This window comes from Neoarius graeffei, chromosome 18 (assembly GCF_027579695.1).
Source record: "Neoarius graeffei isolate fNeoGra1 chromosome 18, fNeoGra1.pri, whole genome shotgun sequence".
Classification (NCBI taxonomy): Eukaryota; Metazoa; Chordata; class Actinopteri; order Siluriformes; family Ariidae; genus Neoarius; species Neoarius graeffei.
The window spans coordinates 22736621-22861930 of record NC_083586.1 but is presented as its reverse complement, the minus strand read 5'-3'; the positions used below and the strand labels follow the sequence as shown (position 1 = coordinate 22861930).

Below are 125310 nucleotides of genomic sequence, written 5' to 3'. Positions count from 1 at the left end.
TTTTCCACGAATTCGCGGAATTCCGCTTTTTTCACCTCAAAACTTGAAAAAATTTTTTCCGATTTTTCCCTCATCCACATTCATATCCTATTTGTTCCGACTTTGTTTGAAAGATGGCAGCCTTGGATTTGCATCTTTAAGCCTCGATCACGGAGGCTGCCATCTTTCAACTCTTTGTTTGAAGTGAGCTTACGTACAGCTATCTAACAAGCGCGTTCATTGGTTGCTACAGAGCGATGAGCCAATCACGTACCTCGTTTCATCTCAATGACATAATTGCGTCAATGAGATGAAACGAGGTACGTGATTGGCTCATCGCTCTGTAGCAACCAATGAACGCGCTTGTTAGATAGCTGTACGTAAGCTCACTTCAAACAAAGAGTTGAAAGATGGCAGCCTCTGTGATCGAGCATAAAGATGCAAATCGAGTTAAAGAAATTGACAGAATAGTGGAAAAAAAAAGTTCCGCTGGGAATGGTTGGAGAAAAAACGTGGCTCGCCTCGGGGCGAATTACGTCACAAGGCGCAGGGCTAGCGGGCCCTGCTCGCGCTGGTTCTTTGGGGTGTGTGTGTGTGAGAGAGAGAGAGTGAGTGAGAGAGTGTGTGTGAGTGAGAGTGTGTGTGTGCGCGCGTGAGAGTGAGCGAGTGTGTGTGAGTGAGAGAGTGTGTGTGTGCGCGCGTGAGAGTGAGCGAGTGTGTGTGTGTGAGTGAGAGAGTGTGTGTGCGCGCGCGTGAGAGTGAGCGAGTGTGTGTGTGTGTGTCAGAGTTGCATGTTGACCATTATATTGGCTTGAATTTGTTAATCATGACAAGTTTTTTCTTGTGTTTGCTTGCCATTTTAGTACAATTTTTAAGTCAGAAAACCCCAGAACCCAGGAGCTTTGGGGGGCTTCCCCCCTTGTCCCCCCACCAGGCCGCTGCCCTGGACCAGCTGGGGGCCTGTGGCCCCCAGCCCCCCGGCTAAAATTTTCAGATAATTTCACCAGCCCCAAATCACATCCCTGGTATAGGAGCCTGGTGAGGGATTTTGCTCTGTGGTGCAACAGGAACCATCTGCAGCTCAACACCTCGAAGACCAAGGAGCTGGTCATTGACTTTGGGAGGTCCAGACCAAGGTCACGACCAGTTCTGATCAAGGGAGTTGAGGTGGAGGCTGTGGATTCCTACAAGTACCTCGGGCTGTGGCTGGACAGCAAGCTGGACTGGACTTGCAACACCAATCACTTACATAGGAAGGGACGGAGCAGGCTATACTTCCTTAGGAGGCTGCGGTCCTTTAACATCTGCAGGAAACTCCTGTGGATGTTCTATCAGTCTGTGGTTGCCAGTGTCCTGTTTTACACCGTGATGTGCTGGGGGGCGGCAGCACATCCAAGAAGGACACATCCAGGCTGGACAAACTGATCAGGCGGGCCGGCTCTGTGGTCGGCGTGAAGCTGGACTCTCTGGTGACGGTGGCAGATTGAAGAGAACTATGGATAAACTATTGAACATCATGGACGATGCCAGTCACCCTCTGCACACCATCATCAGCAACCAGAGGAGCCTGTTCAGTGACCGAATGCTCCTTCCCAAGTGCAGGACAAATAGACTCAAAAACTCCTTTGTCCCTCATGCCATCAGACTGTACAACTCCTCTCTGCAGGAAAGGAGGGGTAACAGGAGGACAGAGGACGGGAAGGAGCAGTAGCCTAGCCTGACAATAAGCAATACTGGACAATGTGCAATATAAAGTGCAATATCTCTCCTGCTGCCCCCCTTCCTCTCTTCCCCATATCGTACTCTTTTTATATTTGTATATGTAACTAATTTATTTTAATTTATCTAGTAGTTTTTCTCTATTTCTTTTTTCTGTTTATCTATAATGATGCTGCTGGAATCTTAATTTCCCTGAGGGAACCCTCCCAAAGGGATCAATAAAATTTTATCTAATCTAATTAGCCAATGTGAGAGAGGTCTTCAGTTGCTAAGAAGTTACCCTGGGGTCCTTTGTGACCTCACCGACTAGTACACGCCTTGCTCTTGGAGTGATCTTTGTTGGTTGACCACTCCTGGGGAGGGTAACAATGGTCTTGAATTTCCTCCATCTGTACACAATCTGTCTGACTGTGGATTGGTGGAGTCCAAACTCTTTAGAGATGGTTTTGTAACCTTTTCCAGCCTGATGAGCATCAACAACGCTTTTTCTGAGGTCCTCAGAAATCTCCTTTGTTCGTGCCATGATACACTTCCACAAACGTGTTGTGAAGATCAGACTTTGATAGATCCCCGTTCTTTAAATAAAACAGGGTGCCCACTCACACCTGATTGTCATCCCATTGATTGAAAACACCTGACTCTAATTTCACCTTCAAATTAACTGCTAATCCTAGAGGTTCACATACTTTTTCCACTCACAGATATGTAATATATCTGGTCATTTTCCTCAATAAATAAATGACCAAGGATAATATTTTTGTCTCATTTGTTTAACTGGGTTCTCTTTATCTACTTTTAGGACTTGTGTGAAAATCTGATGATGTTTTAGGTCATATTTATGCAGAAATGTAGACAATTCTAAAAGGGTTCACAAACTTTCAAGCACCACTGTATTTACCAGTCTGAAAGTGTGTCCGGAAATGAATTGAGCTGAATATTATTTGATGGAAAAGTATAGAGAAGGCCAGAAGGAACTGCATTGTGTGTGTATGGATTTAGAGAAGGCATATGTCAGGGTGCCGAGAGAGGAGTTGTGGTTCTGCATGAGGAAATCAGGAGTGGCAGAGAAGTATGTGAGATTGGTACAGGGTATGTATGAGGACAGTGAGATGTGCAGTGGGAATAACGGAGGCGTTTAAGGTGACTGTTGGATTGCAATGATAATGGACAGGTTGACAGATGACATCAGGCAAGAGGTCCCATGGACAATGTTTGCAGATGATGTGATCTGTCATGAGAACAGGCAGCAAGTGGAAGAAAAATTAGAGACATGGAGGTTTGCCTAGAGAGAAGGGGAATAAAAGTCAGTAGGAGCGAGACGGAGTACATGTACATGAATTAGGGGGAGTACAGTGGCAAGGAATAGAGGTGGGCAAAGCAGAAGAGTTCAAATATCTGGGGTTAACTGGACAAAGTAATGGAGAGGGTCAGGAGTGATTTGTGACAGAAACGTACCAGCAAGAGTGAAAGTGTACAAGATGAATAAGAGCAGCGATGTTGTACGGTTTGGAGACAGTGGGACTGAAAAAAAGACAGGAGGCTAAACTGAAGATGTTGAGATTTTCATTGGGAGTGACAAAGTTGGACAGGATTAGAAACGAGAACATGAGAGGGACAAGACAGCACATGTAGGACGGCTTGGAGACAAAGTGAGAGAAGTGAGATTGAGGTGGTTTGGACACATACAGAGGAGAGATCCAGGGCATATTGGGAAAAGAGAAGAAGAAAAAGCTTTTGTCACATGCACACTTCAAGCACAGTGAGATTCATCCTCTGCATTTAACCCATCTGAAGCAGTGGGCAGCTGTACTACAGCACCTGGGGAGCAGTCAGGGGTTAGATACCTTGCTCAAGGCCACCTCAGCCCAAGGCTGCCCCATGCCAACCTAACTACATGTCTTTGAACTGTAGGGGAAACCCACACAGACAACATGAAAACTCCACACAGAAAGGCCCCCGCCGGCCACTGGGCTTGAACCCAGAACCTTCTTGCTGTGAGGCAACAGGGCTAATCACTACACCACTGTGTCATCCCAAAGAATGCTGGAGATGGAGTTGCCAGGTAGAAGGAAGAAGACCAAAGGTGAGATTTATGGATGTGGTGAAGGAGGACATGAGGACGGTTGGTGTGACAGAAAAAATACGGAAGACAGGAGGAGACGGAGGGACATTATCTGCTGTGGTGCCCCTTAACAGGAACAGCCAAAAGATGATGATTATATTATGTTTATATCTGTATATTTAACCTAACCTAACCTGCATGTCTTTGGACTGTGGGGGAAACCGGAGCACCCGGAGTAAACCCACGCGGACACAGGGAGAACATGCAAACTCCGCACAGAAAGGCCCTCGCCAGCCACGGGGCTCGAACCCAGACCTTCTTGCTGTGAGGCGACAGGGCTAATCACTACACCACTGTGCCATCCCAAAGAATGCTGGAGATGGAGTTGCCAGGTAGAAGGAAGAAGACCAAAGGTGAGATTTATGGATGTGCTGAAGGAGGACATGAGGACGGTTAGTCTCATCTCATCTCATCTCATCTCATTATCTGTAGCCGCTTTATCCTTCTACAGGGTCGCAGGCAAGCTGGAGCCTATCCCAGCTGACTACGGGCGAAAGGCGGGGTACACCCTGGACAAGTCGCCAGGTCATCACAGGGCTGACACATAGACACAGACAACCATTCACACTCACATTCACACCTACGGTCAATTTAGAGTCACCAGTTAACCTAACCTGCATGTCTTTGGACTGTGGGGGAAACCGGAGCACCCGGAGGAAACCCACGCGGACACGGGGAGAACATGCAAACTCCACACAGAAAGGCCCTCGCCGGCCCCGGGGCTCGAACCCAGGACCTTCTTGCTGTGAGGCGACAGCGCTAACCACTACACCACCGTGCCGCCCAGGACGGTTGGTGTGACAGAAAAAGATACGGAAGACAGGAGGAGACGGAGGGACATTATCTGCTGTGGTGCCCCTTAACAGGAACAGCCAAAAGATGATGATTATATTATGTTTATATCTGTATATTTAAATGCTGTATTTAAATACAATCTTAGCAGCTTGTGATCAGAAAAAATTGATCAGAACTGTGTTAATATTTTATGTCTTTAAATATCTCATCGGCGGCACGGTGGTGTAGTGGTTAGCGCTGTCGCCTCACAGCAAGAAGGTCCTGGGTTCGAGCCCCGGGGCCGGCGAGGGCCTTTCTGTGCGGAGTTTGCATGTTCTCCCCGTGTCCGCGTGGGTTTCCTCCGGGTGCTCCGGTTTCCCCCACAGTCCAAAGACATGCAGGTTAGGTTAACTGGTGACTCTAAATTGAGCGTAGGTGTGAATGTGAGTGTGAATGGTTGTCTGTGTCTATGTGTCAGCCCTGTGATGACCTGGCGACTTGTCCAGGGTGTACCCCGCCTTTCGCCCATAGTCAGCTGGGATAGGCTCCAGCTTGCCTGCGACCCTGTAGAAGGATAAAGCGGCTAGAGATAATGAGATGAGATGAGAAATATCTCATCTCATTATCTCTAGCCACTTTATCCTGTTCTACAGGGTCGCAGGCAAGCTGGAGCCTATCCCAGCTGACTATGGGCGAAAGGCGGGGTACACCCTGGACAAGTCGCCAGGTCATCACAGGGCTGACACATAGACACAGACAACCATTCACACTCACATTCACACCTACGCTCAATTTAGAGTCACCAGTTAACCTAACCTGCATGTCTTTGGACTGTGGGGGAAACCAGAGCACCCGGAGGAAACCCATGTGGACACGGGGAGAACATGCAAACTCCATACAGAAAGGCCCTCACCGGCCCCGGGGCTCGAACCCAGGACCTTCTTGCTGTGAGGCGACAGCGCTAACCACTACACCACCGTGCCGCCCGTCTTTAAATATATAAACAATAATCAAGAGTTCCCTTGTTGAGTCTAAAAACTTAACCCCCCCATATGCTTTTACACAAAGAAGAGTTCTTAGATCAGACCCAATCAGATCTACCAGATCGAAACAGAAAAATTAACTATTAAAACCAGTTGTTAAAACAAAGTATGGTGAAGCAGCTTTTAGCTACTATGCAGTACAGCTATGGAACCAACTGCCAGAGGACATCAAAAATGCTCCTGCTGTTGGCAGCTTCAAATCTAGGTTAAAGACCAAGCTGTTCTCAGATGCTTTCTGTTAAATAATTAATATTGTCTTCTTTACATTTTTTATAATTTTTACTTTCTCTGCATGTTTCAAATTTAATTTAACTTTATTCTATTTTATTCTGCTGGTTTCTTTTTTTTTCTTTTTCTCCTCCTATTTGAACTACTACTTCATTTTATTATTTTATTTCTACTATTGTTTAATTCTTATTATTTTCTTTTAATTTTTTTAATTCTTTTAATTAATTGTTTAATTCTTTTAATATTATATATTAGTATAAAAATAAAATTATTTTATGTAATTTTATTCTCTATTGTTTACTGTTTTGTTTTTACTTCTGTAAAGCACATTGAACTGCCATTGTGTATGAAATGTGCTATATAAATAAACTTGCCTTGCCTTGCCTAGATACAGCAAGTTGTCTCGATTCCAGAACACTAACTGCAATGCTGATAAGTGATTTATCTGGCTCTTCCCTAACACACTTTAATGTTTAAAAAAAAAGGAATTATGCTAATAAAAATTAGCCTTATATTTTGAGAGAAAATATTATTTAAAAAAAAAAGCAAATCTAATTAGGATTTTTTTTTATTAGAACAAACAGTTTAATTCAAGAGCTACAGTTTCAGCATTTTATTATTTAAGAAAAGGTGCCAATATTTATTCTGGACAATGCTGTACGTGTTTCATTCAAATGGTCACACAGGTACACTCCCAACATTGTTTTCGGTCTGGTTCCTTTGTTTTTTTGTTAACGATATTACGGGAAAACGGGTGGATCAATCTTCATGAAACTTTCAGGATAGATGGGCATTGGTCTCAAATAGAACCTCCAACATTTTGAGGGTCATCCGGTCAAGGTCACCAAAAGGGTCAAAATCGTTTTTGTTGTGTCTACTGCCTCATATAGAGGCGCTAGCCATTATGTCATCATGCTGTAAGAATGTGAGAGTGTAATGATTGTGCACTGCGCATGCACATGTTCTGATTAAAATGGCCGGTGAGTGTATACAATTCAGTTCACCATTCGAAATAAATGGAGTAGACTAAAGAAATAGCTTTCAGACATCTCATCTCATCTCATTATCTCTAGCCGCTTTATCCTTCTACAGGGTCGCAGGCAAGCTGGAGCCTATCCCAGCTGACTATGGGTGAGAGGCGGGGTACACCCTGGACAAGTCGCCAGGTTATCGCAGGGCTGACACATAGACACAGACAACCATTCACACTCTCATTCACACCTACGGTCAATTTAGAGCTGTCAATTAACCTAACCTGCATGTCTTTGGACTGTGGGGGAAACCGGAGCACCCAGAGGAAACCCACACAGACATGGGGAGAACATGCAAACTCCACACAGAAAGGGCTCAAACCCAGGACCTTCTTGCTGTGAAGCGACAGTGCTAACCACTACACCACCGTGCCGCCCCTCAGTGCTTCATGAAGCTTCATCTGGACATGACCAGGTGCAGGGTGGGTGCTGTAGTCTGTGGTGGACATATTTAAAGGCCGCTATTGATTCTGGGATGTGGAGTTTTTAGTGCAAGCAGGTGCAGTGACATTGTGGCCAAAAGATTTTGGTTAGATATATTTAAAAAAAAAAAAAGTATGTCACTTAAGCTAAATGAGATTCTTACTTTTAGGCTACGTTCACACTGCAGGCTGAAGTGACTCAAATCCGATCTTTTCGCCCATATGTGACCTGTATCCGATCTTTTATTGACAATATGAACGACACAGATCCGATTTTTTCAAATCCGACCCAGGCCGTTTGGATATGTGGTCCTAATTCCGATTCCTATCCGCTTTTTTCATATGCGACTTCAGTCTGAACCGCCAGGTCGCATTCATCCGACTTACACGTCATCAACAAGCCACAAACGTCACTATTCTGCGCTGAAGTAGGCGGCGGGTCTCTCAAAAAAAGTTACAACAACATGGCGCATAATCACGGGCGCAGATAGAGGGTGGGATTCGTCCCACCCAGATTTAAATTCACCTCGCTCGGTCCCCCCCACTTATAGGGAGGAAAAAACGTCTATGCTGTCTTTCTTTGCATAAGGCAAACCTCACGGAAAAATCAAAAGACTAATTACCATTCAGTTTATTGAGGTGCACAGCAGTGTATACATAGTTGCAACAATTCACATAAAACAAAACAAAGACTGATATTCGGTTGGTTGAGCTGCGCAGACTGCACAGGTTGTGAGCTCGAGCTTGGTTGCTATGGTAACCCACAACAAGTTTGACAGGCATATCGGGGGTTGGGGTTGGTTTGCTGGCAGCTTTGTCCCCCCCCCAGTTCAAAAAACATATCTGCGCCCCTGCGCATGACATCAATGCGAGGGACGCTTCGGGCTGTGAAGGTTCTGAATCTTCTCAATGGAAGGACGCAGAGGTTAGGGAGCTGATTTCCATTTGGGGGGATGCAGCTATTCAAGCTAGATTGGATGGGTCATACCGCAATCGGGCGGTTTTACTTCTGTAAACACTGGCCATGCTCACTGCGTGTGATGTCGTCGTATCCTGCAATGCGCATGCGGAACACTTTTAGGTCGCTTTTCGTTCATACTGAGGACAAGTCGCATATATTTGTTAATGTGAACGACCTCACAAAAAAATCGGATTTCACAAAAAAATCGGAATTGAGCATTAAGCCTTGCAGTGTGAACATAGCGTTAAATAGTTCTCTTTTGAAACTGCAGATGCTAATAATGTCCCCATAAATCAGTATTATTTCTGAATCTCAGTTTGTACAGGGGGTTGAGCGGGGACTTGTTTACTCTCTTGCAGTGATTGTATGTCGGGTTTTACCTCAGAAACTGATGAAGTGGTATGTCTGTGAAGATTCTCAATCATCCAGGTCATAGTAAACTGTGGGTGGTAGAAATGGGCAACTGGACTTTCTTGAAGATACTTTTTTTTTTTAAGATATCTTTTTGGGCTTTTTTCACCTTTATTGGATAGGACAGTGCAGAGACAGGACAGGAAATGAGTGGGAGAGAGAGACGGGGAGGGATCGGGAAACGACCCCGGGTCGGAACCAAACCCGGGTCCCCAGATCCATGGCATGGCGCCCTATCCACCCGAGCCACGACGCCCCCTTTCTTGAAGATTCTTGAAAACGTTTTCAAGAATCTTCAAGCAAGTCCAGTTGCCCATTTCTACCACCCACAGTTGATGAAGTGGTAGAACCCAATTTTAAATGCCTTAAAGGCAGAGAGAAATGTGTTATTTTGCACTAAAACAGAATAGCAGTTAATTTCGGCGAGGTTTATTGAGTCCCTGGACAGAGGCAACTATTCTCTAAACCTCACAGTCAATGATATATTCGCAGACAAAAGCCGAGTAAATTTAGCCCTTTTAGAACCGCCCACCAAGCAACCGGAAGTAGCAGATGGGAGCCGTGTGATATCGTTCATAGCTGACATACACTCTTGACAACATGAGCGACCAAAGCGAGCAGGAATTTAGTGAGGGAGGAAATTCAAGTTTTAGTACTTTTTCGTCAGTTCAAGTTGATGATGACGTACTGAAAGAAGAAGAAGTGGCCAGCGATAGGGAAGAAGAGAGGGGTACTGAACCATACCAATTTGAACCAGAATTGTCCAATGAGAGTGGGTTTGGGTTCAGTGACAGTGACAATGATGAACCTTAAGTTTCGATTTGATCCATGGCTTCAGCCAGCCTTTAAATGCTCATAACTTGGCCACTGGAGGGCCCAGCAAAGCCAAATTTTGCAGGTACTGGTACCTCCCTCTACATGATCCCCTATGAACCGGCATGGACACGGCCTGGTAGGACAGTGCCTCGGGGTGTTATTCTCCCCAGCGCCAAGTCTACTCCGCGCCTTGAATTTCCATATGATTCACGGCTACGGCTTTAAAAATTCATAACTTGGTGAGGGAAGCTCACAGCGAGGCAAAATTTTGCAGGCACGTACCTCTCCCCATGCCCTCATGAAGTGGCTATGACCATGCCTTGGGATGTTATTTGCCCCGGCGCAAGCTCACCTCCATTCTTTAAGGGGTTTGAATGACAGGAAGTTGATGATGCATTCCTCAAGTTAGTAGTATTACAGTATATTGGAAACAAAATGCTTTGTAGTTCATTGTAGCAAAGTCTTGACTAATTAGTGATTACCTTTATCTTTCAGGAAAAGGAACAGGGCCACTCCCTCCATGGCATTAGTGTTGCTGCACCTGGCAGCAATACATTGCTTTCCGGGCGCTTTCCCCTTTTTTTCTCTCCCCCTTCTCCATAACAGTCGTAGATTGTAGTTTAATGATTTGTCTCTCTTTCTATGTCGTGTTCTGTCGCAAGTTTCCGTCAAAATGAATGTAATCTAGCAGACAGTCGGGCAGAAGCTACACTGTGTGGACGTCAGTGGAAAAACCCCAGGTAAAACCACTCAAACTCGTGACATCATGCGAAAGCCAGCTCATAATGGCAGTATTGGTATCGGGATTTCCTTGGCGGGAAATTTAAACTCGACAAATTCTGGATGATTGCTAAAAGCTGTGACACAGAACGGGACGTGATGCTCACAGTCAGTGACCTCCCCGTCTCATCACGGATTGGAATAATTGCCACGGACATATTATCGCTCATGGACATTGAACTCTTGTCATGTCCTATCCCGGGGAATCTTACCTTAGCTGTCCTGTCACGTGTCGTGGTATAGTTTGGATAACATACTCTAGTTAGTTAAGAATAATCAAAAGAAAGAAAAGAAAGAAAAAACAAATTAGTGTGTATGTGTTAATATTTATTTCTTCTTTGGTCTTCCATGTTGCTCTGACATTTGATACATTTTAAATTCTTTGCTTTGTTAATTTCAACCTGGGTTTTATGCCCCAGTCCTTCACATGATAGATGATACCAGCGTTTACATTTAGTACAACTGAAATACAATTCACTATCCTCTGGCATATTGCAGGAACAGTATAACTGCTCCACTGTTGAGCCATATTGCTTTTGGGATCCTATTAATATCTGGGGGTTGTCAAAGAATGGAAATTGAACTAACTTTTTTTCTTTGAAACATTTTATTAGATGTTTCCTCATAACTGCTTTTTCATACATTATTGTTGATGGGCATATGCCATTGCAAATGGAAAAGGCATTAGCAAAGGCAAAGAGCCCACAAGCTCATTACCCTGCATGTCACATGATATATAATTAATGGTCAACAGTTTGGACTTGGGTGACAACTTTACAGATTGCTTCGATTACTTTAAAGTGCAAGTAAGACCCCCCCTACACTGTCAGACATTAACTGTACCATCTTCACAATCAACAGTTGAGAAAGTAATCCAGTGGTTTCCACTACCTTCCAAGTCAGTATTTATGATCTGGATCATAGGTCCAGATACTGGTGGTGCTTTAATTGCACTAACCTCTATGCAAGAATACAGTCCCTGCATAGATGGGAACTGGTGTTTCATTGTCGACCTTTATGATGTCACGCCACGCCCCATTCCATCCCGTTTCATTGTCCTGTCAAAGAACTAGAGACCAGAGGTTTAACCTGTGACATGTAGAAAGTGGGGTGAATACGTCGCACGGTGAGTGGTAATGCCAGTCTGACGGAACATGGATTGATTACCTTGCTGATGAGGAAAGGTCCTAGGTATCTGGGGGCCAGCTTGCGGGAGACAGTTCTGAGTGGTAGATGGCGCATGGAGAGCATGACTCGCTGCCCCACCCAGTAGGTGGGTGCCTTAGAGCAGTGTTTGTCAGCCTGCCTCTTGGATGCTAGGGTGGAGTGAATGAGTCTTCTCTGGGCCAATGCCCACATCCTCCTGCAGCAGTGTATGAAGGTCTGGGCTAAGGGTGCGGCGACCTCCTCCTCTTGGTTGGGGAAGAGTGGTGGTTGGTAATGTAGGGAGCACTGGAAGGGCGAGAGACCTGTGGCAGATGAAGGGAGAGTATTGTGAACGTACTCAACTCAAGGTAAGTACTTACTCCAAGAACCGGCATCCCTGGACACCATGCACCCGAGTGCCACCTCCAAATCTTGATTCGCCCATTCCGCCTGGCCGTTGGTTTGAGGATGGAACCCTGAGGAGAGACTACAGGAGGCCCCAGTGAGTTTGCAGAAGGCCCTCCAGAACTGCACAGTGAACTGAGGACCCCGGTCGGAGACAATATCAGTGGGGGAGTCCGTGTAGGTGGAAAATGTGAAGGATGAGTAATTCAGTGGTTTCTTTAGCTGTGGGAAGCTTGGGCAGAGGGATGAAATGGACTGTCTTGGAGAAACAGTCAATAACTGTGAGGATGCATGTGTTGCCACCTGAGTTGGGGAGTCCTGTGACGAAGTCCAGGGCGATGTGAGACCAGGGTCGATGAGGAATCGGGAGGGGTCTTAGCAGGCTGGCAGGGGGTTGATTGGTTGTCTTGTTCTGGGCACATGTGTCGCAGGCTGCCACGAACTCCTGGACTTCTTCCTTGATGGATGGCCACCAGAAGCGCTGTTGGATGAGTGCCAGGGTTCGAGCAGCTCCCAGATGACAAGCCAACTTGGAGCCATGACCCCACTGCAGCACCTGGGTTCACACAGAACAGGGAACAAACAGATGGCTAGGTGGTATATTGCTTGAATTACCTTCTCCGGGGTCCTGCTCCAGGGCCTTCTCCACCAATGTTTCTACCTCAAGTAGGGTGGCCCCCACCAGACAGCGTGGAGGGAGGATGGTTTCGGGCATACTAGACTCCTCCTGGTGGGCAGAGAATATCCTGGACAGGACGTCGGGTTTGCTGTTCTTGGAGCCTGGGTGGTAGGAGAGCATGAATCGGAACCAGAAGAAGAAGAGAGACCATCAGGCTTGTCATGAGTTAAGGCGTTTGGTGGACTTGAGGTATTCTAGGTTTTTGTGGTCGGTCCAGACAAGGAAGGGGAGATCCAACCCCTCGAGCCAGTGTCTCCACTCCTCCAGGGCTAGCTTGATGGCGAACAGCTCTCTGTCGCAGACATCGTAATTTCATTCAGCAGGGGACAGCTGGCGAGAAAAGAAGCAGCAGGGGTGGACCTTGTTATCATTGGTCTTCTGGGAGAGAATGGCTCCGACCCCAGACTCAGAAGCGTCGACCTCCATGATGAACTGTTTGGTCGGATCGGGTATGGTGAGAATGGGTGCTGTGATGAACTTGCGCTTGAGCATGGAGAAGGCTTTCTCTGCTTCCTCCCCCCATTTGAACAAGGTCTTAATCGAGGTCAAGGCAGTGAGAGGTCCAGCCACTGTGCTGAAGTCATGGATGAAGCGCCTGTAGAAACTGGTGAATCCCAGGAAACGCTGGAGCTCTCGTTGCGAGGATGGGGTGGGCCAGTCAGTGACTGCCTCAAGCTTGAGGGGGTCCATCTGGATCCTAGCCTGGGAGATGATGAACCCCAGAAATGAGACAGGGCTCTGGTAGAATTCGCTCTTTTCCATTTTGACAAACAGCTTATTTTCTAGCAGGCGCTGGAGGACCTGCCGGACATGGCCCCGATGCTCCTCCAGGGAGCAAGAGAAGATCAGGATATCATCCAGGTACACGAAAGTGAAGATATTAAGAAAATCCCTTAGGACGTCATTGACGAGTGCCTGGAAGACTGCGGGTGCATTGGTCAGGCTGAAAGGGACCACGAGGTACTCAGTGACCAGTGGTGGTGTTAAAGGCCATCTTCCACTCGTCCCCTACCTGATCCTGATGAGATGGTAGGCATTGCATAAGTCCAACTTGGTAAATATCTTGGCTCCCTGGAGTAGTTCAAAGGCCGTGGTCATGAGCAGTAGTGGGTAGCGGTTCTTGACCGTGATGGTGTTGAGACCTCGATCGTCAATGCAGGGGTGGAGCGACTTGTCCTTCTCCACGAAGAAGAATCCCACTCCTGCTGGGGAGGAGGAAGGGCAGATGATCCCAGCTGCCAGAGACTCAGAGATGTACTTCTCCATAGCTTGCCTTTCGACAGGAGAGAGAGAGTAGAGTTGCTCTTTGGGTGGTGCCGTCCCAGGCAGGACGTCGATTCCACAGTCATAGGGTTTGTGAGGAGGGAGGGACACTGCTTGGGTCTTACTGAAGATGAGTCTGAAGTCCAAGTATTCCGGAGGCACGTGAGAGAGGTCAGGAAACTTGCTGGATGAAGGCTGCAGTGGTTTGGTGGGAGGCAGAGTGGAGTTCAGGCAGGAAGCTAGGCAGGAATGGCTCCAGCCTAGGATGGTGTTTTTGGCCCAGTTTAGGTGGGGGTTGTGCTGCATTAACCAGGGTAGACCAAGAACTATGGGCACATGGAGATTACTCATGACAAAAAACTGGATGGATTCAGAATGGTTGCTGGAAATCCTCAGGGTGAGTGGGGTGGTAAGGTGGGTGATGGTGGTCAAACTGGTGCCATTGAGTGTCAGGACTGCGAGAGGGATGTTGAGGATGAGTAGCGGGATTCCCAGACGCTTGGCGGTGGTGGAGCAGATCAGGTTCCTGTCCACCCCTGAGTCGACGAGGGCCTGGAGATGGTGATGCTGGTTGTTGTGGATGACGATGACAGGGAGTAACAGTCAATCAGCGGGGTGCTGGTTCCGAGCATTGCCCACCAGGGCCCCTCGATTCACTGGTGGTCTCGTTCCCTTTAGCAGGTAGGCTCGGCAGATGTGTCCTCGCTGACTGCAGTAGAATCAGGCCCCTGTGCTCCACCGGTGCTGTCGTTCCTCTGCTGACACCCGTACCTGGTCTACCTGCATGGGTTCGACGGACGAGGTGGGAGGTGGAGAGGAGGTGAAGCTGGGGCGGGTCTTCTCTCTCCTCTGTTGCTGGAACTGGGCGTCAGTACAGTTGGCGAGGTCCATAAGACTGGAGAGGTCTGACGGCAGTTCCCACAATACCAGTTAATCCTTAATGGCGTTGGACAAGCCATGCAGGAACTCGTCAACCTGGGCTCTCTCGTTCCAACTGCACGATGCCGCCAATGCCCGGAACTTGATGGCATAGTCCGAGGTAGACCGGGACCCCTGCCACAGCTCCATGAGTTCCCTAGCCGTCTCCCGGTCAGGCAGAGAGCGGTCGAAAGTTCGCCCCATCTCCTTGGAGAAATCTTTGAAACTGGAGCAACAGGGAGCATCGGCGTCCCAGACCGCTGTTCCCCACTCCCTGGCCTTGCCGGTCAGGATCGTGATGATGTATGCCACCCGGAACATTCTGTGGGGAAGGACAGAGGTTGCAGCTCCATGATCAATGAGTATTGAGATAGGAATGATCTGCAAGTACTTGGCTCTCCATCGTAGGGCTGAGGTGCTGGGAGTCTAGGCTCGCAGAGAAAAGCAGTGGCAGGAGCTGAAGTAGGAGATGGCTAGGCAGGGGTAGGCATGGCTTGATAGTGCTGCATCTGTGTGGTGAAGAGGTTGAGTGACTTGGACAGGGTGGCAAGGTTCTGGATGATCTGCTGGAGGTCTTGTTGATGGGTCCCGAGGAGAGTCCCTTGCTGCTGGATGGCCGTTCTCAGATGGGTGAGTTCCGCTGGATCTATGTTGGCCAGAACATACAGTTAGGGGTGGTGGAGGCATGGTGAGATAAGGATCCAAAAGCAGAACACAGACAGTAATCCAGTAAATAAGGTGATTTAATCCAGGGAAAAAAGGGCATGACAAAAAGGTAAACAAACAGGACAAAAACACAAATGGCAAAAATAGTCCGAGTAAAAAGAGACAAAAAACTTGACAAAAACACGAGACAGGTAAGGACAAAAACGCTAGAGCAAAAACCATGAACAAGAAAAAAACCTTAGTGCAAAAAACCATGAACTAGAAAAACAAGCTAGAGAGAAAAACCATGAACCGCAATGAGGCACAGAAATGGCTAGAGTAGCAAAACGAGACATTCTGGCGAAGTCAGAGTTTGAGAACGGCATATTTATAAGCAGCGGTGAAAACCAGGAAGTGAATATAGGTGAAATGGAATTCCCATCCCGGATCCGGATCGGTGCTGGCATGAGAGATCCGTAATCTCTGGAGTGGATGTCCGGGGCAGAGCATGACTGTTCTACAGGGTCGCAGGCAAGCTGGAGCCTATCCCAGCTGACTATGGGTGAGAGGCGGGGTACACCCTGGACAAGTCACCAGATTACCGCAGGGCTGACACATAGAGACAAACAACCATTCACACTCACATTCACACCTACGGTCAATTTAGAGCCACCAATTAACCTAACCTGCATGTCTTTGGACTGTGGGGGAAACCGGCATACCCGGAGGAAACCCATGCAGACACGAGAAGAGCATGCAAACTCCACAACCCTTGCTGGCTGCTGGGTTCAAACCCAGGACCTTCTTGCTGTGAGGTGACAGTGCTAACCGCTACACCACCGTGCCGTCCTATTATTATTATTATTATTATTATTATTATTATTATATTATTATTATTATCCATCCATCCATTATCTGTAGCTGCTTATCCTGTTCTACAGGATTGCAGGCAAGCTGGAGCCTATTCCAGCTGACTATGGGTGAGATGCAGTGGTGTAGTCTAAGTTTTTGTAGTGGGTATACTGTCTATACTCGTACTCACCCATCCCAGAACAACGCATCTTAGAACATCAACCATCTTGGAGCAACACCCCATAAGCACAATCACTACCTTGTTAGGATGCTGCCTCCTAACATGTTGATAACATAACCAGTCTTTCAGAATGCTCTCAAGATGTATACTGTAGGCTATGCATTAGTGAATGTGATTCAGATTTTTTTTGTTTGTTTTTTTTAGTACATGATAAAAAACATCTGAATAACGTTCACTAATGCATAGCCTACAGTATACATCTTGAGAGCATTCTGAAAGACTGGTTATATTAGACTGGGAGACTGGGAGGGTGGCTAGCCTGGTAGCCTACAAAACTTTCCAAATATGTTTGTACTCAGGCATCTGAGGTATGCATTGCCTCCTTGTTTGTGTGGCAGAGTGATGGCTTTTTAGCCATGTTGTGACATCCTTTTTTGGCTCAAAAAGTGATACAGGTGGCCCATTGATGCTGATCATCATCAAATTACTTACATTTGACAACAACAGTGTATATCTTTTATCTGTGCAAATACTGTTCATGAGACTGAAGCCCCTTTCACATTCAGCAGTGCTGCAAGGGATGGTCTGCATGCATTGTATGAGTGGTGTTAGGCTTTCAGGCTCACTGTGTGGGTGCTCTAAGAAATCTCTCATACCACTGACTGCTTGCTCTTCACAAAGTTTGAACTGCCTGCACAGCCATTTTACTTGTGCCTCACCATGCCGTATGCCAGGTGTTGATGGCCAGTTGTCTGTATCCAGAATGCTGAGATCATGAAGCATTTCACCCTCAAATGAGAGGCGCTTCTCCAAGTTGTTGATCAGACTCTGTAAGAATTGCTTTGCATTGATTGGTGTGAGCTTTGCATTTGACTCCAGGGGGACATATCCAAAATGTCCCAAAACTTGTGCTGTTAGTGCTTCCTCTGTTTTCTCCCCTGGGGTGTCTTTGAATGATGCCAGCACTCTGATGGTGCGCTTCAGAAGCTGCTCTGCTCTCAAGAGTGTGACTGAATGGGCCTGGAGTTGCTGAGACAGGTTTGCAAGTTCAAACAGTGCATCAAACGAGTCCAAGGTCATACAAGAATTCCTTGCTTTGCATTCGACGTGCCAGGCCTCTATAAGTTTGTCTCTCTTTGCTGTTTCTTGTTTGGTCACCTGCAGCATTTTTAAAGTGTCGTTTGAGTGCTTCATATGACCTCCATACAGCCTTTACAGAACGGAAGCTGCTGGCCACCCATCGCGTACTTAAAACACTGCCAATTCTCAGGACTTGTGAGCCCACTTCTTGTGCTGCTTCCAGAAGTTCCCGTGAATTTTTATTGAACTGACTGTAGAGACTATGGATCTTCTCAATGAACACTTTGAAGTGGTTGACTGCCTGAACCTCATCCACAGCATCAGATACAGCCAGTTCCAAACAGTGGTTCATGCAGTGCCATGTGAACAGGTTAGGGTACCTTGCAGTCAGCCTCGTTGCCACACCAGAGTTCTTGCCCAACATAACATTGGCTCCATTGAAAACAAATGAGACCCAGTTCTTTTGATGCCACTCGTCACTGAAGCCTGCAGTGTCCAAACAGTTCAGTAGAGCTTTTTCTAGATCCTCTGCCCTTTGGCTCTCCAGCTCGACCAGCTCCAGGAACACAAATTCAGGAGTAGCTCCATCTACTGAGGCTTTCAAGTTGACAATCATGGCAGATTTGTGGCTAAGAGATGTAGCCTCATCAATGAGGACAGACAACTTGCTTGAAGACATAACAATATTGTGAACTATTTTATTCTTCATCTCTTTTGCTATGTGTTCAACAATTTTTGTGGAACTGTACCCTGAATACAGACTGGTGCCCATGTTGACACCATTTTCCCCCTGAAGCTCAATAAGGCTGTCTTGATCAGAGAACAGTCGATTCATCTTAGCAAGATAGTATGCTGTTCTGAAAACAGCATCTGTCTCAGTCAACACAGTCTCTGACACAGCTCTCACCAAATTCCCCAGTAAATCCTGCCCACCCTTTTCAGTGAGCTCCTGGGATATTTTGTGTGCCCTTGACATCTCATGTCGCCGAATCTTGTTCCTCAAAGAAGTTGGTCATGTTGATCTATTTGGGTTTGAGGACTGGATCCTAAAGAATGCCCACTCCTCAGATACAGACACTCTTTGCTCTGTGAGGATGCCAGTTGATTTTGTGGAGCTGCAAACAGCACAACCTGGAAGTAAACAAAACCATGACAAATTAGAATCATTATAAAAGTTTTGTATTTACATTAGCAACAACATCTGCAGAGGGGCGGCACGGTGGTGTAGTGGTTAGCGCTGTCGCCTCACAGCAAGAAGGTCCAGGTTTGAGCCCCGTGGCCGGTGAGGGCCTTTCTGTGTTGAGTTTGCATGTTCTCCCCGTGTCCACGTGGGTTTCCTCCGGGTGCTCTGGTTTCCCTCACAGTCCAAAGACATGCAGGTTAGGTTAACTGGTGACTCTAAATTGACCGTAGGTGTGAATGTGAGTGTGAATGGTTGTCTGTGTCTATGTGTCAGCCCTGTGATGACCTGGCGACTTGTCCAGGGTGTACCCCGCCTTTCGCCCATAGTCAGCTGGGATAGGCTCCAGCTTGCCTGCGACCCTGTAGAACAGGATAAAGTGGCTAGAGATGATGAGATGAGATGAGACAACATCTGCAGAAGCAGGCTAAAAATTACTCAAAAGTATTTAATGAACTGTTAACAATATTCACATTATGGCTAACGCATGCATGAAATATAGGCAAAAGGAGGAAAATATTCTACTCTTGCAATAGCTAACTGACATCTGACAACTACTCATAACTAGCATTACCATATAGTAATTTAATGGTCCAAATATTAAGTAATGCACTTCAAATATGGCCATGAATTAACTTGTATTTATATAGTCATTGACATTATGAAAATCAGTTGTTAAGATCCTGTTTGCATGTGCTGACATTTACCTAACTTTCTATCCCTCCACTCTAACCAGGGATACCTGCTCTTAAATTCCCTAGCCTGACTTTCACTCCACAAGGCCGGCCAGGAACTCTCATCTGTCTCATCATCTGAAACAAGGAGATATAAGCATTGTGTTCTGTTTATGACCACACACACACACACACACACACACACACACACACACACACACACACACACACACACACATCACTCAAAAGTTTTAGATATTGTATAGCCGTTCATAGTTCTGTGATTTCACTGATGTTTATGAACGTGACATACACTTAGGGGCTGAGAAGCCTGTCAGTCATTGTCGTTCCCATGTCAATGGGTTGCTTTGAGGTGGGCGGGAACTGGGGATGTTCTGAGGGCAAGAGTGTGTAAGCCGGCGAGTGAGAGAGCCGAGCTAAAAGTTGGTCAGCTAACTACTATGACAGAATTTTGTTTGCTTGTTTTGGTGTTGGCTTCAGCCCACAGTAGCCTGATTGTTCACGAATAAAGCATCAAGAAACCAGCTGATGGTAGTGGTTTATGTACTGAGGGATGCTACAATATATATACACCAACAATTCCCTGCTATGCTAATTTCACTTACCAGTTGGCGTTATGGTAGTGTCGGCCTCCTTCTCCAGGGTATCTAGAGAAGCCTCAGCTTCATCCTCATCTGTCTGTTTTGTTTTTTCTCCAACCTCTTCTGCTGAAGCGGCAGTGTCACCCGAAGCGGCTGTAGGTTCAGTGGGAAGCTTCGGAAAACACTGAAAAAGTGTTGTCTGGCGTTGTTTTTCGCCTTCATCTCTTTGTAATTCGCTCGAAAGAAATTTGTTGCTGTTATCGTCACGGGCGACGGAAGCCTCAGAGGTCCAAAAGTCTTGTGAACACAGACTGGGTTAATTTAATGAATTAATCAACGTGTGAAAGCTGTCTCAAGTGTCTCATCTCATCTCATCTCATCTCATCTCATTATCTCTAGCCGCTTTATCCTTCTACAGCAGGGGTGGCCAACCAGTTGGAGACCAAGAGCCACATTTTTTACTGTATTACCGCAAAGAGCCACATCATACACATGGGCACACGAACATCACCCATCTCTTCCTCTCTCTCTCTTTCACACACACACACACACACACACACACACACACACACACACACACACACACACACACCTACCTCTGCTCAGCCAGATTAATAGTAAATGTCACACACCAACATATTTACTCCTACAGTACTAAGACTACAGGCTGAGGCCAGTCATTTTTAACAATGAACATTGTGTGCACTTACTATGCATGCTGCTTAGTGGGACTCATGGCATTACCAAAAAAAAGCCACACCATACACATGACCACACATGAACATCGCCCCCCCTCGCTCTCTCTCTCTCTCTCTCTCTCTCTCTCTCTCTCACAGACGCACACGCTCACGCACCTCTGCTCAGCCAGATTAATAGTAAATGTCACACACCAACATGAGAGAAATGTACTCCTTCAGTCAGTACTAATACCACAGGCCAGTCATTTACAGCAATCAATATTGTGTGCACTTACTATGCATGTTGCTTAGTGGGACTTCTGACATTCCTTGCCTTGAACAATCTTCTTCAAATCTGGCTTGTATTCCGTCGTTGCCACTCGAAGCAATTCTTTCACATGGGTGTCAGTCAGAACAGAACGATGCTTTGACTTCACGTGTTTCATGGTAGAGAACACAGACTCACAGACCTATGTTGACCCAAACATTGACAGTATCTTAAGTGCAGCCCGTTTCACATTCGGGTATTTTTCCAATGGCACACTTTTCCAAAACTCAATGGTGCCTTCCCTCAAAACAGGTTTCAGTTGGTCTTCCTCACGAAGATCGATTCTCCAACTCAGCCGCAGCCTCATCTGTGACAAGCGGGGCTTTCAAACAGTCCATCTCCGCATTGAATGGGTTGACAAGGAATGTAATCTGTGGCCTTTTCAGTTGTATATCACGGAACCGGGTTACAAAGCTTTCGTGCAGGTTTTCAATTAGTGTTGCATATCTGGCTCCTTGCTTATTCAGGGAGGCGGGAAGCTTTGAAATGAGCTAATGACGACTGACATATAAGGCAGAATGGCTTGCCATTATGTTCAACAAAAAAGTATAAACTCTCCCACTCTGTTAAAAATGTCCTATGTTCGTCTTCATATTTTCGTTTTGCTGTGCATTTTTTCATTGCCATTTTGAGAGGCTACTTGACACAAGATACACCTTGCCCAAAAACTTAGCGATTGTCTCACGCACATGCGCATTTGACATGACCTGAAAATACTGTAATATACCCAAGCAAAGCGAAGATGCATTTGACGAAAATACCATACTGAACTCAAGCAAAGCGCACACGCACATAAAAACCCCCCACAAACTTCGATATGAACGTAAGAGCCGCATGACACCGGGCAAAGAGCCGCATGCGGCTCGCGAGCCGCGGGTTGGCCACCCAAGTTCTACAGGGTCGCAGGCAAGCTGGAGCCTATCCCAGCTGACTATGGGCGAAAGGCGGAGTACACCCTGGACAAGTCGCCAGGCCATCACAGGGCTGACACATAGACACAGACAACCATTCACACTCACATTCACACCTACGGTCAATTTAGAGCCACCAGTTAACCTAACCTGCATGTCTTTGGACTGTGGGGGAAACCGGAGCACCCGGAGGAAACCCACGCAGACACGGGGAGAACATGCAAACTCCACACAGAAAGGCCCTCGCCGGCCACGAACCCGGACCTTCTTGCTGTGAGGCGACAGCGCTAACCACTACACCACCGTGCCGCCCCCGCATCAAGTGTATGGAAAAAAAAAAGATTTTCTAGTGAGTATAGGGTGTATACCGGCGTATCACGTAGACTACAACACTGGGTATACGCAAATCACTAACCTTTTCCAGGGGGTATGCGGCGTATACCTGCGTATCACATAGACTACACCACTGGCAAGAGGCGGAGTACACCCTGGACAAGTCACCAGGTCATCACAGGGCTGACACAGATACAAACAACCATTCACACCTATGGTCAATTTAGAGCCACCAATTAACCTAACCTGCATGTTTTTGGACTGTGGGGGAAACCAGAGCACCTGGAGGAACCCCATGCAGACACGAGGAGAACATGCAAACTCCACACAGAAAGGGCTCGAACCGAGGACCTTCTTGCTGTGAGGCGACAGTGCTAACCACTCCACCACTGTGCCGCCCTATTATTATTATTATTATTATTCCCCCTGTGGTGGCACGGTGGTGTAGTGGTTAGCGCTGTCGCCTCACAGCAAGAAGGTCCGGGTTCGAGCCCCGTGGCCGGCGAGGGCCTTTCTGTGCGGAGTTTGCATGTTCTCCCCGTGTCCACGTGGGTTTCCTCCGGGTGCTCTGGTTTCCCCCACAGTCCAAAGACATGCAGGTTAGGTTAACTGGTGACTCTAAATTGACCGTAGGTGTGAATGTGAGTGTGAATGGTTGTCTGTATCTATGTATCAGCCCTGTGATGACCTGGCGACTTGTCCAGGGTGTACCCCGCCTTTTGCCCATAGTCAGCTGGGATAGGCTCTGGCTTGTCTGCGACCCTGTAGAGCAGGATGAAGCAGCTAGAGATAATGATATAAGATTATTATTATTATTCCCCCTGTGGCGGCACGGTGGTGTAGTGGTTAGCGCTGTCACCTCACAGCAAGAAGGTCTGGGTTTGAGCCCCGTGGCTGGCGAGGGCCTTTCTGTGCAGAGTTTGCATGTTCTCCCTGTGTCCACATGGGTTTCCTCCGGGTGCTCCGGTTTCTCCCGCAGTCCAAAGCCATGCTGGTTAGGCTAACTGGTGACTCTAAATTGACCGTAGGTGTGAATGTGAGTGTGAATGGTTGTCTGTGTCTATGTGTCAGCCCTGTGATGACCTGGTGACTTGTCCAGGGTGTACCCCGCCTTTTGCCCGTAGTCAGCTGGGATAGGCTCCAGCTTGCCTGCGACCCTGTAGAACAGGATGAAACGGCTAGAGATAATGAGATGAGATGAGATTATTCCCCCTTATTATCCAAGGGAGAAAGGGGTACATTTAAAGTGCATATTCTGGAACAATTTTGTTTTGTTTTTTTAAATATGAAAGTATGTCCCTCATCCAGAAGAGTAATTTTGCACAAGGCCGTTGTAATGGAAATTTCTAATAAACACTTCAGAATGCTTAGCAGTTGTCTTTTCAGTTATTTATTATGGTAGATCATATAAACAGATATATAAAATAGGAAAGGAAAGAGAAGAATAGAAGAAAACACCACTTCTGATGATGCTGAGAGTATGCACACTCTGAGTTGTGTTTTAGTGGCTGTTATCTATTATACTCTAAAGGCATTCGCTTACTGCTTGCATCTTCACGTGATTTTCTATGAAGCTTTGTTAAAGCGTGCACCTGGCATGCTCTGGTATGTGCAGGCGGATGTGTAGTTATGGAGAACTCAGGCACCCTGCTTATCACCAGCCAAGGCCACAGAAAGGTGATTGCAACATGGTAAAAACATCTTTCTCAGTACACTAAGCTACTTTAACTCAACATACAGAAACACAGAGAATAATAATGTTCGTCCATTAAATTTCCCTCACATTTCCCCCCTTTTTATCCTACAGGATAATAATTGCTAAAAGAAAAGAAATGTACCATACACAATTTCAGTGATAAGAGTTCCCAGAGAGATTCGACTTAACATGTCATTGAGTGTACAGGGATAATGCTAAGGCTGTTTTTATAAGACATGGACATCTTAAGTTAATGCTAGCAAGCTATATACATAGATCAGGAAACAATAGAACAGGAAACAACCACAAATGAAAATGTTTTAAGTTAGGGCTAATTTCATGTCAACTGTGCTGATGTCATCGAACGGTGGGTTGTGGTCTTCATGTGGGTTTTGGAGGCCAGTCAGGCAAGTCGTCTGGGTCTATTTTCACCATCTGGTAACCAATATTTGTCAGCTGCCTCTGAAACACAGACATACAACATTGACAGAAAACAGGGAGCAAACATAGCATCACAATCACTAAGCCCAGGACCGGTATGGTAGATAGAATCAGAGTCTTCTGTGGGTGCAATTGGTCTTAAGTGATCAGTCTCATTAAATCAGTCTCATTAATAATACCATTAATTTTGGTGTTTAATAATAAATTACCAAACAGCTAAATTATGGTATATTCCAAATTATTATGATCACTACTGATGCAGCAATAATGTATTACTTACCGTATTACATAGACACTACAGCCAATAGCATTCATATACACTTGGGTGAAGGCAATTTGGAGTTCTTTGAGATTGTGTGACTTCAAGGATACAGCAGCAAAACGGACAAGCACAGTTTAACAGAATAAATGAATTTATTATAACAACGATACTAAATGGGTAATAGCAGTTGAATACATTCAATATGATCAGCAGCAATATATAGACAAGGCACAAACAGTGAGGTAGTACACTCGATGAGCGTGTGTGTATGTGTGTGTGAGTGTGTGTCTGTGTGTGCGTGTGTGTATGAGAGGGAGAGCGAGAAGAGAGATAGAGAGAGAGTTTGAATATGCGCGCGGGAGATGCGCGGACAGAATGTGTGTATGCGTGAGGATGCGCTGTAAAATTTGGAGATGCACGCGAGGACATGCGAGGTAAATAAATCAGAGATTGGAATGTTATCTAAGGTGTTGGGGGGAAGGGAAATCACCTCGTGGTTTTCTTGAGACAAAGGAATTCGTCGTGGTTGCTAATTCCACTACCTTATAACATTACCAAATCCACTGAAATCTTGATGAGGTCAAAGTGTGTGTAATAATGAAATTAAGGGGTGTTAGAGAGGATAGAGAAGAGCATGCAACAACCTATCTATTAAAACAACGGAGAGAACAATGTAGAACAACAATGATCAACTCGACACTCTAAGTCTACAGTGTGCACAATTAAACAGTTTCTGAGTTTAAATTCACACTACTTCATAAAGCTAATTCCTAAGACTAGTTTGCCCAAATGCCAGCCTTACTTCCAGTATCTTGCTCCTATGCAGGAATGCAGAGATGTCCCGAAGTTTTGCGGAGTTTCGGGTGCTCGCGGAGGTTCACAGAAGGCTCATGGGTCGCTCCTGTGAAGGTGCAGAGAAGTCCTTGATCCGAAGCTTCGTCGTTCGTGAGGAAAAGTCTCTGACGATAATGTGCACAGTGATTTAAGTCAGAAGGAATCCGGTCGCTTCTAACTTTTAATTAACTGCTTGGGCTGCAGTCATAACGTCACTTATAATAAACAAATAAACCGGTTGTAACTCAATTGAGTGAAACGACGCAATTTAGGTACTCTTTACCATGGCTGTATTTTACCGTATACACGAAAGCGCGCTGAGTCTTCTTTCTTGCAAGGCAGACGCCGTGATTTCGGATGGTCCGATGAACGGGGGTATCTCTATATGTCTGTATGACGCGAAGATCAACAGAGAGAGAGAGCGAATTGAGGGTGACCGGGTCACTTATAGAGTCGGGGTGACGTGACGTAGGTGATCATGGACGACGTGACGTAGGTCATCGCGGGAGTTAGTTGATGTGATTTGCAGTTCTAGGCGGGGACTGTGGCTGTCCCTACACTTCCATCCACTGAACTAACACGATCAGCTGTCTTCAATTCCTCCATGTTTATCTGCTCGTAATTGTTCAGTAACCTTGCGCATCTTGTTCAGTGCCTCAATGATGTTACTGAGTTAACCCTTGCCCTTCTTGATGTGTATTGGTGCTCAGAGGGCGGGCATGCCCTATCAGCCCTCGTCCCACCTCACCGGGACTTGGAGGAAACTCGAAACCCTAAGACTTGTCTATCGGCTAGACACTGAAATACTCTTCCCTATTGAGGGTGCATGCGTGATTGATGTGATACTCACACTGTTCCATGTAGTGATGCCTTTCTTCCTCACGAGCTTTACTCTGCGTCTGGTCACTTAGGCCTTCCTGTTCCTCCTGCTCAGCTGATTCAGGAACCCTCCTGCAGTGGCTAGCGTGGATCCACGTCACTCTGCCCGTGACCTTCACTGCCATTGGGATTGTGAGCAGTACCTGGAATGGGCCATTCCACCGTAGCCTGTTCCACTTGGTTCATTGGAAATCCTTCACCACTATCCAATCCCCCCTGGTTGTAAATCATGCAGAGGTCCCCCAGCGGGTTTGGGAAGTGCTTCTTTTACCTGTTTGTGGATAGATTTCAAAGCAGAGGACAACGTTGCACAGTAATTCAATATTGCATCATCACACAGTCTGGTGTCCAGCAGTGTTCCTCTATCCCTGTGTTGGGTACTCGTCCAAACAGAATTTCGAATGGGCTTAACTCATGTTTAGGCCTAGTTTGCATCCTCATTTGTGTGAGTACTACAGGGAGGACCTTTGTCTATCCTAGCCCTGTTTCTGCACAAGCTTTGCTTAGTTTATTTTTAAGGGACCCATTTTCCCTCTCTCCTGCTCCCGCACTGGCAGGATGGTAGGCACAATGTTGTTTCAGGTCTATCCCTATGAATGCTCCTATTTTCTTTAGGGCTGCATTAACAAAGGGTGTTCCATTGTCACTTGAGATTTTGCTAGGTATACCTCACCTAGGAATTATATCTCTCAGGAGTGCTTTGACTACTGCCTCTGAGTCTTGTTTAGCTGTGGGAAATACTTCAACCCATTTTGAAAACATGTCAACTATTACCAGGCAATACCTTTTCCCTTCACTAGGTGTCAGTTCAATGAAGTCCATTTGGAGATGGTCAAATGGTTTGTCTGGTATTGGGTGTGCTGCTTGAGTTAGTTTAATACCTTGACCTGCATTATTTTGTGCGCATATCAAGCATTGCTTTCAAAATTTCGCAGCATAATTTGAAAACCCCTCTGTGAACCACCTCTTTGTTACGTCTGCTACCATCCCCCCTTTTGACACATGGGTGAGCCCATGTGCCAATTTTGCATAGAAAGGGAACATGTATTTTGGTAGACAGGGACGGCCCGAGGGACAAACCTAGACCAAGTTTGCAAAGATACAGCCGGCCTGTTTCCAGACTTGTCTCTCGTCCTGAGTGGCAGTGCTCTGAAGGTCTGCTAGCTGTAAACAGGGGGTAGAAACCTGAGGAAAAGCAAGGTTAGAGGGTGAACTGGAAGCTGAGGCTGCACACTTAGCTGCTGCGTCCGCCCTGGCATTCCCTTGAGACACAAGATCAGTATTGTTAGTATGGGCAGCACACTTACACACAGCAATGGCTCTAAGGAGTAGAATAGCATCCAACAACTCAGAGACCAGTTTATGATGTGCAATGGGAGAGCCTGTGCTAGTGAGAAAATTTCTGTGTTTCCAAATGGTGCCAAAATCGTGCACAATGCCAAATGTGTACCTGCTGTCCGTAAAAATATTGACAGATTGTCCTGCAGCCAATTTGCATGCCTCAATGAGGGCCCAGAGCTCTGCGGCCTGCGCCGACAGGTTTGAGGGCAGACACAACGCCTTGAGGACCTCGTGATCTGAGACTACAGCAAAACCTACTTTCTTCTTTCTCGTCTCTGAGTCTCTGGAGCCTGAACCATCCACATAGAGGACCATGTCTGGATTTTCCAAAGGGTCGCTCTTTAAGTCTGCCCTGGGGGAACAAAAATCATTAGTGAAAGCAACACAGTCATGTGGCTCTCCATCGTCCTCTGTAGGGAGAAGAGAGGCAGGATTCAGAACAGTACAATGTTTCACAATGATGTTAGGCATATCAAGTATGACAGTGTTATACTTCAACCATCTCTGTGCTGACAAATGTGACATCTTTTTCTCCAATAGAAGCAGGGAGACAGCATGTGGGACCAAAAGGGTGAGGTTAGAATACCCCACAATATTTCTGGAGGCAGTTACCGCCTTTTCAGCTGCAGCAACTGCATGCAGGCAAACAGGAAGTCCAGCCGCCACTGGATCCAGCCTGCTGGAGAAGTAGGCTACAGGTCTCAATCTATCCCCGTGTTTCTGCAAAAGAACAGAGGTCATAAAACCCTTCTTTTCATCGACAGTTTGAACAAAATGGTTTATTGGGGTCAGGCAGTCCCAGAGTGGGTGTGGTCTGCAGAGTGCTCTTTAGGGACGTCAGGCGCACACGGGACAGCCGCAGCATTGACTGCTTGTAGGTCTTGGACAAACCTCCACTCATCGGGCTGGGACAGTTTTCTTGCCTTCTTAACTGGAAAAAATAGGAGTGCGCACTGGAGAATCCTGGCAAGGGACAATTACATCTGCCTTCAGCAACGAATCAAAGACTGGTTTTATACCTGCAATTGCTTCTGGTTTTGTGGGTACTGGGTCTGTCTAGGCCTGAAATCTGATTTGGGGGTGATCACCACTGGTTCAGCATTCTTTATTAGGCCTACATCATGTTTACCCTTCACCCAAACGGAATTTGGAACTCCTGCCAATTTGGGGTGCACCTCTGCTGGAGTTATGCCTGTGGAAACAGAGACAAACAGGCCACTATGGCCGGGGTCCCCAGGATCCCGGTTATCAGTGGCTAATATTACACTGCACTTAACATGCACACACATAGCATGACTTTGTTTGTAGACCCCAAGCTTTTGGCAAAATAACACACTAGGGTCCTCTGTTTGGGACCATTCATTGCCATTGGCTGTGCACTTCTTGACCCACTCCCCCACGTCTTTCCAATGGGCGGCTCGTGGCTTTGCTAATGAGACATGGGGTATAGAATTAACGATGTCAAAGAAATCATGCTGGCAGCAGTCGACCTCAGAGTCCTCTGACACGAGGCCGCGTATAACATGTTTGAGAACACTGCGATGAACATTGATGCAGCTGTTCGGACAACGAGTAAAATGGACCTGCACAGCGCAATAATGTTTAGACCAATATGTAGTTTTGAGGGTCAATCTTTCATGTGCGTGGGGGTCTGCAAACCAAGTCTTTTCAAACTCTACATCTTGACCTTGGTGAACATGTGCTGTGCAATGTAAATCTTCCTCTTTCATATAATCTGTGTCAACTGATGAGGTGTTCACATGTGCGAGCTGTACAAGGTGTTTGGGAGTTTGTGTGAGTTGGTCTGAGCAGAGCTGCCAGACATACACATACAGGGGGCTTCCAAACCCATACTGCACACCGCACATTTCACTTACTTCAGTAGTTAGTCCATCTGGAATGGACGTGAGATTTACTCCTAATTTGCACATTAAATCACGTGCTAACAAATTTACTGGACATGTATGTGAGATGAGAAATGAGTGGGACGTAACTATTCCTCCATCACTTTCACACGGGAGGTTGACTGAGAAAGTTTCGGTTATAGGTCGTCCTGAGATGCCCATTGTCTGAATAGAATTTGAGCTGAGCGGTGGGTCTACTGGAAGTACCCCATGTTGTATCACAGTGTCCTGCTCCAGAATCTACTAAAAAGGTTAACACATGCCCACATACAGTGAGGGGCATACAAGGGAGTTTAGAGAAGGGAGTAGTTGTGTACAGTATTTTAACAAACTTAATGCAACTTCAGGTGTATCTATCTGGACTGGTGTATTGGGCGTTTCTGTGTAGTCTTGCTGTTGCATGCAGGTGCTGCTACTAATGTGTTTAATGTTATGTGAATGCTCCTGTCTATGTGTATGTGTATCATCAGGTGTGTGTGTTACCTCCCCTGTTCTCTGTGTGGGGCCCGTTCCCGGAGTCCGCCCGTCAGTCTGCTTTGCTGTACTCCTCACAGGGCTTCTGCCTGCTACTGTGGAGACAATCTCGAGCAATGTGTCCCTTCTGATTGCAGTTGTAGCAGGTTGCGCCTTTTATCCAGGACGAGTCACCCCAGGTCGTCCTGTCTCGGCCCCTACCTCAACCTCTTCCTCTTTGTCCAGGCTGAGCAGTCTGGAGAAGAGTGAGAGTGGCGGCATGTAGGTCTTGGTCTCTTTGTGTTGACTTTGTCTTCTCCTTCTCTTTCATCAGACTTTCTGCATGCACAGCGTACTGCTCGAGCTTGGTGAGGCTCAGGAGTGCCCTCCACTGCAGCCAGGTTCACGGGCCTGGTCAGGCCACTGTGTTTTTTTTTCTCATGCGCGGTGGTGAGAAACAGATTTTGTACACGTGCGTGAGTTGTCTTTGAGGTTGTTGTCCTAAATGATACCTACTTTAGTTTAAGGCAAATGTCAGATAAATTGTTTACTAATAAGAACACACCTAAAGGATTATTGTGTCGCATTTTTGGACATAGTCCAACTTGTTCTTCTTGTGATCCTAATAAAAAAGTCAGCCATTGTTGTCATAACCTATTGATGTAACAGTGTATAATGAGGAACAGAAACGGTAAGTTAGGGAAAGGAAAGGAAAGGAAAGGAAAGGAAAGGAAAGGAAAGGAAAGGAAAGGAAAGGAAAGGAAAGGAAAGGAAAGGAAGAAGCAAGTAAGCCTGAAGCTACATGTGCTATAATAAGAATTGGATGTTCCTATGACAGCCCAAACATCCAGTTTATGAAAACCTCGTATGGCGAGGATTGTTTGGCACAGTTTGACATATGGGTAAAGGACTTAGGATTCCCTGAGAAGGACAGTTTTAGTCCCAGGCAGATAGAACGGTTAGAAGAATAGTTGAAACGGAAGGAAAAAGAAGAGTCTGCAGATAATGTTAAGTTTTTAGGGTACTGGAGGGCATTTTCTGCATGGAAAGAAGAAACACTTAAGAGAGAGTACAAAAGAGAGAAATGACAGGCAGGGCTCTCACCCTCTTTTCAGTGTTTGAAATTTCAGATGGACCCTGACCTGGAGTCTGCCCCACCACCCCGACACACACTGCTTCCTCAGCAAGGCGGAGCATCATTCCCACAAGCGCCTCACCCACAGAGAAGGGGAGAAGTCGAGACAAAGAAAAAAAATTGAGCCTCTGGAATCTCCTCCAGCCTACCAGCCACGTCCAGCGTCAGCACCTCCCCTCGCTTCTCCATCACACACGAGATCCGGTCTTGCATATGGCGATGGAAGAGACACCCTCCTGGACCTGACCACATGCTCACCAGTGGGTCCACAAGACTGTAACCTAAAGTCTGAAGTCCTTCATCTTCCAATGGTGGAAGTGGCTGGAGCTGACAGCGTGCTTCTTTTCCACAGACTCTGGATGACAGCTGATATGAAGGAAAGCATGGCTTCTCTTCCCAACATGAGAGAGGTAGGAGGAAAGAGATTTGGTAATGAACTGTTGATGTTTTGCAGAGAATTTCGACTGACCACCCATGAACTTCGCCATGTTAACAACAGATGGTGTACAGACGTACAGGTGGTTGAAAAACACTGTTGTGCGGACATTGAAGTGCTGATGGTGAAGTGCAGACCCTTTTATCTACTGAGGGAGTTCAGTGCTGTGTTTATGCTGGCTGTTTACATCCCGCCGCGGGCCGACCGCACTACAGCGCTAGGACTACTACATGACATCATCGGCAAATACGAGACCACACACCCAGATGCTGTGTTCATCGTGGCCGGGGATTTTAATCATTGCAACCTCAGGACTGTGCTACCAAAGTACCATCAACACGTGAGCTTTCCGACAAGGGACAACAACATCCTGGACCATGTCTACAGCAACGTGAGAAATGGCTGCAAGGCTGTGCCCCGCCCCCACTTTGGACAGTCTGATCACATCTCTGTGTTCCTCTACCCAGCTTACAAGGCCCTTCTCAAAAGTTCTCATTCCAAACTGTTAAAGTTTGGAATGAGGAGACTGATCTGGTGCTCCAGGACTGCTTCAGTTCTACAAACTGGGATGTGTTTAAGACTGCTGCTTTGAGAGAAGACTGTTCTGTGGATTTAGAGGAATATGCATCTGTGGTCACCAGCTACATCAGTACGTGTATTAATGACATTGTCCCCACCAAGCGCTGCAAAATATATCCTAACCAAAAACCTTGGATTAACAGTGAAGTATGCTCCATGCTACATGCATGCTCCACCGCTTTTGCCTCTGGCGATGCAGATGGATATAAAAAGGCCAGATATGACCTATGCAGATCCATCAGGGAAGCCAAGAGGCAGTACAGACTGAAGCTGGAAAGATATTACAACACCTCAGACTCCAGATGCATGTGGCAGGGCCTGCAACACATCACCAATTTTCAGCAGAAGAACAGCAGGGTCACAGCCAACCACAACACATCACCAGATGAGCTGAACGAGTTCTATGCTCACTTTGACACCCTCAACACCAACCAACACAGAGGGATTCTACCAACAGAGGCAGCACAGAGCTCTTTACCTATTGTGACCATAACTGAGGTGAGCAAGCTCTTCAGGAGGACTAACCCCCAAAAGGCAGCCGGCCCTGACAACATCCCTGGCCGTGCTTTGAGGGCCTGCTCCACACAGTTAGCAGAGGTCTTCACAGACATTTTCAACCTGCCCCTCTCCATGTCTTCTGTGCCCACATGCTTCAAGACCACCACCATAGTGCCCCTCCCAAAGAAAAACAATATAACATGCCTGAATGACTATCGCCCAATTGCACTCACTTCAGTTGTAATGAAGTGTTTTGAGAGGATAGTCATGTCATACATCAAAAAGAGCATCCCAGACACAATAGACCCCCTTCAATTTGCATATCGTCAGAACCGTTCAACTGATGATGCCGTCAATGCAGCCGTCCACACAGCCTTGTCACACCTGGAACACAGGGACACCTATGTTCGAATGCTGTTTGTGGACTACAGTTCAGCCTTCAACACCGTCATCCCCAGCAGACTGACAGAGAAGCTCTCCACCCTTGGACTGACATCCTCCCTCTGCTGCTGGGTCCTGGACTTTCTCACAAATAGACCCCAGGCTGTCAGAGTCGGTACCAGAACATCCAGCACCAAGACAGTGAGCACAGGGACCCCCCAAGGCTGTGTGCTCAGTCCACTCCTGCACACCCTCTTCACCTACGACTGCACCCCCACCCAGAGCAACACTTCCATCATCAAGTTTGCTGACGACACCACTGTCATTGGGCTGATCACCGGCGGAGATGAGAGAGCCTACAGGGAGGAGGTGGCTCAGCTGGTCTCCTGGTGCCAGGAAAATAACCTCTCCTTGAATGCTGAGAAGACCAAAGAGATGATTATTGACCCGAGGAAGAGGAGGAGAGACCAGCACGCCTCGCTGCACATCAGTGGGACACAGGTGGAGAGGGTGAAAACATTTAAATTCCTCGGAACTCACATCAGTGAGGATCTCACCTGGACACACAACACACAGCAGACCATCAAGAAGGCTCAACAGAGACTCTTCTTCCTGAGGAAGCTGAGGAAATTTGGACTGTCCACCAAATTCCTCAGCAACTTCTACAGGTGCACAGTGGAGAGCGTCCTGACAAATTCCATCACTGTGTGGTACGGGAACTGCACAACTCAGGACAGAAAGGCTCTCCAGCGTGTCATTAAAATGGCACAGTTCATCTGTGGAGCTGTCCTCCCCCACTACAGGACATTTACAACACCCGGGTCACAAAAAGGGCACAGAGCATCATCAGGGACCAAACACACCCACAACACAGACTATTCACACTCCTACCATCTGGCAGACGCTACAGGAGTGTGAAAGCAAGGACTACAAGATTGACAAACAGTTTTTACCCCCAGGCCATCAGGCTTTTGAACCACGGATTATAATCACCATCTACCTCTATATTTCAATCAGGCTTTTGAACCACGGATTATAACCACCATCTACCTCTATATTTCCATCAGGCTTTGAACCACGGATTATATTAGCAATTTTGCACAAGACATTGCACAGTATATCTACCTCTATGTTTGCACATTGTCTGTTTGTTTGCCTCTCCTTTTTTTTAAGACATTGCACAGTATATCTACCTCTATGTTTGCACATTGTTTGTTTGCCTCTCCTTTTTTTTAAATGTTATCTTCATTTTTCATTCTACTTTTATATTTTGCATTCCATATGCACTTTATATTTTATATTTCATATTTTATATATATATTTCTTTTTATATTGGTAAGCATAGTTTGGTCGGGCAGTTGCAAAATAAGAATTTCATTACCCAACAATAAACCGCTGTGTCTGTTATTGTGTATATGACAAATAAACATCTTGAATCTTGAATCTTGAACCAAGATGGGTATAGATTGGAACAAAGTTTCCAAAGGGTGGCCGGAAGCTGACCAGCGAATGACTACACCAGACTGGAGCGCGGAATGCTGACACCACTTCACCATCTTCTTGCTTACACATACTGATCTTAGTAATGTCTATGTTCAAGGGAAAGCACTGTCCAGACGAGCACAGAGAGCAGTGATGGTATCTCTGTACTCACCATTGCCAGCCGCTCCAGTCTGGTGTAGTTATTCGCTGGTCAGCTTTCGGCCACCCTTTGGAAACTTTGTTCCAATCTATGCCCATCTTGGTCATGAGCAGGCGGCGAAGTTCATGGGTGGTCAGTCGAAGTCAATTTTTTTCTTTGTCTCGACTTCTCCCCTTCTCTGTGGGTGAGGCGCTTGTGGGAATGATGCTCCGCCTTGCTGAGGAAGCAGTGTGTGTCGGGGTGGTGGGGCAGACTCCAGGTCAGGGTCCATCTGAAATTTCAAACACTGAGAAGAGGGTGAGAGCCCTGCCTGTCATTTCTCTCTTTTGTACTCTCTCTTAAGTGTTTCTTCTTTCCATGCAGAAAATGCCCTCCAGTCCCCTAAGAACTTAACATTATCTGCAGACTCTTCTTTTTCCTTCCGTTTCAACTTTTCTTCTAACCATTCTATCTGCCTGGGACTAAAACTGTCCTTCTCAGGGAATCCTAAGTCCTTTACCCATATGTCAAACTGTGCCAAACAATCCTCGCCATACGAGGTTTTCATAAACTGGATGTTTGGGCTGTCATAGGAACATCCAATTCTTATTATAGCACATGTAGCTTCAGGCTTACTTGCTTCTTCCTTTCCTTTCCTTTCCCTAACTTACCGTTTCTGTTCCTCATTATACACTGTTACATCAATAGGTTATGACAACAATGGCTGACTTTTTTATTAGGATCACAAGAAGAACAAGTTGGACTATGTCCAAAAATGCGACACAATAATCCTTTAGGTGTGTTCTTATTAGTAAACAATTTATCTGACATTTGCCTTAAACTAAAGTAGGTATCATTTAGCACAACAACCTCAAAGACAACTCACGCATGTGTACAAAATCTGTTTCTCTGTTTCAGAATTTGGAGGAGGACAGTACTCTGTTAATTCATCAATATTTTGCGTGCACACCGGTGTGTCTTTGCGACTTCGTAATCGAACCTCTCTATCCCGTTCCTCCGACGGGCCAGTTGTTCACACAGAACAAAGGGAGCAAAACTCAATTCTCTCCCAGTTACGAATCACTGAATGTGAGTCCGTCGAGACACGCACCCATACAGTGGTGCTTGAAAGTTTGTGAACCCTTTAGAATTTTCTATATTTCTGCATAAATATGACCTAAAACATCATCAGATTTTCACACAAGTCTGAAAAGTAGATAAAGAGAACCCAGTTAAACAAATGAGACAAAAATATTATACTTGGTCATTTATTTATTGAGGAAAATGATCCAATATTACATATCTGTGATGGCAAAAGTATGTGAACTTCTAGGATTAGCAGTTAATTTGAAGGTGAAATTAGAGTCAGGTGTTTTCAATCAATGGGATGACAATCAGGTGTGAGTGGGCACCCTGTTTTATTTAAAGAACAGGGATCTATCAAAGTCTGATCTTCACAACACACGTTTGTGGAAGTGTATCATGGCACGAACAAAGGAGATTTCTGAGGACCTCAGAAAAAGCGTTGTTGATGCTCATCAGGCTGGAAAAGGTTACAAAACCATCTCTAAAGAGTTTGGACTCCACCAATCTGCAGTCAGACAGACTGTGTACAAATGGAGGAAATTCAAGACCATTGTTACCCTTCCCAGGAGTGGTCAACCAACAAAGATCACTCCAAGAGCAAGGCGTGTAAAAGTCGGCGAGGTCACAAAGGACCCCAGGGTAACTTCTAAGCAACTGAAGGCCTCTCTCACATTGGCTAATGTTAACGTTCATGAGTCCACCATCAGGAGAACACTGAACAACAATGGTGTGCATGGCAGGGTTGCAAGGAGAAAGCCACTGCTCTCCAAAAAGAACATTGCTGCTCATCTGCAGTTTGCTAAAGATCATGTGGACAAGCCAGAAGGCTATTGGAAAAATGTTTTGTGGGTGGATGAGACCAAAATAGAACTTTTTGGTTTAAATGAGAAGTGTTATGTTTGGAGGAAGGAAAACACTACATTCCAGCATAAGAACCTTATCCCATCTGTGAAACATGGTGGTGGTAGTATCCTGGTTTGGGTCCATTTTGCTGTATTTGGACCAGGACAGCTTGCCATCATCGATGGAACAATTAATTCTGAATTATACCAGCGAATTCTAAAGGAAAATGTCAGGACATCTGTCCATGAACTGAATCTCAACAGAAGGTGGGTCATGCAGCAAGACAACGACCCTGAGCACAAAAGTCATTCTACCAAAGAATGGTTAAAGAAGAATAAAGTTAATGTTTTGGAATGGCCAAGTCAAAGTCCTGACCTTAATCCAATCGAAATGTTGTGGAAGGACCTGAAGCGATCAGTTCATGTGAGGAAACCCACCAACATCCCAGAGTTGAAGCTGTTCTGTACGGAGGAATGGGCTAAAATTCCTCCAAGCCGGTGTGCAGGACTGATCAACAGTTACTGCAAATGTTTAGTTGCAGTTATTGCTGCACAAGGGGGTCACACCAGATACTGAAAGCAAAGGTTCACATACTTTTGCCACTCACAGATATGTAATATTGGATCATTTTCTTCAATAAATAAATGACCAAGTATAATATTTTTGTCTCATTTGTTTAACTGGGTTCTCTTTATCTACTTTTAGGACTTGTGTGAAAATCTGATGATGTTTTAGGTCATATTTATGCAGAAATATAGAAAACTCTAAAGGGTTCACAAACTTTCAAGCACCACTGTACTTCCCTTTCTCAAGTAAGTGAGCCATTACCCAGTCGTCACTTGGGCGGATTTTTCTCTTGCACAGCCCAATAAACTACTCGCGGTTTATTGTCTCAATTGTGTTTTATCCGTTTCGGCAAACATATTGATGGTACCACAGCTTAGCAGTCCTCCTGGGCTCAGACAAACTTCTGTCCATCTCTTATATCAGTCTTCATTGACTAGGACAAATCTCTGTCTGTCTCTTATCATTCTTTAAATACTAGGACAAATCTCTGTCCATTTCTTGTATCATTCTTTAAATACTGTTTCCACCAATTTCTTTACACAAGAATGCAAAGTTATCACTTACTGGTTCGGTGAGCCCTGATGGCCTGGTCTCTCGTCCGAGTTCTCAGCTCCGCACCGTAGCCTTGGGAGTGTTCCGTTGTCCAAGGATCAGACGCATAGGGCCCACCTAGGGACGCCAAATTGTAATGGAAATTTCTAATAAACACTTCAGAATGCTTAGCAGTTGTCTTTTCAGTTATTTATTATAGTAGATCATATAAACAGATATATAAAATAGGAAAGGAAAGAGAAGAATAGAAGAAGACACCACTTCTGATGATGCCAAGAGTACGCGCACTCTGAGTTGTGTTTTAGTGGCTGTTATCTATTATACTCTAAAGGCATTCGCTTACTGCTTGCATCTTCACATGATTGGCTCAAGATTTTCTATGAAGCTTTGTTAAAGCGTGCACCTGGCATGCTCTGGTATGTGCAGGCGGATGCGTAGTTATGGAGAACTCAGGCACCCTGCTTATCACCAGCCAAGTCCACAGAAAGGTGATTACAACATGGGGAAAAAACATCTTTCTCAGTACACTAAGCTACTTTAACTCAACATGCAGAAACACAGAGAATAATAATGTTCGTCCATTAAATTTCCCTCACACCATCTGTCGACAGCAGAAAAAAATAAAACAACAAAACGCGTCTGGAAAAATCCCAAGGGAGTCTGGAGCCAGATTTGTGACGTCACCTGTGGAAGCGCCAGCAGGCTGTGCGAGCTTTGCATGGTTTCAGTGCACAGCCTGTGTAGACCAAGCGCTCCCATTTCTCTCTCGTTGTCCGGTCTTTTGGAAAATGATGAGTACTAATCCCATCATGATTGGTGTTGCTACACCGTCCTACTATACATCTGTTAACCATTTTAATAATTACGCGATAACGTTGAAGAAATTTGCAGAAAACCACCAGGTCGTTTTGTCATAAGCAAACCAGCGCTGACGCAGGATTCAGAAGGAGGCGTCCCGCACGCGACGTCATGAAAATCAACATTTGACGGGAAATCCAAACGCCAAGTTTTTTCAGAGGCGGACCAATTCGCCTCAAATGGCTTGATTTCAACTGAATTTTTCTGGTATTGCTCAAGGTAAAAAAAAATTCCACAGAATGCAGAATGTGACAGATATTTGACCAAAGTTTAATATAAAATAGGAGAATTACACTGATCTTGCTCCTGAATTTACCCGTGATATGCACTTTAAGGTGTACAGAATAGACGTGTTAACAGGGGCATCACTAGGAATTAAGCTTTACTGGGGCACTGCCCCCCCCGACACACACACACACAAAATGCCCCCCGCACAATGCACCTTAACGTTCTTGTCCCCAACCTATGCAAAGTGGATAATTCTCATGCTCTCGTGGATGAAGTTATGCGAGGAATAGGTCAACGAGATGGAAAACACATCCCAGTCCCCCAAAAATGTATTGTTGGCATTTGGGCTTTTAATGCATGCTGATGCTAAATGTGTCACCTCAACTCTCACGATTCACGAACTTAGCTGGTTAATTATGACTGACTAGAACATAGCCTACAACCTTAATCTTACCTCTCTCATCCTCCTCCTCATCTGTCACTGTTTCCCTGCCCCTGTCTCTGCTTCGTGAGAAGAACTGTCTGATATCCATCTGGAAAAGTAATTTAATATCGTTTAATTCAATGTAGTTTAATGGGTTTGTTAGAATATGGTTTGCTTAGTTTTGTTGCAAAAACTTCGCACTACCTTAACTCATCCAGAGCCCATTCTCTAACTCATCCAAAGAGTAGACTCATCTCTCCAGTAGGCTTAATTGATCTCATGGCATGCCGCACGCATGCTATGTTTACAGTGAGAATCTCCCAGACCAATCAGAAAATTAGTTAGAAAGAAGAGGCGATAGAACAGGGGTCATCAAACTATGGCCTGCAGGCCGACTCCGGCCCACCCACCCCCTTTGACCAGCCCCCCAGCCCCTCTGCCCCCCACCACTTGAACCAGCCCTATGAGGCAATCCCCAAAAGTGGTCATGGCCTATTTTTTTAAAATTGCTTTTTGGCAAATAATAACATATCTGCATCTTGTATTTTGTTGATTTTATCAATTAAAATTGATATTTAGTTATAAAATGAACTATTCATATTTTCCAAATTTTCATCATATGCTCGCGATCAAGCAGTGACAGGCAGCACATGCGCAGAGAACTGTCAGTGTTCAGGACAGCAAAATGGCTAGCGGTAAGTGAAAAGTTGACAGAGAGTGCAGAGTTTTTAAAGAACAGTGGACCACCGATTATTTTTTCGGTCAGTGTAAGCACCGTGCAGTTTGTCTTGTATGTAAAGAAAGTGTGTCAGTTTCCAAAGAATATAATCTGCGTCGTCACTACGAAACCCGCCACAAAGAGTATGCTAGTTTGCGAGGGCAAACAAGAGAAGACAGGATTCGGAGGATGAAATGCGGACTGGCTGCACAACAGAATGTATTCCTTCGCCAAACCCAGATCAACCAGGCTGCTGTCTGAGCTAGCTATAAGGTAGCTCACCTACTAGCTACCCATGGAAAGCTGTTTACTGATGGGGACTTTGTTAAAGTATGCATGCTTGCTGTGGCCGAGGAGGTGTGTCCCGACAAGAAGGATGCACTCAACGCGGTGAGTCTCTCCGCACCTACTATGACCAGGCGAACCAAAGATTTGGGGGACAACATGTATGACCAGCTGAATGAGAAAGCGTCAGAATTCGAGTTTTTTGCTTTGGCCATGGATGAGAGCAATGACATACAGGACACAGCACAACTGCTTTGATCTATTGCTCATATTATTATAATTTCACTGTTTTTTTAAAATGTATTTATTTTATAGGCCTATTTATTTGACCTTTATTAAGTGCTGCACACAATTATTATTAATAATATCAACAGGCCTACCTACAACTTATAATTTTCCACTCACCTTTGCCAGTGTCAATCACCTCAACTAGGCAGATGTTTCTTACCTTGACAGCTTTGATGTTATTTTTATTAGAAAATAAATAAATGGAATATCTGTGGTATTTCAAATTAAAACAAAGTGTGAAGACTCGATTACTACTTTTGCAAACCACTAGTAAAGATAAACAAATATGTGCCAGGAATCTAGTGGGGGTTATAGTAGTGTGGATATAGTAGTGGGGGATATAGTAGTGTGGATATAGTAGTGGGGGATATAGTAGTGGGGGATATAGTAGTGTGGATATAGTAGTGGGGGATATAGTAGTGGGGGATATAGTAGTGTGGGGATATAGTAGTGGGGATATAGTAGTGGGGGATATAGTAGTGGGGATATAGTAGTGTGGATATAGTAGTGGGGGATATAGTAGTGTGGATATAGTAGTGGGGGATATAGTAGTGTGGATATAGTAGTGGGGGATATAGTAGTGTGGATATAGTAGTGGGGATATAGTAGTGGGGGATATAGTAGTGTGGATATAGTAGTGGGGATATAGTAGTGGGGGATATAGTAGTGTGGATATAGTAGTGAGGGATATAGTAGTGTGGATATAGTAGTGGGGGATATAGTAGTGTGGATATAGTAGTGGGGATATAGTAGTGGGGGATATAGTAGTGTGGATATAGTAGTGGGGATATAGTAGTGGGGGATATAGTAGTGTGGATATAGTAGTGGGGGATATAGTAGTGTGGATATAGTAGTGGGGATATAGTAGTGGGGGATAGGGTTGGGCGGTTTTACGGTAAGAAGGTATCCCGAGGTATCCAAAAGTACCAACGGTATCGGTCTCATTACCGTCATTTTAAAAAAATATATAATATCTAAATAAATATGGAGTACATGAGGTCATAATATAAAATAATAAATTGAAGATCATCCCGAATAACTGTGTGATCGTATTTTCACTAATTCTATCAATTTCCTAAAGAAGTTCTCATCGCGTGCAGGGTTGTTTGTTGTTACCATGGCAACCCTGCGTGACATTTGCAGTCTGACAGAAAGCTTCGCAAGAGACCGAGACCGGGGGTGTCATGGCTCAGATGGCTAAGGCACCGTACCATAAATCCGGGGACCCGGGTTCGATTCCGACCCGAGGTTATTTCCCGATCCCGTCTCTCTCTCCCCCACTCATTTCCTGTCTCTCTATACTGTCCTATCTAAAAAAAAAAGAGACTGAGACCGCGGTTGAAAGATGGCAAGTCAAGATAACGAGTTAGTGGCAAAAAAAAAATACAACATCGGCAGTGTGGCAGTATTTTGGTTTCAAACCAAACGAAAAATCTAATATGTCCCCTAAGGCACACCATAGCCTGGGGTACTCCACTTCCACGAGATCTCTCCAATGAGTTGTGTTTTGAGTAGGTTACATGAGTAACAACAAGGTAAAATAATATAACGTATGACATTTGGGATGTGGGTAATAAACGTTTGAAATGTCATCTACTGAAGAAACGGAAGAAAACATCGTAGCGTAAACTGTTAGGTTTCTGGTGGGAATTAGCAATGCGCTTGCTATCTTTGTTGGGTGTGTTAAACCGTATGGATTTAAGTGGAATAATTGTAAGGAGTTATGTGATCAAGACAACGTTTTAAGCAAGGTAAGGCCATTTGATTATTAATTTCCCCGCCATGGCATGACGTGGGCCCATATGATTTTGCCTTGTGCAGCTATCACGCATTTGAATTAGGTTCGCCTCATTTGCGCTGAAGAATATGGTTTATTGCGCAGTCTAAATGGACTTGGGTGTTGGTTGATTCTTTTTCTTTTTTTTATTTCCCATGCTTGAAAGGGTATGATCCTGCTCATCGTGTACTTTTTTTGATGGAGTAGGTGAAATAGTGCTGCAAATGGCGTTTCAATGCAGACATGTGTAAACGACAGTTGAATGCTATTTTCAAGATGAAGGAAGAGTTGCGTGATACTTTGAAATATCTCTTAATCCATTCATCAATGCACAAAATTCGCTTTGCTGCTTAATCCATACCACAATGCACACAATTCGCTATGCTGCTTTTAAATAGTACATTTGAGGCATAGGCGCAGGTCTGGACAAGGTCCGCCGGTATAGGCGCACGTTACACAGTAGGCCGAAACAAAATATTATTTTTTTCTCGGTAATACCGTATACCCCGGGAAAACACAGAGACAGTTTAAAGGTATCAGAATTTGGATACCGCCCAACCCTAGTGGGGGATATAGTAGTGTGGATATAGTAGTGTGGATATAGTAGTGGGGGATATAGTAGTGTGGATATAGTAGTGGGGGATATAGTAGTGGGGATATAGTAGTGTGGATATAGTAGTGGGGGATATACAACCCCGATTCCAAAAAAGTTGGGACAAAGTACAAATTGTAAATAAAAACGGAATGCAATGATGTGGAAGTTTCAAAATTCTATATTTTATTCAGAATAGAACATAGATGACATATCAAATGTTTAAACTGAGAAAATATATCATTTAAAGAGAAAAATTAGGTGATTTTAAATTTCATGACAACAACACATCTCAAAAAAGTTGGGACAAGGCCATGTTTACCACTGTGAGACATCCCCTTTTCTCTTTACAACAGTCTGTAAACGTCTGGGGACTGAGGAGACAAGTTGCTCAAGTTTAGGGATAGGAATGTTAACCCATTCTTGTCTAATGTAGGATTCTAGTTGCTCAACTGTCTTAGGTCTTTTTTTGTCGTATCTTCCGTTTTATGATGCACCAAATGTTTTCTATGGGTGAAAGATCTGGACTGCACGCTGGCCAGGTCAGTACCCGGACCCTTCTTCTACGCAGCCATGATGCTGTAATTGATGCAGTATGTGGTTTGGCATTGTCATGTTGGAAAATGCAAGGTCTTCCCTGAAAGAGACGTCGTCTGGATGGGAGCATATATTGCTCTAGAACCTGGATATACCTTTCAGCATTGATGGTGTCTTTCCAGATGTGTAAGCTGCCCATGCCACACACACTAATGCAACCCCATACCATCAGAGATGCAGGCTTCTGAGCTGAGCGCTGATAACAACTTGGGTAGTCCTTCTCCTCTTTAGTCCGAATGACACGGCGTCCCTGATTTCCATAAAGAACTTCAAATTTTGATTCGTCTGACCACGGAACAGTTTTCCACTTTGCCACAGTCCATTTTAAATGAGCCTTGGCCCAGAGAAGATGTCTGCGCTTCTGGATCATGTTTAGATATGGCTTCTTCTTTGAACTATAGAGTTTTAGCTGGCAACGGCGGATGGCACGGTGAATTGTGTTCACAGATAATGTTCTCTGGAAATATTCCTGAGCCCATTTTGTGATTTCCAATACAGAAGCATGCCTGTATGTGATGCAGTGCCGTCTAAGGGCCCGAAGATCATGGGCACCCAGTATGGTTTTCCGGCCTTGACCCTTACGCACAGAGATTCTTCCAGATTCTCTGAATCTTTTGATGATATTATGCACTGTAGATGATGATATGTTCAAACTCTTTGCATTTTACACTGTCGAACTCCTTTCTGATATTGCTCCACTATTTGTCGGCGCAGAATTAGGGGGATTGGTGATCCTCTTCCCATCTTTACTTCTGAGAGCCGCTGCCACTCCAAGATGCTCTTTTTATACCCAGTCATGTTAATGACCTACTGTCAATTGACCTAATGAGTTGCAGTTTGGTCCTCCAGCTGTTCCTTTTTTGTACCTTTAACTTTTCCAGCCTCTTATTGCCCCGTCCCAACTTTTTTGAGATGTGCTGCTGTCATGAAATTTCAAATGAGCAAATATTTGGCATGAAATTTCAAAATGTCTCACTTTCAACATTTGATATGTTGTCTATGTTCTACTGTGAATACAATATCAGTTTTTGAGATTTGTAAATTATTGCATTCCATTTTTATTTACAATTTGTACTTTGTCCCAACTTTTTTGGAATCGGGGTTGTAGTAGTGGGGATATAGTAGTGGGGGATATAGTAGTGGGGGATATAGTAGTGTGGGGATATAGTAGTGGGGGGATAGAGTAGTGGGGATAGAGTAGTGGGGGATATAGTAGTGTGGGAATATAGTAGTGGGGGATATAGTAGAGGGGATATAGTAGTGGGGATATAGTAGTGGGGGGATAGAGTAGTGGGGATATAGTAGTGTGGATATAGTAGTGGGGGATATAGTAGTGGGGGGATAGAGTAGTGGGGATAGAGTAGTGGGGGATATAGTAGTGTGGGAATATAGTAGTGGGGGATATAGTAGTGGGGGATATAGTAGTGGGGATATAGTAGTGGGGGGATAGAGTAGTGGGGATAGAGTAGTGGGGGATATAATAGTGTGGGAATATAGTAGTGGGGGATATAGTAGTGGGGATATAGTAGTGGGGGGATAGAGTAGTGGGGATAGAGTAGTGGGGAATATAGTAGTGGGGGATATAGTAGTGGGGGATATAGTAGAGGGGATATAGTAGTGGGGGATATAGTAGAGGGGATATAGTAGTGGGGATATAGTAGTGGGGATATAGTAGTGGGGGATATAGTAGAGGGGATATAGTAGTGGGGGATATAGTAGAGGGGATATAGTAGTGGGGATATAGTAGTGGGGATATAGTAGTGGGGGGATATAGTAGTGGGGGATATAGTAGAGGGGATATAGTAGTGGGGGATATAGTAGAGGGGATATAGTAGTGGGGGATATAGTAGAGGGGATATAGTAGTGGGGGATATAGTAGAGGGGATATAGTAGTGGGGGATATAGTAGAGGGGATATAGTAGTGGGGATATAGTAGTGGGGGGATATAGTAGTGGGGGATATAGTAGAGGGGATATAGTAGTGGGGGATATAGTAGAGGGGATATAGTAGTGGGGGATATAGTAGAGGGGATATAGTAGTGGGGATATAGTAGAGGGGATATAGTAGTGGGGATATATTAGTGGGGGGATATAGTAGTGGGGGATATAGTAGAGGGGATATAGTAGTGGGGGATATAGTAGAGGGGATATAGTAGAGGGGATATAGTAGTGGGGATATAGTAGTGGGGGATGTAGTAGTGTGTGAATATAGTAGTGGGGGATATAGTAGTGGGGGATATAGTAGAGGGGATATAGTAGTGGGGGAAATAGTAGTGGGGGATATAGTAGTGGGGATATAGTAGTGTGTGAATATAGTAGTGGGGGATATAGTAGTGGGGGATATAGTAGAGGGGATATAGTAGTGGGGATATAGTAGTGGGGGATATAGTAGTGTGGATATAGTAGTGGGGGATATAGTAGTGGGGATATAGTAGTGTGGATATAGTAGTGTGGGTATAGTAGTGGGGGATATACAACCCCGATTCCAAAAAAGTTGGGACAAAGTACAAATTGTAAATAAAAACGGAATGCAATGATGTGGAAGTTTCAAAATTCTATATTTTATTCAGAATAGAACATAGATGACATATCAAATGTTTAAACTGAGAAAATATATCATTTAAAGAGAAAAATTAGGTGATTTTAAATTTCATGACAACAACACATCTCAAAAAAGTTGGGACAAGGCCATGTTTACCACTGTGAGACATCCCCTTTTCTCTTTACAACAGTCTGTAAACGTCTGGGGACTGAGGAGACAAGTTGCTCAAGTTTAGGGATAGGAATGTTAACCCATTCTTGTCTAATGTAGGATTCTAGTTGCTCAACTGTCTTAGGTCTTTTTTTGTCGTATCTTCCGTTTTATGATGCACCAAATGTTTTCTATGGGTGAAAGATCTGGACTGCACGCTGGCCAGGTCAGTACCCGGACCCTTCTTCTACGCAGCCATGATGCTGTAATTGATGCAGTATGTGGTTTGGCATTGTCATGTTGGAAAATGCAAGGTCTTCCCTGAAAGAGACGTCGTCTGGATGGGAGCATATATTGCTCTAGAACCTGGATATACCTTTCAGCATTGATGGTGTCTTTCCAGATGTGTAAGCTGCCCATGCCACACACACTAATGCAACCCCATACCATCAGAGATGCAGGCTTCTGAGCTGAGCGCTGATAACAACTTGGGTAGTCCTTCTCCTCTTTAGTCCGAATGACACGGCGTCCCTGATTTCCATAAAGAACTTCAAATTTTGATTCGTCTGACCACGGAACAGTTTTCCACTTTGCCACAGTCCATTTTAAATGAGCCTTGGCCCAGAGAAGATGTCTGCGCTTCTGGATCATGTTTAGATATGGCTTCTTCTTTGAACTATAGAGTTTTAGCTGGCAACGGCGGATGGCACGGTGAATTGTGTTCACAGATAATGTTCTCTGGAAATATTCCTGAGCCCATTTTGTGATTTCCAATACAGAAGCATGCCTGTATGTGATGCAGTGCCGTCTAAGGGCCCGAAGATCATGGGCACCCAGTATGGTTTTCCGGCCTTGACCCTTACGCACAGAGATTCTTCCAGATTCTCTGAATCTTTTGATGATATTATGCACTGTAGATGATGATATGTTCAAACTCTTTGCATTTTACACTGTCGAACTCCTTTCTGATATTGCTCCACTATTTGTCGGCGCAGAATTAGGGGGATTGGTGATCCTCTTCCCATCTTTACTTCTGAGAGCCGCTGCCACTCCAAGATGCTCTTTTTATACCCAGTCATGTTAATGACCTACTGTCAATTGACCTAATGAGTTGCAGTTTGGTCCTCCAGCTGTTCCTTTTTTGTACCTTTAACTTTTCCAGCCTCTTATTGCCCCGTCCCAACTTTTTTGAGATGTGCTGCTGTCATGAAATTTCAAATGAGCAAATATTTGGCATGAAATTTCAAAATGTCTCACTTTCAACATTTGATATGTTGTCTATGTTCTACTGTGAATACAATATCAGTTTTTGAGATTTGTAAATTATTGCATTCCATTTTTATTTACAATTTGTACTTTGTCCCAACTTTTTTGGAATCGGGGTTGTAGTAGTGGGGATATAGTAGTGGGGGATATAGTAGTGGGGGATATAGTAGTGTGGGGATATAGTAGTGGGGGGATAGAGTAGTGGGGATAGAGTAGTGGGGGATATAGTAGTGTGGGAATATAGTAGTGGGGGATATAGTAGAGGGGATATAGTAGTGGGGATATAGTAGTGGGGGGATAGAGTAGTGGGGATATAGTAGTGTGGATATAGTAGTGGGGGATATAGTAGTGGGGGGATAGAGTAGTGGGGATAGAGTAGTGGGGGATATAGTAGTGTGGGAATATAGTAGTGGGGGATATAGTAGTGGGGGATATAGTAGTGGGGATATAGTAGTGGGGGGATAGAGTAGTGGGGATAGAGTAGTGGGGGATATAATAGTGTGGGAATATAGTAGTGGGGGATATAGTAGTGGGGATATAGTAGTGGGGGGATAGAGTAGTGGGGATAGAGTAGTGGGGAATATAGTAGTGGGGGATATAGTAGTGGGGGATATAGTAGAGGGGATATAGTAGTGGGGGATATAGTAGAGGGGATATAGTAGTGGGGATATAGTAGTGGGGATATAGTAGTGGGGGATATAGTAGAGGGGATATAGTAGTGGGGGATATAGTAGAGGGGATATAGTAGAGGGGATATAGTAGTGGGGATATAGTAGTGGGGGGATATAGTAGTGGGGGATATAGTAGAGGGGATATAGTAGTGGGGGATATAGTAGAGGGGATATAGTAGTGGGGGATATAGTAGAGGGGATATAGTAGTGGGGATATAGTAGTGGGGGATATAGTAGAGGGGATATAGTAGTGGGGGATATAGTAGAGGGGATATAGTAGTGGGGATATAGTAGTGGGGGGATATAGTAGTGGGGGATATAGTAGAGGGGATATAGTAGTGGGGGATATAGTAGAGGGGATATAGTAGTGGGGGATATAGTAGAGGGGATATAGTAGTGGGGATATAGTAGAGGGGATATAGTAGTGGGGATATATTAGTGGGGGGATATAGTAGTGGGGGATATAGTAGAGGGGATATAGTAGTGGGGGATATAGTAGAGGGGATATAGTAGAGGGGATATAGTAGTGGGGATATAGTAGTGGGGGATGTAGTAGTGTGTGAATATAGTAGTGGGGGATATAGTAGTGGGGGATATAGTAGAGGGGATATAGTAGTGGGGGAAATAGTAGTGGGGGATATAGTAGTGGGGATATAGTAGTGGGGATATAGTAGTGGGGGATATAGTAGTGTGTGAATATAGTAGTGGGGGATATAGTAGTGGGGGATATAGTAGAGGGGATATAGTAGTGGGGATATAGTAGTGGGGGATATAGTAGTGGGGGATATAGTAGTGGGGGATATAGTAGTTGGGGATATAGTAGTGGGGATATAGTAGTGGGGATATAGTAGTGGGGGATATAGTAGTGGGGATATAGTAGAGGGGATATAGTAGTGGGGATATAGTAGTGGGGGATATAGTAGTGGGGGATATAGTAGTGGGGGATATAGTAGTTGGGGATATAGTAGTGGGGATATAGTAGTGGGGATATAGTAGAGGGGATATAGTAGTGGGGGATATAGTAGTGTGTGAATATAGTAGTGGGGGATATAGTAGTGGGGGATATAGTAGTTGGGGATATAGTAGTGGGGATATAGTAGTGGGGATATAGTAGTGGGGGATATAGTAGTGGGGGATATAGTAGAGGGGATATAGTATTGGGGGATATAGTAGAGGGGATATAGTAGAGGGGATATAGTAGTGGGGATATAGTAGAGGGGATATAGTAGAGGGGATATAGTAGTGGGGATATAGTAGTGTGGATGGCTGTGCCAGGCTAGTAATCTCTACTACACAATGAGGCCTGATGGTGGTCATATTTGTCTGGGTCATACAATTCTATGTTATATAGCTGACCCGACTCCGGCCCCCAGTCAGGAACGTCAATGTGGCCCCCAGAGAAAAAAGTTTGGTGACCCCTGCGATAGAAGTTTGAAACACACTCTGTCCTACAACTTACAGTAGATAAATGATCTGCCAAAGAAACTAGTTTGTTATGAAAATCTTTCAACATTTTCTTACTGGGGCACAACTGGTTTTTACTGGGGCACGTGCCCCAGTAAAAAGGCCTAGCGACGCGCCTGCGTGTTAGCGGGGTATTTGACGCGTTCATGGAGACGCCGACCTCGACGTTTTGGCCCAAACGGCGTTCCATAGGTGTCTCGCGCGTCTCTCCATTGGACAGGGTGTCGCGCGCGCGGACTGTGAGAGAGAGGAGTGTGAGGCGAGCCGCTAACTGCAGCCTTCATTAAACTATTATTAACAATAAAACAATAAAATAAAAGAGCGTGTGTTAGAAATGTTTCCTCAGAACGCGGGTCCGGTTCGGTCAGAAATACCGAGAGAGCTGAACACAGTGTAGAGTTTATGGACTGACTCGGCGCTCGCGCTCTCAGGCGGAATGTTTCCTGTCACAAAATGAGACTTTTACACTTCTGTCTGCTCCTTACTCTCATAACAGGTAAGCGCAACCTTTCCTCACTTACACACCGGTATTAAACCAACACTGCAGGAAACGGGATCGGGTTTTTTTTTTAAATCGATCACACTCATCCACTTCCTCACATGGAGCTCAGAACGCTGCTCATGGAAGGAATCAGCAGTAAATAATCGATTAATCGACACATCCCTCTGACGCCACTGAGTTCAGGGTTGTTTTACAAGTTTGTGTCACAGGGGTCCAAAATTCAAACTGGTTCTTGTACCCGTTTTTAAGTGAAGGACGAGTTAAAGAACAGATTTCAGGTAATTTTTTGACGTGTGTGTATGGTAGTTTTGTGTAATCTGCTATAAGATAAAGAAGATTAAGTGTAGCTTTAAGCAGGGCTGGGAGAAACTAATGAAGTGATTCTCGGAGAGGACTTTTTTTGACACAATTGCATACTAATTTGATCAAAATAGTCTGAAAACTTACTGGCATTCAACATTAAAACTTAACTATGTTTCCAATGATCTCATCTCATTATCTCTAGCCGCTTTATCCTGTTCTACAGGGGCAAGCTGGAGCCTATCCCAGCTGACTATGGGTGAAAGGCGGGGTACACCCTGGACAAGTCGCCAGGTCATCACAGGGCTGACACATAGACACAGACAACCATTCACACTCACATTCACACCTACGCTCAATTTAGAGTCACCAGTTAACCTAACCTGCATGTCTTTGGACTGTGGGGGAAACCGGAGCACCCGGAGGAAACCCACGCGGACACGGGGAGAACATGCAAACTCCGCGCAGAAAGGCCCTCGCCGGCCACGGGGCTCGAACCCGGACCTTCTTGCTGTGAGGCGACAGCGCTAACCACTACACCACCGTGCCGCCAATGACCCGAGTAATTTTGCTAAATATGACATGTATTGCCATACATTCACCAAAAATAACGTTATCACCAAATTTTTTTTTGCATGGTAAATAGCGCTATCACAGAGCTACAATAAACAACCAAGTTTATTTAGTCAAGCCTTTTGATATTGAAGATAATAAGTGTTAAATGTGATTTTTAGCTTGTGGACCCTGATTGTAAAGCAACCCTTTATTCAGACACTTGTACTGAATACATCTGATACAGCAATCTTAGTTTTTCCACTTTTATTTACCATATACTAAGCTTTATACTATATAGAAAAGCACGAGTTTTTATTCATTTAAAAATCAATAACAAACACTTTATTATTATTATCAGGCCTAGAAATTCATATATTTTTTCACCAGCCAGCCGGACTAGTTCCCTTCCAGAGTAACTCGCCAAACAGAAAATCAACTCGCCAAAATTTGTTCATGTATGAATTTTACTTCTGTCAAAAATAACACAAAAGAGAGTAGTTACCGTTGTTCATGACTAATGTGCATTTATTTCAAGACCCGAGTATTTTGATACTGTTGTTAAATACATAGATGAGCACAACACAGAGCACCATAATATAATATCAACAAATAATAATAATAATATATTGGAAAACTTGGCGTATGAGTATTGAAAACAAATCTACTTACTATCATGACTATAGCACCCAAAATATGTCCAACATGCTTTCTGTATTTAACCATTTATGAGAGAGAAAGCATTAGGAGCTTCATATTGACTAGGAATCAACTTGAAAAAAAAATTATTCCATAAAAAGCCTACCCTGCTCCCACGTTTGCTTATAAGTCCTTTGTCGTTTCTCCTTCTCGTACGCTTTATCGGTGGCCTTTTTCTCCTCTTCAGACCGAGGTCGCTTTGTCCCCGTCTCTGGCGGTTTCTGTACACCTTTCAGAAAATTCCACATCGCAACGTAGCTTTGGCAGATGTAGATGTAAACAACAACAAAACGCACGTGTTTAAATGGGCGATAATGTAGCCACATCTATTGAATTTGATAACGTGATTATCGCGATATTCAACGAGACGCGTTATATACATGCGCAGTAATGAAAAAACCGACAGCCTGACTCGTACACAATATGATTCGGAATTCTTCGGTATTTTCCGTCCTGCCAATAAACACATCGATTAACACAGACACGGCACGCGCTTAATATGTGGTGGCTTTAGTTGACGGTGTGTCTGAATCTTCACTTCATATATAATTTTTTATTTTCAACTAGCCAGCCGGGCTGGCTAGTGACAGGAATTACCCGCCAAATGACAAATTAAGTCGCCTCGGGCGACCGGACCACCGCGAATTTCGAGCCGTGATTATTATGTAAAGAATAAAACAGGTCACGTCCCAAAGTTTTTTATTCCTCTCCAGCAATCAGTTTATTTTTATTCCAAATTGATTCGTCATATATTTTTCATTAATAGTGTCTGACTTTTATGTCTTATGTTTTGATTCAGTGAGGCAAAAAAGTCGTAGCTACGTTACAAAGCATAAACTCCTCCTTCCATTTTCGAAAACCGTTCCAAATCCCTGAGACTGGAGACTCCTTCCATATCAACGAGTCTATTTCTGTCAGTTAACAAGTTCTTTATTATCCATAGATTTTAAATCATGCAGCACGTCCCTGTATGTGTATGAGGTGTTACTATGGAAACGATAACGTATTACGACAAATGGAGGGAATTGGAGGAAGTTGTCGGATTTAGCTATCGGCAAAAAAGGAAAAGTGTTCATAGCCGACATCTATTTTTGAATCGATTTAACTTGTAATAAGAACCACTAACAGCTCCAAGATGCAGTTGTGGTCGGAAGTTTACTCACAGTGACATGAATGTCATGGCGATATTTGGGCTTTCAGTAAGGGCGGTATCTCACTGGGCTGCGACAAATTGCGAACGTCATTCGCGAGAGAGTTTCAAAAGTGTCTTGAAACCTTCGCAGGGTTTCTCAATTTCCTCGCGTGAGTCGCAAAGTGTCGCTCCTTCGTCGCTGAAATTTTGAATGTGTTCAAAAAATCCGTGCCACAAAATTTCTCTCAAAATAGCCACACATGCGTCGCTGGTGTCGCAAAGCCGTTGCGAACCCTTCTCAAGTCATTTTCCGTGAGACAGGAAGTGCGAGTTGAGACAGGAAGTGCGAGCCAGTATCTCACTGGGCTGCGACTAGTTGGAGATACAACAATTGCGGTAAAATATGTGAATATCAGTGATTCCAAGTGAAAATTGTCGCTAATTCGCATATTTTATCACAACTGTTGTCTCCAACTAGTCGCAGGCTGTCGCAGCCCAGTGGCTTAATTCTTTGAACTATTCTTTTCCTGTAGCAGAATGATTGTACAGCATGCATCTTTAATAAAAAAAAACAACAACACGAATTTGGTGCACAAGTTTTAATTTTCTTTGGGTTTTCTGAAATCAACACGGAGTCAAAAAATTGACATACGCTCACTTAGATTATTAATTCAGAGCTGCTGACACTTCCAAAATGTCTCTTATCTTGCCAAGGCCGAGGTCTCTTAACTTCCGGTTAGTGGTCATGATTGACTACAGCTGGTAGCTTCTCTGTGCCTTCATTAAAAGGGTTTGTTTACAGCACTCATTGGATTGACCAACACACAGTAAAATGGGGAAGTCCAAGGAGCTCAGTGCAGATCTGAGAAAGAGGATCGCAGATATACACAAGTCCGGAATGTCTCTTGGAACCATTTCTAAACAACTGCAAATTCCAGGATCAGTTCAAACAATTGTATGCAAGTTATTGTGAGATGTAGTCACTTTGCCAAGCCACTTTGCTTCAAGAAAACCCAAACGATCACCCTCAGCTGAAAGGAAATTGGTTTGGATGGTCAGGAACAACCTGGGAACCACCGTGGCATAGCCCTGCCATGAACTGGAAGCTGATGGATCACTGTCTACAGTTCAGATCACCATGGACTAAGAGGCTGCTATCCAAGAAATAACCCCTTGCTCCAAAATTGACACCTTCAGGCTTAACTAAAGTTTGAAGCTGACCACATGGATCTTCTGGAGGAAAGCTGTATGGTCAGATGAGACAAAGATTGAGTTGTTTGGCCACAATGACCACCATGTACAGAGGGACACTGTACCAGCTGGTGGTGGTGGTAGGATCATCATGCTCTGGGGCTGTTTTGCTGCCAGTGGAACTGGTTCATTGCACAAAGTGGATGGAATAATGAAGAAGGACGACGACCTCGGAATTCTTCAGCATAAACCATCAGAAATTTGAACACGACTTGGGAGTTACAACAGGACAATGAACCCAAACACGCATCAGAGCTGGTTGTGGAGGATAAAGCAGGCGAACATTAAACTTAAAACAAGTCCTGATTTCAACCCTGTTGAAAATGTATGGAGCGTGCTTATAAGTCGAGTCCATGGGAAGAAAAAAAACCCCCAAATTTAATTGAACTCTATCAATTCTACCATGAAGAATCATGAAACATCCAACCAGAATTCTGCCAGAAGCTTGTTCAGGGTAAACACACATGTTTGGTCAAGGTGAATCTTGCAAAGAGACGTTTTACCCAAATATTAGGTGTGCTGTATGTAAATTTCTGACCCTGTGTTGATTTCAGAAAACCCAAAGAAAATTAAAACTCTCTCTGTATTTTACTGAAATTTCGTGTGATCGTCTGGAAAAGTTGAAGAACCTCAGAGCTGCACGTCCCTGATGGAGCTACAGTTTAATAATAAGTGTGTGTGTGTAAATATAGATATTGTCCTGTCAGAAGTGACGCGAGACTGCGGTGGAAAAATCGATGCTCTTCGACAGAGGAGCGGTTCTGTTTGGTTCTCCTTTCCTTTAAGTCTGCAGACAAGCAGCGATGTACTGAGTACCAACCAGAATCAGATCACCTGCACTCGGATTATCTACACACGGCAGAATCAAACCGTCTGGATTAAAATCGTTCGCCCAGACAGGGATGATGAGTAGCATGCTATAGATGCAGAATGGTATAACATAGGGAAAAAAATTACAAATTCGGGTTTTGATTTTATGTACTGAAATAACTATTAGGCACAATTTTTACAATATCTATATAAATTAGTTGTTTTTACCCATTTTAACCTTGAAATCATCATTTTAATGATTACCCATAATGCATTGTTTATCGCGCTAAAACAAGCAAAAACGTCATAAGACAGTGGAAATACTACCTTTACTACCTTCACGTGGCGTCTTTCTTGATCGTACGTGCCTAGAAGCGTACCTTCTAGAACATTCCTGGGTGGTCACGGACTGTCACGCAGCCTAGTTCAGTTGTGAAACTCGCTAGGATGGAGTATTTTCGCCAGTTTAGTGGCAAACGCCGCAATTTCTCTATTCTTGAAATTTGTAACCTGAAACCCTACAAGAAATGTTTCATAATGTTTGGGATTTAGAAAAATGCTTCTAGCAAGTTTATTTCGCTGTATTTTTCCGTGAAACTTGGCATAAATCATCCTTAAGTGATGAGCGTGACATTGTTATTTTGGTCTGGGTCACGGAGTTAGTTGGAAGCGGGAGGAATGAGAGTTTCTCAACTACAGCAGCACTTCTCACCATAGATGGCTGGCGTGTTTCACAGCGTTTGGGATTTACTAAATCGACTAAATCTCTAGATCTACTGAAGCTACGAGGATATAAGGGTGTATTCAGACCAGGATAGTTCGATAGTTCACTTGCTTTGGTCCGAACCAAATGTTTTTTTTTTTTTCATTTTGGTGCGGTTCGCTTTCACACTGTACATTTTAGTAAGCGGACCAAAATCTGTCAACAAAGCCACGCGCCCTGAGGTCGTTCAGCTATTGGTCAGAGACGACACGCGCACAAAGCGTTAAGTTCAAAAGTAGTCATGGAGGCTTTCCGTGCTGTTATTCTTTTTAATGTCATCAAAGCTATATGTTTTTTCCAGTTTTTACTGTTTTCACAATTGTGCGATTACTATGCTGTTGTACAAGTAATTTATCAACGGCGACTTCAAAGGGCACGGCGGCTACGGAGGATAGCGCTGATGAGCGCACATCATGTTGTGACAGTTCTGGCTCTTCACGCAATAGATGAATTTCTTTTTTGCGTCGCTAGTGCCGCCACTTTTTGAAAGAATGTCCCTGATTTTAATGTAGGTCTGACGGAGTTTCTTCACTTTTAGCCGACATTGTTCTGGGGAGCGCGTGAACCCCTTCTCCTTCATTTTCTCACTGAATACAGCAAACACGTCGGCATTTTTGTGTGTTCTCTCCAAAAGCTCAGATATGTGGACATCTGCCCATATATCCACAAGGGTGCGCGTTTCTTCCTCGGCCCACGTTTGCCCCCTACTCATTTTTTGTACTCTGTAGTCTAGCCTACCACTGGCCTGAATGACTGAACGACTGTTGTAAGGTTCCCTTGACAACCGAAACAGTGTTTGCGCTTTGCGGTGGAGTGTCAAGACTCTGTTTCCCATAATGCTCGACAAACGACGGAAGCTCCCGAGGTACAAAAAAGCAAAACTGTCGGATTAGGTCCGGTCTGCTTTCACACCTCCAAAAGGTCCGCACCAGGGTTCCTTTGGTCCGGACCGAGTCCGACCTTGCAGCTCGGTCTCGGTCCGCTTGTTTGGTCCGGACCAGAGTTCGGTGGTTTGTATTCAGACCAACCCAAAAGGTCCGGACCAAGGGAAATTTGGTTCATTTAGTCATTTGGTCCGGACCAAACAATGTAGGTGTGAATACACCCTAAATCACCAGGATTCTAATTTACTGGGTGAGAAGTATTTTTTTTATATATATATATATATATATATATATATATATATATATATAATTTTTTTTTTTTTTTTTGAAAGGTTTATTCGCGCTACAAGTCCATGAAAGTTGGAATTGTTCATGAAGGGGTTAGTTAGATGTTGGTAGCGTGACGCGCACAACAAGCAAAAGAAAAAACAAATTTTCTTCCGAATTTCCTTGCTTTATCAAAATTATTTTTTGATACATTAAAAGACTGTGTTTATAATATTTAAGCGATTTGTTTTTTTTTATTTTATTTTTTTTATAGAGAATATTTGATCAAACCTTTCAAAACAGCATTCAAAGTGATTTTTCACGGGTGTAAATGTTACGCGTGACGTCCATAATTACGTTAAATTTTAAGAACTAAAATTCTGTTAAAAATTCTAGATTTGTGCTATCATTCTGGGGTTTTGCTGAATAATACTTTAGGGAGTTCTCTTACAATGCTGAAAATTCAATGAGTTTTGGTGATATTCTAGAAAAGTTATTTACATTTTAACGTGCCTGATAGCGATTGTGCTCACACAGCGTGCTACTCATAGGATACACACGTGAGGATAACATTTGGGAATGAGACACTCGTTGTAGAAGGAAAGGGCGAGAACGTGACGTTTTCAGGTAGCGGAAAGACGGCGTGACGTAAGGCGTCAGAGTTCCACGAGAATATTTTCAACACGAACACAGCAATTTATTTTCATTTTAAATGATATGAATTTGAATTGTCCAGAGGTTCATAAAGTTCACAAAAAGTGGGAAATTTTATTTAAGGTTTCGAACTGAAGCCGTCTCAGAATTTACTGCCTTGACTTTTGAAGCGGTTTCCTTTCAAATATGGAACCTTTAGTTCCTTCAGGGTTGAAATTCTTTGCCCTTGAAAAGTTCAAGAAATTCCCGTTTCTATTTATTATCTCTCTCTCTCTCTCTCGTGTGTGTGTGTGTGTGTGTGTGTGGGGTGGTGTTGTTCCTCAGGATTTAACACATCAGAGGAGGATCCCAATCCATCTCAATTTCCATACCCGGACTCCCACAGTGACCTTGCGTCTCCCTCTCGGGACGGTTCCACAGGCGTGACCCGCCTCCCAGACACTTTTTCATTCAGGAGCGCGCGCACACTCCAGACTGCGAGTGTACGTCAGGGCGGAGAGTACACCGGATCGGGCGATAAGACCAGACTCCATGTTGTTCCACAGGAAAGCACACACAATGGACAGGAAAAAGCTGGAACTGTGATCTCTGACCTCGCTCGCACCGCTCCACACTCACTCACCGATTCCAAGCTCTTGTTTTCCGAAAAAGAACATGATTCGAGTCTGTTTAGCGCTGAAACACAACAGCCAGGCCTTTTTTTAAGAACCACAGTGACAAGCGAATATTCAAACACAGGCACGAGCGCTCTTCCAGAAAGAATTCCACGTACTATAAAAATCTACTCGGATATACACGACGACACGGACACGCCCTCGGTTCACTCCGATGCGCTCGATCCACCGGACTCGAACATTTTTCATAGTAGTGACATCACCGTGATGTCATCAGCACCTCCGGTGAGTCGACTTCATTTAAGTACTATTAGAAATGGAGCTACGGTTACAGATCTCCGGACTTCCGAATCACACGACGTCACTGTTGGACATGACATGTCAGTGATGTCATCACACACAGCCAGTGAGGGAACGAATGCGGCTTATCGTTCAAGTGAAACGGATCGTTTTACTCATCACATGGACCAAAACAACCCAGATTTATCCGTGACTGATGAATCAAACTTGGTCTCAGATCCCGAGGTCTCCGAGTTCAACGGCGTCACGTATACAAGTGACGGCACAGCGAGGTCATCAGCATACACGGACACGTCAGAAATACAGGCAGGCCAAACGTATCGCTTGCCCCGATCAACTCGCGTTAACAAAAATATTTCTAATCATACTCGCTCATCAGTTTTTGATGATTCAAGCACCGTGACTGACACTCCTAGAGCGCCGGTTTCACACAGCCACGTCGATACAGCTACGCTTTCAGATAGTCACTCAAACGCTACGGAAAATGTAACAGCTATAAACAGGAAAAGGACAGAGTATTACTCATACACTCCGTATTACAGCAATTCCCCAAACACAGACTCGGCGACTACACAGGCTTCACACACCATCCACAGTGAACACACTACGAACCAAAGGACGAGTGATCTTAACACGCAGCGCCCGTCTTCTGAAATTCTTCCTACGCTGTCGGAATCGCGCTCCGGTTCCGTTACATCACCGAGACGGGACTTGACCTCTATATCAGCCTCATATTCAGCAAACACACTCGGTCAGGATGAACCCGTGCACTCGAGCGCACGTCCGACTAGCGTCCTTCTGTCTGTTCTCACGACCCTTCGAAACAATCCTACCACGGCGCTCGAGGGTCTGATCACAGCGGAAGCAAACTCTAGCACCGGCTCCGAAGTACAGACAAATACCGATCATGATGACGAGATCACAGAAATGAACACCGTAACAAATAACCTGTCTGAATCTAGACCAGCGACAACGCCTACGGCTCCGAATCCTGCTGCGCCACCGCGGTTACGTCTCACTTCTCCTCCAGTCAACACCGTTACCACCAGCACGCCACCGGCAAACCTTCAGACGAGTTACTTTATAACGACGACGCCGATCCCAAACCGTCTCACCACGAGCAGAGCCGTGCAGATCCTCCAGCTGCCCGATACGACAACACGGCGAGCGCACGCAAGCACTCGCTCTCAGCCCGGACCCCACACACCTGCGATCACGCAAACGTCTCCGCTCCACACGTTCACTACGGAAACCAGCAAAGGCTGGTCACACAAGGGGCGGGTCTTCATCACGGAGGACCAACCAGCAGTCATCAGTGGTGAGTTGCGTCGATCACGTTCATGTTTACTGCACAACTCGCGTCAGATCAGGCCATTATTAAAAAATGTTCTGTTTCCGGTCCACCGGCCGGGTGAGTGCCGTTTGTGCGGTTGAAATTTTTTTTTAACGCCGTTTTTTTGACATTTTTTTCAGGTTCGTAAATCTAAAATCGAACTTGACATTTCCGCATTCTTCCACTAAGGCTCATAGTAGCCAGCCGTGACAAATAAGTAGCCAGCCGGGGGGAGTAAACACAAAATAAACTCCTGTGCACGCAGTTCCCAGGATTAAATGTATTTTCCACAGACCATTTATTTATTCACTTTACTCAAATACAAAGTAAAACGGCAGTAAATCTTCTCTCTTTTCTTGCGTATTGCATCATGAGGCGTTCCTGGCTTGTGAATCTCTTATTTTCGCTGCATGACACATTCACGCAGCTGAGCATGCTATGAATTAACAACGACAACGGTCTGCAGTGGCGGCGACACAATTACACACTCAGCGAACATTTCTCCATTTGTGTATGAAAATCCACTCCAACCACTCAGTTTGGCTTCATTTACAACCAACGGTGTCTTTTGATGCCAGCACGGAATTGAACGAGAGAAGACTGGTTTACCGGAGACAAAATAAGCGTCATCTCTGCTTCTGTTCCCTCCGACACACTACTGCCTCCGCCGAGTGCGCGCGCACTCTGAACTGAATCAGCTCTGCGCATGCGCCGTGCGGCACAAAAAAATGTCAGCCACCATGAAGGAATGAGATCCGGAGTTTTCAAACATTCGCTTAAGTGTGAAATCGCAAAATGGTATTCTAGCGAGCAACAAAATAGTAAAGACTCAGAAAAACAAATCATTCAGTGATCATTTTAATAGTGTAATTTCATCCGAACTCGGCCTAACGCTCGATTCAGAACTACAAAAAGTCCGTGTGTCGGACATTTTAAGTACCTTTTGTAAAAGTTTTGCAAATGTTGCAGTCTGCATTTAAAATGCTAACTTAAAGTTTTTGTACAAGTTTCAGTTGATTAAACCGTCATATTTTATTAAATGTGTCTGCTTTTGTAATAAAGTACTGAAAGAAAAAGCAAACACGGCATTGCGATTTCTTATCCATCCATACATAAAAAAAAAAAAAAAATCCCCCCCCCTCCCTACTGAAAATTTTTTTGCTCACCCGGTGGACAGGAAACGGATTTTTTTTAAGGATGGCCTCACAGCATTAATTACGACAGTCTGTGCTGCTGGAGGAAAATAATCAATGATGAACAGCAGAGTTACTGTTACAGCCAAGAATTTACTTTTCACTAACAGGTGTTTTCTTCTTATACCACAGCAATTTGCCAAACAGGACGTCATACCTTTAGGATGCTAACCTTTTGACAGTTACGTTTAATGTTACGGAACATAAACATGCCGGCATGTTATAGCAGCTATAAACAGTTGTTCTCTCTTACCATCTCCCCTCCACCCCTCTCTGTCTCTCAAGGTTAAAAAGAAACTTTCCATAAATGTTTAATAAGCGGGTAAATCCACCTCAAATCACCAGACTTCGGAAAATATTCCCGACTGACCATCTCCGATTTGCTTCATGCTTTCACAAACTCTGTTATTATTCCCAGTAAACACCATACAAAATTCCAGCTGTATATCTTTTATTAGTTTTTGAGATATCGGGGCTTTAAAAACGAGGCGTGACACTGATTTCACTGTAAAAACGAGCGGTGGAGAAAAAGATGCCAAGTTCAAGAAGTCATTACTTTTGAACTGTTCATGCTAGAGGCATGACATTTTCAAGCGTTGTTCTTACACTACTATAAAAGAAGATCCACAGTTGCATATTTGTCAGTTTATAGTAGGGATGGCGAAAACTAAAAAAAAATCTTGACCGACCACCGAGCCTCATTAGCCGGTTAAAGTCGGTTAACCTATGAGTTTAACAGGGATGCAAACAGCGCGCCTTTTGGCGGATGCCGCCTTTTTCACGGCTGAATCGTGCAGATCCGATTTTTTTGGGGGGGGGGGCGTTGGAGTGTCTGAATAATTTCAACGGCATTTGCTTATGTAGTAATTTTAATACAGAATTTACTCTGATGAAATTATTCAGACACTCCAACACCCCCCCCTAAAAAAAAAAATCGGATCTGCACGATTCAGCCGTGAAAAAGTCGGCATCTGCGCCTTTAGTTTGTGTGGAGAGATATGATCTGCAATAACGTGCGTTGCTGGCTACAGACCGAAACATACTTTCAGAATGCACTGGCCAAGGCAGGACTAAACTCCATGTGCCTTCTAATAATAATAAAAAAAAAACCAATAGTAATTTGTAAGCTAAAAAGCCTGTATCTACACTTTTCTCTCGCCGAGTGGCAGCTGTTTTCAACTGGGGTGGGAGGGCGGGACATGACTGAATGGGTTTTTCTGATTTGTCAGCTGTCTTTAACTGGGGCGGGAGGGCGGGACATGACTGAATGGGTGTTTCTGATTTGTCAGCTGTCTTCAACTGGGGCGGGAGGGCGGGACATGACTGAATGGGTGTTTCTGATTTGTCAGCTGTCTTCAACTGGGGTGGGAGGGCGGGACATGACTGAATGGGTGTTTCTGATTTGTCAGCTGTCTTCAACTGGGGCGGGAGGGCGGGACATGACTGAATGGGTGTTTCTGATTTGTCAGCTGTCTTCAACTGGGGCGGGAGGGTGGGACATGACTGAATGGGTGTTTCTGATTTGTCAGCTGTCTTCAACTGGGGCGGGAGGGTGGGACATGACTGAATGGGTGTTTCTGATTTGTCAGCTGTTGTCCTTACACCGCATGGCATGCCCCAAGCGTTTACAACACAGAATTCCAGGTTCTCCGCTCCAAAATCGGCAGCTTCAAAACGATTGATTTTTTTAATTTTTATTTTTTAACCGACAACCAAAAAAAAAATTAACCGGTTGACGTTGATTCGGTCAACCACTGGTCAAACGGTCATCGGTTAACATCCCTAGTTTATAGCTTGCTGAAAACTGTAAAAGAAAAAAAAAAAGATTAGTTTGTGCTTTGGAGCAGTTTTGGCCCTCTGCATTTCTATATTGAAGCACATTTTGCTATTTATTTCTCATGTTGTAGTACTATTTTGCTAAGTATTTTTCTAAAAGAGAGAAAATTCATTTCACGCCTATATTTCAAATGCATATTGGTCTTGCATGACCAGGCCTACCATAAAAAGAATTACACCGCTGGAAAGCGCATGTCTTCATTAATATATTCACAAAATATGAAGCTGGTATCTTGAACCAAACTATATTTATTAAAGTGCATATCCTGGACCAATTTTTTTTTTTATATGAACGCATGTCCCTTTACACACACCTCCAGAAGGGTAATTTTGCACAAGGCCATCTGTCTACAGCAGAAAAAAATAAAATAACAAAACGCGTCTGGAAAAATCCCCAGGGAGTCTGGAGCCAGATTCGTAACGTCACCTGCGGAAGCGCCAGCAGGCTGCCAGAGCTTTGCACGGTTTCAGTGCACAGCCTGTGTAGACCAAGTTTAGCAGCTAGCGATTTTGCATTGAAATATGGAATCGTCACCGGAGCGCAATGTTACTTCACCTTTGGATGAAGAATGTAATGAGATGTCAGAATTATTTCTTACCCTGGCAACAGTCAACTTGTGAATTGCCGATTTTCTTGGTCTTTTTCTCGGCTCTGCTTGGTCCTCGGCTTCGAGGGCATCAGTGGATGCGGTACTTCGCCTTCTGTCGGGGAGACGAACACGGCTGGCTCCTTTGGTGACGCTGACACAGATGGAGACGGTGTTGCTTTGGGCATTCTGACAAATGGAACTGGGTCTTTTTTCAGATCAAGTTGCCTCGCGAAGCCCATTTCCCACTGCAAATAGTTCTCAAAGTTGTCGGGCCTTGTGAAGTGAGCACCGCGAATAACGCTGTAGTCTGTAGCATGTAGCCAATTTTTCCGGGTGCCTCGCACGAAGCGCTCCCATTTCTCTCTCATTGTCCGTTTTTTTGGGAAACGATGAGTACTAATCCCATCAAGATTGGTGTTGCTACACCCTCCTACGATACATCTGTTAACCATTTTAATAATTACGCGATAACGTTGAAGAAATTTGCAGAAAACCACCAGGTCGTTTTCTCATAAACAAACCAGCGCTGACGTAGGATTCAGAAGGAGGCGTCCCGCACGCGACGTCACAAAAATCAATGTTTGCCGGGAAATCCAAATGCCAAGTTTTTTCAGAGGCGGACCAATTCGCCTCAAATGGCTCGATTTCAACTGAATTTTTCTGGTATTGCGCAAGGTAAAAAAATTGCGCGGAATGTGACAGATATTTGACCAAAGTTTAATATAAAATAGGAGAACTACACTGATCTTGCTCCTGAATTTACCCGTCATATGCACTTTAAGGTATCAAATACATCATGTTTCACCACAACCAGAAATGTAAAATACAGAGCCACTGTACTTAAAGCAGATACGCAGAACCTTTATTTTTAAATACATTTCTGAGTGGATAGTATCTCCATCCTTGACTCTTGTATGCTGCATAAATGGGAATTAAAAAAATATATAATATAATTTGAGAGTTAAAATCGACCGCAAAGTTGGCGTATTCGAGCTGCCCCACTGAGCCAGCCAGCCCTGAGTGCGTGACGTCACAGCGGTAACCGGTTTTAAGGCCGAGGCCTTTTACAGCTAGAGACCAAAGTCATATAAATAAACATTTATGGTGAAAGTAAGAAATCCCGTCACCGACTCGCTCAACTAAGACTGATTTGACTTTGACTCTCATTAAAACAGGATGGGTGTTATAACTTATGCAGCATACATGTACATGCATGCATTTTCACTGATAAAATGTAAAAGGCTAATTAAATAATCAGATGAAATGAGACAATCACATTCTGAAGCAAATTAAATAATCTTATACCGCTAACTTAACACACAATATAAGTTACATGGATTAATCTAAATGCAGGGAAACAATGAGTTGTTTTGTATCCAAATGAGAGTCGGAGCTTACCTGAAGGCCGATCTTGTGGCTGATTGTTTTGAAACAATCTGACTTTCAGTTGTTCGTTCAGTTCTCCGTTCATTCGCTTCTTCCATGTAAGGGCAAGATATTGCTGCTGAGGCGAGCACATCCAGCGGAGAAATCAGACGGCTGCTCTACTCATTCTCCATTTTCTCCATACTGAGTACTCCGCCATTACTGCTCGGCTCAGGCAATTACTAAAACCTGGGACGAAACGGGACGTCACCGGTTTTGGCAACAACCGCAGGGCGGTTACTGCCCGAGCGATACGTCACGTCCCGTTCCGTCCCAGGTTTTACCACCAACCCTTGGCTCACTCCGGGAGGACTGGTGCAACTGACCTTACTTTCCTTTAAAAAAAAATAAAATTAATAAAATTAATACTTGTTTTTTTTTTCCTTTAATTGTTGGTACTGCAGCCTCTTTCAATACGGGCTTATAGCCAACGCTCCTCAACAGATCAGAGGTTTCGTACGAGTCTTCAGTAAAATGTGCAGAGGAGAGACCACTTCATAGCCACCCAATGTGCCCATGAACTTCTCTCAAAACACATCCAAATCTTTACAGTTTGAACATTCTTGGGCCGTAAATGCAACATAAATCCACCTTCTGTCGTGTTGCTGCACCCGCCAGCAACACCTCTATGTGACACGGTGATAAATTAGCTCAAAATGGAGGATCGGAGATGCAGCCAGCTCTGTGTTTTAGTATAGTGGAAATGGCGATGAGACCGATAGCAGTATTTTCCTCAGAAAAAATGAAAGCCCTAAATTGTGGCATGATAAAACACAGACAATTGAGCGCCAATGGCGCGAAGCGAAACTAGGGGGGTCCGAGGGCATGGCCCCCCAGAAAATTTTTTGAAAATAGATGCTCTCAGGTGCATTTTCAGGGTCTCTGAGAGGTTTTCGATACATGATTATCGGATAGATTTTACCAGTGCTTCAATGATTTCTGACCTAAATAGTATTAATGTATACACATTTGAAATTTCACCTTAAAGTTCAGCATGCAAGTTAAACTGTTTTGTTCTAGATTACTGAGGTATATGACAGATTGAAAATCTACGGGGATCCCTTAATTATCTATCATCAAGTGGTGCTGTAACAAAAATGTGCATGAAAATATGAAAGTGGTTTGCTCCGTCTTATGCAATCCAATGAAGAGAATCGATCATCATGACCTCCTGTTGATCACAAAGGGATCTGAACCTAAGAACTGCCACCTTAAAATAAGTTGCTGTTTTACTATAACTGTAATGGTTTAGAATGTTTCTGATGCAATTACCGTAATATATGTATAACTAAGATACACTGAAAAGAAAAGTAAGGCGACTGCATATTATAAAGTTTAAATTTTGGCACTTTATTAAATAGACTAAGATTAAAACATATATTTAAAGGAAAAGAAAACTTAATTCATACATTTAAGTTTGCAGAAAGATTATGTACTTATAAAAACATTCATTAAGAGAATTTGTTAAGTGTCAAATGTAGCATAATTTTGAATAATAATGATAAGGCAGTGACACGTCACTGTGAGCCTTTAACAAAAGAATAATCCGGAGCTGCCTTTTGTTAAATGGATCCCAGTGACATCACACTGACAAAAATGCTTATGATTATTATTTGAAATGATGCTGTATTTTACACATTTGGACAGCTTCACTTCGTGAGAGTGTTTATAAGTACATAATCTTTCTGCAAACCCAAACTAATGAATAAAGTTTTCTACTCCTTTAAAGCAGATTAATTCTCCTCGGCTTTTGCTTGGCCCAGTGTTGGCCAGCCCTCTCATAGTCCATCTCGCTGTCATCCATGCTGATGTGGATTGAATTGTCCAGCGAGTCTTCTCCTAGCTTATTAAAGTCAGTCGGCTTTGTCTGTCTGGTCGGGGACAACATCGGCAGCCAATGAGATCGCTTATAATGAATCGGAAACTTCCAGGATGCCTGACGTGTTTTTTTTTATGTTTTTATTGGACGGTTTGAACACGTGATCTTGACACAGCCAACAGATTACAGTTTGTTTACATCATACCACGCGGACATATTACTTTGACAGAATCAACACAAACATTGGAAAAAAAGGCCGCTTGTTTAACGCAAATCTCAATCAATATGTAAATGGATCTGTTATTTGCTCTCCTATGTATCTAGTTACTTGTCGGTAGGAAATTTTAACGTATGGGTATAAATCGAAGCGTATCGGATTTTAGCTAAAGCGACTAAGCGTATCGGCAGGCAGAGCAAGCGTATCGGGCCCGACACGCTAAACTGCTTTGGGGAAAACCATGCGATAGACTTCCTGTTGTGACGTTATGGACATCAAGGTCATTCGCTCAGACTGCTACCTATATAAATCACGTTAATCGTAAAAATTACTATATTAGATTTATTGTTAACGCTTAAAACTATTCCTGTGCCATTCTTGAGGTCTCAAGGCATTTATAAACGAAAGTGAGGCCATGGTTGTTATGAGTAGCACGCTGTGTGAGCACAATCGCTATCAGGCGCGTTAAAATGTAAATAACTTTTCTAGAATTTCACCAAAACTCATTGAATTTTCAGCATTGTAAGAGAACTCCCTAAAGTATTATTCAGCAAAACCCCAGAATGATAGCACAAATCTAGAATTTTTAACAGAATTTTAGTTCTTAAAATTTAACGTAATTATGGACGTCACGCGTAACATTTACACCCGTGAAAAATCACTTTGAATGCTGTTTTGAAAGTTTTGATCAAATATTCTCTATAATAAAAAATCGCTTAAATATTATAAACACAGTCTTTTAATGTATCAAAAAATAATTTTGATAAAGCAAGGAAATTCGGAAGAAAATTTTTTTTCTTTTGCTTGTTGTGCGCGTCACGCTACCAAAATCTAACTAACTCCTTCACGAACAATTCCAACTTTCATGGACTTGTAGCGTGAATAAACCTTTCAAAAAATATATATATAATACTTCTCACCCAGTAAATTAGAATCCTGGTGATTTATATCCTCGTAGCTTCAGTAGATCTAGAGATTTAGTCGATTTAGTAAATCCCAAACGCTGTGAAACACGCCAGCCATCTATGGTGAGAAGTGCTGCTGTAGTTGAGAAACTCTCATTCCTCCCGCTTCCAACTAACTCCGTGACCCAGACCAAAATAACAATGTCACGCTCATCACTTAAGGATGATTTATACCAAGTTTCACGGAAAAATACAGCGAAATAAACTTGCTAGAAGCATTTTTCAAAATCCCAAACATTATGAAACATTTCTTGTAGGGTTTCAGGTTACAAATTTCGAGAATAGAGAAATTGCGGCGCAAAAGTTTGCCACTAAACTGGCGAAAATACTCCATCTTAGCGAGTTTCACAACCGGACTAGGCTACGTGACAGTCCGTGACCACCCAGGAATGTTCTAGAAGGTACGCTTCTAGGCACGTGCGATCGAGAAAGACGCCACGTGAAGGTAGTAAAGGTAGTATTTCCACTGTCTTATGACGTTTTTGCTTGTTTTAGCGCTATAAACAATGTTTTATGGGTAATCATTAAAATGCTGATTTCAAGGTTAAAATGGGTAAAAACAACTAATTTATATAGATATTGTAAAAATTGTGCCTAATAGTTATTTCAGTACATAAAATCAAAACCTGAATTTGTAATTTTTTTCCCTATGTTATACCATTCTGCATCTATAGCATGCTACTCATCTCTGCGTATCTGCTTTAAACAAACTACAGTGTCAGTAGAAGCAAAACTTCAAACATCAGCCACTGTATCTAGATAGCAAGTACAACCCCGATTCCAAAAAAGTTGGGACAAAGTACAAATTGTAAATAAAAACGGAATGCAATAATTTACAAATCTCAAAAACTGATATTGTATTCACAATAGAACATAGACAACATATCAAATGTCGAAAGTTAGACATTTTGAAATTTCATGCCAAATATTGGTTCATTTGAAATTTCATGACAGCAACACATCTCAAAAAAGTTGGGACAGGGGCAATAAGAGGCTGGAAAAGTTAAAGGTACAAAAAAGGAACAGCTGGAGGACCAAATTGCAACTCATTAGGTCAATTGGCAATAGGTCATTAACATGACTGGGTATAAAAAGAGCATCTTGGAGTGGCAGCGGCTCTCAGAAGTAAAGATGGGAAGAGGATCACCAATCCCCCTAATTCTGCGCCGACAAATAGTGGAGCAATATCAGAAAGGAGTTCGACAGTGTAAAATTGCAAAGAGTTTGAACATATCATCATCTACAGTGCATAATATCATCAAAAGATTCAGAGAATCTGGAAGAATCTCTGTGCGCAAGGGTCAAGGCCGGAAAACCATACTGGGTGCCCGTGATCTTCGGGCCCTTAGACGGCACTGCATCACATACAGGCATGCTTCTGTATTGGAAATCACAAAATGGGCTCAGGAATATTTCCAGAGAACATTATCTGTGAACACAATTCACCGTGTCATCCGCCGTTGCCAGCTAAAACTCTATAGTTCAAAGAAGAAGCCGTATCTAAACATGATCCAGAAGCGCAGACGTCTTCTCTGGGCCAAGGCTCATTTAAAATGGACTGTGGCAAAGTGGAAAACTGTTCTGTGGTCAGACGAATCAAAATTTGAAGTTCTTTATGGTAATCAGGGACGCAGTGTCATTCGGACTAAAGAGGAGAAGGACGACCCAAGTTGTTATCAGCGCTCAGTTCAGAAGCCTGCATCTCTGATGGTATGGGCAGCGCTCGAAACTAACGGTGTCCCGATGTCCCGGGGACCATAAAAAATGTCATCGGGACACAAAATTATCATATCTGGGACAATCCCGGGACAATGGAAAAAAACAGATCTAGAAAAAAAGTTCTACATTAATATTATTTACAAAGCCGTAAACCATACGTAGACATTCACCTAATTTGTCAATTTTAATTTTAAAACGTTAACAGCGAAAAATACATAGTAGCTACACTTTCGATGCACCTGCATCCGTAGGCTACAGAGGAGCGCATTCTGTTCTAGAATCTTCGGCCGGAGTCCGCATTATATGGACTTGGAATGGAATTGCTACCGCACACGCTGCGCCGACTCTTGCCAGAACAAAAATGCTGAAGTGGTTGAAGCGGACCGACCGCGGGGAAGAAACTGAAAGCCCAGACATAACGTCTCCGGGACCTTCAGGATCCAAAGTGTCATCGCCTGTCAATGTAGTAAGTTATTTGTGATTATTAAGTTATGACTTATGATGCTATGGTTAGGTAGGAACTACTGTGGATAGGGCTGGTCTGCAGGCAACGCTAGCAACTGAATGAACTTAATGAACACTGTTAGACATGTTACAAAATACAACAGGAATGATGTGGATGATATTGACGGAAGATACCGTTCAACAGAATAAGTGAGTTTTCTTGGTGTCTTTCTAGTTCAGAAAGTTTAGTCAGTCAGCAGCACAACTAGGCTCGGACCTGCCACTATGCTGATGTTGCTAACATTTGCACCCACGTTTCGGCAGCGAAAGTTCATAAAAATGGATAACGGTAATGGATAACGGAAAGTTCATAAAAATGGGTAATGGTGAAAATTATAAGTTGGCCTTATAAATGCCAACAGATATTCAAGGTATAAGTAGATGAAATGAACATAAAAGGGGTCTTATTTTCAGCTAAAGTGTACTGCAGATGTAGGGAGTTGAAACATTTTCTGAATGAGCTAGTTGGCCCCTTTAAATAAACGGGTATCCATTCATACAGTGAGATCGCCAAAGTTTAATAAACTGAAAATGCAATAACTGTAATTTTGAAGTAGATGATGTATTGGACATGTGTCACTTGTGTTTTGTGACTTATTGTAAAAATGATATAAAGGGTTCAAAATCGCATAGTTACAAATATAATAGTAACTTCATATGATAATATTAACCACTGGTTATTTCAGAGAGGAAAAAAATGGGGACACTATTGCTTCCATTCGGGACAATACAACACAGAATTCGGGACCACTGGGGGACACAAAGAAAAAAAGTTAATTTCGAGCCCTGGGTATGGGGTTGCATTAGTGCGTGCGGCATGGGCAGCTTACACATCTGGAAAGACACCATCAATGCTGAAAGGTATATCCAGGTTCTAGAGCAACATATGCTCCCATCCAGACGACGTCTCTTTCAGGGAAGACCTTGCATTTTCCAACATGACAATGCCAAACCACATACTGCATCAATTACAGCATCATGGCTGCGTAGAAGAAGGGTCCAGGTACTGAACTGGCCAGCCTGCAGTCCAGATCTTTCACCCATAGAAAACATTTGGCGCATCATAAAACGGAAGATACGACAAAAAAGACCTAAGACAGTTGAGCAACTAGAATCCTACATTAGACAAGAATGGGTTAACATTCCTATCCCTAAACTTGAGCAACTTGTCTCCTCAGTCCCCAGACGTTTACAGACTGTTGTAAAGAGAAAAGGGGATGTCTCACAGTGGGAAACATGGCCTTGTCCCAACTTTTTTGAGATGTGTTGTTGTCATGAAATTTAAAATCACCTAATTTTTCTCTTTAAATGATACATTTTCTCAGTTTAAACATTTGATATGTCATCTATGTTCTATTCTGAATAAAATATGGAATTTTGAAACTTCCACATCATCGCATTCCGTTTTTATTTACAATTTGTACTTTGTCCCAACTTTTTTGGAATCGGGGTTGTAGAAGCGCACGGCTATGTGCTTCTGAAGGATGTGAATAACAGCCTAATATTAAAAATCTATATGAATTTGTCAGTTTCCAGGTTTTATGTATTACTTGGAGCGTATATTGTATGCCTTGAAACAGCATTTCTGTCTGTTGCAAAGCATGGCATATTTTGATACCTTAATAAATATAGTTTGGTTCAAGATACCAACTTCACATTTTGTGAATTTATTAATGAAGACGTGCTCTTTCCAGTGGTGTAATTCTTTTTTTTTTTTTAATGGTAGACCTTGTCATACATGAGCAATATGCATTTGAAATATAGGTGTGAAATTATTATAACTTTTTTTCCATTTTTAATACAACCGTGGATCTTCTTTTATAGTAGTCAAAGACATCTAGTACCTACACTACCGTTCAAAAGTTTGGGGTCACCCAGACAATTTTGTGTTTTCCATGAAAAGTCACACTTTTATTTCCCACCATAAGTTGTAAAATGAATAGAAAATATAGTCGAGACATTTTTCTGGCCATTTTGAGCATTTAATCGACCCCACAAATGTGATGCTCCAGAAACTCAATCTGCTCAAAGGAAGGTCAGTTTTATAGCTTCTCTAAAGAGCTCAACTGTTTTCAGCTGTGCTAACATGATTGTACAAGGGTTTTCTAATCATCCATTAGCCTTCTGAGGCAATGAGCAAACACATTGTACCATTAGAACACTGGAGTGAGAGTTGCTGGAAATGGGCCTCTATACACCTATGGAGATATTGCACCAAAAACCAGACATTTGCAGCTAGAATAGTCATTTACCACATTAGCAATGTATAGCGTGTATTTCTGATTAGTTTAAAGTGATCTTCATTGAAAAGAACAGTGCTTTTCTTTCAAAAATAAGGACATTTCAAAGTGACCCCAAACTTTTGAACGGTAGTGTAAGAACAACTCCTGAAAATGTCATGCCTCTAGCATGAACAGTTCAAAAGTGATGACTTCTTGAACTTAGCATCTTTTTCTCCACCGCTCGTTTTTACAGTAAAATCAGCGTCACGCCTCGTTTTTAAAGCCCCGATATCTCAAAAACTAATAGATATATACGGCTGGAATTTTGTATGGTGTTTACTGGGAATAATAACATTATTTTGTGAAAGCATGAAGCAAATCGGAGATGGTCAGTCGGGAGGCGTCCGGTGATTTCACATGGACCGACCCAAACGTCTCCTTGCAGAAAACTTCCACATATCAACAATTTTGATGTTGCTATAGAAACAATAACATATTCGAATGAGAGCATTAATATATGGGTCCGTCTCAGAAACTGCTCTCTCATTTGGGACATTATGGTCAAAAAATAAATTTTCTAATTTTACTATTTTTTTTTTGCATTTACCGAACACTCAATGTTTCTTTTGTCGTGTTTAATAAGAATAAAGATCGCATCTTGCTTTATCTGGCCTCCGCTGTGGAACATTTTGATTACAATTCAAATGCTTTTGTAAAATTGATTTGCATATAAAATAACTCCATCATGAAGAATTAAAGCCCCTCCTTCACAGAGGAGTGAAAATATTGAATAAATTTCCTCTTTTTGATTGCTTGGGTTAAAAATGCCAAGTTATGATGACTGAATTGATTATTCACTTAAATATGAATAATATGATACATTTTGGGTATTTGATATGGCGGAATAGGACACAACGGAAAAATCAAGAACACGCCGGAAAGATGAGAATAACGGCGGTGGTAAAAGAACAGCGACTGTACCGGCTGAAGGTCGCGCGGGTCTCTGCTGCGGCGCGCGAGCAACGGGACATCACTACCGCACCGGACGGAGCGCGAGGCGGGGGCGGGGCAAAATGACTGGCTGTAGATTCTATCAAAAGTTCAATCTAAATGGACCATGGTTGCAAAATATCGGCCAAAAATACGCAAACACTACGAAATATGAAAGTAAGATGAAAAAGAAACATTCTATTGGCTTATACTGCAAAACTAAAACAAAACAAAACTGTCAAAACTCACCTTTTCAGTGATAACGTCCGAACAGATCACCCGCGTAACAGAAAGACCGCAAATGGAAGCACGATCAACTTCTAACTGCTGGAGTGGAAAATTCCATTCTACACATGCAAATTGTTAATGTGTGTCCTTCCCCGCACGCAAATAACACGCTACGGTAAAAAATAGACCACAACTCATTTTATAGCTCAGAAATTCATACAGGACCAGCTACCATCGTAACATATTCTGTAAGAAACATATTCTATACCGAACTTTCAGCTTTCGTTTTAAAAAACAAAATCACAGATTTATAACTAAATGTTTATATGGCGTAGTGATTTTAAGTTCCTACTTTTGGTGAGGTCATGACCTTGACCCTGAGGCTTTCTGTTTAGATCAAAACACGCGATCGTATTGGTTTCATGTCTGCGGAAAACGGAGTTACGACGGTGATCAAATATTCTGCATGATGTTTTATTACGGTTATGATTATTCTGTGAGCGCACCAATCCTTAGGTGGATAAAGTTACAACTTAAAATACAATTAGTGATAACTGTAGACTTTTCAGTGGACTCCAACCTTTTTAAGGGAACGCGATGTAGTCGACCGTTTATCATGTCTCAGATCAAGCCGCCATTTTTCCACAAATTTGCAGAATTTTTGCCAAATTCTGAATAGAGTATTCACATCAAAGATTTAGTTTTATCTGTATTATTTCTTTCATCATTTTATTTCAAATTCAAACCAACATCACCATTCAAAACCCTATAGTTTATTGACTGTGAGTATATTTAGTGGGGGACCCACACAGTACCCAGTTTCTGAGACAGACCCATAATCCTGTGACTTGTAACTGCACTACTGTCCGAGCTGCTGTTATAGAAAATGTAATCAATCAAAACGTTGTTGTGTGTTTTTAGTGGAAACATTCCAAGTGCTGTTGCAGGTGATACTGGAGGAAATCTCACCTCCGTACGCAGGACTTGTGGAGGTATTGAGTTCCGCACTGATGTCATTGTATGTTGCATAACTTCTTGTGGACGTCTAATGGCTCTTCTTATAGAAATGAGGTGTGGTTTATTTACGATTTACGCCGATTACTTTGTGATTTACTCCTGGGATTAACTCCAGCTCCTTGCTCCTGACTCTGAGAACGTTTATCCCATCTCTTAACTAGGAATTTTTACATTCTTAAGTACAAGTCTAAGAACGTGTGTGTATAAGTAATTATTGGAAATTTTATATCATTTTTAGTCATCTTTTACACAATTTGTTTATCATTCGGTTTTGTTGGGCCATGCCTATAAATAGTTGTCGTCTTATTAACTGAGGGATATACAGTGCCTTGCAAAAGTATTCATACCCCTTGAACTTTTTCACATTTTTCCACCTTACAACCACGAACTTAAAAGTTTTTTATTGATATTTTATGTGATAGACCAACACAGAGTAGCACATAATTGTGAAGTGAAATGAAAATGATAAATGGTCTTCAAAATTTTAAACAAATAAAAATCTGAAAAATGTGGTGTGCATTAGTATTCAGCCCCCCTGCGTCAATACTTTGTAGAGCCACCTTTTGCTGCAATTCCAGCTGCAAGTCTTTTGTGGTATGTCTCTACCAGCTTTGCACATCTACACACTGAAATTTTTGTCCATTCTTCTTTGCAAAATAGCTCAAGCTCAGCCAGATTGGATGGAGAGCGTCTGTGAACAGCAATTTTCAAGTCTTGCCACAGATGCGCAATGGGATTTAGGTCTGGACTTTGACTGGGCCATTCTAACACATGAATATTCTTTGATCTAAACCAGGGGTTCTCAACCTTTTGCAACCTGGGCCCCACCAAAGCTGGTTCATTGCAGTTGGGGGCCCCTCTTCTCGCCCCGCCCCCATCCCCCCCCCCAACACACTCACCCGCAGTGACGCCATCCGACCTACAGCACCTTATATCGACCGATAGATAGATAGATAGATAGATAGATAGATAGATAGATAGATAGATAGATAGCCCTGGGCTAGATTATTATTATTATTATTAGTAGTAGTAGTAGTAGTAGTAGTAGCAGTAGCAGCAGTAGTAGCATTATCCATTCCATAGAAATACATAGGCCTATTATCATTATTAGGCTATTGTTGTTATAATTGGCAGTAGCACCACATTTCTAATCTGCTTTCGGGCATTATTATAATTATAATTATTATAATTATTATTATTGTTATTATTATTATGGTCTATTATCATTACTAAGCTGTTGGCAGTAGTACAAGACTTATGTTCTTTCAGGCATTATTATTATTAGGCCTATTATTATTATTATTATTATTATTATTATTATTATTATTGCTGTTGTTGGTTGTTGATATTATTATTATTATTATTATTATTATTATTATTATGCTATTATTATTAATAGGCAGCATTATTATTATTATTATTATTATTATTATTATTATTAGTGTTTTTATTAGGTATTTTATTAGGCTTATCATTAGCTGGCTATTGATATCATTGGGAATTGGGACCAGGCGTGAATTTAGGTTTTACTTTTTACTGTGCCTTTGTGATCTGCATTTGCGTTAATGCGAGACCTGAGCCTGCTTTGCCTTACAAAGATCCTCGATTCTTGGCGAAATGTTTGACAAGCACAGTCTCAAGTCATCCTCAATTTGCGCACGATTGCGATATTTCGTTTTGAGCGCAGTCATTTTTGAAAATCCTGCCTCACACAAGTAGGTCGATGCGAATGGGATGAGCAGTTTCAAGGCTACGTCACACAGTTGCGGGTACTCCTGCATCAATGCTGCCCAGAATGTCGAAAGAGGGCATGAGGTGAAGACTGCCTTAAGTCTACTGTCACTCTTCAGCTCAATAAGCTGTTCCTGCATGTCAACTGGAAGTTCGTCAGCAGTACACACAAATGGATCTCGAACCCACGCAAAAGAGCGATAATCCTCTGTGAAGTATGCCGCAAACTGTTTTCTCATTACCGACAGGTGCTCTGACGCTGCTTGAAAGACAGATGAGAAATCGTGGGAAGTGCCTGCATTACTGATAAAGTCTGCAAGGCTTGGGAACATATCACAGTTCCCCCGACTGATGCGGCCACACCAGAGGTCAAGTTTTTGCTTGAAGGCATCCACTTTCTCTGCGAGAAGCAAAACGTGAGTTTCTCGGCCTTGCAAAGACAGGTTCAAGCCATTCAAGCGGTCAAATATATCGACCAAATAGGAGAGACACGCCAGCCACAAAGGGTCATCCAGATTTTTCGCCAGGTCTGAATTGATTTGTGTCAAAAACCGCTTCACCTCATCTCGCAGCTCATACAAACGTTGTAACACCCGCCCCCTGGACAGCCAGCGAACCTCAGTGTGCAGAAGCAGCTGTTCGTGCTCTGACCCCATCTCCTGACAGAGGACCTCAAACAAGCGAGAGTTTAGCGGCCGTGACTTGATGAGGTTGATCATTTTTACTGATTGGTTCAGCACGGATTCCAACAGAGACGGCATTTTTTTTGCAGCGAGTGCTTCGCGATGAACCATGCAATGGGTCCATTTTACAAGTGGAGCTACCTGCTTAACGCGAGCAGCTAGACCTTGCTCACGGCCCGTCATTGCTCGTGCGCCATCCGTGCACAAGCCAACGCATCGGTCCCACGCCAACCCATTCTCACGAATAAATGAATCAAGGACATTGAAGATGGCCTCTCCAGTTGTGTGTGACTGAAGAGGGCGGCAAAAAAGGACATCCTCCTCAATTAATTTATCCCTGACATACCTGACATATGTAAGAAGCTGTGCCTGTCCAGCAATATCGGTAGACTCATCCAACTGCAAGGCATAGTATGGACTATTTTTAATAAACTGTATTAATTGCTCTCTGATATCATTGGATATATCCGCAATTCTCAGAGCAACTGTGTCATTTGAAAGTGGCACGGTGCCTAATTTGGCTGCTGCACTATCCCCGAAGAATATTCTGCACATGTCCTGCGCAGCTGGCAAAACGAATTTCTCGGCATCAGTGTGCGGTTTGCCTAGCTTACCTATTCTTTTTGCCACCACATATGATGCCTCCAGGCACTGCTTAGATACAGTGCTGTGCACGGAAATTGTTGCCTGTTGCTGATGCAGGCCATCACACTTTCTTTGAAAGTATTCAAGCGGTTTGTCCTTCAGGCCAGCATGCTTCGTTTCGAGGTGCCTTTTAAGTTTGCATGGCTTCATGCTTTCGTTTGCCAGCACCTCGGCACACACGACACACTGAGGACGAAGATCAGAGGTGACAGTAAAACCAAACTGCAGGTATGATTCATCGTACCTCCGAAGCTTTCTCGCAGCTGGTGGTAGACCTACGTCAGTTGTCTTGGGTTTTTTGACAAGAAATCTATCCATTTTGTTAAAGTATTTGTGAATAAACGTGTGTAATAAAGTTGTAACGATAAGTCTGTAGTAGGCTAAGTCTGTAGTAGGCTAAGGGGGCTAACCAGAGGGAACGTATGGGGCTTATCAGTGAGAAACACGATCGATATCTTTATTCAGGGATTTTATAGTTGCAAATTTTAACGAGGTGTGAATGGTGTACTTACTCGTGTGTGTGTGTGTGTGTGTTAGTGTGTGTGTGTGTGGGATAGTTGGATTTTTCACACGCAGGGTGAAAAAGGCAAAGGGGTAGTAGACTAGCAGTAAGAAAACAACAAAAACAACAAATTATTTGGGTAGAGCTGAAATGGGGAAAGCAAAAATACAGTGTGGGGTAGTAGTCTTTAAAAAGACTGTTTGGGTTTTGCGCTGTATCGATGGATTGATGATAGTAGACTAGCGAGAGTCGGCACGAGTTAACTCAGCAAGAAACCAGACTAGTGTGTGTGCGGCAAGCACTCACACGGTGGCCACGGTATGCAGACTCGCTCACGTGACGTTGCGTCATGTTCGCGTCACGGGCTTAAAATAACCTACACACAAGATTTTATGATAGATTGATGATAGATTTTATAATAGTATTGATTTGTATGTAATAGTCCAATGTCCTGCATTTTGACATGGGTAAATGTGTTGCATCTGCTTAGCTACTATAGCCTGTTAGCCCCAGATTTTTTTTTTCCTCCATACATGAAGCCTACTCGCAACCCCCCTGGAGTACCTCCGCGCCCCACCAGGGGGGCGCGCCCCCCCGGTTGAGAACCACTGATCTAAACCATTCCATCGTAGCTCTGGCTGTATGTTTAGAGTCATTGTCTTGCTGGAAGGTGAATCTCCTTCCCAGTCTCAAGTCTTTTGCAGCTTCCAACAGGTTTTCTTCCAGGATTGCCCTGTATTTAGCTCCATCCATCTTCCCATCAACTCTGACCAGCTTCCCTGTCCCTGCTGAAGAAAAGCATCCCCATAGCATGATGCTGCCACCACCATGTTTCACAGTGGGGATGGTGTGTGCAGGGTGATGAGCAGTGTTAGTTTTCCGCCACACATAGCGCTTTGCATTTAGGCCAAAAAGTTCAACTTTGGTCTCATCTGACCAAAGCACCTTCTTCCACATGTTTGCTGTGTCCCCTACATGGCTTCTTATGCCTGTCTTTCAACAATGGCTTTCTTCTTGCCACTCTTCCAAAAAGGCCAGATTTGTGGAGTGTACGACTTATAGTTGTCCTGTGCACAGATTCTCCCACCTGAGCTGTGGATTTCTGCAGCTCCTCCAGAGTGATCATGGGCCTCTTGGCTGCTTCTCTGACCAGTGCTCTCCTTGCTCGCTCTGTCAGTTTAGGTGGACGGCCATGTCTTGGTAGGTTTGCAGTTGTGCCATACTTTTTCCATTTTTGAATGATGGATTGAACAGTGCTTCTTGAGACGTTCAGAGCTTGGGATATTTTTTTATAACCTAACCCTGCTTTAAACTTCTCCAGAACTTTATCCCTGACCTGTCTGGTGAGTTCTTTGGTCTTCATGATGCTGTTTGTTCTTCAGTGTTCTCTAACAAACCACTGAGGCCTTCACAGAACAAGTGTATTTATGCTGAGAGTAAATTACACACAGTAGGACTCTATTAACTAATTAGATGACTTCTGAAGGCAATTGACGGCACTGGATTGTATTTAGAGGTATCAGAGTACAGGGGGCTGAATACTAATGCATACCACATTTTTCAGATTTTTATTTGTTTAAAATGTTGAAGACCATTTATCATTTTCGTTTCACTTCACAATTATGTGCTACTCTGTGTTGGTCTATCACATAAAATCTCAATAAAAAACTTTTAAGTTCATGGTTGTAAGGCACTGTGTGTGTGTGTGTGTGTGTGTGTGTGTGTGTGTGTGGACTCTTAATCTTCTGTATGCAGGTGGAGCCATTTTTACAAAATGTAGCAGGATACCAAAGCCAGCGTGTGACCTGGCACAGGTAAGGAAGTGACTATGAGGAATTTTATGGTGAGCCGTTTTAGCTTTTATCGATGGCAAGTCACAATTAAATTTTTACTCGTAAAAAAAAAATGCAACGTTTGCCGGTCAGAATTTGAATTCAAGATATCCACGATGAAATTTAATTCGTTAGAATTATATTTTTTTTATTAGTATGAATAGTTTTATGAGTCAGAATTCACCAAATTTCAAAACTCCTCCAAAATTGAATAGCTTAGTCTTAATTAAATTTCCTATATTTACAATTATAGTTTAGAGATCTGAACTGACACACATCTTGTGTAAATATGCGAATTCACAAAAAAAAAAGTGAATTTTTACTCGTTCAAGCTGAATTACGGATATGGACCTGGAATTATTTACAACTGTATTATGACTAGTAAAAATTAAAATATGACACGTTACGCTTCCGCTGTCAAAAGCTAAAACAGAGTGTGTGTGTGTGTGTGTGTGTGTGTGTGTGTGTTGCTCAATAGACTTTGAGCCTCTAATCACTTTTATATAGCTGTCAACCCTAAAATGAAAAAAGAAGTGAGAAAGCTGGGGTCCAGGGGCTGCAGGTCCAGGGCGATGCCCTAGTGTGGGGTCGGGGGAGGGGGGGCCCCCTTTTTTGCCCCCTTTAAGAGGAGATTAATGGCCTTATGAATATTTAGTTTTCACCTTCTTGTTACTTTTAATAAAAAAAAAAAAGGTTTCATGAGGACACCACATGTATTAACAAAACAATGCCAGGTCAACAATAACTCATTTCAGCATGATCGTGAAACGAAAGCTGCATACTTGTCAGCGCTCACGACTTTTTTGCACTGAATCACGCTCTCACGCTTCCACTATGAAATTCTCACGATTTTTGCAGAAAGATCCAGTTGAGGTCAGATTAACTGAAACAAGGCACGTTTCTCCAAACACGATAAAATATAAAAACATACTTTCTCACTGACAGAAGTCTGTGCTGCAAACGTGGTCGAGTGTGATCCCAGAGACTCAGATTGTTTTGCAGGTCAAGGGGCCCACAGGGCCCCTCCTGGGGAAAAAACAGGGGCCCATTTCTACAATGGGGGCCCCAGTGATTATCCTTCAGTTGAAGCGAACCTAGTGAGCGAAGCGAGCCCAATGAACAGCTGGGGCAGCCCAGGGGCTGTTTTTTTCTTCTCAATTCTGGGTTTTTTTTTTTTGGTATTAGAAGCCATATGAAGCAATGTAGATGATAAAAATCAATGCTTCAACCAAATATATTGAGATATTGTTTAATCAGTGGCAATATTTTGGAATTCAACCACAGGCCACTATATATCACATCTATATTATCTCCTCCTTGTAAATTATAATTTATTTTAACTTGTTTTCAGTTTGGTGTAGGTCTATAGTAGTAGTAGTAGTCACCAGTGGTAGTGGCAGTGGTAGTAGTAGCTGTTGTAGTAGTTGATGTTGCAGTAGTAGTTGTTGTAAATCTAGTATGACTACTTTGGGTATCAGTTTTTTTAGGTGAATGTACTCTCTTTCTGCCGAAGAATGACAAAATAGATGTATTTTTTCTTTTTTTTCTTATCCATGTTTTCTTGTCTCTTTCGAATATTCGTACATAGACCGTAAGACGCCACCTAGCGAAAGACTTGGATCAGGTTTTACTCGCTTGGGACGCTACAAACGGGGCGGCGTAAATACACGAACAGGTCTGACGTATATTCAATACGGCAGTGGTCAAAACAAATTCATCCGATGCTGAAATCTGTTGAATAGCCAGATAATTATGTTGGAAGTTGCATATTTGTGCAATATTTTCGATATTGAGACCATGAAGTCAAGTAATACCAGTCCCCCCAGGATTTCGCGGGCCTTTTTTGAGATTGTTGCGGGCTAAAATCTCTGTTGCGGGTTTTTTTTTCCAAAAAATTGCAGTGAAAGTTGCGGTGTTTTTTAGGTTTTTGTTGCGATTACATTGCGGGAGGAAGTGAAAGTTGCGAGAAATTGTTGCGATTTTCTCTTTGTGATTAAAATTGAGTGATATGTTAAATATTAAGTTATTACTGAAACACTATTGATTAAAAAAAACAAAGACACTGAGAAATGGTCCTATAAACAACTTTACCAATATAAAAGATTACCAGGACAATAAAAATGCAGAAAAATAGGCTTTACTTATCCAAATGCACCTGTTGGTTCAAAAGTTAAAGTGCAGAGAACCTCACAGCACAACATGAAGTTACCTTCAAATATAATATAAATGCCTCAGCTTTCATGTAAGAAAAAAAAAACTATTAATATTAGTACTGTGGCGGCACGGTGGTGTAGTGGTTAGCGCTGTCGCCTCACAGCAAGAAGGTCCGGGTTCAAGTCCCGTGGCCGGCGAGGGCCTTTCTGTGTGGAGTTTGCATGTTCTCCCTGTGTCCGCGTGGGTTTCCTCCGGGTGCTCCGGTTTCCCCCACAGTCCAAAGACATGCAGGTTAGGCTAACTGGTGACTCTAAATTGACCGTAGGTGTGAATGTGAGTGTGAATGGTTGTCTGTGTCTATGTGTCAGCCCTGTGATGACCTGGCGACTTGTCCAGGGTGTACCCCGCCTTTCGCCCGTAGTCAGCTGGGATAGGCTCCAGCTTGCCTGCGACCCTGTAGAACAGGATAAAGCGGCTAGAGATAATGACATGAGATGAGACTAGTACTGTGTGCAGGCAGTCTCTCCTGAAGACTAGACTAAACAGTAATTATAAACTAATAAAATAAATGGCTCAGGCTTCATAGAAGAAAAAAACAATTTGAACAGAATCTCACAGTATGATGCTGAAGCTGCCTAAACAATGGAAAATAAAATATCATTTTGGCAAAAATGTTGGCATCCATTAATTTCTTGTATTAAGTAAAAAAAATAAAGTGCGCACAGTCCTTCGCTGTAAACATAACACACTTTCAGTAACAGAATTTAAGCCTATATAAACACTGACTCGCACATCATGCAATGTTGCCAGATACTGCTGATGTTTTTCAGCCCAAAACATGTTCAAAACCCGCCAAAATGCACTTAAAACCGCCCAAGTGTGCGGGAAACCGCCCAATCTGGCAACACTGCGCACATGCTGCTTCTCTTGAACGGAAACACGGAAGTAAGGCGGAAGGTAGTTTGTCAAGACGATGCCAACGATTGGTCAAATTTGTGGGAAAGTTGCGGTGATTTGGATATAATTGCAACACTGCCCTGAATTCGTGGGGATTGGTTGAATTTGCTTTGAAGTTGCAAATTGCAACATCGCGAAATCCTGGAGGGTCTGTAATACGCCACGAAACGTTCCAAATAGGGTATAAAATGCTCGCATCCATATTGGCCCCTGCCCCTCTCGACAATGCATTCATTATTCGAAATAGTGCGTCTTAGACGCGGGCACGCCAACAATCTGAGTCTCTGTGATCCTGATGATGATCTCACTTTTTCAAGCTCTTTGCATGTGAACTTCAACATCTCGAAGGGCTTGGTGTTTACAGCTGATCCTCCTGTTGCAAACAGTGCATCGGAAACGGTGCTTGATGCTTGGAAATTTTGTGTTTGTTTAGAACTTGGAGGTCCCTCGGATCCAGAATCGCTGTCACTCATTTACACCGTGTGCGTCTTTCCCGCCGGTAATGTGGAAATGATGAAGACAATATAAGACGCCATTTCATTGGTCGACTTCCTGCAGTCAACCAATCACAAACGTCCTTTCAAAAGCTCCTTCACTGGGCTTCTGGAAACACGATATCGTGTACACAGTGGACATTGCACGCACTGGTGCATCAATAATGCTTTGTTTTCCATGAAAATATATATACATACACATACAGTGGTGCTTGAAAGTTTGTGAACCCTTTAGAATTTTCTACATTTCTGCATAAATATGACCTAAAACATCAGATTTTCACACAAGTCCTAAAAGTAGATAAAGAGAACCCAGTTAAACAAATTAGACAAAAATATTATACTTGGTCATTTATTTATTGAGGAAAATGCTCCAATATTACATCTGTGTGCGTGGCAAAAGTATGTGAATGTCTAGGATTAGCAGTTAATTTGAAGGTGAAATTAGAGTCAGGTGTTTTCAATCAGTGGGATGACAATCAGGTGTGAGTGGGCACCCTGTTTTATTTAAAGAACAGGGATCTATCAAAGTCTGATCTTCACAACACATGTTTGTGGAAGTGTATCATGGCACGAACAAAGGAGACTTCTGAGGACCTCAGAAAAAGCGTTGTTGATGCTCATCAGGCTGGAAAAGGTTACAAAACCATCTCTAAAGAGTTTGGACTCCACCAATCCACAGTCAGACAGATTGTGTACAAATGGAGGAAATTCAAGACCATTGTTACCCTCCCCAGGAGTGGTCGACCAACAAAGATCACTCCAAGAGCAAGGTGTGTAATAGTTGGCGAGGTCACAAAGGACCCCAGGGTAACTTCTAAGCAACTGAAGGCCTCTCTCACATTGGCTAATGTTAATGTTCATGAGTCCACCATCAGGAGAACACTGAACAACGGTGGTGTGCATGGCAGGGTTGCAAGGAGAAAACCACTACTCTCCAAAAAGAACACTGCTGCTCGTCTGCAGTTTGCTAAAGATCGTGTGGACAAGCCAGAAGGCTATTGGAAAAATGTTTTGTGGACGGATGAGACCCAAATAGAACTTTTTGGTTTAAATGAGAAGCGTTATGTTTGGAGAAAGGAAAACACTGCATTCCAGCATAAGAACCTTATCCCATCTGTGAAACATGGTGGTGGTAGTATCATGGTTTGGGTCTGTTTTGCTGCATCTGGGCCAGGACGGCTTGCCATCATTGATGGAGCAACGAATTCTGAATTATACCAGCGAATTCTAAAGGAAAATGTCAGGACATCTGTCTATGAACTGAATCTCAAGAGAAGGTGGGTCATGCAGCAAGACAACAACCCTAAGCACACAAGTCGTTCTACCAAAGAATGGTTAAAGGAGAATAAAGTTAATGTTTTGGAATGGCCAAGTCAAAGTCCTGACCTTAATCCAATCGAAATGTTGTGGAAGGACCTGAAGTGAGCAGTTCATGTGAGGAAACCCACCAACATCCCAGAGTTGAAGCTGCTCTGTATGGAGGAATGGACTAAAATTCCTCCAAGCCGGTGTGCAGGACTGATCAACAGTTACCGGAAACGTTTAGTTGCAGTTATTGCTGCACAAGGGGGTCACACCAGATACTGAAAGCAAAGGTTCACATACTTTTGCCACTCACAGATATGTAATATTGGATCATTTTCCTCAATATATAAATGACCAAGTATAATATTTTTGTCTCATTTGTTTAACTGGGTTCTCTTTATCTACTTTTAGGACTTGTGTGAAAATCTGATGATGTTTTAGGTCATATTTATGCAGAAATATAGAAAATTCTAAAGGGTTCACAAACTTTCAAGCACCACTGTGTGTGTGTGTGTGTGTGTGTGTGTGTGTGTGTGATTTTTTTTTTTTTTTTTTTTTTTTCCTGAAAAATCATGAGATTTGATAGTGGAAGTGTGAGAGCGTGATTCAGTGCAAAAAATCATGAGTCTCACGGCAAAGTCGTGAGAGTTGACAAGGATGCACTTAAGCAGTCATGACTGTTATTTTTATATATATTGTCTTCATTAAATAAGTGTATGTGTATGATTATCTATGTCATATTTATTAACATGGTGTTCAACAGCCATCAGTGTTGTATATTTCTGATGTCTATAGTATTTATATCAGAGGGATGCCGTAATCCATCTGTGACCGTACAAACATTATTATTATTATTATTATTATTATTGGTGCTTAGTGTGTGTATATACACACAGATTAATAAACCCACCTTTGTGATTGATTTTTTTTTTTTCCATTTTTTATTATTTTTTTTCTTTAACTCAACATTCAGTGGTCCGGTTCTGCAGTCCCTGGTTACGTTCAGGACAGTGGAGGCGGTCTCATGGCTCAGGAGGGCGGAGTCTCTCTTACAGGAGGCAGGGCTGAGACCACTTCCAACACGGGGGATTTTTGTGAGCGGTGTCCGGGTGAAAAACATCACAGTAGGAGGTCAGAATAACACACACATGATAACTGTTCCAGAGACATGCACAGTGCCCTCCACAAATATTGGCAGGGGTGATAGCGTTCCGGCTATCCAAATTCGGAATTCCCTTTACTGTCTATCTGCGCATCTCAGAATGACACAGGATAATGGGCGAACTAGATTTTCTTTTTTTTCCGGCGCCGCGGTACGCCGGAAATCCGGCGCGGCGCCGGAACGCTATCACCCCTGTATTGGCCCCCGTTGTAAGGCTCAGTCAAAAGAGTTAGTTAGAAAGAAATCCACCTTTTGGTGAAGTCACTTCATCTTGCACTGAAAAAAAAAAAAGACAAAAATCCATCCTTTCATTGAAATTTATTCAGAGAAAAACAAATTCCTCATCAAGAAATATATTTTCAACAAAAACACACGTGCCACCACTATTGGCACCCCTGGAAAATGAACACAATGTAACCGTTTCCCATTTAAATTGTCCATGTTTGAGTTGATTGGAGTGTGTAGGAACTTGTCAAGCTGTAATCCTTGACTTCCTGATTAACTGGGGAACAAATATGAGGTGACACAGAGGACAAATTCCCTTCGTCATCCGTCAACATGGGAAAGATAAGAGAACATACAAACCTAATGAGGGAGAAGTGTCCTGACCTTCATAAGTCAGGGAATGCTTATAAAAAATGGCTACTTGCTGAAAATGTCCATTTCTACTCCTGTCATCTCATCTCATTATCTGTGGCCCCTTTATCCTGTTCTACAGGGTCGCAGGCAAGCTGGAGCCTATCCCAGCTGACTACGGGCGAAAGGCGGGGTACACCCTGGACAAGTTGTCAGGTCATCACAGGGCTGACACATAGACACAGACAACCATTCACACTCACATTCACACCTACGGTCAATTTAGAGTCACCAGTTAACCTAACCTGCATGTCTTTGGACTGTGGGGGAAACTGGAGCACCTGGAGGAAACCCACACGGACACTGAGAACATGCAAACTCCACACAGAAAGACCCTCGCCGGCCCCGGGGCTTGAACCCGGACCTTCTTGCTGTGAGACGACAGTGCTAAACACTTTTTTACTGTTAGGGCAATAATAAAAAAGTGGATGCCAACTGGAACTTGCCGAGAAGAGGATCCAAGTTTATTTTGCTCCCATGTACAGTGAGGAGGAGGAGGGTGAGGGAGGCAAAAAAAATCCCCAAGGATCACTGTTGGCGAATTATAAGAAAAAGTAAAATCTTGGGGTTTCCAAGTCTCCAAACCCACCATCAGACTCCACCTTCGTGTCAACAGATTATTTTAAAGGTCTGAGAGAGAGGGAAAAAAACCCAACCCTTTTTTTTCTGTCAGTTAACCACAAACACCTGAAGTTTGTGAAATGCTGCCACAACTTTGACTGGAACTGTGTTCTCTGGTTTGATGGAACAGGCAATAAACATGGTTATCATGAAAAGAACAAGATCCCTTCTGTAAAATATCATGGATGGTCTGTGATGTTTTGTGGCTGTTTTTCCTCCAAAGGCCTGGAAACCTTGTTCGGGTACATGGCATCATGGACTCCATGAAATCCCAGGACATTTTAAATCAGAATCTGGCTCCTCTGCCAGGAAACTAAAACCGGGTGGTTGTTGTTGTAAGCATAAATCCAAATCAACACACACATGGTAATCTGAGCACAGAATCAAGCTTCTGCCCTGGCCATCTCAGTCCCCTGACCTGAACCCCAGTGAAAACCTGTGGACTGAGCTGAAGAGGAGAAAGCACAAGAGAGGGTCGAGGACCCTGGATGATCTGGAGAGTGTGTGTACAGAGGAACGCTCTCAAATGTCCTGCTCTGTATTAGGGGTCGACCGATAATCGGCCTGGCTGATATATCGGGCCGATATTCTGCATTTTTAGGGTTATCGGTATCGGCCATAATTTCCACCGATATGCCGATAACATGCCTTTTTGCAGCCATTTCATTCCTAACGCAACTGTCACTGCACGTCCTTTCCTGCACTCGCCTCTCTGAGTTCAAGAACATGGTCCCGCCCACCACAACATCTGATTTGTTTGGCACAAGAGATATAGCCAATCGACACGTGTAGCTAAACGCTGTGAACTGTTTCAAGGCGGCCGTACGGGCACTCGGGCAGAAGCGGCACAAGGGATACAGCCAATCAACACGCGTAGCTAAACGCTGTGAACTGTTTCAAGGCGGCTGTATGGGCACTTGGGCAGAAGCAGATCCCACTTCAAGGTAAGGACACGCTGCTTTTGCCGCAATAAGTCACAAACACACAAGTTGCAAAAGCACAACCTCATTTATATGTTTACATTCTTCATCTACTACTCGTTAAAATTGTCCATTTGCATCTGTATAGCCAGGCAAACTTAGCTTACGGAAGGAAGCACTTGAATTAGCCTACAACCAACTAGTCTCGCTGAAACTACATGTAATGCTTCCTTCACTACAATATAATCCTCCTAAATTGGGAATATTAGGCTTGAGCATTAAAAGCATTAGAATGTAGATGGTTACTTGTTAAGTTGTTACATAATAGGGAGTGATAGCCTACTTTGTTTGATTTTACTTTTTAAAAAATGCTGCAGGCAGCTCCCTACACTTGATTTGTTATTTAAAAACTACTTGAAGTTGGTAAGTCTTATTTAGTTCTTAGTGTAAAAGAATCCAGAGTGTATTTTCATTTATTTTCCACTGAAAATGGTGAGCTGTAATATAGTAGGGAGTGATTTATTTTTTTTTATTGGTGAATATTTATTTTATTATTATTTTCTCATTTTATTCTAACTAATGTTTGACTTTATTGTACAAATACTGCTGGCATCTCCCTGCACAAAATTTCATGTTCAATTTTACAATTAAACATACATTTCATGGATATGAAGGTCAGTGTCAGTGTGTGCTATGTTTAATTTCATGTGAATTATAATGTTTATATTTATCGGTTGCACATATCGGTTATCGGTATCCCAGTTCCATAATTATCGGTATCGGCCCTGAAAAAAACATATCGGTCGATCCCTACTCTGTATCTCCAACCTTATAAAATGTTACAGGAGAGACTCCGTGCTGTTTTATTGGCAAAGGGGATTGGACAGAGTATTCAATACAGGCGTGCCAATAATAGTGGCACATGTGTTCTTGTTGAACATGATGATTTTGTTTTTCTCTGGATAAATTTACTTCAATTAAAGGCTGGATTTTTCTCATTTTTTCAGTGTGAGATGAAGCGACTTCGTCACCATAAGGTGGATTTTTTTGCCTAACCCTTTTTACGAAACCTTGGCCAATAATTTTGGAGGACACTGTACACTCAACTCCAATTAACGTGTACGTGATGCTGATTTTATATTTCAATACAAAACCTGTGGTCCAGGTCGTGTTATTTTGTGTGTGTGTGGTTTTTTTTTTTTTTTTTCAGGTCTGCACAGTGACGTGTGTTCTTGGTTGTTTTCTTGTCCCCCTGATTTCTACTGCGTCTCTTCCGAGCGGAACATCTCCTGCAGATCCGTGTGCCACTCTGAGTACTGCAAGAACCATGGCATCTGTGTCCATCGGTCTGGACAGCACCCACTCTGCCAGTGAGTGTCCTGCAAACGAGAGCCGTTAATAGTTACGTGGTATAAGAAGTTGTTTAGGGGCCCCAAACCACCAGGGGGGCCCCATAAGGATGCAGGAGTTAAAACGGAACAAAATTTTGATCAGGTTTAAGGTGTAATCCAGAGTGACAGATTTATTATTTGCACACTTGCTGGTATAAAAAAAGCACTTGAGCTGGGTGTGTGTGTGTGTGTGTGTTAATGGAACTGTAATTTGATTACGCTCTTCACTGTTGTTTATCTGCAGCATTGAACATCATTAATTTTTATTTATTTATTTATTTATTTACCTTTGTTTAACCAGGGAAACAAAATCACATTGAGATAAATCTCTCTTTTACAAGTGAGCCCTGGCCAAGGCAGCAGCACACATTACAATACAACACACAGGATGCAGGAAAAACAGAAAGAATTAAAATAAGTATAAAATGTAGAGTAGAATACAATACAAAAGAAAATACATAAAACAAGATCAAAAGATAAAAACAAGTGCAAACAGTTTTGCATATGTGGTATAGTAAATACATAAAATATAATGTGTGATTAAGTAATAACAAGATCAAAAATTAAAAACAAGTGCAAACAGTATTGAATGTATGATTTAAGATACAATTTGAAATCGTTGACAGACATAAAAATAACAAGTCTGAGTGATTTTTGAATCTCATTCCACGCAGCTGAGGCACAATAACTAAAAGCAGTTTTACCAAATTCTGTCTTCATTTTGGGGACATTTAAAAGAATGTAGCTACTTGAGCGTAGATTATACCCTTGATTGCTAAAAGATAAAAGACTACAAATATACAAAGGAAACTGATCAAGTATCGCCTTGTATACAAAAAGGAGCCAATGCTTATGCCGTCTGATATGTAATGATGGCCAACCTACTAGATTATACAGTACACAATGGTGTGGAGTGATTTTTACGAGATATAAATCTTAACGCGGAATGATAAACAGAATCTAAAGATTGTAAAAGTGCCTTAGTGGTGTTTCTATAAAAAATATCCCCATAAATTAATAGATTATTAATAGATTATAGATATTACATGGTGGTGTAGTGGTTAGCGCTGTCGCCTCACAGCAAGAAGGTCCGGGTTCGAGCCCCGTGGCCGGCGAGGGCCTTTCTGTGTGGAGTTTGCATGTTCTCCCCGTGTCCGCGTGGGTTTCCTCCGGGTGCTCCGGTTTCCCCCACAGTCCAAAGACATGCAGGTTAGGTTAACTGGTGACTCTAAATTGAGCGTAGGTGTGAATGTGAGTGTGAATGGTTGTCTGTGTCTATGTGTCAGCCCTGTGATGACCTGGCGACTTGTCCAGGGTGTACCCCGCCTTTCGCCCGTAGTCAGCTGGGATAGGCTCCAGCTTGCCTGCGACCCTGTAGAACAGGATAAAGCGGCTAGAGATAATGAGATGAGATGAGTTTTGTGTGTCAAGTGCGAAAAAGACGACCAAGTGTGTCCTTTGATGAATTACTGGGCAAAATGCAAACAAACCAACCGATAAATAAGCACCTCATGATAAGCAGTCACTTTGGTCCTCTATATCACAAGGGGCCGCGTTTAAAAAATAAATAAATAAAATGGAGATACAGTGGTGTGAAAAAGTGTTTGCCCCCTTCCTGATTTTTTTTTTTTTTTTTTGCATGTTTGTCACACTTAAATGTTTCAGATCATCAAACAACTTTAAATATTAGACAAATATAACACAAGTAACCACAAAATGCAGTTTTTAAATGAAGGTTTTTATTATTAACGGAAAAAAAAAATCCAAACCTACATGATCCTGTGTGGAAAAAGTGATTGCCCCCTAAATCTAATAACTGGTTGGGCTGCCCTTAGCAGCAATAACTGCAGTCAAGCGTTTGCGATAACTGGCAATGAGTCTTTCACAGCGCTGTGGAGGAATTTTGGCCCGCTCATCTTTGCAGAATTGTTGTAATTCAGCCACATTGGAGGGTTTTCAAGCATGAACCGCCTTTTTAAGGTCCTGCCACAGCGTCTCGATCGGATTCAGGTCAGGACTTTGACTAGGCCACTCCAAAGTCTTCATTTTGTTTTTCTTAAGCCATTTAGAGGTGGACTTGCTGGTGTGTTTTGGATCATTGTCCTGCTGCAGAACCCAAGTACGCGTCATCTTGAGGTCACGAACAGATGGCCGGACATTCTCCTTCAGGATTTTTTGGTAGACAGCAGAATTCATGGTTCCATTTACCACAGCAAGTCTTCCAGGTCCTGAAGCAGCAAAACAGCCCCAGACCATCACACTACCATCACCATATTTTATGATGTTCCTTTTCTGAAATGCTGTGTTACTTTTACGCCAGATGTAATGGGACATACACCTTCCAAAAAGTTCAACTTTTGTCTCGTCAGTCCACAGAGTATTTTCCCAAAAGTCTTGGGGATCATCAAGATGTTTTCTGGCAAAATTGAGACGAGCCTTGATGTTCTTTTTGCTCAGCAGTGGTTTTCGTCTTGGAACTCTGCCATGCAGGCCATTGTTGCTCAGTCTCTTTCTTATGGTGGAGTCATGAACACTGACCTTAACTGAGGCAAGTGAGGCCTGCAGTTCTTTGGATGTTGTTGTGGGGTCTTTTGCGACCTCTTGGATGAGTCGTCGCTGCGCTCTTGGGGTAATTTTGGTCGGCCGGCCACTCCTGAGAAGGTTCACCACTGTTCCGTGTTGTGGATAACGGCTCTCACTGTGGTTCGCTGGAGTCCCAAAGCTTTAGAAATGGCTTTAACCTTTTCCCGACTGATGTTTCTCATTTGTTCCTGAATTTCTTTGGATCGCAGCATGACGTCTAGCTTTTGAGGATCTTTTGGTCTACTTCACTTTGTCAGGCAGGTCCTATTTAAGTGATTTCTTGATTGAGAACCGGTGTGTCAGTAATCAGGCCTGGGTGTGGCTAGAGAAATTGAACTCGGCTTTCCAAAGATGTGATAAACCACAGTTAATTTATGTTTTAACGGGGGGCAATCACTTTTTCACACAGGGTCATGTAGGTTTTTTTTTTTTTCCCCTTAATAATAAAAACCTTCATTTAAAAACTGCATTTTGTGGTTACTTGTGTTATCTTTGTCTAATATTTAAATTTGTGCAATGATCTGAAACATTTAAGTGTCACAAACATGCAAAAAAATAAGAAATCAGGAAGGGGGCAAACACTTTTTCACACCTCTGTGTGTGTGTGTGTGTGTGTGTGTGTGTATTGGTGGACAGTAACGAAATACATTTACTTGAGTACTGTACTTAAGTACGCTTTTTGAGTATCTGTACTTTACTTGAGTTATTATTTTTGGAAACTTATGACTTTAACTTCACTACATTTGAAAGGCAAATATCGTACTTTTCACTCCACTACATTTCTATCCAGCTCCTCGTTACTCGTTACTATGAAGCGGCTTTGAAAGTGGTTGCTTTTTCTTTTCTAAAACGTGATTGGTTTTTTCGCAGGTGACACTGAGACAGCCGATCAGTAATCACTAGGGTCGCGTCACGTCCATAGACTGTATAAAATCAAGTTCAGTGATTTCTCAGCAGCGTTATTTAACACCATCAGCTGATGGCAGAATGGAAGGAGGCGGTTCTTCTGGGGAATGCTCTGGGGAAAGGATTAAAGATTCATTTTGTTTTAAATGTTTGCTTTGTTTGCCAAAAACAAACCACATCACTGCCTACAAAAGTTCACCGTCTGACCCGCAGAAGCATATTGAAGTCTGTAAACGTTTTATTCCAAGAGAAAGCTTGTAATGAAGTTGTCTGTGCTTTTAGAGCTAGCGATAACGTTGCAATAGCTATGCAGTCTGGTTAGTCAAATGACTTTCTATGGATTTGCCCACCAAGTTGCCGTAGCCTTGTCCACGGCTAACATTAACACATACTGTAGCTAGTTAACTTGGACACTGTTAGTTAGCATGTAAACACGGAGTTACGCTAACATGAATAACGTTAACTTATCTGAAGTCCTTTTGGAAATATGTTTTAGCATAATCTTGCCAAATAAACAGAATGTAGAAATCTTTCTTTTCTAGTAGCGTTAGCTACCCAATATGATTTCGAGTTTGAAAAGCGTTTGCTAGCGTCAGGTGGAGCTTCACTGACTAGCTAGCTTAATGTTAAACCACCATGACGGCACAGCATGCGTTCATTTTGTGAATTCACATTTCTGTCTTTGGTAACGGCGTTGGGTATAAGCGTTGTGGCAATAATACAACGATGCCTTGACAGAAAATGTACTTTTAATACTTAGTATTTTTAAAAGCAAGTACTTCAGTACTTTTAAGTAAAAATTTAACTGGAGAACTTTCACTTGTATAGGAGTAACATTTGACCAGTGGGATCTGTACTTTGACTTAAGTAATGAAGTTGGGGACTTTGTCCATCTCTGATATATGAAATTAATTGCGTGTGTGTGTGTGTAAAAGGCAAGCAGAAGTCAAAATTGAGTATAGTGCTCGAAGCTGGAAATGTAACTTGAGCACTTGTGCTGGAAATGGTGTGCGTGTGTGTTAACTGAACTGTGCCTCTTTACTGGGGGGGTAAAGAGTATATAAGGTTGGAGATTAATGACATTGGAAACGTTGTACACTATACTCAATCTCGACTTCTGCTTGTCTTTTACAAAAAAAATCTACCTTTTATATATTTATGGGGCCCCCTTGTGGTATAGAGGACCAAAGTGACTGCTTATTCTGAGGTGCTTTCAGACCAGAGGGAACCTTTTCAGAGTTCTGAGAACTGTTGCAGGAAGTTCCTCCTTATTTGCGTGTCACACTGCAGGAACTGAGGACAATTCTAGTTCTTAGAACGCTGTTTTGAGGGACTTTTTTTTTTTTAATCTCCTACTTCAGGGTAGGTTCTCTCCCAGCACAAGAGGAACCATGGCTACGTTCACACTGCAGGCTGAAGTGACTCAAATCCGATCTTTTCGCCCATATGTGACCTGTATCCGATCTTTTATTGACAATATGAACGACACAGATCCGATTTTTTCAAATCCGACCCAGGCCGTTTGGATATGTGGTCCTAATTCCGATTCCTATCCGCTCTTTTCATATGCGACTTCAGTCTGAACCGCCAGGTCGCATTCATCCGACTTACACGTCATCAACAAGCCACAAACGTCACTATTCTGCGCTGAAGTAGGCGGCGGGTCTCTCAAAAAAGTTACAACAACATGGCGCATAATCACGGGCGCAGATAGAGGGGGGGGACGGGTGGGATTCATCCCACCCAGATTTAAATTCACCTCGCTCGGTCCCCCCCACTTATAGGGAGGAAAAAACGTCTATGCTGTCTTTCTTTGCATAAGGCAAACCTCACGGAAAAATCAAAAGACTAATTACCATTCGGTTTATTGAGGTGCACAGCAGTGTATACATAGTTGCAACAACTCACATATAACAAAACAAAGACTGATATTCGGTTGGTTGAGCTGCGCAGACTGCACAGGTTGCGAGCTCGAGCTTGGTTGCTATGGTAACCCACAACAAGTTTGACAGGCATATCGGGGTTGGGGTTGGTTTGCTGGCAGCTTTGTCCCCCCCCAGTTTTTTGTCCCCCCCAGTTAAAAAAACGTATCTGCGCCCCTGCGCATGACATCAATGCGAGGGACGCTTCGGGCTGTGAAGTTTCTGAATCTTCTCAATGGAAGGACGCAGAGGTTAGGGAGCTGATTTCCATTTGGGGGGATGCAGCTATTCAAGCTAGATTGGATGGGTCATACCGCAACCGGGCGGTTTTACTTCCGTAAACACTGGCCATGCTCACTGCGTGTGACATCGTCGTATCCTGCAATGCGCATGCGGAACACTTTTAGGTCGCTTTTCTTTCATACTGAGGATCACATACAAGTCGCATATATTTGTTAATGTGAACGACCTCACAAAAAAATCGGATTTCACAAAAAAATCGGAATTGAGCATTAAGCCTTGCAGTGTGAACATAGCGCATAAGTGGCGTGAGTGTACGTTCAGTGGTCGAACACGAGCCAGTGAAACACAAGCAACCACCATTTTTATAAATCCATGTAAACTGTGTAAACAGCTCTTAACGTTAGCATTAAAAATTTAGAAGGGAAAAAAAAACCCACATAAATGGACCGACAGTGAAGTTGGCCCTTGAGCTTTATTATACATGATGAATTCGGGAAACACAGCTTGATTTTGATGCATCTAAGCAAAATCTAAAAATCTTCACAAGCATTTCCTGGTAAGATCATGCGAACAAGCCAGCTTGCAACACTTCAGTGTTCCTGCTGGCGGTGTGAACGCAAACAGAAAAAAGCCTTTGAAGGTAAGTAGTTCTTGGAGGAGCTGCCCAGTGGGTGGTTCCTCTCAATAAGTCCCTAGAGATGTTTGGTCTGAAAGCACCGGTTACACAAATACACACGTGTGTGTGTGCACACCACACATGTCTGTTTTTGTCTATATGTTGTTTTATATTATGTTCTCTTTTTGTGAACTTAAAATGGTGTGTGTGTGTGCTGTAGGTGTCCTGTGGGTGAAGATTACTGGTTCATGGGTCAGCGCTGTGACCTCCGAATGACCCGACAGAGATTAGCTGGTATGTGTTTTGGTGTTTTGGCCGCCATAGCAGCGCTGATGGGACTCCTGGCTTATCTAGCTGTACAGCGCTTTAAGAAAATGCTTGTTCAGGCCAAAGCAGAGCAGACACAGAGCAGGTAACACACACACACACACACACACACACACCATAACAGTATACTGAGCACATAGTGTTATTCTGATCTTCTGTTATTATTGGAAAATGTGAGCAGGAAATCATTGGTCAGTCAAAACAAACCAGAGGGGCTGAGTGGAGCGTACGCTTGGTCATAAACACACAGGGCTGAGGGTTTGAATTGAAAAATATTTGTGTGCGCGTGTGTGAAGTTACCGCAGGTTTAACCACTTCGATGAGCTGTCAGCTCGTTTTTGGAGAAGATCCTGGCCCGGATCAGTGGACTCGCTGGATCACACCGCGTTCAGTCGCTCTGATGAGTTACTGCACATGAGAGCACTGGACCGTGCATGCTGTTACCATGACGACACGCTCTCCATCGCCTCTACCTACCCGGATAGTGTTAAACATCTCAATACAGTGTATCCTCACAGGTGCGAGTGCTTGGAATTTATACTTTATACATTTACAGAACCAAATGTGAGCTTTTGATGTACAGTTGTGTTTTCTGAAATCAACACAGGGTCAAAATTATACATACAGGGTCAAAAATGTACTTACACCCACTTAGATTATTAATTCAGAGGTGCTGAGGCTTCCAAAATGTCTCTTATCTTGCCAAGGCCGAGGTCTATTAACTTCCTGTTAGTGAGCATGATTGACTACAGCTGGTAGCTTCTCTGTGCCTTCAGAAAAAGGGTGTGTTACAGCACTCATTGGATTGACCAACACACAGTAAAATGGGGAAGTCCAAGGAGCTCAGTGCAGATCTGAGAAAGAGGATCGCAGATGTACACAACTCCGGAATGTGTCTTGGAGCCATTTCTAAACAACTGCAGATCCCAAGATCAGTTCAAACAATTGCATGCATGTTAGGCGACTCATTTTAGATTTTTCGGATCACGGATCCACCGACGGCAGTTAAATACTACCGCTAGAAAAATAAAAAGTCTGTGCGTGTTTTAATTTTTATTTTAAACGTACAAAAAGAAATGTAAAAAAAAAAAGTCACATTTTTCTTGTAACAGCACTGTATCCCTGGTACTAGGCCATATTTCTTTAAGTAAAAAGTATTAGAATCGCAAATACAAACGACAATGTGTGTTGTATATATCCACTTCAGCCGAAAGCAAAACTATTTACGACACTGAGTATTCACTTGAATGTTTTTATGGTATTTATGACCGCTTTACGACAGTGTCAACCTCGTGCTGACCATGGCTGACGCTGACAGCATGGATTCCGAGCTATCGCCTCAACTGTACGTAAGCATAAAGTGTGGTAAAGAAAAGTCTTTTCACTGTCTCACTAACCAAAACGTGGGCGATTTCGTCTCTCAAGCGTTGAAAGTAAGCAATGAAAAGATCAAAACGATCTTTGGTTCTCAGAAAGAAGGTGGTGATGTAACGAGCGCGATGCCGAATATGCCTGCCATAACGTTAGTTCGCGATTTTGGCTGCAAGTATCTGACTGTGGAATTAGAAGAGGATGGTGCCGTAGAGAGTCCTATTGAATCAAGTAGCACGAACGGATCAGCCTTCCATGTGCTCATGAGAGCTCAACGGTCATATGACCACATACCTTCAGAGAAGTAAGTACTGTAATGCTAGTCCGTGTTATAAACTTATACACAAGAACATATATATATATATATATATATATATATATATATATATATATATATATATATATATATATACTAGGGATGGCGAAAACTAAAAAAAATCTTGACCGACCACCGAGCCTCATTAGCCGGTTAAAGTCGGTTAACCTATGAGTTTAAACAGGGATGCAAACGGCGCGCCTTTTTCACGGCTTGTGCAGATCCGATTTTTTTTTTGGGGGGGGGGGCGTTGGAGTGTCTGAATAATTTCATCAGAGTAAATTCTGTATTAAAATTACTACATAAGCAAATGCCGTTACAGTCCATGAAAAAGCCGTGAAAAAGTCGGCATCTGCGCCTTTAGTTTGTGTGGAGAGATCTGATCTGCAATAACATGCATTGTTGGCTACAGACCGAAACATACTTTCAGAATGCACTGGCCAAGGCAGGACTAAACTCCATGTGCCTTCTAATAATAATTAAAAAAAACAACAGAATAGTAATTTGTAAGCTAAAAAGCCTGTGTCTACACTTTTTTTCTTTCGCCGAGTGGCAGCTGTGTTCAACTGGGGCGGGACATGACTGAATGGGTGTTTCTGATTTGTCAGCTGTCTTTAACTGGGGCGGGAGGGCGGGACATGACTGAATGGGTGTTTCTGATTTGTCAGCTGTCGTCCTTACACCGCATGGCATGCCCCAAGCGTTTATAACACAGAATTCCAGGTTCTCCGCTCCAAAATCGGCAGCTTCAAAACGATTGATTTTTTTTTTTTCACCGACAACCAAAAAAAAAATTAACTGGTTGACATTGATTCAGTCAACCACCGGTCAAACGGTCATCGGTTAACATCCCTAATACATACGTGTGTGTGTGTGTGAAGTGTGTCTCTTGAATTTAAATTATTTTATCATCTTAATCCGATATTGAAATTTTGCCATGCAAAAAAAAAAAAAATTGGCCAAGGACACTTATTTTTATTTTGACCGACATCATCAAAAATATGTTGAAAAAAATCCGTGAACCTAAAGATAAAAAATGTGTGGCCTTATTGTGAGGTGGAGTCACTTTGCTAAGCCACTTTGCTTCAAGAAAACCCAAATGGTCACCCTCAGCTGACAGGAAATTGGTTTGCATGGTCAGGAACAACCTGGGAACCACCATGGCACAGCCCTATGGAATCAATTTTGTGCCAAAATGTTCATACAATACTTTGGAAATATCAAACAAAAACGACAAATCAAAATACAAAAAAACAAAAAAAAAAGTCATTTTTTTTAGACTGGCAAACAAATTATTCGTGTACTCGTGCAAAATATCAGTCTATTACTCTTCAGAAACCTTTTATTTTTGTTCCGCGTCTTTCTCAGTTTTGTTTGACGTGATTTATTTTGGTTGCGATTCCAGCTTTCTCGTTTGCGCTCCCTGACTTTTTGCTTGCAGTTTTGGCACAAACTTCACGTGTGGGTGGGCTGTCCAGGAATGCATTCCCATTGGCTAACTTGTGTTTGACTGACAGCTACGCTCAGCCATTCCCTACTCGGATTCTGGAGGACTGTTTGACGAGTGACCGATCCATTGACGGTAAACAGGGATGGAGTGGACTTCAGTGGCGACTATGATATTGAATTTACACTTTGTTGAATTAATTCAGTATCATAGTCGGTCACTCGTCAAACAGTCCGCCAGAATCCGAGTAGGGAATGGCTGAGCGTAGCTGTCAGTCAAACACAAGTTAGCCAATGGGAATGCGTTCCTGGACAGCCCACCCACACGGGAAGTTTGTGCCAAAACTGCAAGCAAAAAGTCAGGGAGCGCAAACGAGCAAGCTGGAATCGCAACCAAAATAAATTACGTCAAACAAAACTGAGAAAGACGCGGAACAAAAGTAAAAGGTTTCTGAAGAGTAATAGACTGATATTTTGCACGATTACACGAATAATTTGTTTGCCAGTCTAAAAAAATTGACTTTTTTTGTATTTTGATTTGTCGTTTTTGTTTGATATTTCCAAAGTATTGTATGAACATTTTGGCACAAAATTGATTCCATACAGCCCTGCCATGAACTGGAAGCTGATGGCTCACTGTCTACAGTTCAGATCAACATGGACTAAGAGGCTGCTGTCCAAGAAATAACCCCCTGCTCCAAAATTGACACCTTCAGGCTTAACTAAAGTTTGAAGCTGACCACATGGACAAAGAAAAAGCCTTCTGGAGGAAAGCTGTATGGTCGGATGAGACAAAGATTGAGTTGTTTGGCCCCAGTGACCACCATGTACAGAGGGACACTGTACCAGCTGGTGGTGGTGGTAGGATCATCATGCTCTGGGGCTGTTTTGCTGCCAGTGGAACTGGTTCATTGCACAAAGTGGATGGAATAATGAAGAAGGACGACGACCTCAGAATTCTTCAGCATAAACCATCAGAAACTTGAACACGACTTGGGAGTTACAACAGGACAATGAACCCAAACACGCATCAGAGCTGGTTGTGGAGGATAAAGCAGGCGAACATTAAGCTTCAAACAAGTCCTGATTTCAACCCTGTTGAAAATATATGGAGCGTGCTTGTAAGTTGAATCCATGGGAAGAAAAAAAACAAAACAAATTTAATTGAACTCTACCAATTCTACCATGAAGAATCATGAAATATCCAACCAGAATTCTGCCAGAAGCTTGTTCAAACACACATGTTTGGTCAAGGTGAATCTTGCGAAGAGACATTTTACCCAAATATTAGGTGTGCTGTATGTAAATTTCTGACCCTGTGTTGATTTCAGAAAACCCAAAGAAAATTGTGCACCGAATTCTAGTTTTGTTTTTGTTTGTTTTTTTTAATTAAAGCTGTGTGCTGTACAATCATTCTGCTGCAGAAAAAGAACAGTTCAGAGAAATTACTGAAAGCCCAAATATTTCCCATGACATTCATATCCACGATGACGTTCACGTCACTGTATGCAAACTTCCGACCACAACTGTACAAACAACATTAATGACCTTTTAATGTAAACCCATCGTAATTAACATACAGCTCATTTATTCATCCGTTTCCTGAACGGCTAATATCATTAAGCAGGGTTGCCAAGTTTCACCAAAATTTCCACCTCAGCTCCATCTGAAACTTGTCCAAAAAATCGAACGCACTTTTCGTCTTTTTCTCGGCCTTCGCACAGTGAAACGAGGTCACCGTGGTGCACGTGTGCTGTATTTCTGATGTACAGACTTCATCCACTTTATAGCTTTACTGTATGTTACAATTGGTATGAAAATGTTCTGTTCATCATGCACGCACTTTCTACTCTTTGCCTTTGTGCAAGTCCTGCCTCGGTGAGCCTCCACAATAGGGCTGCGTACCTAAACGTAACATCAGGTACCGGTCCAGAGGTTTAGGTACAGGTCCGGACCTGTACGATTTGACAAATTAACATGTGTTCTTCTGAACTTCTTCAATAATGACAGAAACATTAATAAACTGTTGACAACTTGTCAGTATCTTTATTCAAAGAAAACCGAACATAACTAGGTTTCCTACCTCACTTCTCAGTCGCCCTCTCAGTCTCCCACTTGGTTAACTTGGGACAAAAAGTCATAAGTTGTCTCACAGCGAGACAACTTGCGTTTTGGCCCCCGAAAGCTTTGTTACGTGATCCCAGACCTTACTGGTCTTCCCACGTGGCATGACAAACAAATTCACTCCGCGCACTCCGCAGCCTTTAACTTGCACGGCAAAATTACGCAAAGCAACAAAGCCCACCGATGCCTGCAAAGGAAAAACGGCTGACCTGCTTTTGAGTCTTTTTGACCAATCAGAACGCTGGATCAGCCAAGCTCTCGCAATGTCTCGTGAGACTGTGGCGAGAGGATCTCAAATCAAAGATGGCTCTGATTTCAAGTTTCAGCGCGGCATTTTACGTCTTTTCCAGTGCTAAATTTCCGTCTTTGTGGTAGGGTTTACTCATCTTCAGTCACAAAATAAGCATATATACTCAGCAAAAATAAAAACTTGACACTCATTATTATTTTTCAAATAGTGTTTAGAAACTTTTCTTGAAAGAGTTCTTGTTGTGATTTATGGTTAAATGCATTGTCAAGGGCATTACGTCACACATTCATTCTACTGGTCGGGCCTACGTAGCACGTGCGAGAGCACTGCACGCTAAAATCACGTTTCCACGTGACACAAGTGACGTAACCTATTGATAGACGTGCAGTTGATCTCACGGTAGCAGAGTAGAGTGTCATCTCAGAAAAACAAGGTTTTATGGTTAATTGTTCGTTAATTTGCAATGCCACGACTGTCAGCGTGAACGTGCCATTGGCATGCTGAATACGGGAACATCCGTCACTGACGTTGCGAGGGTTATGGGATGCAGTCGACAGACCATCCATAATCTCCAGACACGTCTCCATCAAACTGGCACCACAGCCGACCGTAAGGAACCCTCCACAGAACTTGCAGGAGCTTGGTGCCATGTTGGTACAAATATGGCGGCGCATTCCCCAAGCTGTGTTCAGACGCATCATCCAATCCATGAGGAGACGTTGTATCGCAGTTGTGAACGCCCATGGAGGACACACCCGATATTGACATGATTTCATGAAGTTGTGACTCACAGTTTTTGATCATGGACATTGTCGTCGCGGCGGCACGGTGGTGTAGTGGTTAGCGCTGTCGCCTCACAGCAAGAAGGTCCTGGGTTCAAGTCCCGTGGCCGGCGAGGACCTTTCTGTGCGGAGTTTGCATGTTCTCCCCGTGTCCGCGTGGGTTTCCTCCGGGTGCTCCGGTTTCCCCCACAGTCCAAAGACATGCAGGTTAGGTTAACTGGTGACTCTAAATTGAGCGTAGGTGTGAATGTGAGTGTGAATGGGTGTCTGTGTGTCAGCCCTGTGATGACCTGGCGACTTGTCCAGGGTGTACCCCGCCTCTCGCCTGTAGTCAGCTGGGATAGGCTCCAGCTTGTCTGCGACCCTGTAGAAGGATAAAGCGGCTACAGATAATGAGATGAGATGAGACATTGTCGTCGCATTTCCGGTGGAACCGATTCCATGACAAACATGATCTGTATGCTATAGCATCTTTAATGACGATAATTGAATACAATCGTTATTTCAAACCTATTTTCCAAAATGTTCAAATTATTGACTTTGAAACGAGTGTAAAGTTTTTATTTTTGTTGAGTTTACATGTCCGATCACGGAATCCAGGGACACATGTCGGCCCGGGGGCATTTTGAGTTATTGACAGATTCAGAAAGTACAGTTTCTAAGCTTTCCAATGATGCCTTCCATGTGGAGATCTGACAATATTTGAAGAACGTGTGGCCTTTTGAAAGTGTATACTTCTTAAAACAGAAAAGGGAGAAAATCGCCCTCAAAATTTTCCATCTCAGCTACTCTGGGTGTAGGGCGGGCACATAATGGTGCTCATTTGCATGACATTAAGGAAAGCCCTACTCCCTACTAGCTAGCACGATGCTACTTTCATGTAAACAAATCACCACGTCAATTTTCCTTCCATGCAAAGTATGCCCAACACAATTATGAAGTACAAAAATAAGTCCTAAAGTATACTTTAACATTTTGTGGTTGAAAAATTACTCACACCGTAAGAAAGAAAGATAGCACGATGATAACACAACTAACACAATGCTAGTTTCATGTAACCAAACCACAACACTCTCCGTTACATGCAAAAATAACAAAATTACTCACATCGTAAGAAATTTGGTGTAAATTTATATCGGTACTTCATGATCCGGTATTTTGGACCTGTACCGAACCGATTTTCACGGTACAGTACGCAGCCCTACTCCACAAGCACCTGTTCATTGCAGTTCTCATATTTGAACACTAGGTGTGATGACCACTCTGGAGCTAGCTGGGGCAGTGAACACGCTGCTGTACAGTTGCGTCGAAACCCGAGCGAATCAACGGAACATCTGTCCTACAGCAACGTTTTTTTAAATCGTTACTTTAGAGAGAGATTTCAGTTTTGCCATTTAAAATGTATGGAGTTGTGAACGAGGGCGATATGAAAGATTAACACTGAACAGTTGTGCCATCGTTTGTTAGCTCTCAGTATCATTGGGACATGAGCACATGCAGCCTCGCGGACGGTGTGATCGATTCGGGAAAGGCGAGCGACCTGTCCGTGTGCAGCTGGCCGATTGAACCCATCCAGTGGACACCTTTCCCTTTATTACAGCAACTCCGAAATACAAACACAGTAAGACACACACACACACACACTTTCAAATACATGTGTCGTTATTTTAAACAAGTTCTAATGAACTGCTTCTCTCAGGTAAAGCCCTCTCGTCCTCGCTCGTACTGCGAGGGGATGGAACTGGTGGGTTTGGAGAAAAGCCGGACGGCGTAGTGAGGGATGAGTGGAGGTCAGAACACACACTCACGACTCAGGACACCCAGTGGTGAAGATGTATTTACTTGAACTTGTAGATGCTCTTTCTTGATGAAAGATTATTGTGGTGGTCTTTTTTTTTTTTTTTGATATAATTTGAATTAAACATTACTCTTTGTAGACTTGTGTGTGTGTGTGTGTTTTCACATCCTGTCCGTTGACGTGGAGAAGAAAAGCACAGAATTCAGTCGAACGCAGTTTCTCACACACCTGTAAACCAACACTGGCATTTTAAACCTGCGAGGAAACACGCACGCCTTTTATTTACCGGACACAGTCGAGCTTTATAACTGAAGATTCCTGAACACTTCAGTCACAGAACACAACCAACTCAATACTGGCTGAAGAAACGTGTGTGTTAGAAATGATATACAACTAGAATAGTGTTAGTGTTCCTATTTTATTTACTCTAAATGTATTAGAATTAATTAAATAACTCTAACCAACAAAATGTTTGGGTTCATGAATGAAGGGGTGGGGTGGGGGGGAAGATTTACCATTTTTCTTTCTTTAGAACTTTAAAATGGATGGATTTTTACTCCTCTTCAGTGTAGAAATGAAGTCTGAATATTTTTTTGCCAACTTGTTTTTAGTCTTTTTTTTTTTTTCCCTCATGTCCATTACAATGGACACCAGGACTAAATGAACATATCAAAAAAACCTTCAAAACTAATTGCTATATTATTTTAGTAATAATATCATCAAATGAGGCGGCACGGTGGTGTAGTGGTTAGCACTGTCGCCTCACAGCAAGAAGGTCCGGGTTCGAGCCCCGTGGCCGGCGAGGGCCTTTCTGTGCGGAGTTTGCATGTTCTCCCCGTGTCCGCGTGGGTTTCCTCCGGGTGCTCCGGTTTCCCCCACAGTCCAAAGACATGCAGGTTAGGTTAACTGGCGACTCTAAATTGAGCGTAGGTGTGAATGTGAGTGTGAATGGTTGTCTGTGTCTATGTGTCAGCCCTGTGATGACCTGGCGACTTGTCCAGGGTGTACCCCGCCTTTCGCCCGTAGTCAGCTGGGATAGGCTCCAGCTTGCCTGCGACCCTGTAGAACAGGATAAAGCGGCTAGAGATAATGAGATGAGATGAGATCATCAAATGATCAGATATGAACTAAAGATTTTGAAAAGGGTGTGTGTGTGTGATGCAAGACACTAGAGCCTCTTGCATCTGGTAGCTTCTTTCTTGTCATAATTTGGCATGTGGTCCACCATGTCAAACTGTACTTCAGGCAGGGGTTTTATATCCTGAGCTTCTTTGGGCTGATGGATGTGAACTGGCTCAGGAGACATGCTGGGCCTTCCAAGTTTTGCCCCCACTAGTTTTTCCACTCTTACAAGACGTTTGACCACGTTCATACATTCATTTTGAAATGAAGGAGATCTAGGATGGTAGTGAATGGCCTACAATGTGATTTAATCTCTTCCTTCCTGGTAACTGTTAGACCCTCATGCTCCTCCGTCCCTGCACGGTCTTCTACCTCAGTGTTTCCCAACCTTTCTTGAGCCATGGCACATATTTTACATTAGAAAAAGCCCACAGCACACCACCAAACAAAAATGTCACAAAAAGTGTATATATAATGAAATGTAATCATCTAGTCTCAATTTACTTACTCATTGTGAAACCTGGGCCTGTTTAGTTGAACACAAAGCTGATATACTCGCAGGAATGGAAGAAAGACATATGAAGATCTTCAACAGCTCTGAGTCTCTCTTTTTTTTTTTTTTTTAGTTTTTATAGCAGTCATGCTTGAAAAGCCCAGCTCGCATAGATAGGTTGTGGAAAATGGGAGTAGAGCTGAAAGAGCTCTGCTTGCCAGAATGGGGAACTCCCTGGCAGCAGTCAGTCAAAAACTGTCCAAAGGTAGATCAGCAAAGCTCAGCTTAAAACCACGATTTTGTCTCAGTACAGTTATTTCCTCTTGCTCCTGCACTGTTGGACAGCTTTTCCCCCCACACACCAAGCATAATGGAGTCGGCTCAGTTGGTTCCCCAGTAAAAGTAAATCTAAAGGAAAGATAACTTTCAGTGTATTGTCTTGAGCTCACCTTTTTTTTGCTTTCTTCTGACCACTACTCATACTAGGGCCTTCATCTGGGTCAGAATTTTCCCCAGGACCCAATTCGGACTGTGCACTTTTTCTTTTCAAATATTTATCCATCGCTGTCACACCCAAAGCATTACGAATTCTATTGTTTGAATGGCAACAGGTAGATACACAGGTTAATTAGCTACCTGCTGCCATCTAGTGGAAGAGTATTTAATTGTTCTGCCTGTCACTACAGGTCGCTGGCGTAGACAAACTAAGACAAATTATTTGCAGCAAATAAATAATTTTCGGACCAATTAAGTGAAATTGAATAATTTCCCATGGTACTGGTGATGATCTCTCACGGCACGCTAATGTGCTGCAGCACAGTGGTTGGGAATCACTGTTCTACCTCAGCTGCTACCTCAAAATCTTCTGGCACCTCTTCATTGTCATTGGACCTCTCTGAAGCCAATAGAACATCCAACTATCCATTATCTGTAACCGTTTATCCTGTGCAGGGTCGCGGGCAAGCTGGAGCCTATCCCAGCTGACTATAGGCGAGAGGCGGGGTACACCCTGGACAAGTTGCCAGATCATCGCAGGGCTGACACATAGACACAGACAACCATTCAAACCTATGGACAATTTAGAGCCACTAATTAACCTAACCTGCATGTCTTTGTACTGTTGGGGAAACCCATGCAGACACGGGGAGAACAGGCAAACTCCATACAGAAAGGCCCCCGTCAGCCGCTGGGCTTGAACCCAGAACCTTCTTGCTGTGAGGCAACAGTGCTAACCACTACACCACCATGCCGCCCCAATAAAACATCTTTTACTCAATTCCCTACCTTACTCCTGGTCTCATCTGCCTCATTTCCTGAATCCAAGTAGTCAATATCGGATAGTTTTCCATTTATCAGAAGTTCCAGAAAGTCTGTGATTTTATACTCTAAAAGTCTCATCTCATCTCATTATCTCTAGCTGCTTTATCCTGTTCTACAGGGTCGCAGGCAAGCTGGAGCCTATCCCAGCTGACTACGGGCGAAAGGCGGGGTACACCCTGGACAAGTCGCCAGGTCATCACAGGGCTGACACATAGACACAGACAACCATTCACACTCACATTCACACCTACGGTCAATTTAGAGTCACCAGTTAACCTAACCTGCATGTCTTTGGACTGTGGGGGAAACCGGAGCACCCGGAGGAAACCCACGCGGACACGGGGAGAACATGCAAACTCCGCACAGAAAGGCCCTCGCCGGCCCCGGGGCTCGAACCCGGACCTTCTTGCTGTGAGGCGACAGCGCTAACCACTACACCACCGTGCCGCCCCTTACTCTAAAAGTACATTATAAAAAATTAATTTGATGATTAACATATTGTCAAACTACATATTAGCTCTGAAATGCTTACAGAAATTCACAACCTCGTATATTAACACTAAATCAAGTTCGTGCTTGATAGTTTTTCAGGACCTGATGGACATTAAACTTTTTAAAAAAATCCTGTGCTTTACAGCTTGGAAATGTCTTCAAATTAACTTTAAGTACAATCACTTGATAAGATTAAAAGATTATATTTAGTGGGCTAGAATGCAGAATGGCGGACCTGAAACATCTGGGTTTTTCTGGTCATGTGACGCGAGATCTCAGACAGGCTCCGTTGGTAAGGCTGAATTAGAAATGGGTGAAGTACACGAATATACTGAGTTTTCCTCCATTTTTTTTAATTTTTACCTTTCAGTTTTGGGGGGTTTGTAGGTTCTCCCCAAAAGTGAACACAACCCATTTTTTTTTTCCATTTTACATTTCAATTTTGGGGGTTCTCCCCCAAAGTATGCGTGAATTTCTAAACAAATATGGCAGCGGGCGGCACGGTGGTGTAGTGGTTAGCGCTGTCGCCTCACAGCAAGAAGGTCCGGGTTCGAGCCCCGTGGCCGGCGAGGGCCTTTCTGTGCGGAGTTTGCATGTTCTCCCCGTGTCCGCGTGGGTTTCCTCCGGGTGCTCCGGTTTCCCCCACAGTCCAAAGACATGCAGGTTAGGTTAACTGGTGACTCTAAATTGAGCGTAGGTGTGAATGTGAGTGTGAATGGTTGTCTGTGTCTATGTGTCAGCCCTGTGATGACCTGGCGACTTGTCCAGGGTGTACCCCGCCTTTCGCCCGTAGTCAGCTGGGATAGGCTCCAGCTTGCCTGCAACCCTGTAGAACAGGCTAAAGCAGCTAGAGATGATGAGATGAGATGAGAAATGGGTGAAGTACACAAATATACCGAGTTAGGGGTTAGTGTAGGGTTGGGGTAGGGTTAGGGGTTAATGTAGGGTTAGGGGTTGGGGTTAGTGTAGGGTTAGGGGTTGGGGTTAAAAACCAGTTTGTCTAGTCATATGACATGAGATGTCAGGCGAGATCTCAGACAGTCTCGTTCAAAATGGCGACTGGAAAAACGAGCTCTTACTTGGATCTGCTATTCTGCAGTAGCTCCTATTTAGTGCAAATATATTAGGCTAGCATAGGCATACATTAATATTTGAAAGGTGCTTGCTCCTCCTCCTGTCCACATGGTGAGCCATGCTTGTCTCGTGTGCTGGCGGAAAACTTTGAGAGCAAGTTACAGGTCATAACTTCATTGTGATTGGTTCCTGATTATCCAATCAGTGACCTAAGCATTATTCAAATTGAAAGGGAAAAAAAACCCCATGCATTTTTATTGGATTAAACCAATGTCCATTCCAGTGAACGCAGGGTCTGAAGGGGTTAAACTAACTTTCTTCCTGAACTTTTTCAGACACCAAACAGGAAAAACATGGCTATACTTCTCTAATATTTTAACTTTTTTTAAAATTAATTTATTAATTCCATTTAGAGCCAAGGTGACATTGTTTATACTTTTTTTTTGTACGTTTTAGATTGAGAAAAGAAACACATTAAGATAAACATTGTAAACAATACAATTAGATTTTATTGATTTATTTAATGTATAACACGATTTAATGCAAGTGGCCCGTTAATTATAAGTAGTCAGAAGTCCTCAGGAATAAACTCCTCAGGATATTAATATTTTCTCACACATCTGTAAAGCAGCTGCTCACATGTTCGGTGCACGAGGCAACGATGCACAGTTTATTGATCTTTATTTATTTATTTTTACTATTAATGTGCTTTTCTTTAACATTCAATATGACACCCATCTTAACTGTTATTTGCTGAATGATGGTCAGGTTGATGAATGTCACACCGGTGTGGTTCTCCTCATGGTGGCGCTGCTGCTCAGAGACGGGAGCACGCCGCACTTCTCCTCCTCGTGCTGCACACTGTGGCTGTGCGCGTGAAAGGCGAGCCCGTTCTCCGCTTTGATGTAGTGAGCGTGTGTGAGCGCGGTGGTGGGCGTGGCTGGAGCGTAACGGAGCGAACGGAGTGCGACCTCGTCGTTGCTCTTGCGGCCGGTGCATGGTGAGCGCGGGAGAGAGTGCATGTGGCTGCGGTAGCGCGAGCGGTAGCTGGACGACCGGCTGCTCTGGAACGATGCGCGCATGCGGTTCCGAGGCGCTTGGCGGAAGGTGCGCGTGCGGTGCGAGTCGATGAACAGGTGCACCGTGAGCGCGCCCACCGTCTCCGCCATGATGAAGGAAAGCGCACCACAGTAGAAGCTCCAGCCGTACCAGTGACTCCGCTTCGACTCGCTCTGATTCGGATCTCCGGCATTGGCAGAAATGTACACAATGATCCCGATAATGTTACTGAGACCTGGACCACACACAGAGAGGAAAGTAGTTGTGTAAAGGAAAAAAGCAACAACAGAGCAAATGAAAGAAAACGTAGAGTGATTGTGAAACATAAACAGCTCCCCTGTGGTCTCCTGCTATAGCGTTTCTCAGCAGTTGCTATAGTGATGGTTGCTATGGTGTTGCGAGGATAAAGTCCATTACTGTCCCTTTAGTGCTACACCGGCTTGTCACTGGGGCAGTACCCTCTAAGGTACTTATTTGTTCCCAATCAATCAGTATATAAAGGGTACAAATAAGTACCTTTTTGGCCCTATAAAGGTGCACATAGTCAGAGGTGGACAAAGTCCCCGACTTCATTACTTAAGTCAAAGTACAGATCCCACTGGTCAAATGTTACTCCGATACAAGTGAAAGTTCTCCAGTTAAATTTTTACTTAAGTTAAAGTACTGAAGAAGTACTTGCTTTTAAAAATACTCAAGTATTAAAAGTACATTTTCTGTCAACGTATCGTTGTATCATTGCCACAACCTAACGCCCCTGAAGCGACTGACTGGATTATTTTGTGAATTCACAAAATGAACGCATGCTGTGCCGTCATGGTGGTTTAACATTAAGCTAGCTAGCCAGTGAAACTCCACCTGACATGCTAGCAAACTCTTTTCAAACTCATATTGGGTAGCTAACGCTACTAGAAAAAAAAAAGATTTCTACATTCTGTTTATTTGGCAAGATTATGCTAAAACATATTTCCAAAAGGACTTCAGATAAGTTAGCGTTATTCATGTTAGCGTAACTCTGTGTTTACATGCTAACTAACAGTGTCCAAGTTAACTAGCTATGTGTAAACGTTAGCTGTGGACAAGGCTACGGCAACTTGGCGGGCAAATCCATAGAAAGTCATGTGACTAACCAGACTGCATAGCTATTGCAACGTTATCGCTAGCTCTAAAAGCACAGACAACTTCATTACAAGCTTTGTCTTGGAATAAAACTTTTACAGACTTCAATATGCTCCCGCGGGTTGGACGGCGAGTTTTTGTAGGCCGTGATGTGGTTCGTTTTAGGCAAACAAAGCAAACATTTAAAACAAAACGAATCTTTAATCCTTTCAGAAAATTGAAACATGGGTTCATGGGCCATGAGTGCATTCATTCCCCAGAAGAACCGCCTCCTTCCATTCTGCCATCAACTGATGGTGTTAAATAACGCTGCTGAGAAATCACTGAACTTGATTTTATACAGTCTATGGACGTGACGTGACCCTAGTGATTACTGATCGGCTGTCTCAGCGTCACCTGCGAAAAACCCAATCACGTTTTAGAAAAGAAAAGAAAAAAACATCCACTTTCAAAGCTGCTTCATAGCAACGAGGAGCAGTATAGAAATGTAGTGGAGTGAAAAGTACGATATTTGTCTTTCAAATGTAGTGTTTCCAACAAAAAATACTGTAATACTCAAAGTACAGATACTCAAAAAGTGAGTAAACATACTTCATTACTGTCCACCTCTGCACATAGAGTTCCAGTAATGAGCCCTGGGGGTTACATGAGTATAAGGGTTCGTCTTAGAAACTGGTCTCTCATTTGGGACATTATGGTCAAAAAATAAATTTTCTAATTTTACTATTTTTTTTGCATTTACCGAACACTGAGTGTTTCTTTTGTCGTGTTTAATAAGAATAAAGATCGCATCTTGCTTTATCTGGCCTCCGCTGTGGAACATTTTTTTGATTACAATTCAAATGCTTTTGTAAAATAGATTTCCATATAAAATAACTCCATCATGAAGAATTAAAGCCCCTCCTTCACAGAGTGAAAATATTGAATAAATTTCCTCTTTTTGATTGCTTGGAGGCGGCACGGTGGTGTAGTGGTTAGCGCTGTCGCCTCACAGCAAGAAGGTCCTGGTTCGAGCCCCGTGGCCGGCGAGGGCCTTTCTGTGCGGAGTTTGCATGTTCTCCCCGTGTCCGCGTGGGTTTCCTCCGGGTGCTCCGGTTTCCCCCACAGTCCAAAGACATGCAGGTTAGGTTAACTGGTGACTCTAAATTGAGCGTAGGTGTGAATGTGAGTGTGAATGGTTGTCTGTGTCTATGTGTCAGCCCTGTGATGACCTGGCGACTTGTCCAGGGTGTACCCCGCCTTTCGCCCGTAGTCAGCTGGGATAGGCTCCAGCTTGCCTGCGACCCTGTAGAAGGATAAAGCAGCTAGAGATAATGAGATGAGATGAGATGATTGCTTGGGTTAAAAATGCCAAGTTATGATGACTGAATTGATTATTCACTTAAATATGAATAACATGATACAGTTTGGGGATTTGATATGGCGGAATAGGACACAACGGAAAAATCAAGAACACACTGGAAAGATGAGAATAACGGCGGCGGTAAAAGAACAGCGACTGTACCGGCTGAAGGTCGCGCGGGTCTCTGCTGCGGCGCGCGAGCAACGGGACATCACTACTGCACCGGACGGAGCGCGAGGCGGGGGCGGGACAAAATGACTGGCCGGAGATTCTATCAAAAGTTCGCTCTAAATTGACCATGGTTGCAAAATATCGGCCAAAAATACGCAAACACTACAAGATATGAAAGTAAGATGAAAAAGAAACATTCTATTGCCTTATACTGCAAGACTAAAACAAAATAAAACTGTCAAAACTCACCTTTTCAGTGATAACGTCCGAACAGATCACCCGCGTAACAGAAAGACCGCAAATGGAAGCACGATCAACTTCTAACTGCTGGAGTGGAAAATTCCATTCTACACATGCAAATTGTTAATGTGTGTCCTTCCCCGCACACAAATAACACGCTACGGTAAAAAATAGACCACAACTCATTTTATAGCTCAGAAATTCACACAAGACCAGCTACCATCGGAACATATTCTGTAAGAAACATATTCTATACCGAACTTTCAGCTTTCGTTTTAAAAAACAAAGTTGCAGATTTATAACTAAATTTTTATATGGCGTAGTGATTTTAAGTTGGTGAGGTCGTGACCTTGACCCTGAGGCTTTCCGTTTAGATCAAAACACACGATCGTATTGGTTTTGGGTCTGCGGAAAACGGAGTTATGACGGTGATCAAATATTCTGCGTGATGTTTTATTACGGTTATGATTATTCTGTGAGCGCACCAATCCTTAGGTGGATAAAGTTACAACTTAAAATACAATTAGTAGGGCTGTCAAACGATTAAAGTTTTTAATCGCGATTAACTACATAATTTTATGAGATTAATGTAGTTAATCGCGATTAATCGCAAAAAAATCTTTAAACATCTGTTTAAATTGTACTCAAATACATTTCTACATCAGAGCAAACATTTGAATATATGCTCTGATGCTCCATGTCAATTATATTCAGACCCTCCAGGATTTTGCGATGTTGCGATTTGCAACTTCAACGCAAATTCAACCAATCCCCGCGAATTCAGGGCGGTGTTGCAATTATATCCAATCACCGCAACTTTCCCGCAGATTTGACCAATCATTGGCGTCGTCTTGAGGTGACGTCGACAAACTACCTTCCGCCTTACTTTCAGTGTTGCCAGATTGGGCGGTTTCCAAGTGCATTTTGGCGGGTTTTCAACATATTTTGGGCTGGATTTTTGCCAAAATGGTATTTTATTTTCCATTGTTTAGGCAGCTTCAGCATCATACTGTGAGATTCTGTTCAAATTTGTTTTTTTTTCTTCTATGAAGCCTGAGCCATTTATTTTATTAGTTTATAATTATTGTTTAATTTAATCTTCAGGAGAGACTGCCTGCACACAGTACTAGTATTAATAGTTTTTTTCTTACATGAAAGCTGAGGCATTTATATTATATTTTAAGGTAACTTCATGTTGTGCTGTGAGGTTCTCTGCACTTTAACTTTTGAACCAACAGGTGCATTTGGATAAGTTAAGCCTATTTTTCTGCATTTTTGTAGTCCTGGTCATCTTTTATATTGGTAAAGTTGTTTATAGGACCATTTCTCAGTGTCTCTGATTTTTTAATCAATAGTTTTTCAGTAATAACTTAATATTTAACATATCACTCAATTTTAATCACAAAAAGAGAAAATCACAACAATTTCTCGCAACTTTCACTTCCTCCCGCAATGTAATCGCAACAAAAACCTAAAAAACACCACAACTTTCATTGCAATTTTTTGGAAAACCCCGCAACATCAGACATTTTAGCCCGCAACAATCACAAAAAAGGCCCGCGGAATCCTGGGGGGACTGTGTAAGGCTCATCTTCTCTATGATAGACAATATATAGGCCTAAATGCACAAATATTTGGCATTCGGGTTTTGATATTAGATCTAGGCATGCAGCATATTCTTTCCAATGTAGCCTATCAGACATCTGTTGGGCATACTGTAGGCTATGTGCAAAATACGATTTGGAGAAATAACAGACTATATTTTTTTTCTCAACTGTAATGGCTGCAAGCTACACTTCGAAGAGCAAAGAGGAAGTAGTTTGACTCCTGCAAGTTCATTCAAGTGAAGCAGTAGGCTATTTGGAAATCGCTAGGCTACCTACAATCTACAGGTGGAGAAAAGGGAATGTGCACATTCCCGATCGTAGCCCATCAGATATCGACACATTTCACCCGGTAAAGTGCAAGTAAACGGAACTCGCACCGCATCGCATATGCAGACTACAATTTAACCGACCATGTTGCGGGTTTATCTGACAAGTTGTAGAGCTACGTTTTACCACAAAGTTAATGTTATAACTAGCTTTATTTTGCATGCTAGTCACCCGTGAAAATCTGCATTGTTCCTTACCAAGATGAGCCCAATTCACTGTTGTTTAAATACCCTGTGATAACGCCGTCATTTTTTAAAATCGCGATCAAATTAAATTGCGTTAACGCACTAATAACGCGTTAACTTCGACAGCCCTAACAATTAGTGATAACTGTAGACTTTTCAGTGGACTACAACCTTTTTAAGGGAATGCGATGTAGTCGACCATTTATCACAGGTCAAGCCGCCATTTTTCCACAAATTTGCAGAATTTTTGCCAAATTTTGAATATTCACATCAAAGATTTAGTTTTATCTGTATTATTTCTTTCATCATTTTATTTCAAATTCAAACCAACATCACCATACTGCACCTTAGGGGATAGAAATGGACTCCTACTGTACCCCTATTTCTGACGGTGCAGTTGCTGTGGTGTTCTGGGTGATTGTTATAGCGTTGCTATGCAGTTACTAGGCTGTTCCAGATGGTTGTTATGGTATGCCATGCAGTTTATAGTGGCAGACCTGCCAACCTTTACGCATTTTGCGTAGCAGATACGCATTTAGACATCAAACTACGCTGCTACGATTTAACACTTCAAAATACGCAAAAAGCCATTGATGGCTTTGAGTTCAAAGTAGAGCCCTGCACTCCCGCGGGACCCAACGCAAAGCAGTGCGGCGCGGGGCAAATTTTGAAAGCTCATTGCGGGCGGGAGGGGGAGGTGATAAGCTGCAGTCCCGCTAACTAAAAACGTGTTTAAAATAAAATTCATAAATTATTAATTTATGTCTATCATATATAATTTGTGCTGGATATTTTATTTGGCATAATAAAAACATTTTAAGATGCCTAAATTTGCGGACGTGGTCTAATCTCGCGTACGTTTCCGATTCCTTTCCGCTCTTCCGTGTTTGAGATCTCCGATCGTGGCAGAAGAGCAGAGCTCCTCTAGTGAAGCTCACAGTGCTTCAGAAGTGCTGCTTTAAAAAGAAAGTGGGAGTGCGAGTGCGCAAAGTGAGAGCTGTCAAAGCGAGAGCTGTCAATCATGAGCGCATGCAGCGCTCAACTTGGAATGTGTCAGCAGAATGTCAGAGTCTAAACAATAAACTTACAATAAACCTAACAATGCCACCTATAAATACACAACATGTAGATCTACATAACGTTATCTGTGCCATCTCACAGCAGTTTGCTTAGCTATTTTTAATCAGGGCAAATAGCCTTATAGCCAAAACTAGTATATGATGCTTTAATTTATGGAGATGCCTTTTGTTTACACGTGATTTCCAAATGAGGGGTATTGCAATTTTATATTAGTCTAAATGAACATCTACACCAAGTTGCAAGCATCAGGGGAAGATTATGGACGCACCAAATTTGGCTTAACGGTCATTTAATGGTGAAATGCCGTTCGCACTGTCAGCCAACTTCGGGTTGTTTCTCCGAATTCCGACAATAAACGAGACCATCCGAACACATCTGAAAACATCGTGGTTTGAACTGTGTTGGTTCAAATCAACTTGGTTCAGACCAAGTTGGTACTACAGCTTTGGGAAACAGTCGTTTGTTGGATGTTAGTTAGTTCAAACTTGCATCGTACCATATTGGTTTAATGCTAACTTGGTTGGTTGTTTGGGAAACGCACCCCTGAACGTGAGCTGTAGATATTTATGCTCAAATCCACTCAAAGTAGGGGGCGGGGCACCATCACGCTGTGTCTTTAAATTATATTAATTTCTTATAGGCCTACTTGTATTTCCTAGAATGTAAATGTGAGGAGTGACATATAAGCTATGTACAATATTCTTAATATCCACTGTAGATTTTGGTAGGTGTGTTGGGTATCTCTGTAAAGCCTCAGCTGCGCATGCCGCCTGGCAACGCGCACCCTCGCTACGTGCGCTAGGTGAAGGATCGGTCAGTGGAGAGCTCAGATAAGCTCAGCATGTTTAATTCCCCAAGCCAATGACAAGAACTTTCGTGAGAAATAACGCGAACGTCTGCATCATGCGGGATTTGCGGGTGAGAGCGGGACAAAATATGGCGGGCGGGAGCGGGACTGAAAATCATAATTCTTTGCAGGAGCGGGACTGAAAATTCTGTCCCGCGCAGACCTCTAGAAAGATCTTTAATATTCCGGTTCAACTGTCTGTGCATTCGCGCACTAGGCAACTCGTCTATGGGTGTAACCGCATTGACCAGCAACCTGTAGAGAAAAGAAGACTTCGACCAATCACAGCGCTAGTTTTAAACTCTTCAAATAGGCCTAGGCTATGAGGCGAAGCGGAGAGCCGAGGAGCCGTCAAAACGAAAGTAACGACATTGATTTTCATCCCTCTCGGTCGAGCTTCATACTGTGACTGGTTTTACAAGGGAGGACGATGCTAAACACAGTTTCGAAGGTAAATGGGCAGGGCAAGGGTATTGTGAATAAAGCAAGGACAACCGTTCTAACGTCAGAGTTCAAAGCACAGTGTTCCGCCTTATCTGAAGGAAATATTTGTTCCAGCTTGTTTTGATATTTGACCCAGGCTTCTCAATCCAAAAAATATTGCATAGGCTAAAGTGAAAATGTAGTAGCCTACTGACGTTTCCATCCAGTCAACCGATAGACGCGTTAAAATCATCTGAACTAGGCTACTCGTGCATGTGAGATTCAATGAGCAGCGCATGAAGTGTTTTCACGTAAGTGCGTGTAGTGGATGATGTGTGTTTTGTGTATGTGCGTGCCTTGCAGTTAATAATACACATGACGTCAGATGAGGATACTGACAGATGGCCCTTTTCCACTACCCTTTTTCAGCTCACTTCAGCTCGCTTCAGCTCACTTCAGCCCGACACGGCTCGCGTTTCGACTACCAAAAACCAGCACGACTCAGCTCGCTTCAGCCCTGCTTAGCCCCTAAAACTCGCACCGTTTTGGAGTGGGGCTGAAGCGAGCCAAGCCGTGCCGAGTGAGGCTGGGGGCGTGAGCAGACACTCCCCTGTGCACTGATTGGTGAGGAGGAGTGTCCTCACATGCCCACACACGCCCCGCGAGCGTGCTGGGATCTGTCAACACCGCAAACCCGGAAGGAGAAGAATTACGAATTACGAGAATTTCTGAAGCCTTATGCGCCTCGCCTCATCTATACGCTCTTGCCAGTATCTGTCCGCGTTGTTGGTGACAACAAGCCACAGCATCAAGACCAGCAACACTAACGACGCCATGTCCTCCATGTTTATTGTTTACTATTCGGGGCGTGAGACTACCGCTTAAAAGATCACTGATGTCACTGTTTGCGCTGCTTAACGACATCACCTGACGTCCACCCACTTTCGCTAACTCCACCCACTTCCAGCCAGCACGGTTCAGCGCGGTTGTAGTCGAAATGCAACTCCAACAGCCCCACTCAGCTCAACTCAGCACGGCACGGCTCAGCCCGACTCAGCCGCGTTTGTAGTGGAAAAGCGGCAAGAGAGAGGTTAGCAAATCTAAAAAGAAGCGAGTCTATGCCCCTCAGAAGTTCCTAACGAAGGATCAAGATCAATGGCCATGCCTCCGCCCCCTAAACTGCCTAATCATGCGTTTTGCACAGTGTGCAATTATGATTTTGACATTAGCCATCAAGGAAATACAGGTAATAATATTGCTAACATAGAAATGCTTGCATTTATATACATGGGCCATTATTTTTTTCCAAATTAGGCCAGGTCAGTGAATATTATAAAGGCTATGTTATTGGATAGGCCAGAGTAGCCTATAATTTATTTTCAGTAAGTTTTTCTGTAAGTGTGGTTATCAGTTTGCATTTACTAAATATTAATATTGAAAAAAATATATTTATATAGGTACTCTGGAATATTCACTTTCGATGTTTAGTGTAGCGAGGAGCAACAGAATCTCTTTTATGGTCAAAACTAAATTTATGAAAAAAGGATTTAGTGTGTGTGTGTGTGTGTGTGTGTTTTGCAGACTGCCGGCGTCTGTTTTAAAAGACATAGGCTATAGCCCTTTGGTTTTTCTGTTATCTATACAATATAATGCTAAATGTCAAAAGGGACATAGCATGCTATTTGGGATTCTTTGTTGTTTATAATTCCCAATGTATTTAAGACACAATATGCCAAAGGCAGTACATTTATCCCTTATCTTTAAGTTTAAGGTCTGTATAAAGGACATATTTTTGGGGCACAGTTGCCTTGTGCCAAATGTCTTGGTGAAAGCATTGGAAATATATTCATGCCTTTTCATTAAGAGTTCTTGTTTTCTTCATAGTCTGCTTGTATGTTGAATAACTAGATATGGTGGTGAGTGGGAACTCTGTGCTTAGTAATACATTGTTCACATGCTCCCTCATTACAATCAATACTGATCAGCAAATGTGCCTGACCTCACGCCGTGCTGCGCTGCACCGCCACGATAAGTTGCTACTCAAAATTTTTTTCCAAGGTTGGCAGGTATGTAGTGGTAGCAAACTGTTTTTGTATGATTTTGTTTATTGTTTAAGACTTGCCATTTGAACCATCCATCAATCCATCCATCTATCTAATGGAAACGTACCGGCAGAGACGAAGAATATTCCTGCGCTCAGGATGACGTTGTGGCGATTTTTGTAGAACTCACTGGCAGCAACACACACTCCACCAACAAACAGCAGCCCAACACTCATGATGGGGAAAAGACTGGAGGCACGTACTGCTCCTGACACACACACACACACACACACACACACACACACTCCATTGGCATAACATTTTTTTTTTAAATAAAAGCTGCAGATTTGTGCAATACTGGTGTGTGTGTTTGTTTTCAAGCACTCACGGAGCAAGTATTCTGCTGCATCTTGTTCATATTCAGCATCTTCTGGGAAATGATCAATGTTTTTACACACACCTGTAAACAGACCTTAAACACACACACACTTGAATTAATAAATTTGAAATTTATTCAAACCGCTTGGGAATATTCTATATGTAAAGAATAAAACACTTTAGGGGCATGTTGTTACAGGAAAATAATCAACAACTGTGTGGTGTGAAGTTAATGTTATAGGTTCCCATTTACTATAACCGCACATCTCACAGGTGGTTTTTTTCCTCTTATCCCACAACAATCTGACAATGATTGATTGATTACTTTTTTATTTATTAAAGAACATTTAAAAAAATCTATTTATAGTTACATTTGTGTGGAATGTTGGTGAAGCAAGTTCGTTCCCGTTTTCGCTTACATCATAGGATGTCTTGAACTTTAATAAATCAACATTAGAATTGTGACTAAATTGCTGTGGTTTCATTGCTGCATAAAACGCAATAACACACTAGGGGGACATGCTGTTGTAGGAAAATAATCAGCGTCACTCTGCAGGATAACGGTACGTCCACGTCATCCCCTTTGTCCATCATTAATCCTTTTCCTATAACAGCACAACTCAGTGTTTTTTTTTCCTTATATAATTTCACATTTTGTGTTTTGTAAATAAAGAAAGCGTTTTGTTGGGTTCGCTTTTTAAATTCTACAGAGTTGCTTTAACGTGAATTTACAGCCTCGTCAGTGTTGAAGCGAGCGCTGTCGTATCGATGTCCTTTTAACAGCCAGAATGCTTCATTACACTTTCCATTAAAGGCAGTGATGTAGGTCAGAGACTGCAAGAGATGGGTCGAAGGGACACTTCCTGTTTCCTCAAGGTGAAAAAACAAACAAAAAAAAACAGTTTTAACCCAGAATCTGAAATTTCACTATCAGGAACTGTTTAACTTCTACATAATATATATTATATCTCAAACAAGATTTTCTAAACACTTACCTGTATTGCTAGATAATCTGAGATTTAGTAGTGTTATGAAAGCACGGTGGTGGTAGCATCAAATTGTTAACTATTTTACACAACGAATAATGCAAACACTTTTTATTAAAACCTTACAAGCTCTTGAGCGTAGAATGATCTTCCTCTTCTTTTGGCTGCTCCCGATTAGGGGTCGCCACAGCGGATCTTTCGTCTCCATTGCTCCCTGTTTTCCGCATCCTTCTCTACCACACCTGCCACTTTCATGTCCTCTCTGACCACATCCATGTATCTCCTCTTTGGCCTTCCTCGTTTTCGTTTGCCTGGCAGCTCCATCCTCAACATTCTCCTTCCAACATGCTCTGCATCTCTTCTCAGGATGTGCCCATACCATCTCAGTCTCATCTCTCTTAGCTTAATTCCCAAGCTCTCCACATGTGCTGTCCCTCTGATGTGCTTGTTCCTTATCCTGTCCAACCTCCCATCGCAAACCTTAACATCCTCAACTCCGCCACCTCCAACTTTGCCTCCTGCCTCTTCGTTAAGGGTACGGTCTCCAATCCATACATCACAGCTGGTCTCACTACTGTCTTATACATCTTACCTTTCACTTTTGCTGGGACTTTCCTATCACAAATGATTCCCAAAATCCTTCTCCAACTGCTCCACCCTGCCTGCACTCACTTTCTCACCTCACTATCGCAGCCCCCATTTTCCTGCACAGTTGACCCCCAGGTACTTGAATTCACCAACTTTCTTTACGTCTACTCCTTGCATCTTCACTACACTCTCATCCCCATTCTCATTGATGCACATGTATTCTGTTTTGCTTCTGTTCATCTTCATTCCTCTTCGTTCCAATGCATACCTCCATCTCTCCAAACCCAACTCCACCTCCTTTCTACTTTCACCACATATCGCAATATCATCCGCAAACATCATGTTCCATGGTGACTCTTGCCTCACTTCGTCCGTCAAGCTATCCATCACTATGGCAAACAAGCAAGGACTCAAAGCAGATCCTTGATGGAGTCCCACCTTCACCTTCATATTGAGCATAGAATGATAACAACCTAAATTCCCACTTTAGATCTTCATGGCCTCATGTCAAGTCGTGCAGTTTATAACTTTAAGAGCTAATAAATACTGATTGAACAAGTTAAATAGTAACACGTTTTCAGTCAAGGGTGCTCGCTCAACCAGAGCAAGAGGATTCTCTTGACAGAAGTAAAATGCTTTATTCCTGCAAACGTGTAAAAGACCTCTTGTACAAAAAGTTGTTTTATGCTTACCTTCCATACAGCACTGACGCCAGAGACCCGAATGTGTAAGAACCTCTTCGTTCTTTTGGCTCGTCTCGTTATCGCCCGTGCTCTCGGTGCGACACACTCCGGGCGAGTAAAGCCAATAATCTGTTCCTACTGCGATGGTCATGAGGCTGAAAGCAGTGAAAGCTCCAGCTGTAGTGATGAGCATCTGTGCTCCACGGTTGCACGGCCTCATCGTTCTTCCATCTCACGAATCCCTAAACTTTTCAGATAACGATCCGAGATGGGGCGTAAACAAGAATCACATCGTCGTTGATTTGACACTGGGAGGCTAAAGTCAGATTTGGTGACTTTCTTCAAGAAGCGCTCGCTGACATGGACTTATTTTTGCTTCAGCAGTGAAATGCAAGATCCATTTTAGATGAACAATGAAGTCCTGAGATCTGCTCTTCATTTAAAAGTTCACCAGGGTTGTGTTCGCATTCCCGTATGCCAGTGTGTTATCTGGTCATGGAGTCTAGAACGACTGCCCCTTTTGTGACGGATCAATATTATGAATGAAACAACCCCTGTGTGGAGGAGAGTCAATGAAGCTTCCCTGAAACGACTCTAATGGAACCTGCGCTGTTCTGGGAGAGAGTGGATTATAAATGATTCCAGTATAAAGGTGTAGATGAGTAAAGATGAAGTAAAGACAGTACAGTAGTGAGTGAGTTTATAGGGTGTTGAGTGGCCTGTATTCAGAGTCAGTATTTATCTGGGGAAAGTTCCATGTATTCAGAGTCGGGTTATGCGCCTGCTTCCTGGGTGTGGCATTCAGATTATGCAAATTGAAGTCACATGATCTGTTGGACAAAACAGCAGCTTAGATTTGTTTGCTGTTGGCCCAGCCCTCTAAAATGACATTTTTTAACCTGTTGATTTTCTCTTTTTCCTCGCTGTATTGGAAGAAAGTAGGGCTTCAAAATCTTAAAGCAGATACAGTACGCAGAACCTTTATTTTTAAATAAATTTCTGAGCGGATAGTATCGCCATCCTTGACTCTTGTATGCTGCATAAATGGGAATAAAAAAAAATATTTTTGCGAGTTAAAATCGACCGCAAAGTTGGCGTTCGAGCTGCCCCTCTGAGCCAGCCAGCCCTGAGTGCATGACGTCACAGCGGGAACCGGTTTTAAGACCGAGGCCTTTTACAGCTAGAGACCAAAGTCATATAAATAAAAATTGATGGTGAAAGTAAGAAATCCCGTTACCGACTTGTTCAACTAAGACTGATTTGACTTCACTGATTGTGGGTTGACTCTCATTAAAACAGGATGGGTGTTATAACTTATGCAACATACATGTACATGCATGCATTTTCACTGATAAAATGTAAAAGGATAATTAAAATAATCAGATGAACTGAGACAATCACATTCTGAAGCAAATTAAATAATCTTATACCGCTAACTTAACACACAATACAAGTTACATGTATTAATCTACAACCCTGATTCCAAAAAAGTTGGGACAAAGTACAAATTGTAATTAAAAACGGAATGCAATAATTTACAAATCTCAAAAACTGATATTGTATTCACAATAGAACATAGACAACATATCAAATGTCAAAAGTGAGACATTTTGAAATTTCATGCCAAATACTGGCTCATTTGAAATTTCATGACAGCAACACATCTCAAAAAAGTTGGGACAGGGGCAATAAGAGGCTGGAAAAGTTAAAGGTACAAAAAAGGAACAGCTGGAGGACCAAATTGCAACTCATTAGGTCAATTGGCAATAGGTCATTAACATGACTGGGTATAAAAAGAGCATCTTGGAGTGGCAGCGGCTCTCAGAAGTAAAGATGGGAAGAGGATCACCAATCCCCCTAATTCTGCCCCGACAAAAGTGGAGCAATATCAGAAAGGAGTTCGACAGTGTAAAATTGCAAAGAGTTTGAACATATCATCATCTACAGTGCATAATATCATCAAAAGATTCAGAGAATCTGGAAGAATCTCTGTGTGTAAGGGTCAAGGCCGGAAAACCATACTGGGTGCCCGTGATCTTCGGGCCCTTAGACGGCACTGCATCACATACAGGCATGCTTAGAATTGATTAGAAACTTTATTGTCTGTTCTTCAGTAAAAAAACAGAAATTTGTCTTAGACACTGCTTCAACAGAAATTAAAAACACACAAACACATTCACACACAACAACAAATAGTGCAACCTATTTTGTGCTGTTTAGAACAGTTATTGCAAAGGGGATGAATGATTTGTTATAGATGTTTTTCCGGGCCACTGGGGTTCACATGAAGGAGTGGTGCAGGGGGTGGGAGGGGTCTTCAGTGATGAGGGTGGCTTTCCTCATCACTAAGCGCCTGTACAGTTCAGTCAGAGGTAGTTGGGCTGTTCTGGTTATTTTACTGGCCTGATTTATTATGCAGGAGAGGTCTTTTTTGGTGGTAATAGTGAGGAAATTGAACCAGTTGTTCAATTTTGTTCAAAAGTTATCAGCGCTCAGTTCAGAAGCCTGCATCTCTGATAGTATGGAGTTGCATTAGTGCGTGTGGCATGGGCAGCTTACACATCTGGAAAGACACCATCAATGCTGAAAGGTATATCCAGGTTCTAGAGCAACATATGCTCCCATCCAGACGACGTCTCTTTCAGGGAAGACCTTACATTTTCCAACATGACAATGCCAAACCACATACTGCATCAATTACAGCATCATGGCTGCGTAGAAGAAGGGTCCGGGTACTGAACTGGCCAGCCTGCAGTCCAGATCTTTCACCCATAGAAAACATTTGGTGCATCATAAAATGGAAGATACGACAAAAAAGACCTAAGACAGTTGAGCAACTAGAATCCTACATTAGACAAGAATGGGTTAACATTCCTATCCCTAAACTTGAGCAACTTGTCTCCTCAGTCCCCAGACGTTTACAGACTGTTGTAAAGAGAAAAGGGGATGTCTCACAGTGGGAAACATGGCCTTGTCCCAACTTTTTTGAGATGTGCTGTTGTCATGAAATTTAAAATCACCTAATTTTTCTCTTTAAATGATACCTTTTCTCAGTTTAAACATTTGATATGTCATCTATGTTCTATCCTGAATAAAATATGGAATTTTGACACTTCCACATCATTGCATTCCATTTTTTATTTACAATTTGTACTTTGTCCCAACTTTTTTGGAATCGGGGTTGTACAACCCCAATACCAAAAAAGTTGGGATGCTGTGTAAACTGTAAATAAAAACAGATTGTGATCATCTGCAAATCTCAGAAACCCTATATTTTATTGACAATAGTACGAAGACAACATATCAAATGTTGAAACTGAGATACTTTATTGTTCTTTGAAAATATATGCTTATTTTGAATTTGATGTCAGTAACACATTTCAAAAAAGTTGGGACAGGGGCATGTTTACCACTGTGTTGCATCACCTCTACTATTAACAACACTCTGTAAACGTCTGTGAACTGAGGAAACCAATTGCTATAGTTTGGAAAGAGAAATGTCCTATTCTTGCCTGATATGCAATTTTAGTTGCTCAACAGTTCGGGGTCTCCGTTGCTGTATTTTGCGCTTCATAATGCGCCAAATGTTTTAAATGAGACACAGGTCTGGACTGCAAGCAGGCCAGTTTAGCACCTGGACTCTTATTACAGCGCCATGCAGTTTTAATATGTGCAGAAAGTGGTTTGGCATTGTCTTGCTGA

The 125310-nt window shown here is 43.1% G+C and overlaps 2 protein-coding genes across 2 annotated transcripts; one reads left to right on the top strand and one right to left on the bottom strand.

Moving 5' to 3' along the window:
* Positions 1–49780: 49780 nt before the first annotated feature.
* On the top strand, positions 49781–104146 carry si:ch211-14k19.8 (mucin-3B). Its single transcript, XM_060898557.1, has 10 exons — positions 49781–50023; positions 57666–59573; positions 74218–74288; positions 79630–79688; positions 85593–85750; positions 89169–89328; positions 95840–96031; positions 96243–96464; positions 103703–103856; positions 103935–104146. The coding sequence occupies exons 1-10, from the start codon at positions 49981–49983 to the stop codon at positions 104007–104009; spliced, it is 3042 nt and encodes a 1013-aa protein (XP_060754540.1). The 5' UTR covers positions 49781–49980; the 3' UTR covers positions 104010–104146.
* Positions 104147–109313: 5167 nt separating this feature from the next.
* On the bottom strand, positions 109314–121828 carry cacng3a (calcium channel, voltage-dependent, gamma subunit 3a). The gene is made up of 4 exons (XM_060899445.1): positions 121618–121828; positions 119362–119445; positions 119101–119241; positions 109314–109828 (listed from the first exon to the last, which is right to left on the bottom strand). The coding sequence occupies exons 1-4, from the start codon at positions 121826–121828 to the stop codon at positions 109314–109316; spliced, it is 951 nt and encodes a 316-aa protein (XP_060755428.1).
* Positions 121829–125310: the final 3482 nt, after the last annotated feature.

What these genes read in the sequence shown, in the direction of transcription:
- si:ch211-14k19.8 (XM_060898557.1), top strand. Translation starts at nt 49,981, where the DNA reads ATGAGACTTTTACACTTCTGTCTGCTCCTTACTCTCATAACAG. An exon ending in CAGCGTGTGACCTGGCACAG is followed by an intron (nt 79,689 to 85,592) that starts GTAAGGAAGTGA and finishes CTCAACATTCAG; the next exon opens with TGGTCCGGTTCTGCAGTCCC. An exon ending in GAAAAACATCACAGTAGGAG is followed by an intron (nt 85,751 to 89,168) that starts GTCAGAATAACA and finishes TTTTTTTTTCAG; the next exon opens with GTCTGCACAGTGACGTGTGT.
- cacng3a (XM_060899445.1), bottom strand. Translation starts at nt 121,828, where the DNA reads ATGAGGCCGTGCAACCGTGGAGCACAGATGCTCATCACTACAGCTGGA. An exon ending in TGCAGCAGAATACTTGCTCC is followed by an intron (nt 119,242 to 119,361) that starts GTGAGTGCTTGA and finishes TGTGTGTGTCAG; the next exon opens with GAGCAGTACGTGCCTCCAGT. An exon ending in AATATTCTTCGTCTCTGCCG is followed by an intron (nt 109,829 to 119,100) that starts GTACGTTTCCAT and finishes TGTGTGGTCCAG; the next exon opens with GTCTCAGTAACATTATCGGG.